General features: G+C 40.6%; 1 protein-coding gene across 2 annotated transcripts; it reads right to left on the reverse strand.

Moving 5' to 3' along the window:
- Window positions 1-13,753: 13,753 nt before the first annotated feature.
- LOC109419802 (prion-like-(Q/N-rich) domain-bearing protein 25) lies at window positions 13,754-118,506 on the reverse strand. Of its 2 annotated transcripts, none has more exons than XM_062846512.1 (8): window positions 117,926-118,506; window positions 42,628-42,923; window positions 32,764-32,881; window positions 32,302-32,691; window positions 31,989-32,237; window positions 31,381-31,929; window positions 14,500-14,646; window positions 13,754-14,429 (listed from the first exon to the last, which is right to left on the reverse strand). In XM_062846512.1, the coding sequence occupies exons 1-8, from the start codon at window positions 117,981-117,983 to the stop codon at window positions 14,326-14,328; spliced, it is 1,911 nt and encodes a 636-aa protein (XP_062702496.1). In that variant the 5' UTR covers window positions 117,984-118,506; the 3' UTR covers window positions 13,754-14,325. The 2 variants fall into 2 exon arrangements, with proteins under 2 accessions (XP_062702496.1, XP_062702497.1); XM_062846513.1 differs by lacking the exon at window positions 117,926-118,506 and adding an exon at window positions 50,686-50,841.
- Between the last annotated feature and the right edge of the window lie 17,620 nt (window positions 118,507-136,126).

Below are 136,126 nucleotides of genomic sequence, written 5' to 3' on the forward strand. Positions count from 1 at the left end.
GAAAATGAAGCTTTTGTTTAGACACTGATTATCTGATTCTCTGATTTTCTGATCTTCTGACTTTTTGATTTTTAACAATGATTTTAATTTTTTGATTTTTAGATTCTTCGATTCTCTGATACTCTGATTGTCTGATTCCCTGATTCTTTGATTCTTTGGTTCCCTAATGCTCTGATTCTCTGATTCTCTGATTATCTGATTCTCTGATTCTTTGTATCTCAGATTCTCTGATTCTTTGTACCTGATTTTCTGATTCTCAAACTTTTTGATTTCTACAATATTTTTTTCGTTTTTTTTATTTTTTGATTCTCTGATTTGTCAAATAAGATGATTCGTATGCATCCTCCCGAGGACTAAAACAATTTATTTATTTACATATTACCAACAAATTGGATTGGACAAAGTTTTTTTTTCGATTTTGCTGTATCCTCAATCCTAGAAATGTTTCTATGTAGTACCGATCTGGTATTTTACGACATCTGCTAAAATTTTACGACAAAAATCAATTTTCTGAATGATCGTACAATTACAATTGATTTTTTTTAAATTCAATTCAAAAGTTACGTTGTTGAAATATTTTTTCACTGGTAAAAGGAAAAAAAATTAAAAAAATATTCCTTGGGCCAAATTCCATTATTTTTCTTCATTCGTGTCGCGGGCCACACAAAATGTCGTACGTTGGGCCGTACGTTGGGCACCCCTGAACTAAAGAATGGAGCCAGACGAATCGGATAAGTTATTAATGTGTCGAAGACAAAGTACTTGATGGCAAAGAGCTCCAGGGAAGAATTACCGCGCCCGCCACCCCGAATTTCTAACAACGGTGATGAAATCGAGGCGGACACCAGCAGAGAAATTCAAAGACCCATTGCGGCAGGAAATCGAGCCTATTTTGAACTCCGCAGAACTCCACGATTGAATAAAGTTCGCTGTCACACGAAGTTAACTACACAGATCGAAAAAAGAGTGTAAATGCTGTGACGTATGATGCACAGCATATGTTTGGAGCGGGGGATATCACAGTAGTTTACATGACATATCATGTAAAAGTCATAAAATATAATGTAAACTTCCATTATATGTCTTGTTATTCCGCATGAACCTAAGTGTTTACATGACATATAACACAAATTTACATGATATATCATGTAAAGCATCAGACCACTAAGTTTACATGACTAAAATGGAGTTTACAAGACGTGTAAATTTTATTATTTTTTCTTTGTATCCACAAAACGCTGATTAGACCGGTAGTACTCTATGGACACAAAGTATGGACTCTATGTGAGAGGACCCTTGGAGTTTTCGAACGGAAGGTGCTGCGTACCATCCACGGCGGAGTGTAGATGGAAGCCGGTAATTGGAGAAGGCGAATGAACCACGAACTGCATCAGCTGCTAAGAGAACCAACCATCGTCCATACGGCGAAAATCGGGAGGCTACGGTGAGCGGGTCACGTCATCAAGCCAAGATGTCGGATAGCAACCCGACTTAAATGGTTCTCGAGAGTCATCCGACCGGTACAAGAAGACTTGGAGCGCAGCGAGCTAGGTGTCGCGATCTAGTGGAGGACGATCTGCGGACCCTACGCAGAGTGCGGAACTGGAGACAAACAGCCATGGACCGAGTGGAATGGAGGCGGCTACTATGTACAGCAGAGATCACTCAGGCTATAGTCTGACCAGTAAGGTAAGTAAAGTAGTTATCAGAGTCAAAGTTAGCGCCACGATAAGCCCTGACGTCGAAAATGTCGGAGAAGTGCCGTCCGTCAATCAGGACGTGGTCGATTTGGGATTCCGGCTGCTGTGGTGATCCCCAGGTGTAGCAATAAGGGCGGCTATGCTGGAAGTAGCACTGCTACATATGGCCATGTTCTTAGAGGTGGTAAAATCTATCAGTCGTAGGCCGCTTTCGTTCATCATAAAGTCCGAGGTTACAATGTCCCAGAACTTTATGGCGCATTTTCCCGTGGCATAAAGTCCGGACATGCAGGTACGCCACGAAGTCCTAGGAAAGAAGGCACATTGGATATTATGACGTATTCAAACTTTTGATCGTTATTTCGCAAAAAAACGCGACTTAACGACCGGAGCAGTATGGCCTCGGACGTTGTGGTCCGGCTTCGTAATGTACAAACCTCCTAAAAAATGAAGAAGAATCTTTGAAGCCGATTTTATACTTGATATGTATCTCATACTCTATCTCCGACTCTCCGAGAGTCTCTGCATACGTTTGGAATTCATCAAGTCAAATTAATAATAGACTACGTCCACCTCATGCATAGTTACCAAAGACATCAACGAAACGGATCCGTAGTGGGTTTGTTGGTTTACTATTCCATTCGTCTTTTTCTCCACACATTCTTGGAAAAGTCTTCCATTATGTATTTGTACATGTACAATGTTCTTACTGCGGCTAGAACTATAGTAGCACGAGAAAGGCAAAATTCGTTTCTCGTCATTCATGAATGACGTGCTTTCGAAATTCAATTATCCGATTTGCTAATAAACCACTATAGCACCATAGAAAAAAAAAGCTCCCTAATAACCACCCGCCTTCAACGCAGCGACGGAATGCCATCGTCATTTCCAACGAAAATTTTCCGACTTCCTTTTCGCCTTTGCCAAGATAAGTGCTTCCAGTTCAACCTGCTCGCACCAGCAAAGGCGGCCCCCACTAATATGTAGCGCGGAACGAAACGCGCGAATCGAATCATTTATCATTTTCGTTGTGATGTCGTGGCGGCGTGGTCTGCTGGCTGATTTCGAAATGAGTACTGCTGGCTGCTACCCATATGCCACCCACCTGCTGCTACCGCGAGGTGGAATCTACTGTCGTCGGTCGACCACGATGACCACCCCCGAACGACGACGCTACGACTACACGGCAGAATAAGCAAAGCCGCAAGATGGCGGCGACGACGTCCTACCTACCTACAAGATATTTGGACTGCGATAAGCGTTTCGCTTTATGAAAATGAGTTCGTCATAAAAGTGCGGTGTGTTGATCAGGAAAACCGTTATAACTATAGGAATACATATGGCCGGCGATTTCGCTAGTGGACCTACTGACGTCATTCATTGTTGGAAGGAACTAGCTTTGAAACGGAAAACGAACTGCGCTGAGGAGGAAGGATAAAAACGTTGGATAACGTAGAACTTCTTCTGAGCAGGAAAGTGTGGAAAATGCCCATGGAAAAGCTTTTATAGCATAGAAGTTTTTGAAGAGCTTTGTGTCATAACATAACAACTTTACCAACCGATAAAAGTCACCACATCAAAGACGATAATGCATAGATACCATTGAGTTTTGCTTCGGACTTGCCAGCTTTTGTTTTGTTCACCAGATTGGGAACGCAAACCACGTAAATCACGCAGAAAAAAATATTAATTATTTATTTAATTTAACCCATTTACGCCCAGTGATCTATTTATAGAACAGATGCCTCGAACGCCCAGTGATCAATTTATAGATCGGTAACTTTTGCGATAACTGCGGAGAAATGAAGCATTTTGGAAGACTGGTGTCTTCAGCAAAGTTTTTGAGAAGAGCAAGGACTCTTTGACAGTACTTACAGTCGAGACTCTTATAAGATCACTGGTCGGGGGGCGCAATAGGAATCCGCTTAATAGGAGACTAAGAGCTTATGGTATTTCGGCATTTTGGGGGTGTGGCCTATTATCTCGGGTGTGTTAAGAGTTAACGCAATACTTTCTTCGGCAAAGTTTTAGGGCTTGAAAAGATCTACCATATAGAACTTTGGTTCATATGATTAGTTGGCAATTTGGCCGCTAGAGGGACCATCAACAATTTGATGCTAAATTGCACTACAGGAACCATCTCGGGTTGTCATGCAAACGTTACGATATGCGACAGCTCAAGACTCTGATCATTTGGAAGGATAGTGTCTTCGGGAAAGTTGTTGGGTACGCCAATAACTTACTGACGATGAGTTGCGAAGTTCGAAATTCCTCCACTGGGCGGCGCTAGTGAGCAAGTAAATTTTTCAAACATCATATCTCAGAATCCCGATAACTTAGGAAGTTGGTGTCTTCGGCAAAGTTGATCAGTATGACATAAACTTACATAAAAATAAACACTTGTTTCGCAATTCTGCCACTAGGCGGCGCTAGTGAACATGCAAATTTTAGAAATCTCATAGCTCAGAATCCTGATAACTTAGAAAGTTGGTGTCTTCGGCAAAGTTGATCAATATGACATAAACTTACATAAAAATAAACACTCGTTTCAAAATTCTGCCACTAGGAGGCGCTAGTGAACTTGCAAATTTTAGAAATCTCATAGCTCAGAATTCTGATAACTTAGGAAGTTGGTGTTGCCGGCAAAGTTGATCAGTATGACATAAACTTACATAAAAATAAACATTTGTTTCACAATTCTGCCACTAGGCGGCGTTTACCGGGTTTTTTCGTCTTTTTCCGACTATTTTAGCGTTTTTTCGGCTTGGCGAAACTAGTGTCGCTCCCCCCGATAACTTAGAAAGTTGGTGTCTTTGGAAAAGTTGATCAGAGTGACATAAACTTACATAAAAATAAACACTTGTTTCGCAATTCTGCCACTAGGCGGCGCTAGTGAACATACAAATTATAGAAATCTCATAGCTCAGAATCCTGAAAACTTAGAGAGTTGGTGTTTTCGGCAAAGTTGATCAGTATGACATAAACTTACATAAAAATAAACGTTTGTTTCGCAATATTGCCACTAGGCGGCGTTTACCGGGTTTTTTCGTCTTTTTCCGACTATTTTGGCGGTTTTTCGGCTTGGCAAAACTAGTGTCGCCTCCCCCCGATAACTTAGAAAGTTAATGTCTTTGGAAAAGTTGATCAGAGTGACATAAACTTACATAAAAATAAACACTTGTTTCGCAATTCTGCCACTAGGCGGCGCCAGTGAACATACAAATTTTAGAAATCTCATAGCTCAGAATCCTGATAACTTAGAAAGTTGGTGTCTTCGGCAAAGTTGATCAGTATGACATAGACTTGCACAAAATGGGACACTTGTGTCAGAATTCTGCCTCTAGGTGGCACCGTTAATTACGCAAATTTTGCAAATCTCATAGCTCAGAATTCTGCAATCTTGGAGAGACTGTATTCTTCATTGATGAGATACTTGGTTTGAAATTCTGCCCCTGGGCAGCATGCATATTTTATTAGTTGTGTACCTTGATGTCAGTCGGTCTCGAAAGGAATCTTCCGTGGAATTTTTAAGAGTATACCAGCTGAAACTACTAGACGAATTAAAAGAATTAAAAAAATTAAGAATTGCGAAACAATTGTTTATTTTTATGTAAGTTTATGTCATTCTGATCAACTTTGCCGAAAACACCAACTTCCTAAGTTATCAGGATTCTGAGCTATAAGATTTCTAAAATTTGCAAGTTCACTAGCGCCTCCTAGTGGCAGAATTTTGAAACAAGTACTCATTGTTATGTAAGTTTATGTCATACTGATCAACTTTGCAGAAGACACCAACTTCCTAAATTATCAGGATTCTGAGCTATGAGATTTCTAAAATTTGCAAGTTCACTAGCGCCTCTTAGTGGCAGAATTTTGAACCAAGTGTTTATTTTTATGTAAGTTTATGTCATACTGATCAACTTTGCCGAAGACACCAACTCTCTAAGTTTTCAGGATTCTGAGCTATGAGATTTCTAAAATTTGTATGTTCACTAGCGCCGCCTAGTGGCAGAATTGCGAAACAAGTGTTTATTTTTATGTAAGTTTATGTCACTCTGATCAACTTTTCCAAAGACACCAACTTTCTAAGTTATCGGGGGGAGCGACACTAGTTTTGCCAAGCCGAAAAACCGCCAAAATAGTCGAAAAAAACGTAAAAACCTGGTAAACGCCACCTAGTGGCAGAATTGCGAAACAAATGTTTATTTTTATGTAAGTTTATGTCATACTGATCAACTTTGCCGAAAACACCAACTTCCCAAGTTATCAGAATTCTGAGCTATGAGATTTCTAAAATTTGCAAGTTCACTAGCGCCTCCTAGTGGCAGAATTTTGAAACGAGTGTTCATTTTTATGTAAGTTTATGTCATATTGATCAACTTTGCCGAAGACACCAACTTTCTAAGTTATCAGGATTCTGAGCTATGAGGTTTCTAAAATTTGCATGTTCACTAGCGCCGCCTAGTGGCAGAATTGCGAAACAAGTGTTTATTTTTATGTAAGTTTATGTAAATTTTGCAAATCTCATAGCTCAGAATTCTGCAATCTTGGAGAGACTGTATTCTTCATTGATGAGATACTTGGTTTGAAATTCTGCCCCTGGGCAGCATGCATATTTTATTAGTTGTGTACCTTGATGTCAGTCGGTCTCGAAAGGAATCTTCCGTGGAATTTTTAAGAGTATACCAGCTGAAACTACTAGACGAATTAAAAGAATTAAAAAAATTAAGAATTGCGAAACAATTGTTTATTTTTATGTAAGTTTATGTCATTCTGATCAACTTTGCCGAAAACACCAACTTCCTAAGTTATCAGGATTCTGAGCTATAAGATTTCTAAAATTTGCAAGTTCACTAGCGCCTCCTAGTGGCAGAATTTTGAAACAAGTACTCATTGTTATGTAAGTTTATGTCATACTGATCAACTTTGCAGAAGACACCAACTTCCTAAATTATCAGGATTCTGAGCTATGAGATTTCTAAAATTTGCAAGTTCACTAGCGCCTCTTAGTGGCAGAATTTTGAACCAAGTGTTTATTTTTATGTAAGTTTATGTCATACTGATCAACTTTGCCGAAGACACCAACTCTCTAAGTTTTCAGGATTCTGAGCTATGAGATTTCTAAAATTTGTATGTTCACTAGCGCCGCCTAGTGGCAGAATTGCGAAACAAGTGTTTATTTTTATGTAAGTTTATGTCACTCTGATCAACTTTTCCAAAGACACCAACTTTCTAAGTTATCGGGGGGAGCGACACTAGTTTTGCCAAGCCGAAAAACCGCCAAAATAGTCGAAAAAAACGTAAAAACCTGGTAAACGCCACCTAGTGGCAGAATTGCGAAACAAATGTTTATTTTTATGTAAGTTTATGTCATACTGATCAACTTTGCCGAAAACACCAACTTCCCAAGTTATCAGAATTCTGAGCTATGAGATTTCTAAAATTTGCAAGTTCACTAGCGCCTCCTAGTGGCAGAATTTTGAAACGAGTGTTCATTTTTATGTAAGTTTATGTCATATTGATCAACTTTGCCGAAGACACCAACTTTCTAAGTTATCAGGATTCTGAGCTATGAGGTTTCTAAAATTTGCATGTTCACTAGCGCCGCCTAGTGGCAGAATTGCGAAACAAGTGTTTATTTTTATGTAAGTTTATGTCATACTGATCAACTTTGCCGAAGACACCAACTTCCTAAGTTATCGGGATTCTGAGATATGATGTTTGAAAAATTTACTTGCTCACTAGCGCCGCCCAGTAATGGAATTTCGAACTTCGCAACTCATCGTCAGTAAGTTATTGGCGTACCCAACAACTTTCCCGAAGACACTATCCTTCCAAATGATCAGAGTCTTGAGCTGTCGCATATCGTAACGTTTGCTTGACAACCTGAGATGGTTCCTGTAGTGCAATTTAGCATCAAATTGTTGATGGTCCCTCTAGCGGCCAAATTGCCAACTAATCATATGAACCAAAGTTCTATATGGTAGATCTTTTCAAGTCCTAAAACTTTGCCGAAGAAAGTATTGCGTTAACTCTTAACACACCCGAGATAATAGGCCACACCCCCAAAATGCCGAAATCCCATAAGCTCTTAGTCTCCTATAACGCTCACCCCTGTCTAGTGGGAGTTCGTTTAATAGGAGTCCGTTTAATAGGAATTCGTTTAGTAAGAGACTCGACTGTAATTTACTACGTATTCGCTCCAGTAGGTGGCGCTGGTGATCATGAAACATTGTGCTTTGATAGGTGTTTCGTCAACAGCCATTGCCAATACCATCACGCTCGTATCTTGGGAATCCGACTACGACTACATAGAAAAAAATTGTCTTTATCAAAGTTGATCAGGACATCAAGAGCTATTCGATAGTGAACTAGTTGATTCTAGGTTTATCCGTTAGGTGCCACTAGTGAGTCCTAAAAAAAATAAACCTCTGTATCACGAGAATGCCAAGTGCGTAGCCAGCTTTTCGGTCAGGGAGAGGGGCAAGCATCCTCAGTAAATTTGTACATACTAGCTTGTAAAACTAAACGCAATGCGATGAAATTAAGGACCGACTTGTTAGAATCCCAAAATGGCCGCCACAATGGCCGACTTTGGCACCTACTCACGATTTCGAGGGCACAAATCTCTTCGTAAACAAAACCAGCACACCTCTCTGGGAATATCTCTGAAGGAATTCGCGGAGAAATCTCTGGAAGAATCCCTGAAGCAATTCCTGGACGAATCTCTAGAGGATTTCCTGGAGGAATTGCTGACATAGTTTCTGGAGGATGTCTAGGAGCAATTCCTGGAGAAATTCCTGAATAAAATCTTGGAGGAATGCGTGGAGGAATTTCTAGAGGTATTCCTGTGGGAATTGCTGCATGAATTTCTAGAGGAATCTCCAGAGGAATTCTGGGAGATTGCTGTTTCTATTCTGTTATTTTGTATTTTTGAAAAAAAAAATGTCTTGAGAAATTCTTGTAGGAATTTCTAGTGGATTTTCTGAGGAATTCCTGGAGAAATCCCTGGGGCAGTCCTTGAACAAATTTGTGGAGAAATTCCTGGATAATATCCCTTAGGAATGCCAGGAGGAATTTCTAGAAGTACTCCTGTGGGAATTGCTAGAGGAAGCCATGATGAAATTTTCTTTTAAAGAAACTTTTGAAATAATTATAGCTTACATAAATAGAGAAACCTTTAGAGGAATTTCAGGAGATTTCTATAATTTTTCTATTTCTGAAAAAAAAAATCCCTTAAGAAAATCCTGGAGGAATTTCTAGTGAAATTTCAGGAGGAATTCCTGGGAAATCCTCGAAGGAACTTCTGAAGCAATCTGAGGGAATCCTTGAAGAAATTTGTGAAGAAATCCCTAAAGGAATCTCTAGAGGAATTCCTGGAAGAATACCTGGAGGAATCCCTGAAAAAATACTGAATGTATTCCTGGAGAATTTCCTGGAAGTATTGCTGACAAAATCCCTAGAGGATTTGCTGGAAGAATCCTTAGAGGACCTTCTGGAGGAATCCATGGGAAAATCCCTGGAGAAATTCGAGGAGAAACCCCTGGAGGAATCCCTGAAGCAATTCAAGAAGATAACTCAGAAGAAATTTCTAGAGAAATGCCTGGATGAATCCCTGAAAAATTCCTGAAAGTATTCCAGGAGAATTTCCAGGAAGAATTTTTGAAAAATCCCCAGAACATTTTCTGGAAAAATTCCTGGAAAAATTTCTGACATAATTTCTGAAGGATGTCCAGGAGCAATTCCTGGATCAATTCCTAGAGAAATTGTTGGAGCAATTCCTGAAGAATCTCTTGGGGTAATTGCTGGAGAATTTCCTTTAGGAATTGCTGGAGGAATCCTTGAAGGAATTCCTGGAGGAATTTTTGGCTTACAACAATTACTGGATGAATTTCTGTGGAAACCTCTACAGAAACTCTGGGAGAAATTTCTGAAAAATCCCCTGATAAATTTCTGGAGGAATTTCTAGAGAAATCCTCGAAGGAATTTCAGAAGGAATCCCTGGGAGAAACCTTGGAGAAATTCGTGAAGAAATCCATGGAAAAATCCCTGAAGAAGTTCCTTGAAGATTGTTTAGCGGAATTCCTAGACGAATCCCTGATGGAATTCCTTGATTAATTCCTGGTCAAATTCCTGGAGAAATCCCTGAAGAAATTCCTGGAGGATTTTCTCGAGAAATTCCTGGATGATATCGTGGAGGAATGCCTGCATGGATTTCTGGAGGAGAAACTCCTGAAGGAGCCCCTGATGCAATTCCTGGAGGAATCTCTGGAAAAATTACTGAAAATTTTACGGGAAGAATGCCTAGGAGAATTCCTGGTAGAATTTTTAAAATATTCCCTGAAGTAATTCCTGAAGAAATCTTTGGGCGAATTTCTGTAGGAGTCTCTGGGAAAAGTCCTTGAAGATTTTCTGTATAAATTTCTGTAGGAATTCCTAGTGGAATTCTTGGAAGAATCCCGGAAGCAATTACTGGAGGAATCCCTGGAGGAATGCCTGGAGGATGTCTTGAAGGAATACATTGAGGAAACCATGGAGGATTTCTTGGAGGAATTTCTGAAAAATATCTTGTAGGAATTCTTGGAGGGATCCCTGCAAGATATACTTGAGGAATGTCAGTAGGAATTATAAATGGAATTTCCAGAGGAACTGCTGGAGAAATCTCTAGAGGAATTTCAGGAGGAATCTCTAGATAAATTCCTGGAGGAATTTTAAGAGAAATCCTTGCAGGAATTCCCAGAGAAATTCCTGGAAAAAATCCTAGAGGAATTTCAGAAGAAATTAGTGGATGAATCTCTTAAGGAGTTCTTAGAGGATTACCAGGAATAATTCCTGAAAAAAATCGCAGATGGAATTCTTTGAGAAAGTCTAGAGGAATCCTTAGAAGAGTTCCTGAAGAAACTCCAGAAGGAATCCCGGATGCAATTTCAAGATGATTTCCTAAGGAAATCCTTAAACAGTTCCTGAAGGAAGTACTGAATTATTTTCTGAAGAAGTTCCAAAAGGAATACATATAAGGAGGAATTCCTGAAGGAATCCTAAAAATAGTTTCTGGGAGGCTTTTTGGAGGATTTTTTAAAAGAAGTTGTTCCAGAAAGAAACACAGAAGAAATTCCCGAGTTGTGCCCTGCAGAAATTCTTGGAGGAATCCATGAAGGAATCCCTGGAGGATATCCAAGGAAATCGCTAGGAGGAATCGCTAGGAACATTCCAAAACAAGGATTATCTAGAGGCATTTCTTAAGGAATTGCTGGAATAATTCCTGGGGCAATCTCTGAAGAAATTCGTGGAGGAAACCCTTAAGAAATTCCTAAAAGAATTCCAGGAATAATTTCTGAAGAAATTGCAGATGGAATCATTAGAGAAATCCTGAGGGAATTGCAAGAAGAGTTCGTGGGTGAACTCTTTGAGGAATCTTTGTAGCAGTACCTGAAGAAATCCCTGCAGGAGTTCCTCAAGAAACCCCAGGAGAAATCCCAGAAGCAGTTCTTAGAGGCATTCTTAAGGACATTCCTAAACATTCCCTGGAGCAAATACTGGATTAATTTCAGGAGGAGTTCCTGAGAGAATTGCAAGAGGAACTCCTGAAGCAATTCTACAAAGTGTTCCTGGGTGAATCCTTGGAAGAATTTTTAAAATAATCCCTGTAGTTGTTTCTGAAAGAAACTCAGAAGAAATTCCCAGGTTAATCCCTGGAGGAATTCCTGAAGGAAAACCTGGAGTATTTCCTAAAAAAATGTCATGAGGAATCTCACAAGCTATCCCATTAGAAATTGCTTTAGAAATCCCAGGAAAGCTTTCTTAACAAATTCAAACTTACTGTAATAAAACCCTAATATAAATCAAACAAATCCAATCAGTAATGGAATTATTACCTGAGCAGCGATCATGTTTGTTGGGTATCCACTCCTAGATTTTTTTTTCGAAATTATAGCTCTTTGCATTAAGCCCAGGAAAGAAACTTCATGTTTTCTATAGAAAACTCGGACACAATTATTGCTTCTTCTCAATATACATCACGCTAAGGAGTGTATCGGAAATTAACTATAAACATTCAGGATGCTCTATCTCGAAGCATGTTTGGTCTTATCATTTCGGTTCTTCTATCAAATCTTCACAATATAGTCAAGTTTAGAACAGCCTGAAAAAATTTGAAAAATGTTTAGCATTATTGAAAATATTGTAGAATGAATACATCTCACAAATTAAAGTTTTGGACAAATTGTTGTTTTTTAAAGATTTTTCAGCGTTTCAATAACCTGTAGCGAATAAAACTTGTACGGCGAAAAATCCAAAAAATATTAATTATTGTTAGCAGTTATATACACATAACATATCACCGAACACCAACTTAAAAAAATATATTTTTGATCGAAAAACCCTCAACATTTAAAAAATGGCCTATCCTAAAAAAACACTAATTTTTTGTCGAACTTTGACAGTCTGTTTTAAATATCTTCAAAGGTTATACAATTCCGTTCTCTACTAAAGCTACCTCGTCGTCAAGTTTAAAAACATTTCCAATTAAAAAAAAATGAATTATCAATTTGATGTATTTTTTATTTGCGTAATCGTGCTTTGATTGAGCATCAAAAAATGGGGTCCCTGAAAAATGACCTTTTTTCATTTTTAAGAATTGCGCTAAAATGGAGTCGAATTTTTTCTTGAAAATTATTTTTTACCTATATTATGAGCAATCTGGGAAAGAATATATTTGCGCTAAAATATTAAAAAAAAAAAAACAAAAATATTTCCATTTTTTCCGCAATTTCAAATTTTTAAGAGGTGTCCAAAATTTTAAGATCATGCGTTCAAACTTTGAGATTGATGTCCATGTAAAATTATTATTTTTACCAAAGCAAAGGTGCCATTCCTTTTTCTGAGGATTTATATAGTACCTCCAAAAATAAAATTATTTATAACTCGGATAAATTATTTTTTAGGATGTTTTGAACATATATAGTTAATTTCCGATACACTCCTTATTTTATGTTTACAATAACTTTGTATTTACATGGTAGTAAGAACGTTTTGTCTCATTGAATAATATGATTCTAAACCATATTTTAGCCTTAAAACTGCATATACTTAACAAACATATTTGGGATCTGGAGCAAATTTGGTAGTAAACCTAATTAACTTTATCAACTTATATAGTGATAAAACTGCTAAACAGCTTGTGAACACCAGCAGACATAGGTTCAATATTTCCAACGAAGTTGACGATGCTAAAATTCAAAAAAGAAAATATTAGACTTGAATAAGAATAAATTAAAAAACCTTAAATTACCTGGATATTCAATTTCTTGACAAGATGTGGTATCCTCGTTGGCATAATACCCCACTTTGCAATGGCATACAGATTTAACGCAATCCACATTTTCCTGAGCGTTTCCGCGCACGTAGCAATCCTGAGGATCGAAACATGTACTAGATAGATCTGGAAAAGATTGTGACAGTCAACAATTGCATTAAGTAATGGAATAGCTTCCATCTACCTTTGTTCAATAGCCAGCAATGTCCTAGATTGGGCAACTCGTTGTCTTCACAACGGCATGACTTGGACTCCAATCCTATCTCAACGCAGGTCGTATTCTGCATCGAAACACAATCTTCATCCGTTTCGCAGGGTACCACTACAATGTAGATTCTAGTATATACTGGATTCATTATTACCTATGTCGCATTATTCTGAAAACCAACCTGTTTGAAACTGCAACTTCGAACTTGATTTTCCCTTACCGCCAATACTGACCAAGAGTGATGAACCCGTACCAAACATAGTCACTAACGCAATAGTAAACAGTGCACTTTTACCCCAGAGATGCTGCATTTCTTTCAAGATTGTTTCCGCAAAATGATCTACTTGATTCTTTACTCGAAATGGAACTGAGCTTGTGAATACACTATCCCACTTTCATGTACGACGAGTACCGCTACTCGTATTGCTTCCAATCAGCTGAGCGATAAGCCGGAATTGGCGATGTCCTAATGATTGGTTTTAATAAAGTAAAAGAATTTCTTCAAAACTAATGCTATCAATGCAACCTAAATTGTTAATTAATTATTGCTTTTATTTGTAAAATGTCTCTACAATATCTCGTATGCTCTAACTTATTAATAATATCATAACGATTCATTATACTCATCTGCCCCTCTAGGTAAGAATATACATATGTAACAATTTCGATGTTTGCTAAACTCTGCTCGTAGATATCCTGTTCCTTGTAACTACGCGGGCGAAATAGCATTAACTACAACAAGGTTTCCAACTTAGCTCATAAAATAGTTCACTGAAGCACTTCGATATGTCTTTCGAATGATATCTTCTGATACTGCTGCTTACTTACTCTTCTGAAGCATGATTCGTTTAAGATGTGAACTTTGATCAATTCCTCAACTATTGTTGTATCTTCCCTCGCCATTGCTTTCGATTGATTTCCACCGTCATTCGTCAAATGCGCGGAACCGTTTGTTGTCTGCGTTGTTCTATCTTAATCACTGAGGCCGATGCGATGCGCGCGCTATCAATGTTTTGATTTGCCACCGTTACGTTGCGTTGTTTGTATGTAGTATTGATGTAACTGCACTATAGTTTAGAAAAGCGGCTCGGTCTCGGTGGCCACTACGCGTAGTAGGCGTCCCGCAGAGCCGAACCCGTAATCAGGACCGCTGCACTGGTCAACAGTAGGGTGATTACCTTCAGTGCACTCGGTCGATCGGAAGAGCCTGTAGGGGGTGATTGAGAAGAGTTCGAGTTAGTTTATATTTTGATTAATTTTAAAGGGATTTCTCTTACTTTTGCCACTTGGTCGAACGCAACGCTGTCGTTCCACGTCCGGTGAGTAATCAAACTTGCACTGACACGACGAGTTGCGGCATTCCACGTTGTCTGCTTGATCTTCTACGAAGCATTCGCTGGCCAGGTTGCAACGTTCGTCCAAGCCTGAAAATGTGAATTGAACAACGGTTATTGAGCATAATTAAATGTTTCATTCTTTTAAAACAGGTGGAACCATTTTCACCCTCGGTGTGCTTCAAAATTCTGTTGAGGATGATCCATTCGAGCATCTTCCCCGCTGTGTCAATCAAAATATTGGTCTATATGCCGACGGAAATCCGGGTGGATTCCCCGCCTTTGGCAATATGACTAGGCTCTGCAGCTTCCAAACCTCTGGGAAATCTCCCTCGTCCAGGCATCCCTGCATAGCAGACCTGAACATTTCGGGAACCTCTGCAATAGCTACTTTTTAAGACCAGGTTCGGAACTCCGTCCAGATCTGGGGCCTTGCCTACGCTACGGGAGTTTGCTACCCCCGCAAGTTCCACATCGGTGACCCTGTCCTTATCGCCAGCCCCACTCCCCGACTGTCCCACTAAAGGACGCCAAGGACTAGGATATGACGTGGAAAAAGCCCCTCGATGATCCCTTCCAACATCTTTGTTGATCGCTATATAGGAGCCATTACATCTATCGTCTTGTCCATCACGAGTCTGTAGGCATTACCCCACGGATTCGCATTGGCACTCTGACAGAGACCCTGGAAGTAGGCTTTTTGCTTGCCCTTATCTCTGTCTTCAGCACGGCTTTTGCAGCGGTGAACACCATCCGTCGTTCGTTCCGCTATTTCTCAGATCGTGCTTGCTGCATCCGCCCGTTGGCAGGTGCAGCGCAGGTCCGAAATCGTCCACCCGGGATCTCCCATTTATAGTGTTGACTTACCTAGGCCTGCCCGAGCAGAAGCGAATACCAGCAGCATAATAGAATGTGTTATTTTGGAAAAATAACTGAGTAACGGAAAGAGTTATTTTCATGTTATGGGCATAACATACCTTGTTATGAACTTGTCTGTCATAAGCGGCAAAATAACAAAAAATATAACAAAAAAATGTTCCTGGAAGACCTGTTTAATAACATGTTTTGTTAGTTTCAATAACAACTTCATAACAGCGAATTTTTCAAATATTTCAATAACAAATTTTGATATGAATAAGTTATTGATAACAATCTGAAAACAAAATTTGTTTTTTTTTTCTGTTGCGGATAGGAACTCCTCCAAAGTCCCATATGAATTCAATGGGATACGCAACAATAGGATCTATTGTTAAATGTTTCATTCATAATTGGGACGCTAATAATTGTTGTCGCAAGCGATTTATTATCGAATACAGAGAGAAACACTACAACAATAGTTTTCGTTTATTTTCCAAACAACTTAAGATGAAAACTATCGACGTTTTGAAGCCCTTTATTAGGTGGTTCATTGTTTATAAGAGTAATTTACATTATTACCTCATTGATTGACACATTTATCCAAGTAAATCTAAGTGGGCTCGATGCAGTGAAATCAATGAAAATAAAATGTCTAAAAATAATCAACAGAGTTCTTCTTCTTGATGACTTATTTTTTTACATTTTTGTCGAAAATGTGTTGTTCGTCCTTGAATTCCACCAGTTGATCCAAAATGTTTCATAAAATGGCAAACACTCTATTACACTCTCTATATTCGTATTCATACCTAACTGAAACTGGGACAAAAAACGGGTATACTTTTCAAAGTGCTTATAAAACAAAAGGCTGATAAGTTGGCTCTGTCACAGTTAAAACGTAATGTCAGAAAGAAGAGGAACTGACGACAAAATAATATTTTCTCTTACAGTTCCTCACGGAATGATGTGAACAACAAAAATCTCGAATGGTGTAGTTTTGATTGCAAAGCTAGTTATGTTGTAATATGTTGATGCTAGTTATGTTGATCAAATATTTGTATAGTCTCAATGACACAATAATAACTGAACTTGTGCTGCAACAAAACATGTTATTGAAATGTAATTTAAAGAAAATATACCAAGAGCACGATAATAACAAAATAAGATAGCCCAACAGAACATGTTATGGAACGGTGATGACTTAATAAGTTAATAATAACAAACCGAGATATAAAAACAGGTTTTGTGATTCCGTTGTTATTATTTTGATATTTTCCTCTGCTCGGGTGGTCGCATCGCATGCACGCTAGAGCACCGCTACCAGCTCTTCACCGCCTAAATCGAGTAAGTTTCGTTCACAGCGGGGCGCCTCTCTAATACCTCGTCGTTGAAATATGATGTCGAGGGCCTAGCCGCCTCTTCCTCTACCCTCTGCCTGCTGTTGTTGTAGTCGATACTGTCTTTAGATCGCTCTGCGTGTAGCCATTGTTTACCCTCCAGTTGGAACTACTAGATAGGCCAGGACTACAAAAAGTAACGTCGATAATCGACTCGGCTCCGTTCCGACTATAGGTACCGACATTAGCCAGGTCGACATCTAGCACGTCCAGTGCCCCTAGCAGGACCTGATCCCGCTGATTCGTAAAACGGCTTCCCCATTCCACGGTCCAGACATAGAAGTCACCCGCTATTACAACCGACCTTCGCCCTGTTAGCACGGTCGTCATACAGTCCACCATCTGCGTGAACTGCTCGATTGGCCGCTGCGCATAACAGCTACTACAGAAAAAGACCCCGTTTACTTCGGCGACCACGAAGCCCTCATAGGTAGTAGGCACTAACTCCTGGATGGGATATTTACCCGTCGTCCATATCACCGCCATTTTTGTGGACCCATCCCCGATCTAATTGCCGTTGCCGACGAGTACTCGGTATGGGTCCGCTATGATGGCGATATCCGTCCGCTATCCCCTATTCAGAAACCGCCTGATAAAGCAGTTGCTGAGCCGCGTCACAGTGGTCCAGGATCAGCTGCGTTACCTGCACTGTGATTTGTTCACTGTGGCTTTCTTGAAGGCCGGGCACCTTGGACCACCCATTGCATGCCTGTTGTACAACCGTGTGCCTTATGGCCTTCGGCGCCACATCTCCTACACAGTTTCCTCCTGTCAGGACCTTTGCAGTCCCATGACTTGTGTCCTGGTTCCAGACACCTGAAGCAAACTTCCGGTGGCTCGTGGAATGCCAAATGACATACGCACCAGCCTACCTACTTTAACTGACTTTTTTTACGTCGCACTGTTGACGCAGTGTCGTGACAAACTCTTGCACTTCGGTGACGTCGTTTAGGTTTTTCACCTTCAGAGTCACCTTTGTAAGAGCCCAAGAAGAGTCCTCACCTCTACCTCTTTGCTAAAGACCTCTTCCGCCAAACTTCCGCCATTCCTCATCGCGCTTCAACTCTAGGATCATCTCGCTTATCGAGTACCTACGTCTGATAATGCGCACGTCGGCTCCCAGACCCACGAGCTTGGCGTCGCTTTGCATTGCCTTCAATACGTCTAATACGTGCTTAGACTGTTCGGTCTTGATGACGAGCGCGTCGCCTTTCTCACGCTTTGCACCTATTGTTTTACGCCTTGGTTTGACGTCCCTGACTTCCTCGACATGTGACTTATTCTTTTTCATTTTCTTGCGCTCGACCTTCGTCCAAGGGGGCCCTCCTCTTTGGTTCGCCCTACTCTGTGATTGCTGAGGGCCTAACAACGGTCACAACACAACCCACTGTTCTGTTCCATCCGGGACAGGTCCACCATTCCCAGCTTTCTAGGACGCCTGGCATTATTGCCGACCTTCAGGATTAGTATCTTCCTAGCCTTGTGGAACACCACACAACTCCTCACCTGACGGCTGCCTCGCCCGCTTCTGCGAGTGCTTATCACGAGCAGTCGCATTCGCCGCACCTTTTGGACTTCCTGCGATAACGAAGGCCTCCGTCTGGATAGGCTTCGTAACCTTCACTTTCACCGATTCTGCCGCTTCTGCAGTCTTCACAAGTCTCACGTGATCCTACTTGGCATCGTCCATCGACGAAGTTGCAACAGGGCCGTTCTTATTTATGTTGGACTTCGTGAACGCAAAGTTGATGATCTTGCCAAGCTGCTGCTCAGCCACTTGGATCGCGGGCAGTCCTTCTCTCTTTTGGTTGATGGCCCTCATCAACCACGTTTCGTCCAGTATCTCCAGCGGCAGGCTAGGTGGGATGCGTGCGTAGCTTCCCGCTAAACGGAGACCTCGCCAACCCACTTCTTGTGAAGGGATTAGCCTCGCTACTACTGTGGGGGTGCCCAGCCCAGGTACCCAACAGGCTCAGTTAACGATAGAGCATCTTTTTCACCCTCTCGATCACTCATTCCTCGGCACGGGTCGCTTGACATCTTGAATTGGGGTTAGTAATCCTATTCATAGCCGGCAACTACGCGGCTGCCCCAGCAACGGCGTCGGTCTACTGGGTTGAATCAGTGCCCGTGGTTGGAAAGGGGTCCCCGGCAAGATCGGGTCAGGTACCCCATGTCGGCATATCGTTATGTGTGCAAGCAGGCGTGATTTCGACCCTGCCTGCCTTCCGAGGACAAAGGAAGTGGTTAGGACCACTCGGGAAACTAGCTAAGCGCCAGCATGCTACCTTTGGGGACTCCCCAAAGCAAGTGGTCCGGAGAGCATGGGTTTGGCGACCATGAGAATATTGTACAGTGGGTTGAGGAAGGAGTAGTCCTGGCTAAATGACGGTCATCGATCCCACACTTCCTGGACCTCCCTGTTCAGGTGCCTATTGGGCAGCTTATCCCCCCATGGATTAAAAGAAAAAAAAGGAACTACGGACAAGTTATGAATTATGGATCAGGTGGCGACGATGGGCTGATATCCGTACTATTCTGGTTCCTGCGTAAAGAAGGGTGACATCAGCCGAAACGGCAAGTAGGCTAATATGCTGAAGAATGGAAGATCATATAACAAACAACGAAGTAGGTGCGACAAATCCGTTTGTCAGAACTGGGTCGGAGAGAACACCATGATCGCAAACCCAGCGGCTGCAAAAGATATATGAGAAGGAGCATCTACAGTAGCAGCAGCAGCAACAATACACCGCATGTTCGAAGGTACCAAAACAACCGAGGATAGAGGCATCCAAAAAACTGATAGATGAACTGCACGAATACCTACGTCGACAAAAGAAGCAACGTGCATAAGCACGTCAAAGCGATATTGGGGGCTCTTGTATTGTCAGTTGAATAATGAGAAAATATGAATAAGCTGATAAGAAGCTCTCAGCAACCATGACTACCAGTGAGACCAGTCGAACGAAGCGAGAAGTCAAGACACCAATACAACTGCAGAAGAAAACAGCTTGGTGGGAAATATCCCGCAGAGCAAGTCGCCACAGGTGGTAATGTGGACTAATTAAAAAAATTGAGCGCATCCGCAATGGGGAAATGATCCTCGAGCTAAAACGGGACAAAAAAGACAGTACCTAGTTCCTCCTATAAAGAGCTTACCGAGTAAGCTATGGGGCGACAGAGTCGAAGTCAGGGCCCGAAGTCAAGGAGAAAGTTGGGTTAGTCATGGAGGAGCAGTGCGAGCTAGGAGAAGCCCGGATGACCTTCCGCATTATAAACGGGCAATCTGGTACGAAGGTGACATCGATTATACCACCGATCGATGCAGCCAACAACCCGAGCAAAGGCGGATAAGAAAATGATAACAAGTTCTGTTACCTGGTTATCATTCGTTTGATAATTGAGTTTGTTATCATTTAGGTTGAATTAAGAGCCAACATAACAAAAATGATAACTCATATTTACTTCTCGAATACCAAAATGATAAGAAGTTAAGTTATCATTGAGTTCAAGTTGATAACTAATTGTGTTATACAATATTTTGTTCAACATTTCATTTAGTTATCAACATGAAAAAATACATGTGACTGATAACTGGTTTTGTTATCAATTAGTTATCATTTAGAGCTATTTTATCGACCAAAATAGTAAAAATCTACTTTACCGACATCGTCACCTATTGAAAAAAGTTTCTTGTAACTTACAACAACCAATGTTTTCGACTATTGCGCCCAGGCGGGTCTCGAACCCTGATCGAGTGATTGTCGGTCGCAGCCGATAGCCCCTATACCAACGGGACTCATTGAGAGTGAGAGTAATAAAAGGCTACGCTTTCGTACTGCAGTCTCATTGTAGGTGGGAAGCGGAATCTATTTTTAGATTCGAGGTTCATCAGACCCTCAGTTTTGGGAAAGCTTTGAAATGTGCGTTTGGAAACAGATAACATATTTTGTTATCATTTAGTATTTTTATGTTATCGCGATAGACCAAAATTATCGATAACTAAATTTGTTATCATCTGGTTATCATCAACTGAAAAAGATGATAACAAAAATAACAAAATGATAACACCGATAACACAGTTTATTATCAAAGTGATATCACTTTGTTATCCGCCTTTGCTCGGGAAGGCACTAAGAGTTGATACGATAAAGTAGGCTGATGGTCAGTAGGCTGTCCACTGAGCAACCGGAAGTGTGCTTCAAGTGTTCATAGTTCGACATAGCTGGCACGAACCAGCTCTGACAGAAGCAAACTATGTAGAAGATCTGGAGAGGAAGGTAACAAGGCTGAAGACTGTAGGAAGTTCCAAAATGCCTTATCTGCGCAAACACGGAGAACAGCAATCACTCGAAAGGTGGCCGAAGACGTCAGGCCTTCAAACAAGCGAGTGCATCTATGTCCTAGTGGAGGTTTTTCAAATCAACCTCAACCACTGTGATAAAGCATAACTTCTGCTGTAACATGCCGTTGCGGAAATAAAGTGTGATGTTTCTATCATGTTGGAGCCATATCGAATTCCTCCCGGAGATGGAAGCTGCACACTTAATTTGGAATACCGTGTTCGGTGAATTTTTGACGAAAATAGAACAGCTGTATACAGCTTTACTGCTTTGTTTACCTTTTGCACCAGGTTTTGACAGTTGGTGTACTGAGCCTCAGTAAAATCGATTACCGAAGCTACCGAAATAATGCTGCTGTTCTATTTTCGTCAAAAAAGTGCTGAACAGGCAATTCAAGATTGAGTGTGTGGATAGCAGTTAAGGCTAAGGAGTGTATCGGAAAGTAGTTGAAAATGTTCAGGATGCTCTATCTCGAAGCTGGGTTGGTCTTTCCATTTCGGTTCTTCTATGAAATCTTCACAATATAGTTTAATATAGCTTGGAAAAATTTGGAAAATGTTTAGTATTATTGAAAATATGGTTAAATGAACACACCTCACACATTAAAAATCTGCACAAAATGCAATTTTGTTCGGATTTTTCAACATTTCAAAAATCTGTAGTGAATAAAATTTGTACGATAAAAAATCTGGAAAATATTGATGCTTGTTAACAGTTATGTACCCATAACATATCATTCAACGCCGACTTTCAAAACTCATACACTGAAACCTCCATTTAAGTCGATGCATGGCTGATCGAAAATAATTTTTACCGTACAGGCAATGACAAAACTATAGACTTTTATATTTTTTAACACTTCGCATGACAAAGGAGATTTGTCAAAAAATATAAAACTGTATAATTTATTCATTACCTGTACGGTAAAAATTATTTTCGATCAGCCATGCATCGACTTAAATGGAGGTTTCAGTGTATTTTCGATAGAAAAATCTCCTATATCTACAAAATGGTCCATTATAAAAAACGCCTATTTTTTGGTCAAACTTTGAAGCTCTGTTTTTCTTATCTTGAAAAGTTATAAAATTCCATTTTTTGCTCTAACTTACTCGTTCATAAAATAAAAAAGATACCCAATTTGAAAAAATGCGAATTTTTATTTTATGTATTTTTTATTTACGTAAACATGATTTGGAAGAGCATAGAAAAAAGGGGTTCCTCAAAAATGGCACTTTTTCATTTTTAAGAAATGCGCTTAAATGCAGTGGAGATTTTTCTTGAAAAAAAATAATTTGCCCATATCATGACGATCCTGGAGCTTATTATATTTGCACAAAAAAATTAACCATTTTCGAACATTATCGAACTTTTTTCGCAATTTCAATTTTTAAGAAGGTGTGCAAAAATTTAAAAACATGTGTTCAGTAATCTAGGTTAAAAACCCAGTTAAAAGAACGTTTTTAGAAAATCATAAAAGCCATTTCTTTTTTGAAGGATTTATACAGTATCTCCAAAAATAAAATTACTTAAAAGTTGTATTAAACTATTTTTGAGGCTATTGTAAACATTTTCAACTACTTTACGATACACTCCTTAAGACAGTAACAGTAGTCGTGATTGTTAAAACTAACGGAACTTTTATTTGTAGCGGCTACGCATCCCCAAGAGCAGTTCAATGAGATGTTGGACAAGGTGACAGAGGAGTTCACAGCTAGTCGCGTTCGATAATTTTTACCGAAATCTCAACTGCTGAGCGTTCGGTAACGGGCTTTCAACGAAATTCTGTAAAAAAACACGAAACTTCGGTAAAATGTTATCGTTTATCTGTCAAACTCTAACGAAGTTTGGTAAAAGTCGCTACATTTATCGTTTTTTTCAGTGAAACAAACTCAACGGTTGATATTTCGGTAAACATGACCGAAGTTGATGTTTTTTTTCTAACTGGGTTAACTGATCGAGGACCAGTTGTCAAAGCCGGCAATTTCAACACTTGAGCGGTTTAATCTACTAATAAACCCAAGAGGAAGCAGTCTTCTTGAAGCGCTGGCATAAACGGCCTTCCCGGGAAGGGAATTTCGTGGAAGATGGTAAATTGCAAGCAATTGTAAGATCACTTGGAGCAAGGATAATTTTGTCCCAATTCACCAAAAGTGGAATCAACGAAGTGTGTGTTGAACTGCGGTTTACGAGAGTTTCCTCTAGTAAACCGAGTACCCATTAGGCGGTAAGTGCAAGAAAGTGCTTCTTGTTTGAAATAAATGTGTAGTGGGGCAACGCCAAAGAGAATTTCGAGCGCTGCCGTGGGTGTTGAAGAGAACGCTCCAGACATCGCCATTAATCACATCCTTTGGAGATGGCGTAATTTTGATTGGACCGTTCTCACTTCGCCCTTTTGCCACCACACAAGACATCCATAAGCCAATATTGAACGAACAACAGTTGTGTAAATCCATTTGATATACTTGGGTTTTAGTCCCCAAGTTGTACCAAAGGTTCACCGTCATTGCCCGAAGGCCATACAAGCTTTCTAGATTCTGAACTCAATATGAGGTGTCCAGGAAAGCTTGGAATCAAGAATGACTCCAACGTACTTTACCTGTTCAGTCACATTGATTTCAGAATCAAAGAGACGTAAAGGTTGAACACCATTACGGTTTCGCTTTTCCGTGAAAAGAACAATAGATGTTTTACTCAGATTTACCGAAAGGCCATATTGGCGACACCAACCCTCAACTACCTGAAGAGCATTTTGCATCAGGTCGAACCTAGCAATGTTAGGCAGTCGTCAGCAAAACTATAGGTAGGAAAACCGCTATTATTGAGTGGCCTCAATAGCGTATCTCCTACGAGATTCCACAAAAGCGGTGACAAGACTCCTCTTTGGGGGCATCCACAAACACTTAATTTCCTAATCACCGCTTGACGCAATGTCGAGAAGAGATGTCGGTTTTTGAGCATTTGGTGAATCCAATTGGAAATCATTGGAGATATACCATGACCCCGTGTGGCTTCCAATATGGCATCGAAAGGCACGTTGTCGAAGGCACCCTCGATATCTAAGAAAACCCCCAAGTAGAATTGCTTTTGAGCGAATGCCTTCTCGATATCGTAAACCACTGTGTGTAAAAGCGTCACAGTGGACTTTCCAGATTGGTAAGCATGTTGGTTCACATGAAGAGGCACACTGGCCAGATGAACATCACGGATGTGATGATCGACAATGCGTTCTAAGCATTTCAGCAGTGTGTGGATTTTTATCGCGAACCACTGAATAGTCCATGCTCAGTAAGTGATACATTCGCGAATGTAACATTTCATGAACCAACATGCTCGGGAACGCTCCCCGAAATGCTGTTCATTCTCTTGCCCGGTTCGATACGAGAGCGCAATCAAGAGAGAAGATGCTCGATGACGCTAATGAAAGCGATGCATTCGGTAAGAATATTTTATTGCCATATTATTGTGACTACACAACCTGCAACGTCATGAATACAGTTAAATTAAATAGTATTTCCCGTTTTTAAAGCGAAAACGCATTAAATACTGATGAAAATAACGATTATTCACAGTTGCCCCAAGCCAACGATGAGCGATCATCGGTAAGTGTTACACTTAGCGATGCCCGCTCATCGCCGCAGCTTGTTTATATCGGAGTATCCTCTTTGTGTTCCTTCGTGAACCATGCGACTCGACGAGAGAACATACACCGCTTGGTAATTGAAACAGAACCAACAGAAGGGAAGAAAAACTGCCGAGTGGTTCACTGATCACTTTTTCGTCCAAACACTGCATTTCAGAAATAAAGAAGTCAAACTGATTGGTCTGAAACTCTTTGCTTCTTCATACGACGCACGACCCACTTTCGGAATAAACTTTACAGTAATATTCCGACAAGATTTGGGAATATACCCTGCAGCATAACTGCAAACAAGTAGTTTTTTTTTTCAAAACACGTTTGAAATAATCAAATCCCTTCTGAAGCAAAATAGGATAAATCCCATCTGCCCCAGGATATTTGAAAGGAGCAAAGCTATTTAGTGCCCATTCAATCGATTCTAAAGTTAAGATACTCCGAGCCGAAGCTAAAGAATCATAACTACAAGAAAAGACATCAGGTTCATCCGATGATGTAGTATCCACACATCCGGGGAAGTGTGTACTGAATAAACATTCTAAAACTTCCTCATCAGAGGCAGAGAAATCACCATTTGGCAAACGAAGTTCGTTCACTTGAAAATCCTTAGATTTTGCAAGGATTTTGTTCAATCGACTGGCTTCACTCAAACTGGAAACATTTGTACAAAGGTTTTTCCAGCCGGATCGTTCAGCAGACCGAAGAGCTTTCTGGTAGGCCTTGCGAGCCGACCTGAAAGCCTCCGATCCAGCTGAACGTCGTCTGTTCCAACTCTTTCTACATTGTTTCCTGAGTTTCGCCGGATCAGAGTTCCACCAAGGGGTTCCTCTTGTGGTCTTCACAGACCGCAGAGGGCAAGCTTCTTCAAAAGCTTTCATGATGAAGGCCGTTGTAGTTCCAACAGCATCATCTAAATCACTTGGAGTGTGAATGGATGGTGAGTATCCATGAAATTTGGCCGCAACCAAATCAGTGAAAAGATCCCAGTTTGTTGACCGGGGGTTCCTGAAACGCAAAGTTTGCGAAGTAACTTTCACATGTTCAAAAAAGATGATGCGACAGTCAAATAAAGATTCTTCATCTGACACATGCCAATTTGTCAGCTCGTGACTAATTCTGTTAGAGCAGGGTTCTCATTTTTTTTCAGCTTGCGACCCACTGTTGATTTTTATTGGATTCGGCGACCCAACAGCACATATTTTCATAACAAACGTCATTTTAGAAAATTTGGGTTGACTTTTTGAATACATTCAACCGCGTTCATAGGTTTTGATAAACCTACGTTATGTTATGTTGAATCTTTAAAATATTTTTGCAAGTTTCAAATTTAATCAGTCAGATCCAATTCAATGTGGAGCCTCTTAGCCATACGGTTACGGTCCACCCACATTGACCATGCTACGGAATGAGGATTCGACTTCAGCTCCGAGCGATGACATTTTTCTTGAGAATAGTTTCTACTCCGTATCCGCTGGTGCATGGTCCGTGTGACCCTTGTCTAGTGTTAAGTTTTATTCAGTCTGTACACGGTGTCAGCGTCTTTTTTATTGCAGAACACCGCAGATTTTCGGAATTCTATCACACATTGAAAAAAGGAACACAGAAATAGCACAGTGTAGTTGAAAATACAATGGCAATGAAATGCTTCGAGGAGCTTTAAAAATATCCTTCAAATGGAAAGATAAAAAATTAAGCATTTTATGTTCATTTATAGGATAGTGATTTCTGGACTTGAAACTTAAACTTTACAGTGGAGATTACCAAACGTTCGTTGGTTTCTTGCAGAAATTTATTTAATTTTTGGTACTGCAAATTTTTTTTTCGAATTTTAACTGCTAAACTTGGCGTATAAATAAAAAAACTAGCTGCAAACAACAGTTTGAACCAATTTCTATAAACTTACACAAAAAAAATCTAAAATATTATCAGAATCTTCTGATTGAAACTCATATTTAAGAACGCAGAAAGTTGTATCAATATCCGATATATTACAGAATCATATCAAACAATACAAAAAGTTTGAATATAAATAAGGTGAAACCAAACTTCTAAAAATAACTCTGATGATTCTCCAAGAGAGTATTTGTAAATTTGAAAATGGCTAACAAGAATCGTTTGGTATAAGTTAATCAGTACATTTATTATGATATCGCCAAAGCTTTCGCGACCACCAAAAATCAGCCCGCGACAAACCAGTGGGTCGCGACCCATAGTTTAAGAAACGCTGTGTTAGAGCAAAGCGTTATGCCTAACACTCCCTCTCTAGCAGATACCATGAAGGTTGGGCGGTTGCCTATGTTAAGTTATGCTCAAACTGGAGCCTCTCAGGTTAACGTCTGAGCTGTCCCAGATGATATGGTGAGCATTAGCATCACTGCCAACAATTAGCGGAAGGCCTTTTGAAGTACAGTATGCGATGACTTGTTTGAAAGCATCCGTAGGGGATGGTTCATCATGCGGTAGTTCATCATGGGGTAGTCGGGGTAATTTGGCCAATCGGGCAATTTGAGCACCACATAAAAATCATCTAAAATCTAATATTTTCAACAAGCCGACCTTACAGCTCTGCTACTGGTTTGAAATGGAAGCCATTGAAACGGTAGAATAACTTAGTTTAAGCCCACAATAAATTAGAAAAATAAAATTGAAAAACGTTGGCCAAATTACCCCGAAGAGGGCTGAATAAAAACACCACGTAAGACTCCTTTTGTTCATGTACATTAGATAGCTTTCAAATTAGTTTATTTTCTGTATACATCAAGTTGACACACTACAATTCAATGTCTATCGGTGCATATTAAGTTTGTGTTACATTAGGCGAAAAAAATCTTCATTGAAAATTAGGTGCTCAAATTACCCCGACGGTTTAAAATTGACGAAAAATCAAACTCTTTTCAAAAATCTTTTTTTGGCATTTAAACACGAATTGACTTTAATATTTTCATGTATCTTGCGCAGTATTATCAGAATCATTATGATCATACGATGCACGAGAGATTTATCGTTGTTTTCTGCATGTTAAAACGACTTTTACTTAGGGTGGCCAAACTACCCCGATTTACCCTACCATGAACGTGAACATCGATTACGAAGGTAATGCCAGCAACTACCGTAGAGAAGGCCGACAGTCCATCATGGATGTAACTTTCTAAAGCCCTGGTTTTCTGGAGTACAATGAACTAGAAGTGAGGGATACAATTGCTGATCTCCTAGATTGCTAGAAGGAGATGGAGATGGAGCTCATGGAGATGGCCAGTAATAACGATGAAAGAGTAGGAACGAAGCTTGTCCTACAGAGCAGCAAGAGGTATTATGGCGCTGCGCGTGTCGATTGCGAGATAGTGAATGCTACAGAGACCGAGACGCAAGAGGCTTCAGAAGGTAGTGTGAGTCAGCGCACTATCCAAGTGGCAGCACAGGAGGACAACGCTGCCAATGGCATCGTCTAATTTCCAATTTGTCGAATAAGGTTACCAGAGCACACGGGGAGGCTAACTTCCACATGACGCAATTTCTGTCTGGTCATGGGTGCTTTAATTCCTGAACAGATTCGGTAGCCCAAGGTATGCACACCCGCGAAAAGGAATGGCAGCCACTGTGTCTTCTAAACGTTATGTGCAAGAAGCCAGAAGAGAAGAATATACAAGGGGTTGGTCACTCGGCACATTGTGCCCGGCACACATGCCGGCACATCTCGGCACACATGCCGGCACAATTCGGCACACATGGGCACAACAATAAAATCCAACGTTGCTCTATAGAATCAACCTGTCAAAATACTCACGATTGAAAAAAAAAACCGTTTATTTACATTTTTATCAAGTATGCTGGGTTGGATTTTGTTTGTAAACACAAATCAGATCAACAACATTCGACAAAAATTGACAGGGTGCTTCATTAGCGCAAAAACATTCAAAGAAAAAAAACCACTGGGCACGTGCGGCACACCTTCGGCACGTTCGGCACACTTGGGCACACACTGAAAATTATCCGGCACAGTTTTGGCACACATTGGCACACGCTCAAAAATAATGGCACAAACGAAGTGTGCTGAATGGCCAACCCCTTGAGAATATATCAACTTGTCTGTCATTGTAATATTTACTTGACACTGACGTCACTTCTGCAATTTTTTTTTAAGGTTCCTAGCGGCACGCCGACGGACGTAAAAACCTCTCCTATCACTGTGCGCACAATCGTCTCGCGTTTGCGCGGACAACGACAGTTCACTAGGCCTTTGGATAGGATAGAGAACGTAATCCTTCAGAAGCAGTTCACCAGCCGTGCACGGAACATGTCGTCCAGTAAGACACTGTTGCGTACTGACGGTAGAAGGTGTGAAAGTTTCGGTTTTGTCATATGGTCGATTTCGTATTTGTTGTTTTTTTTTTGTCATGTCAAGGCTTGTTATTGTTCAAATTTATGTGTGGCCTATAATTTATGTCCATTTTTGTTGATCCTCATTTTAGTACTGTTTTTATTATCTTTGAAAGTTGTTTTCATCCACATTCCTAGCACTATCAACATCTGTCCAAATGAGTCCAAATAAAAGAAAACCTTTAATATACTCAGTTGAAAAATGTAATTCTAATTTGTCATAAATAGTATACGTTAGAACGTTAGTCAAAGTCGAAGTAGTCAGTTTTTGTCGATTTCGTCTTGATCACACGTTAGCTTCGAATCTATAAGCATGCACTATTAAATGCTGCACTTCCCACTATTAAGGTCCCATTAGACATGACAAATAAAGCATTGTCCAGTTAGAATCCGGACGCAAAGGATAATTTATTGTGACGCTCTCAATGATCATAATCATATTTTTTTACAGCAGTCTGATCATAAACAAGTCCTCTATTGATGGTGAAAATTTCATCGATTTTCTTGCTACGAGTGAAAAGTTATTTCAGATTGAAGACAAGTGAAGGAAAAAAATCTTGCACAAACACGCTGAAAATTAAGCGTGGTCAGGTACGACAGTCGCGAAAAATGTTAATGTCTCCATAACCATTATGTGTGATGTGCACAGATGTTATTAACCATGCCATGAGGAAGTGCCCAAGGAAGATTGAAGTTTATGTTCATGGATAAATCTGCTTGGAATTCCAAGATTTGCCAGGAAGTTCGAGCTCTGTACATCGTTTTCTCACATCACGATTTCGACACCAAATGTGTACAAAGATGATAACCTCAAGAATCGCGTGCTGCTTTTCAAAAATGCACACAAGGGATCTGTAGAGGTTTGAGCTAATTTGGTGAGCTATCACGACAGCCTGAGATGTGTAGTGGTGTCATCACTGTTGGATAGTGTTTATTAACGAAAAAACACTCAAATTTTGCTTCTTTGGAATTCACTGAATAGCCCTTAATTTCTCAAGAAAAGAAATAATTGGCAAAGTTTCTTTGGAATCCTAATCAAATTGGTAGAGGGTCTCAGGACACTACAGAGATGACCTGATTGTTAAACAAATCCGTCGAAGGGGTTGATGTTAAAATTTACTACCATTGTGCAGATTTTTAAGGAAGTAATCACGGATAAAATGAGAAAATGTATTAAAAATTAAATTAAATAATTTTATTGATATTTTTCCATGAAACTACAGTAAATTATCTTTGTGTTGAGGGCTTCACCTTTTCTGTTTGTTATTCCACCTCTGAGATATAAGTGATTATCTGCGTCCGGATTCTAACTGGACAATGCTTTATTTGGCCAAACAAGCCCAACAAATGACCAACACAACGTAAATCATTGCAACCTCGGATGAATGTTGGGCTACCATGGCAAATATTTGTCATTATGACAAACAGTCTAATGTCCCCTTTAGTTTCTTAGTTTTTTTTTTAAATTGATATTGCAAGAAAATATTATTAAGCATTAGGCATTCGAAACATATTAGGGTTTACTCACAAAACTATCAGATATAAAAATAATGATAGAGAAAATTAAATCACGAAAGTACATCAAATGTTGAGAACTATGTATTAGCAAATGGATACTACTAATTATTTCATAATTCAATTGAATTTGTATTTGTTAAAATTAACCGAATAGTGGGAAGCCCAGGCAAAAGTTTAAAATCTGCCGACTCAAAAAAGATTCCGAGACTCGTCACAAAACACAAATATTTATAATTCACAACGACTCTCGAAAGCTTCCCAGACTCAATCGACCGGAACTGTTTCCTGGGTATAGAAACTACTGGGCCCTAGCAGGTTCCTCCTGTTTATCGAGCATTTCTGATAAATCAGCCATACTCCATCTGTAGCAGCCGGTTCGCAATTAACCGTTGGAGGCGCATTAAAGTATTAAAGGTGATATTTTCATTACAATAATTTAAATTGACATCCTTCACTTTAATACCGTCGAACCCTGTGATCTTGGCCAGGGACTGACGTCACTTCTGCAAAGTTGCACCAATACAATAACATTTGATAATTGTAACATGTTTACGTTTCGAAATTCCGTACGACTGCGGTTAACAACCCATCACTTGTAGTTCATTTGATGGTTCGCATGTTCTAAGTTGACGCTAGTGCATTAATTTTTGTGATTGAAATCTTAGAAAATATTAACTGTTCAACAAATTTCCAGACTTACCTTTTTTCGGATGACACTTGCCATCATTAAAGTGCGTGTCAGTCTCATCACACTTGCACTTTTCGTCAATACATTTGCCCAGATTGCCCAGCAATGGTTGACACTGCTCGTTTGCGGTGCACTCCTCCTCATACACTTCCGCCTCCTTCAGGCACGTATTTCCGTGATACAGATGACCCTTCATACATTCACACTTCTTCGGTTGCTGCGTGTCTTCCGATTCGCAGCTTGCCTTGTCGAATCCACAATCATCCACGACTTCGCACGTTTCTCCTGGCTTCGCCTTGCAGCGTTCGTTCACATAGAAGAAGTTCGGCCGGCAGACACAAGTATGCACCTCACTACACCGTGTATTACCCAACGTGCAGTCTTCATCTGTATCACAGTATTGCTCGTAACCTTTCTTGCCGACGCACATCTGTCGAGAGCTATCATACTCAGCATAGGGATAGCAGGTACATCGTTTTGGTGTTTCCGCTGGACAGAACGCAGCTCCGTAAGGCGAACACTGGCTGCTTTGTGTGCACGACGTGTTGATTCCAAGAACCCCTGAAAGCATTTCAATGCTCGATGAAATAGTTTCAGCGCCAAAGCTCTCTGATACTAACCTTTTATACATGATCTCATATTGTAATTGTAGAAGAAATGGTTAGAACAGACGCATCTACCGTTTACGAATTTTTCCTCATTACTCAAGCGCCCACAGTCTTCTTCCTTCTCTACGTATTCTCCCATTTCAGCTTTACACACTCGACCGACAGGATAGAACCCTTCTTGGCAGAGACACTGTCCCATCTGACATACGGAGTAGCGGACCCCCTCGCAAGGTTTAGTTTCCTCACTACACGTATCACCATCTGAAATGACAAGAGATCAGAAACAATACGGATTTCTGAAATATGCGCCCATAAAACTACTTACACCCGGGCGTAGTCTCATCCTTAGTCGGTGTGTCATCGGCACTCGACTGCAGGCGAACTCGCTTGGCCGTGGCACCACTGGAGTTACTCTCCTTGCGTTTCTCGTCCTGAAGATCCTTCGGAGCAGCCCCACTATTTGCATCACCTTCGGTGCCACAACCGCTGCTGCTGCTGCCGCCGCCACCCCCACCAACGTCGACGCTGGTTTGCTGCTGATGATCTCGGGTCACCCTCGTTTCCGCTTGCGCTTTCTTTTCCTCACAGGAGGGCTTCGCCTGCACTCCGATGTCCCGGTAGGTTTTCGTTTGTGCTTCCTTTTTGACACAGAAGTCATTGTTACACTCTAGGTCCTCTCCGACGCAGTCCTGGTCTACAAGGCACCGCTCGCCAACTGTAAAAAGTAGAGGTCAAAGTGAAAGAATGTTGAGTGTTGAGGATATTTCCACTGTCTGTGGATACTAACGAGTTACTTCACGCCGGCAGACATTTGTGCTTCGAAGGTAGAAATTCGGTGCACATTGGCACTTGCCCTCTTTACACACCACGGCCTCTCGATTATAGCTGAAGAAACAGTCGATATCCTGCCAGAAAGAAAGAATAAAAGCCGTAAATACATGGAGCAAAAATAGGTTAAAGAATCATTCTGAGAAGCCAGCTTTATAGTGTGATGCTCGTTACTCTTGGAAGGTTAATTAGAGGGGAAAGGTCAATGACAGAAGGCACTCAACGTCACATTTAAGATAAGACATAATCAACAATAGTACGCCACAATATTTACTCGGCTTGTGGCAACCACTCTCCATCCTCGGTCACGCCCAATGCTCGCCAAGTCACACTTTACCTGGTCCGTTCATCGTGCTCTCTGCGGTCCATGCTTTCTTGTGCCGCAGCTTCTTCTGGAGCCCGTAGTAGGCTCGACTTTCGCTGATGATGCGTCTTCGTATTTCACGGCTAGCATGGTTGTCAGCCGTCAGTAAGGATCCGAGGTAGACGAATTCTTCCACCATCTTGAAGCGATGTTGAAGATGGCATGAGAGTTAGACACCTTTTCGAGTCCCCGGTGAGATTCGAATTAACTCTTAGTTCATCCGAAACCCTGACGCAGTTTTGCACACCGTCCATCGTTTCTTTAATCAGTCTATGATTCTCCATAGCTCTGCTCGGTCGATACTGTCGTATGTTGCTTTGAAGTCGATGCATAGGTGGTGCGTTGGGACCTGGTATTCACGGCATATCTGGAGGATTTGCCGTATGGTGACGATCTGGTCCGTCGACCGACTTGAAAACTTCCCACGAACTCATTCGTTTTAGGTGACAGACGACGGTTGATGATCTAGGATAGCACTTTGTAGACAGCATTCAAACGGTAATCGCTCTGAAGTTCTCACATTTCAATTGGCCACCTTTTACGTGAATGGGGCAGATTAGCCCTTCCTTCCACTCCTCCAGTAGCTGTTCGGTTTCTCTGATCCTGACTATCAGCCGATGCAGACAGGTGGCCAACTTTTCTGGGCCCATCTTGATGAGTTCAGCTGCGATACCATCCCTACCAGCTGCTTTGTTGGTTTTGAGCTGGTGAATGGTATCCTTAACTTCCCTCAGCGTGGGAGTTGGTTCATTTTCGTCCTCCACTGCACTACTGGCGTAGTCGTTCCCCGTTGTCGAGGTTTCCCGTGCATACGTCCTCCACGTCATTCAGATGCTCGTCGAAGTGCTGCTTCCACCTGTCGTTCACCTCACGTCCTTCCGTCAAGAGACCACCGTCCTTATCCTTGCATACTTCGGTTTGCGGCACGAAGCCTTTGCGGGATGCGTTGTGCTTCTCGTAAAACTTACGTGTTTCATGCGAACGGCACAGCAGCACTTCCATTTCATTGCACTCCGCTTCTTCCAGACGGCGCTTTTTCCCCCGAAAGAGGCGGGTCTGCTGTTTCCGCTTCTGTTTATAACGTTCCACGTTCTGCTGGGTACCTTGCTGCAGCATTACCACCCGTGCTGCGTTCTTCTCCTCCAAAATCGCTCTGCACTCCTCGTCGAACCATTCGTTTCGTCGACTCCTTCCCACGTACCCGATGGTGCACTCGGCTGCGTCGTTGATGGCTGCTCTTACTGTTCTCCAGCAGTCCTCTAGAGGGGCCTCATTGAGCTCGCCCTCGTCTGACAACGCGGCCTCGAGATTCTGCGCGTATGCTGAGGCGACATCCGGACATTCAGTCGCTCAAGGTCGTACTGTGGCGGTCACCGGTACCGTACATTATTGATGAAGGAAAGTTTTGGGTGCAGTTTGACCATCACCAGATAGTGGTCGGAGTCGATGTTAGCGCAACGATAGGTCCTAACGCCGATAATGTCGGAGAAGTGCCGCCCGTCAATCAGAGTCGATTTGCGATTCCGTCTGCTGATCTCCAGGTGGTACGATACGGGAGGCTGTGTTGGAAGGAAGAGCTACGTATGGCCATGTGTTTGGAGGCAGCGATCAACGAGTCGAATGCCGTTTTCGTTCGTCAGTTGGTAGGCGCTGAACTTTCCAATCGTTCGTCGAGTTGAATTCCTCCTCCTGGCCTACCTTAGCGTTTTAGTCGCCTATGATGATCTTGACGTCGTGGCTTGGACACTTGGGCAGCGGTCGTACTCGCGTTCGAGCTGCGCGTAAAATGCGTCCTTGACATCATCAGTGCTTCCGAAATGTGTGGGCTGTGCACGTTTATTATGCTGAAGTTGAAAAATTGGCCCTTGATCCTCAACCTGCACATTCTTTCGTCGATCGACCATCAACCGATCACGCGCCTATGTATGTCGCCCATCACGATAAAAGCTGTGCCCAGCTCACGTGTGTTGCCGCAACTCAGATAGGTGGTATGATTACCTCTAAGCGTTCGCAGCATGGATTCTGTCCAACATACCTCCTGCAGCGGTACGATGCCGAACCCGCGGTCCTTCAGTAGATCGGCGAGTATGCAGGTGCTCCCAATGAAGTTAAGAGATCGGCAGTTTCATGAACCGGGTTTCCAATCGCAAGTCATATTTGTTCGCTGGGGTCGTTGCCATTGGTCTGGGTTTGTATTAATTCTGTTGCTGATTTTCCGTTACAATGGTTTTACAGCTGGCTTGTAGGGCCTGACACCAACCTCTTACGTTCCGGAGGACCATAGTGCACAGTTGAGCTTAGAGTCCTTCCCTGGCACATGGACGTTGATCAGCCGTCCCTAACATGGGAATCAGACGATGTTGTAAACCGCTCCTCCTGGAGAAAAGACGCTCAGGTTTGCAGAAGCAAACCAACCCCCCCCCTCCTTTCCTTCCTGTTAGCATACGACCAAAGTTTTCACCGGGGTTAGTTACCCGGTGTTCTCTAAGGTTGCTCCCAGTCCGGCCGGTGCCACGCGGAGGTAGCTAGCAAGTGTGCAGTAATTTGTCCCTAATCACGTAAATACAGGGTTCTGGCGTCGTGGGCTTTTTTGTCCCTTACTACTCGTTGGTACCTAATTTGAGCTTACAGTATGTCCCAAAAAAAAATGCGAAAGTTTTAGACGACATTGTTCACCTGCTTCCAATGACCGGTTGTTCGGGTTCGTTTGGAAGTTGACCATCAATGTTAACTTCTTTTTCCGATCAGCCTAGATAGCTGTGTAGTGTCGGTAGCGGTTGTCTCAATTGGCTAAGAATAACACTACGGACCGCCTGATCCAGTGGTAAGAGTCCACTATACAGGTGACCCCTAATTCATCGTGTTATGCGGCTTTATGCTTACCGTGCCAAAGAATGAATGGTTAGGGGGGGTCTAATAAAAACCTAACCACAAACGGAGCCTGTGGAGAATTAGGGCGTCCTCCACAGTATTACGCCCTTACTGCGCTAACCGGAGTAATGGTGCAGTGGACCTTGCGTTTCTCCGAGATAATCAGTTGCCCTTCTTAAGTCTCAAATTTGAGGCTAAATAAGGGCGGGGTTATTCAAATGTTGTTAATTAGCTTACATTACTGCCTATATGGGTTCGCTTATAGGGTGTCCCAGAAAGTATGGGCACAACTTTGCAGCTCTGCCATTTGAGAATGGATGTATAAACAAACTTTATTTTCACACATATCCTGCCTTAATATATTAACATCAAATGCCAATTATTAAAATTGGCTTTTAACACTTCGTTTGAATACGGTAGAACATTCCCTAAAAGACCTTTTAAAGCTTCTGCACAAATTGCTATATTTTTCAAACATATCGCTTAACAAATTATTTTCTACGCATGAAATTAAGCACGATAAAAATTGCAAAAAATATATCCTTGTATTTCTACATGCGTATCTATTATTCAACCCTTAGTTTGAATGGAAAACATATACTTTTGAACCTGAAAAATGCATTGAAACACCAAAATCGATATTTTTGAAAACCCGTTTTTCTAATAGTTGAAAACAAGCGTATGAATATATATCACAAAATGCAGAAAATAACATTCTAATTTCACTATAAGTAAAATAAATGCTCCAGCTTTATAAAGTGTAGATTGAATTATTTTTATTCTCGTTAAGACATGTTTTGAAACTCGAATGTCTGTGTGCATTAGTATGGGACAAACATCAAATTCTCGCTCCAGTCGACTTTTTTGATTCCATTTATGTCCCATATGAACTGTACAAAATTTCAGCACAATCAGTGAAACTATAATTTAGCGCAAGCGGTTCAAAGTTTTCATAGGATTTACTATGGGAAAAGTTACACTTTCAAACAAAAAATCCCAGAGGTCGCCCTTTGTCTCCTTAATTCAAATCGATCAACGCTTCTTGTAGAAAAATCATTTATGAAACTTTCCTTCGAAGACCGCAAAACGATTGGTTGCTTGTGGTAAAAGTTATTGATTTATTACCGATTAGTGATCCAACGAACGGCTTTTTGTTTTGTTTTATCAGCAGCACTGCTGCTGCCGTTGTTGCATGGGGTGGCGGGAGGCATCACCACCCCCAGAAACAGCAGCAGCCAAAGCAGCAGCTACAGTGCTGCTAATAAAACAAAACAAAAAGCCGTTCGTTGGATCACTAATCAGTAATAAATCAATAACTTTTTCCACAAGCAACCAATCGTTTTGAGGTCTTCGAAGGAAAGTTTCATAAATGGTTTTTCTACTAGAAACGTTGATCGATATGTATTAAGGAGACAAAGGGCGACCTCTAGGATTTTTTGTTTGAAAGTGCAACTATTCCCATAGTAAATTCTATGCAAACTTTGAACCGCTTGCGCTAAATTATAGTTTCACCGATTGCGCTGAAATTTTGTACAGTTCATATAGGACCTAAATGGGATCTAAAAAGTCGACTGGAGCGAGGATTTATTTTTTTCATACAAGCGTGTCCCATACTAGTGTGCATGTCTTATCTAGAAATAGAAAAGGCTAATTTTTCAGTTTTCTCAAAATTCTGAAATACCGGTACGCACAGGCAAAACATATTTTTATAAAAAATTTCAATCAACCATCTGAGGAAACATGTTTTCGAATATATCATGTGAAAAAAAATCGAAAAAAATGTTTCGTATTTGGATATTTAGCAAAACCGTAAAAAAGTAGGTTGTGCAGAAGTTTTGAAAGATGTTTTTTCAATTAAATCATTATGCATACAAGAACCCTTTTTAATGTATAAACTCTTTACAGGTATCAATTGAAATACTTTGAATAAAAATACAAAAATATAAAAACTGTTGATTGTTAAGAAAATGATTGTATTTTCGCTATACAAAGTTGTGCCCATACTTTCTGGGACACCCTATAATGCGTTTTCGCCATTGGCGTTTTTCAATTGACACCGATTTGGTTCGTCGTTGATGTTTCCTTTTTGTGCTGTGATTGTGAAGAGTGTAATCCTGTCTAGTTTGGGTAGTGGCTACGGCAAGGAAACCTCAGATCAATTTTCAGCGTAAAAAGCGTGTGTAGCCCAAGTGGATCTACTTCAAAAAGTTCATTTTCGTAGGGTAACTTCTGTATAGGTTACTTTGTGAACCCAGCTTTGCTTTTTTCATTATAGATGAACTGTCGTGCCTCGAGCATGCTATATTTTAGAATAACGTTAACAGTATGTTTCAACCTTTCCTTATGGATGCCTTCAAGCAAGCTCTTGTTTTCAGCATCTTTTCGCTGATATTTGGCATCTGAAGTAGCTCAAATATTGATTTGAGATGCTTCAGTTTGATGTAATACTTAGGTAGTACAGTTCATGGTTAACTTAACATAGAATTGCACCGAACCCAACTCTGCATGAGTAGAGTTTGTCATGAGTTGACTGATTGGCATATGTCAGATGAGGACTCTCCATTTGACCTTTTTGCACTTTGGAGTGTTCCTTCGCAAACTTTGCGTATTCAGGCGTCCCTGTTCAACAAGCTAGGGAACCTGTAATAATTGGTTGCGATCACATTTTATGGATAACTCGCTTCCATTGCTACTCCAAGAGAGTTTCATTATGGTTTTGTTATAACAACGCCCTTCATTGTGGTATACCATAGCTACTGCTTTGAAAGAAGCTTGTCTTCTGCGGTCTGTGCGTACCGCAAGAGGTATTCCTGAATGAATCTCGGACCTGTTCAGTGTTCAAGTTCTAAATATCTTCGGATAAACCAGTCTTTTGTATAGCTACGAATCTTAAGCTTCTACCCCGAGGATTGTAGCTACAGAATCGATTAAGTGGGCACTAAAAAGCTCTGCTTATTTCAAATCTCCTGGAGCAAATGGGGCTTTGTCCTATTTTTCTCCAGAGGGATTTGAGTTTTTCAAACATGTTTTGAACTCTTGTAGTTTTCTATTGGGTATTTTTATTGCGTGAAATTACTCTGTAGTTTTATCCCGAAAGGGTGCGGGCGTTGTAAAAAGAAGGAATAAGTTCCAGATTTATCTGGTTACGTCGTTCTTTCTGAAATGCTCGAAACGCATTGTCGATTATCACATCTGTGATGTTCGTCTGGCTAACATGCCTGTTCATGTGAACTCATATGTCTCCCAATTTGGGATGTCCACAGTGACTCTTTTACACAAAGTTGTATACGTTTTCAAGAAAGCACTCGCTCAAACGTAGTTTTTGCTTGGGTGATTTCTTGTATATTGAGGATGCTTTTGATGACGTGCCTTTCTATGTCATATTGAAAGTCGCATGACGTCGCAAGCTACCTCCAATGAGCTATAGGCTTTTTTCTTTCGCTTATGCGTTTTACAGTGTCCTTTTCAGGGCACTGATTAACCCCGTTGTGGTATGAGCTATGAGCTCTCGTTGCGCTTATGCGTTCATTCCCTCTTCTAGGGCACCCCTTCCTATTTCATCACCTTTCCCTTTCCCAATTCCCATCCCTTGTCCCATTCTCCCTCAGGTAAATGATGAAATAGGCTCATATGTATGGCTCATATGTTTTCAAACAGTTTTCTAAACATGGGCATTTTCAAGAGTACCTATTCCTGCGTGATTCCTATGCATTGAAAAGCTTCCATCCAAAGTCGTTAAGCTCAAATAATTTGAGGAAAAATTTATTTATTTTAGAAATTGTGGGCAATTATGAGGCATCGCATGTATACGTAACCAATCAATATTTTGAAACAAGCCTTATCTTATAAGGACGGATTCATTATCAATATTGCACCAAAAATTATTAGAAAACGAAAAAAATAAATTTTCGCATTTTACTGTAAATTCAAATGCGGTTAGTAACGGCAATGACGAGGTTAACCCCTTCGCAAGGAGTGAGTTAGCTATATCTCCTCTAAGGAGAGCAGAGGCAGTAGGAGATTTCGTATTGAACTCCAATGGCTGATGAGGGCCATCAACAAAAAAAAACAGAGAAGTGCTTTCTGCTATGGGGCACAGCAGTTTTGCTCCGTCATTAACTTTGCGTCCTCGAAGTCGAACGTCATTCAGTAAGGGCCTCAAGAATGGCTTGCTGAGACTCGATTATGGTGGCCAAGCAGGACAATGATGAATTCATGACAACTTGAGCCGCAGTATTGCACATGGATCTGAAAATACCGAAGAGCACGCCAGACGCGATCGCTTATGACTTATGCATTTGCAAAAGTGCGCAAGGCTGCCAGAAGAGAAGGAGTTACCAGGCAGCACTCACAAGACCAGGAGTTTAAGTCCGCAAAAATGAAGGACAATGATACCATTTTGTCGGACCACAGTCATTTCATCCCGGGAAGCTGTGAAGGGTGGATCTGAAAAGGCCGATACGCCCTGGGTTGAAGAGAGCAGGAGGTTGAAACCTTGCTTAGGTATTCTTTCACAAGTCATGGAACTGTAAAGGCACCGACTGGGGTAAGCTTTGTAGGCGATAGGGAGGTAGACCCGTTAGACATTCCCCCCTGATCCATCAAAGTACCGTACTCCCCGAGTACCTGTTCCGGATAGCCCGTCCGACTTATTAGAAGACAATCCCATTCAGCTACTCAAGCGTATCGAGAGGACCCGTCCCCGGCAGCCCGTCCGATTCTGGCAGCCCAAGTCCATCCGTCAGCCGTCAAGGTATCGTTACTCCTGCCGCCCCGAATCTGGCAGTATAAGTCCGTCCGTCCAAGGCCCCGTCAGTCCATCAAGAGATAACTCTTCCCGTCGTCTTGTTGATGAATACTCAATTCTTCCCTCAACGCGTCGCCGATTGGTTCGGCGTATTTCAACGATTCGGAAGTCCAGATCAAATGAGCGTGGTTTGTCCTGTGACTACGGCTCCACGGTTCACTACAAGAGTCTCAGCTGGAAAGTCACAGTACAGGTAACGAAGCGAAACCTGACGCAGCCCAGCAACCGTTGTGTCAGAAGCCGCTGAGTGAGGGACGGATATTTACGGGAACGGCAGCTGGGTTGTGGATGTTTCTGAAAAAATGCCAGCGATGTGTACAATGCCTTAACATCCCGTCCAGGAATTGGTGTCTACAACTTACGAGGGCTCGTGGTCGCCAACGTAAACAGGGTCTTCTTCTGTAGCTGCCAAGTGCTTCCGCGTTGGTTAATCGAGTAGCTCCTGCGGATGGTGGGCTGTATGACGACCGTACTGACAGGGCGAAGGTCGGTGGTAATAGGCTGTGGCATGGGGAAGTCGTTTTACGAACTAGCGTTATCAGATCCATGCTAGATGTCGATCTGGATAATGTCGGTACGGAGCGAAGTCGATTATCGACGTTACTTTTTATAGTCCTATAACAAGTAGTTTGAACTGGAAGATAGACGATGCCTACATTCACAGCAATCTCCTGGCGGTTAGCAACAATATCGACAACAGCAGGCAGAGGGGAGAGGAAGGAACGGCTATGCAAAGGCAAAGCGGCAAAGCTCTCGTTGGTGGAAAACATCATACTTCAACGACGAAGTATTTAGGCACCATGAGTGCCATGAGTGCGATGAGCGAAACCTACTCTGTCTAAAGAGAGACGAGCTGGTAGCGATGCTCTCGTGAGGCGACCACCGTAGGAGTGGAAGACCACTGGTGTACTGGTGAACTGAAGCGATTGCGAACCTGCGCCGTGCCTGCCTACGGACCAGAAGGCGGATGAAGCGAGCACGTACTGATGATGAGATAAATTAGCGACGGGTGTTCACCACCGCCAAAGTTCCGACCCGAGCAGAGGGGAATATCAAATTGATAACAACAGAGTCACATAGCCTGTTTTTATGTGATAATTTGTTATTGTTGACTTATTAAAATATATCTTTTTAATAACATGTTTTGTTAGGCTATCTTATTTTGATGTTCAAGTTTTTTGGGATACATCCACAAGATAAAATTTCAATAATATATTTGTTTGTAGAACAAGTTCAGTTATTATTCTACTATAGAGAATGTACGATGAACAATAACACTACAATAACAAGTTCACAAATTTCCTGTTATTAAATTGTAATTAATCTAACAAAACATGTTATTGAATTAGTCTTTCAGGAACATTTTTTTTTGTTATGATATTTGTTATTTTGCCGCTTATGACAGACAAGTTTATAACATAATAAGTTTTGCTAATAACATAAAAAATACTGATTCCTTCATTCAGTTATTAAGCCAAAATGACATATTTTATTATGCTGTTGATATTTTCTTCTGCTCGGGGATGAAGACCGAGATAATGGTAAGTAAAAGGCCTCTGTCAGAGTACCAATGCGAACTTATGGGGTGATGCATAGGATACAGGATCTTACGCTTTAGTTTTGCTCTACGACCAACTAGTAAGCGTTTAACCAAACAGAGCATGATTAGTGTAGGGCGGTTACATTTTGGTGACGATATTCTTTGCTGTAACTTGTTCTAAGTTAATCGATAATACTGCCAAAATGTAATAATTAATAATAAGATTTCAATAATTCATTACCGCGTTACAAGGTTCGCCGAGGTTTGCTAGCTGACGGCATCGTCCACGTACGTACGTGTACCCGGTATCACAGGTGCATAGTTTGTCCTCGCACTTGGCACCGGTAAGCATATGAGAACACTGGACCGCTTCCTCGCAGCTCAGCCCATACGATCGCTCGGGCAGGCAGCGGGTGACGTCGGTGGAGAACACATGCCCGGCCGGGCACTGGCAGAAGCCGTAGATCGAGCAGCTCGCGTCCGGCACCTTAGCGCAGTCGGCCGACGTAGTGCATGGCCACACGACCGAACGGGATTCTGTGGGGTTGGGAAAGAAACAGAGAAGCAGAGGGGAAAGTTTTCGATTAGTGTGAATTTCAATACTGTTTGGAATAGAGTTGGAGAAAAAGATACATAATGCACCAAGACAAACTTGTCTCAACGGTAAACTGGTGGCAACAAATTTATTGGTATCAATCATCTGATGCCAAAAACCCAAGAATCTTCTTCAAAAAATATAACTCTATAACAGTTTGTTGGATTGAAATGATGACTTCGAAGATGTTTGAGCATATTTATTGGACTTTGGAAAAAAAAAACACACTGAGAATAATAGTCATCGCGGATCTATGTTAGATGTCATATAATTACAATTTTCCAAAAACCTTAGGCCGTTAGAATACAGGGACAAACATTTGTCCACAAAAAAACCAATGCTCGAACATCTTGTTTGACTTGATTGATTTTTCATTAGTGTCAAACAGATGTTGTTTCTTGAGTTTTTTCCTTGTCAAATATTTGACCCTGTGTAAATCCTCAAACTCTTCGATTTTTTGAAATTATTTTTCTGTAGAAAATTTAGCAAGTAGCCCAGGATGGTCAAATGTTTCTTAATATTTTTTCTTCAATTTTCATTTATCATCCATACTCAAAACAGGCTAACAGGCAAAAAGAAATATTTTTGGGATTTTATTATCAAAAATAGAGTCCACATACAAGTTGTAATAAAATAACTTTGCATTTTTTCCCTACATTTAACCATACTTAAATAACAGTGACTTAAAAAAATCAAAAACACAAATTAAGAAAAATGTGTGAGATCTTAGAAAATGTTATTCGATATTATTTTTACTGTTTTATTTATTTAGAACTATACTTTTGCATGTAGTTTTTATTCAGAACTCCACATTTATCTTCAAGGTCACCACCAGAAATTCCTTAAGAAAGAAATTAATCAGGATTTTTTTTTTAAAGATTCCTCCAGGAATAAAATCAGACATTTCTTTAGAGATATCTGTTCACAAACCCCGTCAGAAATTCTTCTCAGAATTCCTCCAGAGGTATCTCGAAAAGCTCTTCCACTAGTTCCAACAGAAAATCCTCCAGAGATTCCTTCAGAAATTGACTCTGCAGGATTCATTGAAGTATTTTCTCAAGGAATTCCTTGAGGAGTATTTGGGAAAATTTTCCAAGGAAACCCAGGATTTAAAAAAAAAAATCCTAGAAAAATTTCTAAAACCACTAAATCCATGGATTTTTTTTTTAAAATTATCTGTTCCTGAAACTCCAGAATAAATCCTTCAAATGCTGGAAGAGTTTCTAAAGATATTTCTGATGGAGTACCAGAAAAATTTCTGTAGCAATCACTGGTGGTATTATGGAAAGCACACCTTGCAGAATTAAATAAAGACAAATCAATCAATCAACCTTGCAGGATTATCTGAAGGAAACCCGAGGAGAGATTTGTGAGGAAGTTTCTTGATGGGTACCTAGAGAAGCCTTTGCTGAAATTCGTAAAAAAATATTGGAAACAATATTATAAGAATTACTGGAGACATCCTTTAAAAATGCAGTAGAGTTTTCTGACAGTATTTCCGGAATAATCCGTGAACAAATTTCTGAAGGATTTGTCTGCAAAAATAAACCATCTAGATCTAGATCCTCTATAACAATTTTCGGAAAAAAATCCGAAAAGATTTATGTAGAAATACTTTGGATATATTTCTGGAGAAGTTTCTGAATGTGTTCTCAACTTTCTAATACACAACCCCGCCTTTAAACGTGGTATAGTTTAAGCATTTTGTATTTTTCTTGTCAAGGCAATCAAAACTTTTATTTTTTTAGCTAATGTTTAGGACTGTTCTGTATATCTCAAAATTGTTGTTGGTGTATTTTAAAGCGTATACAATTTAAAAAATAAATGGGAAATTTATGTTTCGGTTACTTTTTAGATGTCATTGTATCTTGAATAAAATTTTTCATGAGAAAAAATAAAAATAAAAATATTTTAACAATAATCATAAATTCACGAAATGTTTTCGTCTTAAAAATTCGGCATGCCAAATAAGCTTCTAGGAAAAAATTAAAAGTATAGAGATGTTCTGAAATAAAAATTAGGAAAATCAGAAACAAAAATTCACAAAATTGAGAATAAAAAAGAATCATCTTCCAAAACATATTTTAATCGATTTCAGATGACGAAAAATGATATTTAGATCAGAATCAAAAATTTCAGTATTAGAGGGTTAAATAATCCGAGGATAAATTCCTTGGGGAATCTCTGGAGACATCCTGGAAAATCAGAAATTCCAGGAGATTATTTGTCTAGAGTAATTTCCTTCATGATTTTCTGGATAGAAACCTGCAGAAATTCTTGAAATTATTCCTGTGACATTTTACAAAGTACTGCCTGGAGAAATTCGTGGAGAAATCCCTGAAGGAGTTTGTAAAAATACCTAAACGAGTTCCTGGCAGACTTGAATAGTATTTGAAAGAATTTGTAAAGGAATACCTGGAGCAATTACTGGAAAAAATCCATGCAGTATCATCTAAAGTATTGATTCTTTCAAATGCTCTTTAGGGAAGAAAGCTTTTTAAATGAACTCGTTTTGAAATTTCTGACGAAATTAATAAGAGAATATCTAAAGGAAGCCTTGGAGAAAGAAATAATCATTTGAATAATTTCTAAAGAAACCGTTGAAACCTTAAAAACAATCCTTGAAAAATTTTATAAAAACATCAGAAATTATTGAATCTTAGAAAAATTCCTGAAGGAATCACAGGATAAATTTCTGAAGATATCCCTGAAGGAATACTTTGAGGCTCCTTGGGAAGTCTTTGGTCGAGTTCCTCGAATTAAAAATAATTGAATATTCAATAAGAAAATTGGGAAATCTTTATGAAATTTCCATATTTTTTCTGGCTTGATCCATCGACAAATTTCTAAAGAATTTACCTTGAAAAACATCTAGATAGTCTTCTGTAAAGATTTCTACAAAAATATCTTGAAAATAAAAAAAGAAATTTCAAAGAAATACATAGAAAATAACTTTAGAGAACCATTTGAGAGAATTTTATGAATATTTGAGGATAAATTTCTATAGGTGTATTTGGAGGACATCCTGGAGAAGTTTTTGTTGAAATACGTGGAAGAATACTAAGAGCAACTCTACAAGGAATCTCTTCACGAATATATTCAGGAATTTCTGGAGGAACTTCTGCCACACTACAAGTAAAATGCGAAAAAAATAACCTGAGGGAATTCCTGCGGGGATTTCCAATATAATGCCTGGAGATATTCCTTTTAAAAAATCTGGAGGAGTTTGATAAGAAATATCTAAACGAATTTCCGGAGAAACCTGAAAAGGAAGAGATTTTCTGGAAGAATTTCTGGAAAAAAAAAACTGCTAGAGGAATTTTTGAAACCTTCAAAAAATGTTCTGATGGAAAACTTGGAGAAGTTTCTAAAGGAATCCTTAAATAAATTTCTGAAGAAATCCCTTCAGCGTATTTTGAAATAATCCATGCAAACCTTTCCAAAACTGCTCTTCAGGAAATTTCTTGTAATAGTAATAAGAGGACATCTGAAGGAATGTTATGGAGAAATGTCTAAATGAAACTAGAAACAAATCTAAAACAACTGCTGGGGTATTTAATAAAAACTTGAGTGAAGTCCTGGTGTAATTTCTGTAGAAATCCATGAAGCAATTCTGGAAGAAAACCACAGAAGATTTTCCTAGCATATCTTTGGATACATTCATTGTAATTTGTAAATCTTAAAATAATTTGTAAATAAATCACTAGAATAATTTCTAAAAGAATCTTTGGAAGAATTTCTGAAGGAGTCTTAGAGGAGATTTCTTTATACATCCCAAAGCTATTTTATTAGGAATCTCTTAAAAAAAACTAAACAAAAATCAGTACAGTTTCTGAAGGAATTTAAAATTTTGAAAAAATTTTCTACAGAATTTGTAAGATAACCCGTGGAAGAATTCCTAGAAAACATTGTGGAGAAATTTCTGAAGAAATTTATGAAGAAGCTTCTGAGGCAATCCATCGAAAATTTTCTAAAAAATCCCCAAAAAACTTTCTGAAACCCTAGAAGATTCCCCAAGTAAATCGATTTAGTAATTTAGAAAAGAATTCAAGCAAGGTTTAATCAAAGAGTTCTTGGATATATCTCTGGAGCAATCTCAACAGAACTCTAAGATATTGTATTTATTCAACCTGTGGCTTGTCAAAGGAATCCCTGGAAGCAGCGCCTAAAAAAATCAGCCCAATGATGTTCAATCAGTGCGAAAACGCACACAAATAAACGAATGCAGTCTCCCACCAACATGACACAAAGAATGAACATGACAAACACACTTAAATTAAATCGCCGACCTCAGCAAACGGATTGCCGAGAATCCAACAGCCGAGAATCCGGTAAATATTTTCACTAAATCTCGGTAAAAGCTTTACTGAGATGTCGTTAAAACTTTGCCGATATCTCGGTAATCCAACTTTTTACCGAGATCTCGGCAAAGTTCACCGAGACTCGGTAATGGTTTACCGAAATCTCGGTAAAAATTTTACCGAGAATCAGTAAATATTTTACCGAGATATCAGCTGTTGGATTCTCGGCAAACCGTTTACCGAGATCAATTTCTGAATTTAAGTGTGAAGAGAAAGCAAGACAATGAGAGCGACGCCTCGTAGTGTAATCAACTGTAGCTGAAGTTCTCTTTTGATCTTCAGTCCGAGCGCGGTGAATATGAATATGATTTTTTTAATTTGGAAGTGACTTTTTGTGATTTTAGGCTATTTAAGGCACGCAAATGTGGATATGTTGCCCTAATTCTAGTAATTATGCTTGCTTTTAGTGAATAGTATGCACCAGCAGAACTTTTTGCTTTTGAATCGTGCTTAAACCAGAAAATATCAATTGAAGATGAATATGCTGACTTTGAATATCAGTCCGTGGTAAAAATTCAGCAGACAGCGAGGTAATGAAGTTATTATCGCTTGAACTTCAGGTGACTCCCTGTATCACTCCAATTTCAGCACTTCTTTTTCGATTCTTATTTCTAACAATCATCAAGCGCAACAGTAGTGGTGTTGCCTTTTTACATTTGTTCTATAAACAAACAAACAAAAATAACACCTCTTTGTCTCGCTTTCACCAATGTAAACATTTCAAGATTATTAATCATTTAAAAGCAATTCAAGCAGTAGACTACTCTGTTTTGCTAAATAACAATGAAACATGTCTCTATATTACGAAAAACACCGAATTTTATGTGTAATAAGCCAAAAATGATCGAATAATCTTAGTATGCTCTTCCGCTGTTGATGTTTGCAAGCAGCAGCAGTGTTGGCGGACAGTGCGGAGGAGATTTCACAAATAAAAATTATTTGCTTTTATTACTATCATATGTGATTCAAAGTACAACAATAATAATTCGAAGAATAGTTTTCGATTTTACGACGTATAGTCGATAAATTTGAGTCGACCATTTCAATGATTTTGATTGATTTTATTGATGAATTGGCCCGCAAGATCGACATCACTGCGTTCAATGATCGATGATTGTGCGCCGGACGGCACCGTCGCGTCGCGCTGCTGCCGTCGTCGTTGTGCTGTGGTGGATGATAAACATTGCCATCGAACTCTTGGTGCGGTTGAGACAAATTTGAATAATTTTCAAGTTTGAGTGAAAATATTTCTTTGTGGTATAGATAGTTCGAAAGAGAATTTTATTTGGAATAGTGTGTTCTATATTGCTTTTCAAAATATCTTGCGTGAAGTGGAGAATTTTGAAGAAAAGGTAAGCGTCGATTTTCTTACGTAAATGTATTAGTGCAATACTGTGTAAAGTTGAATTTGTATGATGATTCTGAAGAAGCCATTTTGTGATGACACAAGAAAAAGCCTTCAGAGAGTGGTGCAGGGGTTATCGAGGCGATAATCAAAACAAAAACAAATCTAAGACGCAAGAGCCTCTGGGCGTCGGTTGGGATGACTGTAATTTGATAAATTAAGACACTGCCTGGAAGAATATCTGAAGATTTTTTTTGAAGAGATTTATTATTCAATCTCAAAAGGATTATCTTGAAGAATTTCTGAAAGAATTCATAAAAGAAAATTAAGCGAAATTTATAGAGCAATCTTTGGAAGATTTTCTAAAAAAAAATATTCGAGAAATTTTTTGAAATTTTTATTTTCTACAGAATTGCTGAAATAATCCGTGGATCAATTTTTGGAAATCCATGAAAGGTTTCTCGAGGAATTCTCGAAGAAATTTGTGGAAGAGTTTCTGAAATTCAAAAAGAAACACCTGAGGTAATCCATGAAAGATTTTAGAAAAATCCCAGAAGAAATCCTGGAAGATTTTCAAAATGAATCCTAGAAGCAAATGTAGAAGGTTTTATAAAAGAGGAATCTCAAAAGAACTTCCAAAAAATGTCCGAAGGAATCTATGGATTTTTCAAGGCAATCCCTGGAAGAACTACTTAAGGAGTTCCCTAAGAAATCTGTCTATGAATCTATGGCAGAATTTCCAGAAAGATTTTTGAAGCATTTACTTAAAAATTTCCGAAGTAAACTTCGAAAAAAATGGAAAATAATCTTAAGAGAATTATTTTAAGCAATCCTAGGAGGAATTCATAAAGGAAACTTTGTTAGAATATCTAAATCAATCTGGAAGATAGCCTGGAATATCTGAAGGAAGTCTAAGTTTTTAATTTTTGGAAGTATTACCTAGTCAAAGCTCCCTCTTTTCAAATTTTGACAGTGTTCGGGACCAAAATATTAGTTAGCATCTGCCCCAGGGGTACAATATACTTCGCTTTGCTCTATCAGCTTAAAGCACCATCGAGATCGGTTATCCACTATGCGATGGCTAAGGTCGAAAGAAATAGTAGCCCCTACTGCAACATGGCAAACCTGCTGGCTGTTCTTGGCTGATGATTGGGATGCTTTATGGTTCCTTGACACGACACCTTCAAAAAGCGAAGGAAATCTAAAAGCTTCAGAATCGGTGCATCAGGTTCGGAGGGTGGTTGGATAACACAAGCCTCAAGGTGAAAGAGTTATTAGGGCTTCCTGGTGGCATTTCAGATCGGCGTTGATTACGGTATACAAGAAGGGCCAAGAACTTTGACACTTCAAACAGTTTATGACTTAAAGAATCATCAGGGAAATCAAAATATGGAAAGGTCATTGCATTTGTTTCAACATATTTGAATAAAACAAAAGTTTGCTTATTGCATTCATTGTTGAGAAATTTAGGAGCATCGATTTAGAATGTGTAACGATGTTTAAAAGTATCATTAAAATCCTTGAACTTTTTTCCACAGAAAATCGGACTTGTTCTTTTTTTGTAAGAGAAGAAGCACTGAAAATAAAAAGTTTCCCTTGAACCACAAGTCCAGAATTGGATTTCGCATTGTCATCAAACGGGTTCCAAACTCTTCGAATCAAGCGTCACTTGAAAGCGACAACGAAGAGTCATTGACGGCATTTCCGATAAGCTAATCACTTCTGATTTGGGTTTAAAAGTCACCAACCACTTCAAACACCTGTTGCTCATCCGCTTTGTAATCGATTTCAAGTTGGAACTGGACTACCCATTTGGTTGATAACAAGTTACACATAAATCGCTATTCCAGAACTGATTCAAGAGATCGAAATTATCCATTACATTAAACCAACTATTAAATGTACATAGAACATCACATTTCACTACAAACCACCACAACGCCGTGCTTTCGGCATAGCGATTATCCAAACTCTTAACACTTTTATCTTGTTAGGTACCTCGCACGATCAGTATCACTAGGAACCACTTGGCAAGTAGCCACCGCATATTTAACCGACAGACAGAAGCGGCCAATCTCCGACAACGTCAACAGTAAAGCAAACAACCGATTCACCGTAACACCTGTTCGATACTGACTTTCGACCGGCAGACTATCGATGGCTTGTATATGAATGGAATTTCTCATGGAGTATACCCCTAATCTTATCACCATACTCCTGTTATCAGCCCAATCAACTGGGCAATGGTAGTCAGTCAATATTGCAGAACATTGATCCAGGTGTAGGTATCTGGGTGATTATTTCAAGCCGACGGGATTTACTGATATGCTCAATTGTGGCGATCGATATCCGATCTGTAAGCCGGTCAATCAGGGAGCTGATTTCATATATCTAATCGATAACAATACCTGTGGTCCAAATAGTACCTGCATTGACTAGGGTTGCCATATTGTTCACACATGAAAAGAGTACATTCAAAAATTCTGATAAAAGAGTACAAACGAGTACAGTAATCAAGTACCTAAATATTGATTTTTTTTTTCGATTAAATACTGTTTGACACTCTTGAAGTTTTCAATATTAAAGTTCTGTAAACCATACTTGACGCCTAAAGGTACGTAAATTTTCTAACGAAGTGAAAAACTAAAATTGTGTCTACTTAATACATCACTGGATAGTTATTACAGCAGTTTTTAATCTCACATTTTTTTCATTATTCATGCCAACTATTGACCAATCCAAATACTTGTGTGTTAGTGATTTGTTTTCAAATTCCTTTCGTTAAGAATTAGCGAGAACTGTCATTTTTTTTTCGATCTCCCGTAGATGGATTTCTTGCAATAGGTTTCGTAAGCTTTTTTTGCAAAACGAACCTAGTGTGATGGTTAAAACACGTGACACTTACGCCGATTACTTATGATCGAATCCCAAACCCGACAAACTCGCAAAATGTGAGTTCTTTCTTCGGAAAGGCTAAACTCTCGTTAATACAGATTACAAACTTCTTTTAAGGACAGACTTGTTAGAATCCCAAAATGGCTGCCACAATGGCCGACTTTGGCACCTACTCACGATTTCGAAAGCACAAATCTCTTCGTAAACAAAACCAGCGCACCTGTGCTTCTTATTTTAAGCTTATTACAAGTGAGCAAGATCAGAATAATAAAATGCACTGCTGTTTGAAGCTTGCTTCTTGGGGATTGTGCGTTTGAAGTTCTGATGCACTGTTGGTGCGGGATTTCAAGACGTTTGTCCTTAAGGCGAAACTGGATCCATTTCCTCACTTTTTGGTTTTTGATTTTTTATAAAATAACGAAGCAATATTTTTAAAATCGGTTTTCGTGCACATGTAGAGTATGGATCAAGGTATCTTCTGAATTTTTTTGAGATGGAAAATGTTTATAGTTTTTGCAGAAACCATTTTTAATTAAAATTTCACAAAAAAATGGTTTCTGCAAAAACTAAAAACATTTTCCATCTCAAAAAAATTCAGGAGATACCTTGATCCATACTCTACATGTGCACGAAAACCGATTTTGAAAATATTGCTTCGTTATTTTATAAAAAATCAAAAACCAAAAAAATGAGAAAATGCTTCCAGTTTCGCCTTAAGAACTCAATGGAAAATGTAACTCACTGCTTCGTCCAAGGCAGTTTAAAACTTGAGCCTGCGTCTAAAAGCTAACATATTACAGAAAACGAAATACTTTGGTTATTATTTACCTTTTCTTCCGATTATTGCACGTCAAAGTGAAGCCATTTTTGCAAAACAATTTAAAAATGACAGTTTAACAACGTGTTTAAGCTAGGAGCAAATAATAATCTGCAAGAATTAGTGTGATTTCGATGGAAAAAAGGGAAAATAAAGACGGCATTTTTTCTGCAGATAAGACCTATCGAAATGTTTGCTTAATTTTCGGGTGGGGGTGGTTAAGTTATTCTAATTTGTAGCATACTGACTTGTAAGGTTATTTTGATTGATATGTATATTTTATCAGAAAAATGCAATTTTGGAAAAAGGATACAATTGGACCAATTTCACCAAAACGAATAGTACGCTAAATTTTTTGCTGAAAAAGAGTAGAGTAATGCGGGGCAAAAGTTCGCAGTGGATCTTTTTCTGAGCACGAGTTAAGAACCCAAACAAATCTGAATGGGTTCAACACATAATCAAATCAGTTACTCGCCAATAAAATCTTTGAAGCATTAATAATTTCGTATAGAAACTACTATATATGCATAATAATTGTAGTATGCACCCTGAAATCGTTGCGGCAGAGGGTTTGAGCTTAGTTTTGTAAGAAGATTGATTGTAAGGCAAACATTATGTTCACCCATTTAAATCAATAAATGAAAAATGGCTAAAAAACATTTTAAAACATTTTCTTCGTCATCCTCGTCATTTCTTTTCATATGTTTCTGAAGGTCTTATGTTCATCTACTTTACCGAGGTCTTACATAGCTTACACACTAAGAAATTCTCAATTTTAAAGTAGACGCAAACGAATAATCAGACGTAATAAGTGGTGACGTAAAATAAAATGCTACTTATTTTTCAGCTACAAATGACTTAAACGTGAATTGATTGAAAAAATCTGAGATTTCAGGCACATTGACCAGATTTTCACGAGCAAAAATTGAAATTAAAACACTTGATTCATTATTCAGCTCCAAACGGCGTAATTTTACATGAATGGAGACAGAAACTTGTTCTACGCTTTGACGAAATGTCAAAGTTGTTTACAACTGCAGCTTTGCGCGTTGCGATTCAGTATACGGAGGAAAATTATTCATTTTGTGACAAACATGTGATTCCTGTGCATCGAGTACTAAATACAGCGGTGAATCCAGCTCCAGGACTTCAACACGCCATCCCGCCCAGCTGTTGTGAACCGAGAGCCGGCTCAGGGAACATTCACCGGAACAATCTACGGAGTAGAAGTGCAACACGCGTATCGCAACCCAGATCCCAGCTAGCATCGTTTCACCGCTTCTACAAAGTGCACTGCGTGGATTTATGTGATCGATAAAAATTTATATACTGATTGAATGCATTCTTAATAAATGAAATAAAACTTTGAACCAATCTTCATTTTAATAACGAACGAAAAATTGCGAGGGGATACAGGCAATGTTTTGAAGGAATGATGCAATTGAGGTTATGTATGCAAATATTTGGCTAGCTGTAATTTTACACGATTTGGCACTAGAAAGCTTCTTGTAAAAATAAAATCGTACACAAATTTGTGTCACTTTGCTCGCTGTCATATGTCGGCGTAGAATGACATAAAATTACGAGATTTTTTCGAAGTGTGTAGTTTGTAAATTCACAATTATAATTCATCACCATACTGACGGGAATAAGATTCGATTACGGTCCTTTTCAACAGTTTTGCTGCATATTTTTTTTTCATGTATTTTGTGCAACACGTATCTCTATGATTACCCCATAATGTATTTTGACAACTTCAGTAACGCTGTAAGGACAGCTCTTAGTTAATAGTTGTGGAAGTCTTCATAAAATACACTCTTTACAAAAGCTGAACACCAGGTCGTATTCCAATTGGGCCGTAATGCTAAAAACAGAAAGAAACAGATCTCATGGCTAGAGTGAAAAGACGAACATGAATTAACATGAAATAAATGAACTTCACATCAATAAACTACCCTGTACAAGGTGCGAACTTTTGCCCCGCATAATGCGAACTTTTGCCCCCCCCTATGGGGCAAAAGTTCGCATTGTTGTACTTGTTTTAAAAATGGTATCACCAATACAAAAGGAACGCGAAAAAATCTAGTACCATGTTTTGGAGGCAACATGATAAGGACGCGTTCAACGAAGAAAAAAGATATTGTTTTCTTTTCGTCAATAGTTATTTTGTGAAGTCTGTTAGGTGCGAACTTTTGCCCCGCATTACTCTACATGTACTCTAAAAAGAGTACGTCTGGTAACCCTAGCATTGACTACACTGACTACACACATTGACTGCATTGACGCAATGGTATTGAAAGGATCATGCAAAAGATTTCTGGCTCCGATTTCCGACTAATCCAGGAGTTTTAGTAAGTATAATTTTTTTTAAATATAGGGTATCGTCGTGACGGTCCTGCCAAACGATATCAGAACGAATGCAAAAATGATCAATTCGCTAAGAATCCTACAACACATCGGGATTCGTATGCTGACTCCCACAACATGGCCTGTTAAATTATTAGCACATTTATCACTTCGTTTATGCACCTAAGGAATTGTTCATAAACCACGTAGACCAAAATTTGGCAATCTCAGAACCCCCCTCCTCCCAAAAAGTGGATTTTTTTCCAACTAAGAGTTAAACAGTTTTATTATTTTTTGCAGGCTTTTCGACCCCTCTAAGCAGAATACTGTTGTATCGGAACAGAAACCTACCCGAAAACTTTAATCGAAACCGGACGCGTATTTAAAAGAACGGACTCAATTTTTACACACGTTTCTTTCCATAGATGATAGATTACGACTAGACCTTGCGTTCTAATACAGCAGATATACCACCGACGAACCGACGTGACAGTGGTGATTCAAAACTGTCCCCCCCCAAATTTAACGGTCGACCAGCGAAGCGAGCGAACGCTTCTGTCAAATCAGCGCAGACACGAACCTCTTCCTATATGAATACACGGGGGTTTGGAATCATGCTATCAAAACAACGCGAATCGTTGTAGAGGAGGCGGTAGTGTTCGGCTATTTTTCATCATGGCGTCGGGGACAACAAATTTGAATTTATTTGTTCTAGCTGTCACGTCGGTTCGTCGGTGGATATACTACAGTGTTATTTTTACACCAGATATTATGTATAATATACCAAAAAATATCTAAATTTTGAATGGCGCTTACGTCACTCTGCAGAATTACGGCAGTTCAGCTGCACCAGGCGGACATCGATCGCGGCTCGGCGGTAATCCTAGAAACTTCTCGTGGCATCAAATCATCCCCAACTCCGACGACGTGGTCAACATGTCGCTCCCACAGTCTTCCATCGTCCAGTCGTACTTGGAATCCGAGTTTGCCTTCCTTCGCCACTGTTCTTCCAAACTGCCATTTGTTGGGTGTTGAGAAGTCTCGCACACGCACCCGGTCTCCATCGTTGAACATTCACACGACAACTTTAGGTGATTCTTTCGTATCGGTCTTGGGAAGTAGTAGGTCCAGATGGGAACGAATTTGCCGACCGAACATCAACATGGAAGGCGACTGTCCGGTTGAAGGATGAATCGTCTTCCGGTAGACCAATAAGATGTTTGCCAGCTCGACTTTCAGTTTTGACTTGGGGTATTTCAGGGGTTTGAGCTTCTGTTTGAAGGTCTGCACGTACCTTTCCCCTTGTCCATTAGTAACGGGATGGTACGGAGCCCCCATCTTGTGGACTGTCCCGTTCTGCTTCAGGAACCGTTGAAATGAGTCGGCTGTAAACCGAGTGCCAAGATCACTCACGAAGACAGTAGGAATCCCGAACGTACTGAAAATTTCTCTGCACAATGTAATGGACTTGCAGATTCTTATTTTCAGCCACTTCGTGTAAGCGTTCACCAGGTTAAAAAATGATAGGTGTCCATAAACGGTCAGGCAAAATCAGCGTGCACTCTCTGGAATGGTTTCGTTACTGGTTCCCAGGAGTGTGGCGTTAGCACTTTGGACTGACAGTCGGCACAATTCGCAATCATTTCTTCAATCTGCTGATACATACCAACCCACCAGCAGTAGCCTCTTGCTAAGGATTTCATCCTGGTAACGCCGAAGTGAGTGGTATGAAGTTCATCCAGAATCCATCGTCGTAGTACCGGAGGGATGTAAGCTCGAATGCCTCGTAGTAAACATCCACGTTGAGCTACGATTTCGCTTTGATCTATCCCGAACCGAGCCTTGGCATCAACCGGCTGTCCATGTTTCAGTCCTTAGATCAAACAGTTCACAGAGTTATCATCTGCTGTAGCTTGTGAGAGCTTGTTTGCTGTCAACGGTAACGTTTCGATTTGGTTCATCTCGACGTTCTCCGAAACGATTTGCTTCAACGAAACCGTAGACATGGCGTCTGCGTTCACGTGATCTGCTGATCTTCAGAATCGGACCTCGTAATCGAATGATTGCCGAAACGTTGCGTAATGGTGCATCCAAGGATCGGTATATTCGCCTCACTCCATTCATATTCACTCCTCTTTTCTGAAGCGAATCGAGAAAGATGCAGCAAACGGATTGTCGTGATCAAACACGCAACCCCATCACCAGTGGGAAGCGAAGCGCAAGCTGCTTGACATGGATATTCGTTGCCGATCGTCGCAGGTTGGATCGCAAGCGAATGAATGAATGGCGAACGGTGACGAATGCTTGTGAGCGACCGAAGCGGCTATTATCATAACTAGAAGAGAATTTCTGCATGTAATGCATACATTTTTAGTGTATTGTTGTTGAATTGGTAGATTAGTAAAAAAAATAATAAATATTTTTTGAAAACTTCAAAAATTCGTATGCGCAATATCACTCACGAATCGCATCACTACTCGATCGCTTGCGATGCGCATGTGGACAAATGATTAAATTCCAAGTGTGGCTTCCCACCGTTCGCCGGAGTTTGCTGTCGTCGCTGACAAGCAAACACACAAACTAAAGCGAAAACCGTTCGTTGCTGATTGTATTCGAATGTGAAAAAAGATGAAAAGTGGAAATCAGGAACCCTGGTTGCATCCGTAGGGCAGACATTACCGGAAGGCCTCAATGCTCGCCGAAGATTTTCGTTATGGCTTGATTTATCGGTCAGTATCACAAATTTCCGCCCGTACAGGCATTGAATAAACTTTTTGGTGCCGACCACAATCGCATAAGCTTCTTTGTCCACTTGCATGTATTTTTGCTGAGTGCTGTTGGGAGTCTGGGAAGCAAACTGGATGGGCTTTTCTGAGTCATCAGGACACAGGTGGCTCAAGACTGCACCAACCTCGTAAGGCGACGCATCCGTAGCGAGTACCAATGGTAACTCGGGTGAGTATTGCACCAAGCAATTCGCAGACTGCATTCTCTTCTTCACCTCCAGGAACGACTCTTCGTAATCATTTGTCCACTTGAACTCTACATTGATCTTCAGCAGATTGTTTTTTATTTTATTTTATTGACGTCAATCAGAAGTAGACCGTTTCGTTACATTTTAAACCTTAGCTTATTATATATTGTTTTTACTTAAACTAATTTATATTACGATTTAACATAAATTGTTTTTTCAGTTCTGTTTTTGTCATTGTAAAGTCTATGGTTTGGCAATGTTTATTGTATATAGACATAATTCGGTTTAAAGGGCCAAATTTTGCGTAATCATTATGATGATGGTTGGTGGAAAAAATGCTACGTTTCCGTAGTGGTCTAGAAGAAGCATAAAAGTTTAATTTTGATAAAAGTTCCATCGAGTCGATACGCTGCGAAACCATATCATTAACAAACGATAACATTGCAAATTCTCGGCGTTGCTTAAGTGTTTGAATATTAATGAGCATACATCGTGCTTCATAGGACGGGAGAGGCAACCTTGTCCAGCCTAGTTTGCGGAGTGCAAAAAGTAAAAACTGTTTTTGAATTGATTCTATGCGTGTTTCATGTGTTACTGAAAACGGTGACCAAACTATACTACAGTATTCTAAAATTGAACGCACATAGGCGATATATAACGTTTTTATAGTATATGGATCATAAAAATTATAACTAAACCGTTTAATAAAACCCAACATGTTGTTTGCTCTATTGATAATTGTATTATAGTGGTCTATGAATGTTAGTTTGGAATCTAAAAACACTCCCAAATCTCTTATTCTTGTACATCTTTCCACATATTGATTTCCTAGAAAAATTGTCCTATTGGATGTACTACGTTTTCTGCTTAACTCTATAGAGTTGCATTTTTTTACATTTAGTTGTAGTAGACTCTTGATGCACCAATCATAAAATATATTAATTTCATTTTGGAAAATGTTCACATCTTCATCGTTTAATATTTCTAAGTAGAGTTTCATGTCATCGGCATATATGAGGACTTTTACATGTTTAAGGATAAAGCAAATGTCGTTAACGTACAGAATGAACAGTAAAGGGCCTAAATGAGATCCTTGAGGAACTCCTGATGTAATTTGAATTGGTTTTGATTTTGCCCCTTTGAATTTAACAATTTGTTGTCTGCTAGTTAGATATGACTCTACCCATTTTAGAAGACTTCGTTCGAATCCATTTTTTTCTAATTTGAACAGTAACATTGGTATATCAATGCGGTCAAATGCTTTACTGAAGTCTGTGTAGAGGGCTTCTACGCGATTACCGTTATCCATTGCAGTTAAAGAATAATTTACGAATTCGAGTAAGTTTGTACATGTTGAGCGTCCTTTGAAAAACCCATGTTGATTATTAGTTATTCTGTTCTTCACCATATGAAATAAAGTTTTATTAATTATTGCTTCGAAAACTTTGGGAATGCAAGAGATAATAGCTATTCCACGATAATTACGTATGTCAGATTTCTTACCGCTTTTAAAAATAGGTACTAAGAAAGAGCTTTTCCATGTTTTCGGAAATACACCAGATTGCAGCGACATATTGAAAAGCCAAAATAACGGGATGGTTAGTTCCGCTGATAGAGATTTTAAAAAGACAGGTGGAATCCCGTCAGGACCTGCACTTTTAGAAACATCTAGACTTTTAAGTGTATCCATAATGTCATGTACTTTAATTTGGGTCATTTGTATGTCTTTTGAAAATTCCGGAAGAAATGAAAAATATTCACGGTCCCGGTCCTCCTCCGAAAAAGTGGTGTAAACATCTTGAAAAAAAGTAGCAAATAGATTGCAAATTATTTCGGAGTTGTCGCCAGATTTTTCATCAAGATGCATTTCCGATGGAAAGTTTTCTGATTTCAATTTTGTTTTTACATAATTAAAAAAGTTTTTTGGGCATGACTTTATTTCTCGTTCAGTTTTTGCCAGAGCGTTCATGATTAACAAAAATTTTAATCATGATTAATCATTGATGATTAAAATTCCAATTTTGGTGATTATTGATTATGATTAATGATTAATTTGATTTTTAGGATGATTAAAGATTATGATTAATGAATAAAATTGGTTTTATCCGTGATTATTGATTATGATTAATGATTAAAAATGGCTCATTGATTAAAAATCATGATTAATCAGGATTAATCAATCACAAAAAACTGGAAATGATTAAAATATATTTATTGATTAACATGTTTTTGAAGTTTCAAAAGTAAAAGGTAACTGTGTCCGGAAGATTTTTGAAAAAAGAATCACAAATTATATTATTTAGAAAAGCATTTAAACCAATTTAATTAGGATCATATATTTTATATGATGAATCATTTTTGGTGATGAATGATTAATGATTGATTAATATTTTTTCTTATGATTATGATTACTGATTAATGATTAGATTACAAAAAAAGTGTGATTAAGATTAATGATTAATGATTAAATGAGATTTTTTTGTGATTATGATTGATGATTTTGATTAATCTTAATCACTAATCATTAATCATGATTAAATTTATGATTAATCATTAAGGCTCTGGTTTTTGCATTGTAATCCTCAGATGCGATATCGATGGCGAGGTTTAATTGATCACAAATATTCAAATAGTTAGTCAAATATTCATTACTTTTATGTTTTTTGTACGCTTTATGGGCTTTTTGCTTACGATTCTTTAGATTTTTAATTTCATTGGTAAACCAGATGGGATGTTTTGAGCTACGGTGCCGTCTTCTTTTTATTAAAGGTATTTCATCGTGTATTATTTCAAAAAGTATTTTGTAAAAAGTGTCAACGGCAGTTTCAACATTTTCTACCGGGGGTACCGCAGGGTGCTTGGGTTCTCAAAGAACCTTCCGTAGTAATTGATCATACCGACGAACAAACGGACCTCGTCCTTCGTTTTCGGCTGTCGTATTTCTTAAATTGCTTCCACCTTTTTCGCCACTTTGTGTACGCTATCTCGATCGATGTCGTACCCGCAGTACTCGATTTTATCCGCAAAGAAGGCGCACTTTTCTTTGTTGACTCTAATGCCGTAGTAACTCAGTTGACGCAGAACCTCTTCCAATCGACGCAAATGGACCATTGGGGCTGTAACCTTTATGTCGTCCAGGAATACGGACACCCCTGGAATGTCCTGAAGAATGATCTCTATTAGATTCTGCCACATAGCTGAAGCCGATGAAACCCCGTACATCAGGCGATTTGGGCGGTAGTGTCACCAGGTGTGCACCCTAGTTTAATTCCACGGAGAGGATGTGTTGGTTTTTCTTGGAAAACAATTATTGTATTGTTGTTCAACTCATTTTAATTCTAAATGTTGAAACTATTTGTCAATGGGTTGCCCCAATTTTGTTGCAATATTAGTGAAATTGCATTACGCTTATTGTTATTCGAGCAAATACAACTCATTCGCTGAGTAGGAAAATTGAAAGGTGCGCTTGTGAAATAATTCATGGTTTAGCGCCATCGAAAGTAGTTTTTAGGTGGGCAAGTCACCGTCGATGTCGCTACTGTGGTAGGATTTTTTTCTTTACACAACATTTTTAGAAAAAAAATGTTCGAGAATGTTCGTCTGTTCTCTGTGATCAATAGTAATCGCATTCTCAAGGCCAATCACAGATGAATAATACTCGAACATATTCACAAACACCTCCCGTGCAAAATAATCCGCCAGCACATGCACGACAGTTCCCTCTCACAAACACGCTGACTGCCTCCTAACACACTGCTACCACAGAGACATTTCTGACGATCGATTTGAATAGGTCGTAAGTTTGCTGTGGTTCCTATGTCGATACGACCTATTCAAATCGAATGCCAGATTTAGGCTCAAACAAAAATATGTTGAAATCTTGTGTAAAGGTCCTATCGACAAATTGATTGTTTTTGCAAGTTTTGAGCAAAAAATAAATCCACTGAATCATTGACGCATCTTCAGCCTCACCGCAGTAAGTGAGAAATAATGGTTTCCAGTCAGTATGCTTCACCAGAAAACCGACCGATGAGGAATTGTGGTCGCGGTTGGTTCGGTTTCTCTTTGCTCCCTGTGCGTGTTTGTTCGTAGTGATGGTGTTGGCGCTGATGACTGATCGTATCGTTCACATTCACTCAAATTCAAGCACTGATTGCAATTGAAATTTGTATGGGATTTTGTATGGGAAAAAATACTTTTTTGCCTTTTTGTCATAAGTTGAAAAAGTTTGCCTGAAACTTTTTAACCGATACTGTAAAATGAGAGCCTAGCATGTTCTGAAAAACTTTGTCGAAGACCGCAAAGCAATCGGATGCTTGTGGAATTAGTTAAAACCATCGAACCGCATGCATGTGTTTATGTTTTAACATGTAAAGTAGACCTGTTCACTTTTTTTGACCTACCCGTGTCCAGAGATGGAATCCTCCTCAGAGCAAAACAAGAGAACAAAAAATCTGCACCACGCTCCCGCATCCAATGCTAGAGCGGCTTCTCTCGGTTTCTTTCACCTTCCTGCTTGCAACTTGTGACACCGAAACATGTGCGGATTTGTTTGCATAAAAAAGTGCGTTTACTCAAAATTGAGGCACTTTGTGCACCGGGAGTTAACATAAATTTGCTTATGCTCAAAAATCAATAATTAACAAGCGTACAAGTATTTATGTAAACAATTGTGTCATGCCATGCAAACGGAACGATCATACCGCGTAAAACGCCGGTGAAATTGTCGATCAACTTTTGCAGGAGCCTCAAAAATGATGCACAAAAATGTTTCTCTTCGTTCTGATTTTTTGTGGTTCGATGTTTCTCTTTGTTTTCGCATGCTTCCTCCTTGCGCTACGCTCCCGCACAAACGATAGCGGTGGGAGCGGACAAAGATAAAGAGAACAAAAACATGCATTTGAGGCACATTGCGGGAGCAAATGACAAGCCTGCCCGTGTCACATCAAATTATCAATCCACATGCAAAAACAAGGCTTCAGTCCAAAATTGAGCCAAATTGATAAAGGTTTAGAGGTGTATCAAATCGATTTTGTATTTTTTCGAGCATTTTCACGAAAATGTACTTCAATATCCAGAAAATTGCACCAAAAAGGTACCGAAAATACCGTTAAAATATAGTTAGATCAATACTCTACAACTTTGCCGAAGACACTACGGTGTTTGAATTGCGTAATTCAAAGTTATTCAACAATTTTCGTTAAAAAATCACCAAAAAATACAATATTTTTACGATTTTACATGTCATGTAATTTTACATTGTTTTAGGTGACTAATCAAGCATGGGAAAACTCATTCGCTCACCCGAATGCTGGCGATGCAAACTAGCAAAAAGAACGCCAACAACCCAATACTGAGTGAGAGCACGGCGCACTAAGAACGAACGCAGCACGAACGGCTCGCCACCGACGCCAACGAAGCGAATCAGGAGGGAAAAAAAATAGAGAGCGAAATGAATCAGCTTGCATCGGTGTATACGAAAAGAACGTTCGCTCTCTCAACTACCGAGTGGCATTCGGCTGATTGAATCAAAACGCACTCACTGATTCAATTCCCAGTACTGAATGCTTCCACTGAACGCTAAATGAACGTTCCAAAACGAATGCTTTCGCACCCGACTCAGAACGCAAACATTCGTTCAATATTGGTTCGTTCGCCTTCGGCACTCAGATTCGGTAGCGATTCATTCGGCCGCCGTTGCTTGCGTCGCCCGCTGCTCGGCGATTAGGAAGCATGGGCAATGAAAGTGGAAAGATTTTGCTTGGCTGGGGGAGAACCACACTCGCATCAGATTGTGCGTGGATGTGAGTGAGGGATACGCAATAAATTAGTGATTTTTTCCCATCCTTGTGACTAATTTTATGAGCTATTGCTACTATGTGTTACGAACATTTCGTCCATATATCATTTTAGTGTAGAAATTCGTTTTCATTGACTAATTATCAAAAGTTTGTCACGTTGATACTAAAAATTGTACAGTAAAGGAATAACAATAGCAACAAAATCATGCTGTTTCGGCAAGCAATGCCAACGCTATAACTTTTTTCATAAGCATCAGATTAATTCGAAGTCTTCGACAAAGTTTTTCAGGACACCCTTGGCTATGTTTTCACTTCATCGGTTACATGGTTTTTAGAAAAAATCGGGCTTGTCATAAGAGAAATGCAAAAAGTGTGTTTTCCCATGTAAAATCCCATACAAACTTCAAACATGATGCGCAAAACGTAGACATAACAGATCGTGCCCAAATTTTGCACACTTATTTGGGTCCTGAAATGGGATCTAAAAAACTTTGATCTGATGGAATACCACTGAATTTTCCATATAAACGATGACCCACTCTAGTGTTCATTGTTAAAACACACTAGCTCAGAAAGCGACACGAACGCTCAAATGCCAAAAACGGCGAACACTGGAAACAAAAATGACAACATGACAATGTGATGGGTAACGAGCCTGAACAAAAAAAAAACAACAAAGAGGAGAAACGTCAAAATATGAACAGTCGATTTTCTGTCATCCTCATGGTTCCAATCAAGCAAGAGACCTGTCAAAACGACTAGGATTCGCCACTTTTGTATACTCGAGACACTTTAATGATGGGATGCTAGCGCCACGCAACGGGTGTATAACGACATACTCTGATATGACCGATACATTTTTTTACACAAGGCAGAAAGCGAAGATAGACGTCTGTTCTGTGTGCTGCTACCTACACAACACTCCAAGTGCTCAAAGTTAGCGAAATGCTACACTTCTGGCAACCGCGCTCGTGAATCTCGTTGATTGCTTCGGCAACACAGTCACTGCTCGTGCGTTTTGAGATCACCTGTCTCAGCGGTTGAACTTCAAGCGATTCCAAGGAAAGCTACCGGTGAATGGCAGTGCTATATACACACACAGATAAAAATAATGAGATTTACACGACATGTAAACTTCATTTTACTCATGTAAATTTAATGTTATGAAGGTTTACATGATATATCATGTAAATTTGTGTTATATGTCATGTAAACTCTCAGAGTCATGCTGAATTACATGACATATAATGGAAGTTTACATGATATTTCATGAACTTTACATGATATGTCATGTAAACTTCTATGATATCCCACGCTCCAATTATGTGCATCATATGTCACAGAATTTTACACTCTTTTTTCGATCTGTGCAGTACACAGTATACAGTCCACTTTGTTAAAGTAATTTTCATTTTTCCGTGAATTAATATACCGTCAGTAAAGTTCAAATTCGTGTTTATTTTTCTACTGCAGTCCGAAATGTGCTCTTCCACGAGTGAATCATTGGCACAAATTTCCCAAATGGAGGAGAACGTGCCTCTGGAGCCGACCTACGAATACCTGAACCATTGGGTTACTATCTGGCCAGTGTAGAGTTTTAGTCGTTACATTTTCTCCAAACTGACTGTTCGGATACCGTTGACCCGTTGAGCGCAAATCTGCAACCACAGTGGCTCGATTTCATAACAAACTTAGATCAAATCGATGCAGTTTACTTATCCCGTATCATGGGAACTACCTGCTCGTTTGATGTGACGCCTTGGAAAATACGTACGGAGCAGCTATATACCTACGTTGCATTGCGCAAGATGTTCAAGAAGGTTACAGTTCGGTAATGCCCAAGTCCAAAGTAGTTCCATTATTAGAAAACTTAAGCAAGAATAAGGAAAGACAGTCAATACCCAGATTGGAGTTGTCATAGGCACGACTATTGGCGCACTTGTTCGAGAGAGTAGCAGGGAGTATCCAGATCCTATCGAAGACGTTCTTCTGAATCGATTCAACGAACGTGAAGTGTTGGTTTTCGTCCTATCAATCCAAGCGCACATCTCCAACAGACTGACAGTAATCAAGCATACACACGTGCATGGCGTCGAGAACTCGGCAGACATAATATCTCGAGGTGTAACACCGCTGCAGCTTACTGAATGTTTAGTCGGTAAAATTAACCGACGTTCCTGCAAGAAGACCCGAGTGCTGTGTGTGGCAGTTAGGGTAAAAGGGTATAATGCGCCCCACCGGGGTAAAACGCCCCCTTCATTTTCTAGCGACTTAAGCGTTTTTCGCATGTGTTTCGATTGGATATCCTCAATATTAAAGAATAATTGCCATCAAGCTGATTCGTTCATTGATTGATACAGACAAGCAATAAAAATATCAAAAAGTCTGAAATCGAGGCTTTTGGCGTAATATTTTACCTCTTGTAAGCTGACTTTATTGTAAACAAAGCTAGTTCTGTTCGTTTGTGTTATTTTGCAACTTTTATGCAGTTAAGCACTTGTTAAAAGACCCTCCTAAGATAAGCATGTGGTGGAATTATCCCCTGGGACAGTTTTATCATGGGGCTGGACGTTTTTCTTTTGATGGGGCGTATTGCCCCGTTTGTTTTGGAAAGGCAAATTTTGGAACGTTTTCGAAAAACGTTTCAAAGCTTCCATAGCCGCCCAAGTAACCATGACGCTGCATATAGAGCATTAGTTTCGCTTTATTGTGTATTATATGACATGCGATGTAAAGTTGTTTTGTCATATAAGTACCATTAAAGTAGGTTTAAAGTCGAAAGTGGCGCTACTATTGTTGATTTAAAGCAAGCTTCACTGTGGTGATTGCTAAAGCATATAAAATGCTTGTACCATATAGCTAATGCAATGAAATAGTGTGGAATGTATACTTAAGGCATCATGTCAACAAAAGAAAAAAAGTATTTTTTCATTTTCCTGTCTATTTTTATCTTCTCATACCTGTTCCGATACTCTCACTGATGTTTTTTATTCTTCAATTCGGGAATTGAACCTAAACTGCTGAAACTGGACTGCGATGAAACTCGTACGTGCTAACGCTGTGCTACGACTACCATGCATTTTGCACCCGGAAAAATGTGCAACATAAAGTAACGTATACTTAGCTCGTGCTTTATTGATTTGTGTTTTCAGCAGCTCTAAAAAGTTGTGCTAGGGTCTGAATGCCATCAGTTATCTTATTCTCCCAAATTCATTCGAAAACAAGCGATTGCAGAACTAATTGATTCCACAAACGAAGATAACATATAAAGATATAAATTAGTCTGTGTTGATTCTGCTCTTATTGTTTTCATACGTGCTCACTTCTACCATTTATTTTATGAAATCGGGCCACTATAAGGAAACCAATACCTCAACCCCACATAATTTTTGTTCCCTCAGCATCTGATTGTCTTTATGTCCAACCAAAAAAATCCATGCACAATATAAATTTTGAGCAACATCTGAGCATGATAATCCAAGTTCTATGCAGCAATCCATGATAATTTGGGTTTGTTTTTCTTTTCTTTTAAATGGTTGTGTTTTTAAAAAGGTGGTAGTTTTTTTTTTTTCGAACTGATGTTTTTTTTTGTTTACAACTATGAAAGCATTAGTAAAGGCATATATAAAGTAATAAATCCTTGCATTATTGATTGCCATAAAGCTTTAAACATGGTTATGCAATGAAGCATTAAACAACGCCCCTATAGAACTATACCGAACTGTCAAAATCCCATAATGCTTCAATGCTTTCATAATGTAGATTAAACGCTTTATTACTTGACAGGTGTCGAATAAAAGTTATCTCGCATTAGCTAAACTATAATACGATTGAATTAATTCGAAGACATTTTCCGGCAATACAGTCAATTAAACCTTGCGTTGATTCTTTTAAATCTTCGCCAACGTTTCGGCCCTTGTTGGGACCTTCTTCAGGGCCTAAAATTTATTCATTATTACTTTGGGGACATTTCAAAAGATACTTTTACAAAATTTCTAAAATTACACTTACTCGATCTAAATCAACAAATCAAAAATGTTTTCTTTAAACATAAAACGTCGGGTGCGAAAGGGTCAATTTTGTTCCACTTTGGTATCGCTAAATAGGAGTGGAATTAGTCACAGTACGTAATGTACTTTTCATAGCTGTCGCACTTACGTTCATTAGGCATTAGTTTAGGCGTATTTTTCTAGCCAAGACTCCTTGCGTGGGATTGTATTTTTCGGGTAAAACGTTCACTTTTTTTCTCGCTACGCTGGAATTCCGGTATGGCGCTCGATGTTAACTACAGGTGTTGGTGAGCCTTCTCTACTATTTATCTGAGAGATATTTTCTTCCGTTGAACTTGGTTCATCCACCGTTTGTTGATGTTCATCATTGGGGTTCGGTAGCGATCGTGATGTTTTTTGCATTTGTAGACGTTGAATCGAAGAGAGTAGAAAACTGTAGGTAGTGTTGAGACCATCCGTATCAGTGCGACGGTTTACGGTATGGGGGGTCGCTCTTATATGGCACATCTCTAATATTGGTAGAGATGCTGCTTTGTGTGTGCTGTCCATGATTTGCGGATGGTTTACATCGAACCGATGTCTATGGACGATGCAATGGTCCATTAAAGCCGTTTTTTCTCTCAAGTCTTGTATGTGGACATCATCATACTCGACCCCGCTGTCGAGGAGTCTTTGGAGCTTGTTTATATGGGTTTGATGTCCATACATTCTGGTCTTCAGGGTGTTGGTCGTCATTCCCACATAACAGCAGTGACATTCATTGCAATTGATCTTGTAAACAAGATTGCATTTGTCCATCGGTGAGATAGGATCTTTCGCAGTTTTGTAGACGGATTTGACAACATTTTTGTTCGTGCATGATATGCCTACGGAAGGTATAGTGTTGTGCAGGATGCGTTTAATCTGCTGAGTTAGGCCTTGGACGTTAGTGATCGATCGGTGTGTTGTTGGACTTTCAATCTCTTCTCGCTGTCGTGCTTGTGGTCGCCGAAGGAGTCTGTTGACCAAGTGGAGAGGATAATCATTTCGCCGTAGAATTGTTGTTATTACTGCATTTTTCTCTTGTTCTGTTTTGACGGTGCTAAGGGTCCTGACTCGGTCAATGAAATTTATCGCTACTGCAAGTTTTTGGCCCAATGGGTGGAACGAGAGAAAGTTCAGCATTCTACCCGATGCCATAGGTTTTGAGTACCAGTCTGTCTGCACATTTCCATTCTCTCCCCTGATGACCAGCACGTCCAAATAGGGAAGCTTTCCATCGATCTCTGTTTCTTGCGTGAATGTTATGGTCTCGTTTTGCTCGTTGAACATTGCCAGGATTTCTTGGATCCGACCCCGATGAAGGACGAGAAACAGATCATCTACATACTTCTTGATGTGTTGCGGTGGTATACCAGCCTGTCTTACTGCTCTCAAGATGATGTTTTCCGTCACAATGTCCGCTAGTATCGGTGACAGTGGGCTGCCCATAGCTGTTCCTGATTCCTGGTGGTAATACTTTCCGCGGAAGCAGAAGAAACTTGCATCAATGCAGAACTCAATGATTTCGATGAATAGGCTAAGGTTGATATCGGTGTGTTTGCTAATCTGGTCCCACATCATAATGATGTCGTGCACTACCGCCTGTTTGGTAACATTAGTGAATAATGATACAGCATCAAATGACACTAGTACGTGGTCCTCCGGGACCCGCAAGGTGTTCGCATACTGGCAAAATTCGGTGGAATCCTTCACATTGAAGACGCTTTTGAAGGACTGCTTCAAGATGCTCGCCAAATACTTCGAAAGATTGTACGTTAGGGCCGTAATGTTCGGAACTACCGGCCGGAGCGGGATACCAGGCTTGTGCGCCTTGGGCTGCCCGTATATGCGTGGACACACGGCATTGTTGCAACTGAGACGGTATTTAGTCCTTCCATCTATCAGATGCAGGTCGTGCAGCTTTTGAACTATTCTGTTGTTTGCTCGTTGGTATTTCGCAGTAGGATCCGCTTTAAGCAGTTTGTAGGTATTTCCATCTGCTATCAGCTGCAACATTTTCGCATCGTAGTCTTCGATGTTCATCACTACGAGCCTGTTCCCTTTGTCTGCCGGTGCCACCAGGATGTCTGGATGAGATTTCAAGAACTTCCTCGTAACGGTCTCTGCCTCATGGCAAAACTTCTCTAGTGGTGTACTTTTCTGCGTCGTTGATCTGCGTAGGTAGTTCTGCATGGTGTTGGTTATTTGACATCTGGTTTCTTCTCGCTTGTTCCGGTCCGGTTCTACGGACAGTATGTTTTCCACATCTGCTATTAGGTGGAAAAATGGTATTTCCGCCGATGATTTGTATGGTAACGCGAATTTTGGACCCAAGCTAAGCAATACACTCATCTCCTCTGGAATAGTCTTGTTGGTAGTGTTCAGAACCGCCTGCTCATTGAGTGAAGGGGTCTGTTGCTTGTGGGTTGCAGCGGTTGTTGCCAGCATTCGGTTTTGTTTCTGGCGAGTCTGCCGTACCCGTCTGTTCAAATTGTTTTGAAATGCGAATTCCTGGGTGACGAAAAATCGCTGGTGTATCTCTGCTTCTGTACTCATCTGGATACATTCCCTGAGGACACCCAATTCGTCCTTCAGGGATTTCAACCAGTGGAACGTGTCCTCGATTTCGATATTAAGGATCGATTTCTGGAACTCTTGGATTTTCTTGAATAGTTTGCGGATGAATGGGCTGCCAGTTGCTAGGAGCTCATTGGCACACCTTAATGAATGAACTATATGCGGCGGAATCACCCCCTTTCGCCGACATTCAACCAGAAAACATTTACGACTTGTCATGTTTCCAAGCTTCTGCTGGTTGCTGGCGTATCTTTTGAAATCTTCCTGTACTCGGAGACCATACCTTACTCCAATTCTTGCGTAGAAAGATGCGTGTGGATCTGTAGCCGTTTCAGGTGTAATGTTGGTGGCACGACTGGTGTTGTTGTTCGAAGACATTTTCCGGCAATACAGTCAATTAAACCTTGCGTTGATTCTTTTAAATCTTCGCCAACGTTTCGGCCCTTGTTGGGACCTTCTTCAGGGCCTAAAATTTATTCATTATTACTTTGGGGACATTTCAAAAGATACTTTTACAAAATTTCTAAAATTACACTTACTCGATCTAAATCAACATATCAAAAATGTTTTCTTTAAACATAAAACGTCGGGTGCGAAAGGGTCAATTTTGTTCCACTTTGGTATCGCTAAATAGGAGTGGAATTAGTCACAGTACGTAATGTACTTTTCATAGCTGTCGCACTTACGTTCATTAGGCATTAGTTTAGGCGTATTTTTCTAGCCAAGACTCCTTGCGTGGGATTGTATTTTTCGGGTAAAACGTTCACTTTTTTCTCGCTACGCTGGAATTCCGGTATGGCGCTCGATGTTAACTACAGGTGTTGGTGAGCCTTCTCTACTATTTATCTGAGAGATATTTTCTCCCGTTGAAATGTCCCCAAAGTAATAATGAATAAATTTTAGGCCCTGAAGAAGGTCCCAACAAGGGCCGAAACGTTGGCGAAGATTTAAAAGAATCAACGCAAGGTTTAATTGACTGTATTGCCGGAAAATGTCTTCGAACAACAACACCAGTCGTGCCACCAACATTACGATTGAATTAATGTTATGATATAATGCTTGTGGTTACTTGGGCGCCCCTCCAAAGGCAAAGTTTGCATGCAACAATTCACTGCCTTTAGGAACAACGATTTGCAGTGGACAATAGTTGGAATAAGGCGCAAGTTTAATATATATTGTAATTTCTGCTTAAGGGAGGCATATTATACCTGTTTACCCTACAGTGGGGTGACACAGCTGTCAAACTCGGTATATCGCCGCTAACATCGTTTTTGGTACGGCGCGTTTTGGTACACACTTTCTGGTCGGTTTACCCTAACTTGCTCCTGGTTTTCGGGTGAGTGGATCGTGTCTTGCTAGTGCTTATTTCGGAAATTAAACATTTCAAACGAAATTGCAGCTTTTGATGATTGTTTCTCTTTCTTTTATCACTTTGCACGATATACGTAGCAGCGAAGCAGTGTCGATGTTTCATGCGCATTTTTGCCATGAATAAAGCAATCAAAACAAAAACATTGGACACCATGTTGAATCAAATACTGGGTTTCTGATTCTGGCCTTTCGTCATCCCCCTGGGCAATTCCCAACAACAGCTTGACTTCGTAACGTTGAAAGAAAATCGATCGCCCAGAAATATCAGTTGGGATTTTGTTTTGCCAACAACTGATGAACTTGAATTCGAGCCTGCAGTAGAGGTAGAGTCCTGATCGCGAAAGAGCATGAAGAAGTTCTGGTTGCATTAGTGAAGCTCTTTCTTGTTTTTATTTATGTGTATTTCAACTTAAGCTAATCTTAAGCTTAAGCTTAAGCTTAATCATACATTGACGAAGCTGATCATGATTGACTATCATAGCAAACTGCTCAACGGAGAAGCGCAGCTGATGCTATCTTGTATGGAGTAGTGTAGAGGTTCTAGCCGCTATCTGGAAGGAACCTAGCACGGAAAGTAGTGCACGAATAAATGACCTTCTTGAGAACTCGTCCACGAGTTCACAAACAGTTGACCCACATACCCCCTTCACTACGAGTCTACGTAATTCACATAGTAGGAATGCACTTAAAAGCAGAAATATGATATGTTTTACTTACTGACAATTACATCTCCGTAGCTCCTATTCCTGTAGCATATGACCAGCGCCTCGCAGAATAGAGAATTCTGATTTAAAAAACATAAGAATACTACCACGCTAAAACTAGACCAATTCATGCTGCCTTTAAACAACTAATCCAAGCAAACTCAATCAAATCGAACAACTCGTCAAAACTACAACCGAACGACCGATTCCTGGTCACTGTCAAAACATCACTAAATCGAACGAGGTGGAAAAACCGGACACAGTCATCACCGACGACGACGACTGAACCAGACGACGCGACGGGGAACCGGATTGCAAATCCTCTAAATCCTAAGCAAGCATGCAAATCCTTTAGCGCGAAAACAATCAAAGGTGCACCGCGCGCCTTGTACCCACCATGTCACGGCAAACGCGAGCAATCCGCCTGGCAGCCGGTCAATTGGGTTCTTTAGGGGTATCAGGATTATTTCATAATCGGATTCTCCGCCCAAAAATTAGTCGAAATCCAAAATTTCATAACTTTTGGAGTCCGGGAACTATTTTTAAAATCCATTTAAAGTTTGTATGGGGAAATTTTTTTGTTCGGGTCGAACTGTCACTTTATCGTTTGAACTGTCATTCTATCCACGAAAATTATAACTGTTTTGTTAATTTAACCATCAAAACAAAGGTATTGGAATCCAATAAAATCACGTTATACTCAGAAAAATGAGCTCTTTCGATTAGGCTATAGAAAAAAGCAATATTTTATTCACTAAACAACCCAATTGTAGACTTGTACATAACCACTTGTCCCCTGTGTTCCCACGCTTCGCATGTGCTCGCTCCCTAAGGCTTGGGCTTCGGGCCGTGAACACGTGTTTCACGGGGTGGACGCTTCCCTGTGTAATTATATTATACAATGTTTATCGCCCCATTCCTAGCATGCCAGAACCTACCACTAGCTGCACAAGTTCGTTGATGGACTTTTTGGAGGCCGCCCTCGCTGGACAGCGCAGAACACGTAAAAAGTGGAATCATACACCCTGCCGTCCGATACTTGCAAGCCCCACCAGAACGTAGCCTTGTCGCTCCACATATGAGTGTCTTAAATTGGGTGGACTCCCTAGCGCAGAAACGGTAAGGACTGGGATTGCATGTGGTGCAACTACCCAAGAAAGAACGCCTTCACATGTGAAGGAAATGCGATTGCTTTCCATTTCTTTAGGTAGGTACAACTCATGTCCGAATGGCCAATCGGCTTGTGTTATGGTCAGCACCAGTGGCACACTTCTGGAGCACATGGGGTGTGCTAACGTCTCGAACAGGGTCGGATTTGGTTGGTCGCGGTACTGTGAAAAATATCATTGATCAAAAATACACAGTTTGACGGAAGTGATCTATTTAAAGCGATCAGTACCAAGTCTTGTCGAGTCAGGCTACATTTTAAACATTTTCAAAGAGTTTTTACCTTTAAGTTTCAGTGCCTTTGATTTTTGGATGAATTTTGAGACATTTTTTAGCTTCATTGCTTTCCCGTATGTTTTTTTTAATTCTTGATAACTTAACCTAATTTTACAGCTCTTTTGTCCACTGGGGCACTACGAGAGCGATTACTACTGAAGCTACACCTACAGTAGTTTGTACAGCGTCTAATTTTATTCTGTTCTAATTCTACTATATCGAAATGGTTGTCTATGTGCTGCTTTCACTTTCTGCGCTGTCCATGGTAGAATTATGAGCCCGAAGATGAAAAAATCAAAGCGGTTGAAGAATTCGTGTACATGGGCTCACTGCTGACCACCGACAACGACACCAACAGGGAAATTCAGATACGCATTGAACAAAGTTCGATTGAACAAAGTTCGCCGTCACACGAAGTTAACTATCTACAAACCGCTGATTAGACTGGTAGTCCTCTATGGGCACGAAGCATGGACCCTACGTGCAGAGGACCAACACGCCCTTGGAGTTTTCGAACGGAATATGCTGAGTACCATCTACGGCAAAGTGCAGATGGATGACGAGACTTGGAGAAGGCGAATGAACCACGAACTGCATCAGCTGCTAAAGAACCAACCATCGTCCACACCGCGAAAATCGGGAGGCGAAAATACGGTGGGCGGGTCACGTCATCAGAATATCGGATAGCTGTCCGACTAGAATGGTTCTCGAGAGTCATCCAACTGGTACAAGAAGCCGTGATGCGCAGCGAGCTAGGTGAGTCAATCAAGTGGAGGACGATTTGCGTACCCTTCGCAGAGTGCGGTACTGGAGACACACAGCCATAAACCGAGTGAATTTGAGACGACTCCTACGTACAACAGAGGACACTCAGGCCTTAGTCTGACCGGTAAGTAAGTAAGTCATTGAAGAATTCCTGGAGGAATTCCCGAGAAACTCCTAGGAGAATTCCCGAAGAACACCTATACAAATTTGGCGAACGGGGTATAGAAAACACTGTGCGTTGTTCGAGTCAGATAAAAACTATACAGTAATGTTCCGATTTTATCACGCCCTCCGCGCATCAGTCTTTTATTTTTCATTAATTCGCTGGTATATTTGAGAACAAGTGTTTTCCCTTTTCTTCAAGATAAATGTTGAAGGCATGTTTTGAATCGTTAAAAATATTGGAAATGCGTATGAATTTTGAAAGATACTTCAAAGCATTTTTGAAAAGGGGCGTGATAAAATCGGAACAATACTGTATTTCACAAGAGGTACCTGGTGTGTTTATATACAGATTTGAGGGCATTGCTTCTTTTGGTCAAAAATAGATATCTTTGGTCTATACAATTCAGTTCAATTATTGAATTCAAAATGCGGTAGCCAGACGGGCTGCTATTATAATTTGCTTAGCGTTTAGAGCGATCGGGCGAGTTGATTCGTCATCGACTGGAGATGTCGCATCGATGATGACGATGATGATGCTACACATATTTCCAAGGAACTGCTAGAAGAACTTCCAAGAGGAATTTCTGGAGTAATTCCGGTGCAACTCTTCGAGGGATTCCCTGGGAAAGTCCTGAGGAACTACCAGTGGAATTTACGAAGAATTCCTGAAGGTTTTCCCGAGGAACTCCTGGAGGAAATTCTGTAAGAATTCCCGAAAAACACCTATACAATTTTTCGAGGAAGACCTGGAAGAATTTCCGGAGAACTGCTGGGGCAATTCCCAAGGAACTAATAGTGGAATTTACGAAGAACTTCTGAAGGATTTCTCGAGGAAGTTGTGTAGGAATTTTCGAGGAATTTCTGGAAGAGCTCCTGAGGAACTCCTAGAGGAATTCCCTAGGAACTCCTGGAGGAAATCACGTGAAACTCTCGGAGGAACTCTTGAAGGAACTTTCGAGGAATTTCTGGAAGAACTCATGAGGAGCTCCTCGAAGAATTCCCTACGAACTCCTGCAGGACTTCTCGAAAAACTCCTGAAGAGATTCTCGGGAAACTCCTGGAGAAATTCTCGGGAAACTCATGGAGGAAATCACGTGAAACTCCTGGAGGAATTCCTGAAGAACTTGTGGAGGAGCCTCCGAAGAACTCCTCGAGGATTTCATGAAGAACTCTTGGAGGCATTTCCGAGGAACTCCTGGAGCAATTCTAGAGGTACTCTTGGAGGAACTTCCAAGAAACTCCAGGAGCGATTCCTGAGGGACTTCTGAAAGGATTTCCGAGGAACTCCTGGAGAAATTTCTGAGAAACTCGTGAGGGAATTCCCGAGGAACTCCTGGAGTAATTTCCGAGGAACTCCTGGAGCAATTCCCGAGGAACTCCTGGAGGAATTCTCGAGGAACTCCTGTAAGAATTCCCGATAAACACCAATAGAAATTTCCGAGGAGCTCCTGGAAGAATTCCCGAGGAATTTGTGGAGTAATTCCCGTGGAACTCCTTGAAGAATTTTTAAGAAACTCCTGGGAACATCCTGAGGTACAATTAGTGGAATTAACGAAGTACTCCTGTCTAGAAACATCTTTAGGAATTTTCGAGGAATTTCTAGAAAACTTCATGAGGAACTTCTAAAGGAATTCCTTAGGAACTCCTGGAGGACTTCCCGAGGAACTTCTGGAGGAATTCATGGAACACTCGAGAAGGAAATCTTGGGATAATCCCGGACGAGTTCCCGAGAGAGTCCTGGAAAAATTCCTGAAGAACTCTTGCAGGTATTCCAGAGGAACTCCTGGAAGACTTCAATAGAAACACCAGGAAAAATTCCTGCGAAACTTTTGAAGAAATTCCTAAACGATTTCCCTATGAACTCCTGGAGGAATTCCCGAGGAACTTCTGGAAAAATCTTAACAGTCATTCTGATACAAATCTACGCACAAATCTGCGGGATATTCTGGATGAAGCTTTTGTTTGAAATTCAAACGAAGTTTCGGTATGATTTTCCAAAAAAAAAAACATTGTAACTTTTACAATGAACCTCTGGAAGGAAACTCAAATAAATTCCTAAAATGATGTTTTTAATAGTTTTTGATGGCATCGAGTCCTTGAATGAAACAACACCTATATGTAAATATACTGCTGTGTGTCGCATAATTGCCCTATGTTCTTAGGGAATCTCTACTAATATGAGACAACTATGCTGCACACGGTAGTATACACTTTGATTGTTTGAAAGTTATCTGTTAAAACTTCTAAAGTGTGTAGGTTCGTTTTGTTTTTTTTATCTAGAATTATCAAGAGTCAAGGTTTTCACAACCGCAAGTAGCATAGCATCTTCTTCTTCTTTATAGCTCTACTTCCTTACTGGGACTTGGCCTGCCTCGTTTCAACTTAGTGTTCTTTGAGCATTTCCATAGTTATTAATTGAAGGGCTTTCTTTGTCTGTCATTGCATGAATTTGCATATTGTGAGACAAGTACATCGATACACTATGCTCGGGGAGTCGAAAAAATTTTCCCGACCGGAACGGGAATTGAACCCGCCGTCTCTGGATTGGCGATTCATAGCCCTTACCACTAGACTAACTGGAGACGCCATAGCAATTGTATAATAATTCGGTCCCAAGTCAATTAAATACGTCAGTATATATCCTAAAATTTCCACGAAATAGTGGTCGTCATATTTGCATCCAGTTTTAACTAGAAACTACTCTACCATTTCCACTGGCATACCGAAGAATAAGGAATTCTTAAGAGCTTTTATTAGCAAAAATTTATACGAATTTCATCTGAAATTGTTCCCAGACTTGAATAATTTGTTTGGATAAGCAACATAACTATTTTTTTAGCTTTCAAATGTCTTCAAAGTCTTACCATAATTTAATATGTCTTGCAAGGGCGGTCAGGGGGTGTTTAACCTTCTTCGTGCATTAGCTTGCGCTCACCTCGCTAACCTAGTGCACGTGCAGGGGTCATAATGACCCCAATGCACGACGAGGGTTAAAGAAGAGAGCAAAGAAAGGTTACAGGGGTTTTTCAAGGGGGCCCAAAGAGTGTCAGCGAGATATCAGGAGATCTCAGGGGGGTTTTTGGGGGTCTGAAGGGGTTTTGAAAGCATTGCAGAGAATTTCGGAGGATTTTCGACGGATTTTGGAGTCGTAACAGGTACGTTTCCGGAGGTTTCCGAGGGTCTCACGTGCGTTACACGGGGTCCGAGTGGGTCTTAAGGGGGTTTCGGATGTGCTTAAGGGGGATTTCAGATGCATTTCAGGCAGTTTCAGTGCTTTTTCGGCGGGAGTTAGAAGCGGTTCGCAGGCGTTTTCGGGGGTTCAAAGGATTTTTAGAGACCCCATCACAGTATCTTTTGAATCGCCCCTGAAATAGCCTTTGATTTTATGTAGTTTCTGGAAACTCCTGATACGACCATGACCTGAAAACCCCTTACACCTGACAACCCCTTGAAACGTTCCTGAAATGCTATCAAACGCCCCTAAAACATGTTCTGCGTTCCGTTTCACCCCGTTCCATGACCGGAATGAAGTTTGAACCATTTTTAGTTTGAACGATGTGCAGATTAGCGAGGGTCAAATGAAAAAGTGTTCAGATTAGATGCGGTCAAACCAAAGGGGGTAGACGGTACCTTGAAATACCCTTCAAATCGGTTGCAATTGCAACACCCTTTAAAAGGTTCCTGAGAAAATAGCCCTCAAAGCCCCTTGACCCGTCCCTAAAACTTCCTTAATGCTATTGAAATGCCCCTGAATTCCCCCTAATCCCATTAAAATGCCAACAAATCCTGATAGAGCACCCTCAAAAGGTTTTTCAAATCCCCTGAAATAACCCCCGGAAACGCCCATGAAGCTCGCTTCTTGGAGCCCCCAATTTTGAGCTCTGGGAACTTTCTGGAAACCCCTTAGCCCCACCTCAAATGCCCAGGAGCAAAACCTTGTCTCGCGAACTAGATTCCCTCATTAAAGCCCAAACGTTATGCATAAATTTCCCTCTTTTTATGCCATTTTTAATATTTATATATATGCATTCCCAGCCATGTACATAAAAAGAGGTTCTGGTGTATTTTTCTTTCTAATAAACGGAGTGGTTAGTACGAGATGCCCCCGTTCTAAGGCCTCAATTTAGAATCAACTTATGCTTCAATATCTACAACATTTATTATAACGCTGCACAGTAGGCCTGGTCATTTCAATGCTTGTAATACATCTCTGATGTACTGCAAATATTAAGAATGTTTCAAAGAAGAATAATTTAAAATAATTTAAGTGGTATATTTCATCATTCTCCATAATTCTTTCAATGAATGGCTGTGTTTGTGAAGGCTAGACAAAATTGATTCAGAGGATCTATGAAACCTCAAATAAAACAAGAAAACATTAATTTGCTAAAATGTTTTTTTTTGAATGCGGCCCTGATAATCAAGTGTATAATAATTCATCGAGCAGCGCTACCTTCAACTACCCGCACATTATTTGCGCAATGGGTAGCAATGAATACTACATACTGGCTTCTTCACTTCATTCATGAGAGGAATATCAATGCGGAAGCCAACGTAGGTATACCGCAAGTGAAAGGACTCACACAATCGACATACAGTTCCTAGTTCAATGTAGGGGAACAGAGCCCAAAATGCCAAGATGGGGTAAAATGGCCCAGCTCATAAAATCATTCCTGAATGGGACGTGATCATTGCTGTAAGTGAATGGTGTCAAGATATGTTTGCATTAATCATTCTTCTAGAAGCTAGGCCGCCAAACCCACGGAAAATCTTTTGATTTCCCAATGAAAATTGACAACTTCCGGTTTTTCGTGCTTTCAATTAAGGTTTTTGGATGATTTTATTACCAGCCAAGTGTTTCCAAGGAGATTGAGGCACCCATGGAGGCGCATGGTTGTTGATGTCTACGCTATCTATGTTAGGGGTCATTCAAACATGACGACCATCGTTTGGCGGGGAAAGGGGTGACACTCCATGTATTGAGTATACGAAAAAAACGCGACAGAGAAATGAAAGTGAGTCGAGAATGCCAGAAAATTGATGGACGTAATTTTTGAATGTTTTCATGAAGTGGCATCTTACCCCATGGCAGGTGGCCTTTTTGCACCACTTCCGTTTTACGAACCAGTTTTTGAAATCGCTGAAAATCTATGAAAATGCAATAATTTAGTGAATATTTTTGCTGAAGCATCGAGCAAATATTGTCTAGTTGCTGTGACCACTTTGAAAGCCTAACATATGAGGCTATATATCATTGAAAACGATGAAAGTTTGAAAAATGGCATATTGCCCCACTTTCCCCTAATAAACTCCACCTAGACCTTTCGAACCTGGGACCATATCATTCGTCATAGCTGCCCTCGCACGGTCGAGAAGATGAATGACACTGCATTATGAAGGAGGAGGAGGTCAGCAACTACTGTACTTTGGTCGAAAGTTTCAAGCTCTATTTATAAGCCCCACATGAAGCGTGATAATTGAACATTAGTCTGCTTCGGTTCGAAGCGAATATGTGAATGGGAATCAAAACAGTCTGCCATTAGGACGTGTATGTAGGAAGCCATTTAGAAATCATTGACGAAACCGTTGGTGTCGAGTATCCAACAAAACTATACATACGTACTACCGTTACCAAAATATTTCTCAACTACGTCACTTTACCAGTCGATAACCATAGCACTTAAAGCTGCTTACAGGGGTAGCAACTATTTACAAGTAATCATGGTTGGGAAATGTCCATAAATTACGTCACGCAAAAATTGCCTATTTTCAAACCCCCCCCCCTCCCCTCCCCTCCCCCTATGTCACATTTTTTGTATGACACTTCTGAAATTTTTGTATGGGTCGTCACGCTTCGCCAAACCCCTCCCCCTTAAAAGCGTGACGTAATTTATGGACGTTCCCTGGTCATCAACATCATCTTTGGATTTCCAAATTTTCTAACAGTTGCGCAAATGCCTAAGACTTTTTGTGAATTTCAGTTGTATAATATGGTATGGAGAGTTTAAGGTGAATATATAACGAAGCCACACTTCGAATTTTCAAAAGCACAAATCTGAAGAACCGAGGGTTGGTTTGCGCTGAAAAGTTGATCGATTGGTCACCACCAGCGGGTCACCAATCGATCAACTTTTAAGCGCAATACGTCTTTTGGTTCCTCAGATTTGTGCTCTTGGAAATTTGAGGTGTGGCTTCGTTATATATTCACCTTAAACATTTATGAAACTTACAGAATTCCAAATACTACGCTGACAGAGAACACCACTGAGATTCAAACGAAGCTTGTATCGCCAAACTTAGTTTTGTTGGAATGAATAGAAACCATCCACCTCCTCCCATATCACTTATCTAGTCGTGAAAAGTTAAACCGTGGTAAACATGCAGACGTTTTCCTGCTATTTTGAGAGCCGCCCGCATGAACCAATTTAAGGGTGGACCGCCAGAACGACGACGATGGAAATTTGAGTCAGTGCTCTGTATAGCTACGATGTCAAATTCAGATTCTACCAAGAGGCGACAGCTCAATGGAGAACTGATGAAATCAAAATGTTAAGCTTCGAAATCGGGAAAGTAGCAATAGTATCCTAACCTTCTAATCATCTTAAGAAACATTCTTGGAGCGAATGGTATTTGCTGCAAGGTGTTCATTTAGAACAACATGTTTGTATAGATTTGAATTGAATTTGGAATGAATTTGGAATAGATTTGAAGTGGGATACTTTTGTCAAATTCAATATTGAAATTATGAATAGACATATATTTCTCCATATGCTCTTTAGCAAATGTGCTTCGACCATGTTTATTTAATGCCAACAGGGCACACGATACTTGGTTCACCAATCCAACGCTATACGAAATGTTTGGGTAGACATAAATCAAACATGACAGCCACCCTAGAGCGAAGGCCATAACCGTACGAGTGCATCGCGCAATAATGCATAGGTGGTAAATTTACACCTTTCTATGCTCATACTAAGTTCGGAGGTAGGTACCATTTTGGAGCAGTAGTTTTTTTTTTTTCTTTACATCCGGAAAAGATTTATCCACATTTCCTTTGCCACGGTTGGACTAAGAAATAACACACAAGCAAACAAAACTGGGTTTCCTCCAGTGACCTAAAACGCCATTAGACGAGCTACGAATATCTGCTTGTGGTCATTTAGTATGCATAGAGATAGATTGTATAAAATGCACCCATTTAAACATAAGATAACTTTTCCTTCCAGCAGCGTAATCAGATATTCACTCTGAAGGAGGTGTTTTCGACAATCAATTATATTTTTCCATGCTTTATTTCTTATCTTAATTTGGTTTTGATACTTTTTTTTATAAACACCATAATTGGGCACTGCAGAGTGTAAGCTTTCGAACTTCTGAAAAATTTTGACAGCTTTTCGTAGGTGCCTAGGTGCCTATTATTCAATATTGCCCTGAAAGGTGTGATTTTCACAAAATCCGGTCAATTTGTGTGCTTTGCGGACGACATGGACATTATCGCCAGAATATTTGGATCGGTGGCAGAGCTGTTCACTCGCTGGTGGCGAATGCCTCAAAAACAAAGTGGCTGGTAGGCAGAACCGAACACGACCGGATCCGTCTGGGTAGTAGTATTACGATAGACGGGGATACTTTCGAGGTGGTGCAAGTATTCGTATGCCTCGGATCCATAATGACGGCTGACAACAACGTGAGCCGTGAAATTAAGAGGCGCATCATCAGCGGAAGTCGGGCATACTACGGACTCCAGAAGAAACTTCGGTCGAAAAAGATTCACCCACGCACCAAATGCACCATGTACAAGACGCTAATAAGACCGGTTTTCCTCTACGGACACGAGACATGGACCATGCTCGAGGAGGACCTGCAAGCACTCAGAGTTTTCGAGCGACGCGTGCTAAGGACGATCTTCGGTGGTGTGCTGGAGAACGGTGTGGCGGAGAATGATGAACCACGAGCTCGCTGCACTTTACGGCGAACCCAGCATCCAGAAGGTGGCCAAAGCCGGAAGTATACGGTGGGCAGGGCATGTTGCCAGAATGCCGGACAACAGCCCTGTAAATCTGGTGTTTGCAACTGATCCGATTGGCACAAGAAGGCGTGGAGCGCAGAAAGCACGATGGGCGGACCAGGTAGAGCGTGACCTGGCGAGCATTGCATTGGGTGCGACCGAGGATGGAGAGCGGCAGCCACAAACCGAGTATTGTAACGTACGTACTATTGTTGATTATGTCTTGTCTTAAATGTTAATCACAAATAAATGTATGTATGTATGTCATCGACCAAAAATTTGATTCAATTCGCAATGTGGCGTTCACGTGCGTGGGACGACAGTGTGCTGATTTATGACTTGAAGACGGCACAGGAACCAGCCAAGGGCTGAAAGTCTCTCTAATAAAGACAAATCAATCAAATCAATCAAGACGGCACAGTGGAGTCCATCCAGGAGCTCTTCTGAGATTCCACAGGAATTTCAATAGCAATTCCTCCATGAAATTCCAAGTAGAAACAAATTGATTACAGACCTCCTCCAGGAATTTCTACTGGAATTCTTTATGAGATTCTTCCGGAGGTTTATTAAGAGATCCTTCGGAAGTTCATTCTGGGGTTCTTCAAAGGAGGTTTTGTCTGGGATTCCTTCAGGAAGTGCTCCCGGGTTTTTAAAGAAATTGCCGGTGAATTCCCCGGTAGAGAAAGCTACATTCCTCAGAAGAAATTCCTAGAAGATTCTTCAGACTGGAAGATTCCCAGACATAATGCAGGGGAATTTACCGGAATCAATCGGTGGCGATAGCAAATGACTGGGTACTCTCGAAAGAAATTGATGGAGGTTTCCACACAAGGAATTTCTAGAGAATTCCTTGCAAGGAAAACGTGAACTCCTGGGGAAACTCTTCCAGGATATGCTCTGGATAATTCTTTAGGAATTCTGACTGGAAAATCCTTTGAAGGATCTGATCCTGATCAGGAGCTCTTTCTGGAGTTGCCGCTAGGATTAACCTTTGGAAATTTGTTCAGGAGTTTCTTAAGTGGATTGCTCCAGGTATTCTCATTAGAGATTTTTTTCTAAAATTCTTTTCTATGCATACTGGAGAAACCTAATGAAATTTATTTTGAAAGTTTCTCTAGAAGTTCTCTTGAGGGATTTCTTCAGAAGTTCCCTTAGGAAATTCCTCCAGGGTTACCATCTCGGGATTCCTTTTGCGATTCCCTCTGAGGATTCCTCCCGAAGTTTCTTCTGGAGATTCCTCTAGGAGTTCCCTATAAGGAGTATACTAGGGGCTCCCTCCGGGGATTCTTCAAGGATTCCCTCTGGAAATTCCTCCAGAGATTTTCTCTGGGAATTCTACGCGAGGTTCCCTCTGGAGATTTCTCCCGAAGTTCCCTCTGGGGATTCCTTCTGGCATTGCTCACTGTTGGATCTCGCATCGTACTCGGCGTCGTCGTTGGCTGTTACACACGCTAGCAGCGCTATAAGCAGAGCAGCAGCAACAGCCCATTCAGCTTCAACTATTGTGAATTGTCTCCTTTTCATTGCTAAGCAGTAAATGCCCAGAGCAACGGTAGGCATGGTAAAGCGTGCTACCGTGCGCTCTGTTGCTTTATACTTATCCGTACTGCTTCCCCTATAAAAGGGGGTTGAATGTTAGTGTGCTATATAATATCACCGCCGTGTGGAGCACTGCCAATAAATCGTTTAATTGGAATCTGCGTATTTCTCTCTCGCCGCCCGGTGTCCCGTCGGTTAATAAAAGTAGGGTAATTCATGTATTTTGGACAGGCTGAGGACAACTTTGGAAAAATCGTCCCCTAGCTCCCTTAGAAAGCAATTGATTATTTTGTAAAGTTACTATTACGCTTATAATATGATTGTACTTTGCGTTGCTGGTGATAAACAGCTTAACGAACGCATTTAATGCTGAGAAACTCACAATTTCCAATCACCTGTTAGAATTGCATTTTGGACACCGAATATATGTTTTGGACACCCTCAGGTATATATAATTTGGACAGAGCAATTATCACCATGTTTAGCAATGAATACTGCTTTATCATGAAAGTAGCATACATTAATAAATATTTTCTTGTAAATTATCAAATTTCTCCGCTTAACAGGCATCTATTTTGATAACTATTACAGTTTTTGTTAAAATCGTGGAAATATCGCCAGACCCACAGAATACGCCTCCAAATATGCAATCGCACAGCATCCCCATGTAGTTCGTCAGGTGACCAAAATATACAGGGTGTTAGGTTCCTGAGTGCAAACTTTTTAGAGGGTGATAGAGGACCATAAATGGAGAAAAAAATTGTTCTGCGCATATGGTCAAATCTCAACCGTTACGTAGTTATTGAACTTCCCATGTTTATGACTCTTATTGCCTTAACTGGCAATAACTTGTTAGTGTTAGTTTTTTTTACCCTTATTCGAAAGATTATTGAATTTTCCAACAAATGGCATCTTTGAATCGATTGGTTTAGTTAAATAACTAAGTTTTCTAGAGAAAAACAGCTAAAAATAGTGTATTTTTATTTGTTTTTGTCAATTATCTTTGAAACATGTGTAATAAATTAAAATTCTTTCTTTGGCAAAGTTGTGGCCCCTGTTACACTCTACAATTCGTTCTTTGACACCAAACTTCTATCTCTGATCGTTTTGTTGCTATTTCGATTTTAACATCGCATTTCAGATCATAAATTTGCAACTGTCATGGAAAGTACTCTTTTGCGCAATGTGCCGCACATTTAAATCGAAATTGCAAGAAAACGATAAGGGCTAGAAGTTTGGTGTCAAAGAACGAATTGTAGAGTGTAACAGGGGCCACAACTTTGCCAAAGAAAGAATTTTAATTTATTACACATGTTTCAAAGATAATTGACAAAAACCAATGAAAATACACTATTTTTAGCTATTTTTCTCTAGAAAACCTAGTTATTTAACTAAACCAATCGATTCAAAGATGCCATTTGTTAGAAAATTCAATAATCTTTCGAATAAGGGTAAAAAAACTTCGATAAGTTTGACCATTTTCAAGTTATTGCCAGTTAAGGCAATAAGAGTCATAAACATGGGAAGTTCAATAACTACGTAACGGTTGAGATTTGACCATATGCGCAGAACAATTTTTTTCTCCATTTATGGTCCTCTATCACCCTTTAAAAAGTTTGCACTCAGGAACCTAACACCCTGTATTTACAGTAGAAAACTTGTAATGTATTTTGGACACCATCTATTTTAAGCGTTCTAGATGAATGTTAAAAGATTGGCTGCCTAATGCTTCTTTATTGAACATGTTTCATTGCAATAAGGCTTTCAAAATTCTTACAATTATTGATTCAACGATTTTGAGGTGAATATTTTATGTGACTGCGAAGTGTATGTCGTCTTGCATACCTGTACATTTGAAAGGTTTTAGTGAAATAATTTACATTTTCGATAATTTTGAAGTAAATTCCTAATTGTTAAGCGTATTTTCACCGTAAGTCATCAGAATAGGGTCTACTTTATCCAATAATCGATATTTAGAAGTATCTACTGTTATTAGCTCTCCGGAACAAGGCATACATCGCCGTGCATGTCCAAATTATATACATGTCCAAATTATATTTTTTACCCTACACAGCGTAGGGCCGTTAAGGCATCCTGGCCGAAACATTGGTGCCGTGACCAGGATGGCACTTGGAGTGGACCCCCGGACAACGAGAGGAAGCAACCGCTATTCGCCGTCGGACTGTTCGATCGAATCGAGTCATCGGACAGAAGCAAGCAAGCACACTCAACCACAACGCCACGATTGGATTATCAAGCGTCCCAGTCGAACCTGCGCTTCCCAGTCGGATTACTGAGTATCCCAGTCGGACAGCCTGCCGTTCCAGCCGGACCACGAAATCCTGTCGTCGTGTCAAGCCACAGCGCATCCATGGGACCCCAGCGTCCACTGCAGGGCGCGCGAATCAACGCCCTGTCGAATGTTCCACCCGTCGGACCCCGAGTGTCCCTCCTGCAGGCCGCGAGCGCATCATCGCCCTGCCGAATCATCCACCTGCAAGGCCGAAGCGTCGACTTGCCGGATCGTCAACCCACCGGACCCCTGCGTCCACCTGAAGGATCCAAGCATCCACCCGTCGGACCCCCTGCGTCCACCGTTGGGCCGTAGCGCCATTCATTTCGGACCGAAGCGTCATCACGGGCCGCAGCGCCATCCCATGCGGACCCGAGCGTCAATCAACTGCTGGTAAGAGGGAATCTGACCTGCCACTCTGCGCAGCCAGGTCACGCTTTCGTCGAAGCAAAGATCTCCCAGAACCCAGCCCAGGAAAGTGTCGAAAAGTGCCCGGATTTCTGACTCAGCACTCGGCGTAGTCTAGTCACGTTGTAGTCAACAAGAAACTCATGTCGGCCAGACACAAGAAGGAACGAAAATGCCACAAAATTCATCATCCAAATCCAAATAAATCAACCGGACCATATCATCAACCAACTACCTAGACCGAGCTCGTCGTCGAGGAGCGAACCATCCTCGACCAAAGCCTACCTGCAGCAAACAGCGAGCGCATCATCGCAACCCGATCACGATCACCCGAATAGCCTAGCAGCCCGATCGTAGGGTCAAATGGGGTAAAATGCCATTTTTCAAACTTTCACCGTTTTCAATGATAATTAGCCTCATTTGTTAGGCTTTCAAGGTGGCAACAGCAACTAGACAATATTTGCTCGATACTTCAGCAAAATTATTCACTAAACTATTGCATTTTCATCGATTTTTAGCGATTTTGAAAACTGATTCGTAAAACGGAAGTGATGCAAAACGACCATGGGGTAAGATGCCACTTCATGAAAACATTCAAAAATTACGTCCATCAGTTTTCGGGCATTTCCGACTCCTTTTGCGCCCTCTTTCCCGCTTTTTTCGTATACTCAATAAATGGAGTGTTACCCCCTCCCCGCAAAACGATGATTGTAATATTTGAATGACCCCTAACATGGAAAGCTTAGACATCAACAACCATGCGTCTCCATGTGTGCCTCAATCTCGTTGGAAACACTTGGTTGGTAACTAGGTTGGTAATAAAATCACCAGAAAACCTTATTTGCAAGCACGAAAAACCGGAAGTTGCCAATTTTCATTGGGAAATCAAAAGATTTTTCGTGGGTTTGGTGGCCTAGCTTCTAGAAGAATGTTCGATGCAAACATATCTTGACACCATTCACCTATAGTAATGATCAAGTCCCATTCAGGAATGATTTTATGAGTTGGGCCATTTTACCCCATCTTGGCATTTTGGGCTTTGTTCCCCTACCTACCTAACTGCAGAGCGAGATCAACCGCCGCAGTCGTCAACCTGCCCGGCGCAAAAGTGAATTGGAAAACGGTCGTTTTCGGGCGGATGTATGTTGGATCTCGCATGGTACTCGGCGTCGTCGTTGGCTGTTACACACGCTAGCAGCGCTATAAGCAGAGCAGCAGCAACAGCCCATTCAGCTTCAACTATTGTGAATTGTCTCCTTTTCATTGCTAAGCAGTAAATGCCCAGAGCAACGGTAGGCATGGTAAAGCGTGCTACCGTGCGCTCTGTTGCTTTATACTTATCCGTACTGCTTCCCCTATAGAAGGGAAGCTCTAAATGTATTGAATGTTAGCGCTCTGTTGCTTTATACTTATCCGTACTGCTTCCCCTATAGAAGGGAAGCTCTAAATGTATTGAATGTTAGTATGCTATATAATATCACCGCCGTGTGGAGCACTGCCACACGGTGGTGCGAATAAATCGTTTAATTGGAATCTGCGTACTTCTCTCTCGCCGCCCGGTGTCCCGTCGATTAATAAAAGTACACAGCGTAGGGCCGTTAAGGCATCCTGGCCGAAACACTCACTTCCAAAAAGAGGCAGTTTTTACAAATCGAGAGCATTTGTTTACAAATTTTCAAGATTGGTGCTCTTGAAAACGTGAGCAGGGGACCAAGTCGGCCATTGTGGCAGCCATGTTTGTATTCTCTGAAGTTTCTCCTTCATAGCCATTGCTAGAGCAGGAACGGGTTGAAAAATTCGTTTCCTTTCCTTCCAACTTGCACAGCACAATGTCAATGTCAAAACGCCTACGAGTTATGTAATCAAGCGAATTGTGCCGCATTAACTTCAGAGTAAAACATGCACTATCTATATTGCAAACGATTGCAATCATCACTTCCTTCTCCTTCCCCACATTGACCTGCAACCTGACGTGGCTGGCGCCATATTGTAGCCTGAAAATAGAAGATCACCAAAGCTCACACTCTGAAGATGCCTGCTTAGTCCACGGCAGATATCTCATTGATTCCTTGTGTGAGTGTAGCTGGTCTGCCGATACTGGAGTAGCATCCATGGGCGGTCAATCTAGCTCAAGCTGACGTAATCGCCAGGCGGAATTACTGGCAGAATTCTCAGAGTAGATCAATCGAGGAATCCCCAGAGGAAAGCCCAGAGCGGGAGAATTTCCTAAGAGGGAACTTCCATTGAATTCTACGATAGGAACTTGTGGGTGGAGGAATTTCCAAATGGAACTCCGGGAGAAGTTTCCAAAGGGAACTCCTGGAAGAGTTTTCAGAGGGAACATTTGGGGGAAGTCCCAAAGGAAACTTCTAGAGGAATCCTTAGATGGCACTCTTTGAGGAAATCCCATGTTTCTTACTCATGTTTTTAACTCGCGAGCTCCAGATGGTTCCCTATGGAGCAACTTTCGTAAGTGTTGTTCGTGCAAACTAAAAATACAGGGGGTGACAAAAATGTTTGAGATAGGCAACCTTTTTTCTTTCTCACAAAAAAGTTCAACATATTGTGACTTTTCATAGAGTGCATCAAAAAACCTCAAACTTTGACTGCTTGTCATCTTTTCATATGAGCATCATTGGTACAAATTTGAGCTCAATTGGTTAATCTTTCGAGAAGTTCTCGTAAAACACTATTTTTTAGACAACTTATTTTGAACTGTCATATTTCGGAAAGTATTACATCCAATTCAAGATAAAACTGAATCAACAATAATTCCCCATAATACACGGTTCGTGGCTGCCGCTCTTCATCCTCGGTCGCGCCCGATGCTCGCCAAGTCACGCTCCACCTGGTCCGCCCATCGTGCTCTCTGCGCTCCACGCCTTCTTGTGCCAATCGGATCAGTTGCAAACACCAGCTTTACAGGGTTGTTGTCCGGCATTCTGGCAACATGCCCTGCCCACCGTATACTTCCGGCTTTGGCCACCTTCTGGATGCTGGGTTCGCCGTAAAGTGCAGCGAGCTCGTGGTTCATCATTCTCCGCCACACCGTTTTCCTGCACACCACCGAAGATCGTCCTTAGCACGCGTCGCTCGAAAACTCTGAGTGCTTGCAGGTCCTCCTCGAGCATGGTCCATATCTCGTGCCCGTAGAGGATTACCGGTCTTATTAGCGTTTTGTACATGGTGCATTTGGTGCGTGGGTGAATCTTTTTCGACCGCAGATTCTTCTGGAGCCCGTAGTAGGCACGACTTCCGCTGCTGATGCGCCTCCGAATTTCACGGCTCACGTTGTTGTCAGCCGTCAGTAAGGATCCGAGGTAGACGAATTCCTCCACCACCTCGAAAGTATCCCCGTCTATCGTAACGTTACTACCCAGACGGATCCGGTCGTGTTCGGTTCCGCCTACCAGCATGTACTTTGTTTTTGAGGCATTCACCACCAGTCTGACCTTTGCTGCTTCGCGTTTCAGGCGGGTTTACAGCTCTGCCACCGTTCCAAATGTTCTGGCAATAATGTCCATGTCGTCCGCAAAGCATACACTCTTAAAAAATTAGGAATTTACACGTGACGTAAACCATCAACGTACGTAAACATTGCATGACTGAATGGCAAATTTGACTAAATTTTACATCCATCATGTTGGTTGCACAAGATGTCAACAAACTCATCTGACCGGGTAGGTATCAGGTATCAGGTATCAGAAGGCCGGCTCCAGAGGCACGTTATCCTCCATTTGGGACATTTGTGCCATCGCCATACATATAAGCCTATTTCATCATTTACCTGAGGGAGAATGGGACAAGGGATGGAATGGGATTAGGAAAGGGAAAGGTGATGAAATAGGAAGGGGTACCCTAGAAGAGGGAATGAACGCATAAGCGCAATGAGAGCTCATAGCCCATACCACAATGGGTTTATTCAGTGCCCTGAAAAGGACACTGTAAAACGCATAAGCGTAAAAAGAGCCTATAGCTGACCGGGTAGGTAGAAAGAGTTTCACATTTATCGTTTATTTAACTTGCTGATATGGTCGAGAGGTGAAGACTGTGCCTCTCAATCGGCGGACCAGTGTTCGAATCCAGTTCAATATTTTACATTCATATGTTTTATCTGTCGATTCGGCTCTAGTGATTGCTAGCTCGACTTTATTTGCGATAAAAGATGTAAATTTGTGTCAAACGGGCCGCTCCTTTTATGTGCATCCAAGTGAACTTAAATTTACATGATTTTTTCTAAGAGTGTACAAATTGCCCGGATTTTGTGAAAATCGTTCCCCGGCTGTTGAGCCCGGCTCGTCGCATCACACCTTCCAGAGCGATGTTGAAGAGTAGGCATGAGAGGCCATCACCTTGTCGCAGTCCCCGGCGAGATTCGAATGAACTAGATAGGGTGACAATGGGTATTATCGGCAGGTTTGTTCTCTTCGTCATGGGGGTTTTTTGTCAGCCAAATTGCCTGAAACTTGGCTGTATAATTCAGCTTAGTTGGGAAGGATTTGAGACCAACTCTGAGTTCAATAGGTTTCAAAAAACCCACAAAGCCGAAGAGAACAAAACGGCCGAGAATAGGTAATTTCCCCTAGTTCACCCGAAACCCTTACGCAGTTTTGCACATTGTCCATCGTTGCTTCCCAGGAAAGCCGTTTTCGTCCATGATTCTCCATAGCTCTGCGCGGTCGATACTGTCGTATGCCGCTTTGAAGCCGATGAACAGTAGACCGGCCCACATTTGTATGAGACGAAAAAAAAAATCAAAATTCACGGGGCACCTTCTAGAATCGTGCTTTTGGATGAGAAGAACATTATGTGAAAGATTCAGCTGAATCGGTTAAACAATGAGCTGGCGCAAATGACTTGAAAGTTTGTATGGGATGTTCAGTCGAAATATATGGGAAATTTGATGATCTCCAGTCTCTGATACGGCACGGCGGTTTGGCGAGTTAGATTTGGCTCAGAATTAAAAGAATGGTAGTTGAGGCCCTAAGGAACAACTTTGTAGAAGATCATACCATGATAAAACTTAATTTAGTGACGGTTTCAGCTAACGAAAGCAGGATGAGGACATCTTCCCCCGTTTACTCTCGGTTGTAACATGCAGCACGTGTTTTCCGTTCGAAACCTGCACACTACATCATAGGCGGCCAAGTTATCCTTCATTATTTCCATTGCTCACGCACGTCGATGGGTATCGAGACAATGAAAAATTACATAGCTGCCTATGATGTAACGCGTAAGCTTCGGCCGACAAACACGTGCTGTATATAACAACTGAGAGTAAATGAAGGGAAGATGTCCTCATTCTGCTTTCGTTAGCTGAAACCGCAACTAAATTAAGTTTTATCATGGTATGATCTTCTACAAAGTTGTTCCTTAGGGTCTCAACTACCTTTTTTTAATTCTGAGCCAAATCTAACTCGTTCTCAACTCTAATAGTTGAGACCCTAAGCTATCATTCATTTAATTCTGAGCCAAATCAAACTCGCCAAACCGACGTGCCGTATCAGAGACTGGAGGTCATCAAATTTCCCATATATTTCGACTGAACATCCCATACAAACCATCAACTCATTTGCGCCAGCTCATTTTTTAACCCATTGAGCTGAATCTTTTACAGGTTGTTCTTCTCATCCAAAGGCACGATTCTAGAGGGTGCCCCGTGGAATTTTTCGACATTTTTGTATTTGGGCCAGTCTAATGAACAGGTGATGCGTTGGGACGTTCACGGCATTTCTGGAGGATTTGCCGTACGGTAAAGATCTGGTCCGTTGTCGACCGGCCGTCGATGAAGCCGGCTTGATAACTTCCCACGAACTCATTTGTTTTAGGTGACAGACGACGGAAGATGATCTGGGATAGCACTTTATAGGCAGCATTCAAAATAGTGATCGCCCTGAAGTTCTCACATTCCAAATGGTCGCCTTTCTTGTGAATGGGGCAGATTACCTCTTCCTTCCACTCCTCCGGTTGCTGTTCGGTTTCCCAGATCCTGACTATCAACTGATGCAGACAGGTGGCCAACTTTTTTGGGCCCATCTTGATGAGTTCAGCTGCGATACCATCCTTACCAGCTGATTTGTTGGTTTTGAGCTGGTGAATGGTATCCTTAACTTCCCTCAGCGTGGGAGTTGGTTGATTTCCGTCCTCCACTGCACTGGCGTCGTCGTTTCCTCCGTTGCCGTGGGCTCCCGTGCCTACGTTCTCCACGCCGTTCAGGTGCTGATCGAAGTGCTGCTTCCACCTTTCGATCGCCTCACGTCCGTCCGTCAAGAGGCCTCCGTCTTTATCCCTGCATATTTCGGCTCGCGGCACGAAGCCGTTGCGGGATGCGTTGTGCTTCTGATAGAACTTTCGTGTTTCTTGGGAACGGCACAGCAGTTCCATTTCTTCACACTCCACTTCTTCCAGGCGGCGCTTTTTCTCCCGAAAGAGGCGGGTCTGCTGTTTCCGCTTCTGTTTGTAACGTTTCACGTTCTGTCGGGTCCCTTGCTGCAGTATTACCGCCCTCGCTGCGTTCTTCTCCTCCAAAACCGTTCTGCACTCTTCGTCGAGCCATTCGTTCCGTTGATTCCGTTCTACGTACCCGATGGTGCTCTCGGCTGCGTCGTTGATGGCTGATTTTACTGTACTCCAGCAGTCCTCTAGAGGGGCCTCATCGAGCTCGCCCTCGTCTGGCAACGCGGCCTCGAGGTTCTGCGCGTATGCTGAGGCGACATCCGATTGCTTCAGTCGCTCAAGGTTGTACCGTGGCGGTCGCCGGTATCGTACATTGTTGATGACGGAGAGTTTTGGGCGCAGTTTGACTATCACCAGATAGTGGTCGGAGTAGATGTTGGCGCCACAATAGGTCCTGACGCCCATAATGTCGGAGAAGTGCCGTCCGTCAATCAGAACGTCTTTCGGAAACCAGTGAACCGGATTGAATGAATTTTGATATCAACTATATCTTCATGTTTTACAAGTCTTAAACATGGGTACGTTTTTAAAGTTGTCATTAAATTTCAGTTTTAATATCCAAATATTTTCTACTTCTGTTCTCAAGATATCTATAATAAGATATATTAGACCCTATTCGGATTGAAAGGAAAAAACACATTTAGTAATTTTTGTGTGATATTGTAAAATTGACTTATTTTCCTCACTATGGGTGAAAATGCAAATCGGTATAACTTTATTCGTCGTGAGAAAATATCACATTTTATTACGTCGTATCAAGTATCAATATATTGTTGATGAACGTTTAAAATTTCATTCAATTCGGTTCACTAGTGTCCGAGGTATGACGGTTCAAAAATAAATTGTCTAAAAAATAGTGTTTTAACGGTTCTTTTCTAGCTTCGCGAAAGATTTACCAATCGAGCTCAAATTTGTCCCAATGATATAATAGGTAGACAAACAGTCAAAATTTGAGATTTTTAGATGCACTTTATGAAAAGTTACAGCTTGTTGGACTTGTTTGTGAAAGAAAAAAATGTCTATCCCAAATATTGTTGCCACCCCTGTATGTATCAATCGGATCAAATTTCGTAACTGGCATAGTTCCTGCGGCTACGTTACGGTAATTAATTAATAAAAGTACGTTAAGATGCTAGTACACAGGGTTAAACATTTGACCTAATACAAATGAATGCCCTACAATCTGGTTTGACTCTATCGAATTTACGTTAGTGTCAAACAGATGTTTAATGTTTAGTTCATTCCTTGTCAAAAATAAGACTCCGTGTACTCGAGGCCTTTGGCTTCTATAATGGGATTTACAAAGAATGAACGTGATGGGAATTTCTATCTAACCGGACGACCACTCAGCTCCATGAATTTATTGCTTTCAGCAAGCCTTATTTACAAAATTGATCATTTTCGATCCAAACAATCACTATAAACCATCTTCCCCTGCGAACTGGGTACAACACTGGTCTCGTCTTCGATCAATACCCACAAACAATGACGTCATTAATGTAGCCCACGTAGAAAGGTCAACGTTACCTCGTGTCCGTCCATCCCATTCATGCACCCGCTTTCACCTGTTCCATTGATGGATACCGTGTAAACTGGACACTCATTTACTACCAGCTGTAGCCACCTTCCGCCGATTCCGCATGCTCCAATTTTGTTTGTCTTCCTGACGTTGGCTGAACCGAAAGGCGAGGTGGACTTCGCGGGAAATACATACATATGCATGAGCCAAAGGATTTCCATAGTATTCAAACCGTGTAAACCGTTCGACTAGGTATTATTTTTTTCTTTGCTTCACACCGTCGTCAGCCAACAAAATAGCAGCAGATATAGTGCACTGATCAATTATTTAAATTTTTCTTCCTGTGTGCCGAGCGCGTTCTACTCGGCTTACTCCGCCCGACCCTGATCTGATAGACGACCTGCTGCAGGTTTCCGCGCGCCACCAACCAGCAACGACGGGACTGCTTCTAGCAGAGGTTTCGTGGAATGGGTTCCGGGGATGCACTATGGGGCGGCTGCATACCAGAAGGTGGTCAAACTTGTTCATCATTAGGTCAAGTTTTACAGTTTTTGGCGCTGCAAAACGATGAGTCGAAAAGGAGAGCGTCCAACATTGCTCTGTTCCTCACAAGTTCCTACCTCATGCTTCCACGGGTCAAGCGATGATAAAGACCACCAGCTAAGAGTTGTGTGCTTAGGTGGTAGTGCAGCTTGGGCACTGTTGTCCTTCTGACTTCAGCTAGATTGATGAGGTCTGTTCACCAAGGAGGTGCGGCTCAAAACAGCGTCTGTTCTGGCATCCAGCGGCTGAGTATGAAATGCTCCTCCAGTGGAAGCTAGACCTAAGGTGGCAGCACCACCACGGTGGATAGCCCAGACAACCAATTCATACGTAAAAACCGTGTTATACGCGAAACTATCCATAAAAGTTTAATCGCATAAAATGCTACAAATATGCCTTATGCGTGCAAAAGTGAAGGCGATATGCGTGCATGGACGGAACAAAGATAACGCTATATGAGTTGAAACGATATCATCTGCGATTAACCTTCCGTAACTCGCGCGGTTGACTACCTGCTTCAGCACCACGCTAATGATGAGTACAAAAAGCGAGATTTTTTCAACGTGTTGTACAAAATACAACAGCGCGATCGCTCGAGGGTTAAGGATGTGTACTGTATTGCGACGTAATCAATCATAGTGTGCGAATTGTTTTTATTAGAACAAAAAAATTCAATTCACTGCGCCCCCAGTATCGAACTTATGACATTTGGACTAACAATCGGTAATTTATACTTAACACCACACAAATTCTTGCGGAACAAGCTAATAATCCGCAATGACAACTCATCTCAGGGTTTTCCTACATAACATCGACTTACCTGTGATGTCCAAGTACGAGGAAGTTTGGCCAAAAAACTCCAAACTTAACGTGAAGTTCTGCATTTTTTGTCTACCAGAACCCTGCAGGGCGAGGTAAAACCCTTTTGAATTGTTTCACAAAACAGCACTAACCATTTTATAATCAAAAACTACTTGAAGCTTTTCCACTTTTGCGGCAGATCCACACCGAAACCAAATTCAGACAGCAATGTTTCTCTTGCTATCACAATTGAAATCACATAATGTGTGCATAACTAATTCTCGATCATGTGAGTTTGTATGTATACGTAATCAAATTCACTTATGCCTTTGTACGAGTTAATTGACTCACCAATGCGAGTGGAGCTGTCATAACAAGGTAAAATACGCATAATCATCACAGTGTACCGTTTTGTGCGAATACGAATGTTATTTTGTGAGTCTGCTTGGATGATTATGCGATTCAGTTTTGTGCGCCGAACAACCAACATTAGATCGTCGTTTATTGCGATGAATTTCGCACTTTGGTTGTACTTATGGTTTACATTTATGTGATTGTGAGGTATGTTGGTGATAATATGATGAAATCTATGCATTTTTATGCGAGTTCTGGTTGTCTAGGAGGGGACCTTAGGCCAACAACCGAGCCAACAACCTACTGTTTCCGAAACCCCAAAAACCGTCACTGAAACCGAGAATGGAAGATCACGAACTGATTCAACGGCAACGACTTTTAGAGCGAAACAACGGACAAGAATTGGAACTTGCCCAGCAAGGTAAAATGGCAAACCCAATGAGCCATGCCGTATGAAGCTTGAGATCCTAGGACTGAGCAAAGGCTGTTGGCCGAACTTTGGAGAACACAGATTGGCTTCGGGTCAAATTCTGCTATACTCTGGCCTACGAGGTGAACACGCTCCTCGCCTGTGGGCAATCAGTGGAGAATGTTGAAAGCTTCCAATATCTTGGAAGCCAAATGGCGGCCGATGGCGGCACCAAGATCGGCATAGGTGCACGGATCAAGAAGGCGAGGGCTGCTTTTGCGAGTTTAAGAAATGTATGGAAAAACAACCAGATCAGTCGACGCACCAAAATCCGAATTTTTAACTCGAACGTGAAATCTGTGCTGCTATACGCCAGTGAAACCTGGTGTGTATCAATGGAGAACACGCAACGACAGGTCTTCATCAACAGATGCCTGCGGTATATAATTAGTGCATAGTGGCTTCAGAATTGGATCTCCAACGTGTAGCTCCATCGTCGATGTCATCAAAAGCCGATAGCGACAGAAATTCGGGAGTGAAAGTGGAGATGGTCGGCCACACTCTACGCAGGGGCGGAAACGAAATCTGCAAGCAAGCATTAGACTGGAACCCAGCGGGACATCGCAGCAGAGGCAGACCCAGAGGCACATGGCGGCGTAGCCAAATCGACAGAAATTTGACCTGGCCACAGGTCAAGGCGATGGCTGGCAATCGCCCAGGATGGAAATCTTTCAATTCGGCCCTCTGCACCACCGTGAGTGCCCAACTGAAAGTAAGTAAGTAAGTTACAGTTTTTGCACTTGTTTGTAAGAAGTATTTCAAAATAAATTAAATATATACCTAATGCGGGTTGAATATGATTACAACAACCGCCATTCAGAAAAAAAAAATGTAATTAAAATTCAGCGAGAAATCATGCACATAAAGAGAATGCTAGAGTTAGTGCACTTTTACATGAGATATAATGTAAAATTACAGTACCATCGTGTCCGCCAACCATCATGGACTCCAACCGGTTAAGCGACTATAAGCGGAAAAATACACGAACGTAACGTATTTTTACATGATATCTCATGTAAATATGCACTAACTCTAGCATTCCCTTCATGTGCATGATTTTTCTCTGAAATTTACATGAATATTTTTTTCTGTTGTCCTTCTGACTACAGCTAGATGTAGGAGGTGCGTCCCAAGAGTCTGATCTTCAAGGAGGTGCGGTTCAAACAGCGTGTGTTCTGGCATCCAGCGGCTGAGTATGAAATGCTGTGTTGCGCCAGAAGGAGTCTCTTCAGCGTCTTGTAGGCAACAGGGTTTTTTTTTATTACCGTACGGGTTTGGCCGAAGGGTCTCAGATTTTCGTAGAACTTTTTCCACAGGCATTGGATATATGAATAAAAATAAAACGAGAAAAATTTAGGGTCGCCTATTTTTCCGTAACTCAGGTTTTCCCCCGACATCGTAGAAACAAAGTTTTTTTTAAGAAAATTGAAGCAAATTTTCTCAGGATTCAAAGAAAAATATGAACTGGAAAAGTTTTCCACAAAATTTTCCGCAGTTGAGAAAATATGTCAAGAAAAGCCGGAAAAACTATGCCCGAACTCGTGGAAAATTTAAAAAAAAATATATTTTTGAGAAGGTTATTTTATACGTTTTAATCGCTAAAATTTTAGGAATGCACTTTTTTTTCGTTTTTTGAATTATGGTCAATTTTGTGAAAAAAGTTCTAACCTGCAATCGATAAAAATTAACCCGACTTTGACACGATATTCGATTTTTTTTTCAGTCTGGCGGAATTTTGCAGGATTTTTCATGTTTTGTGCCCAGCTACTCATTCGAGTGACAATTTATTCAATTGACAAGGATTCACTTCTCATTTGATAGGTGCTTTGATTGAATGAAATTGTTTGGAACATGACTAGAAGGAAAAATGGCTGAAAAGATGTGCTAATTAGTGTTCGAATCAGTCCAAATTAATGAGATTTTTGCAACACTGAGAAGAAGAGCTAACGGATTTATTCAACCTGACTAGGCAACGCTTTAAGGATTATGAATTAAAAGCCAGATCCTTGGCCAGAACTTATAACGTGAGAGAGAAAATACCCTGGAGCGTGAACTACAAAATGTCGGCGTGATTGCGGCAATTATCCAGGAGATACGCTGGCCCACAATCATGGTAGTTTATATGTAATACACAAGTTAAGCCTAACTTTACCAAACACCTTCAGTAGGTCGGCTCCAGAGGCACGTTCTCCTCCATTTTAAAACACCTTGTGTAACATATGAAAATAGTTATTTATGTAACGAGTTGCAGAAAGTTGATTTTTTCCTCATCCATAATGAAGAATGCTGAAACTGATTCCCGGTTGAAATTGGGTGAGAGCTTTCCAATTTTTTATTGTAGTTAATACGCCATTTTCCTCATCTAACTTGACCATGCGAATAGGAGGGTTTAGCAGCCATATTTTTTTTTCTTCTTTCGTTTCAGAGAGCGAGTATAGGCGCTCAAGCCTTAGGCATTAGGGCCAGGGCATACGATGTAAATGTCATTGTCACATCCCTGAATATCATTGTACCAAGAAGTGTGCATTAACCTTCCTAGCTACATCACTTCCAACGATTATAATTATACTTACATACCCAATCACCCTGAAAATGAAACGGTTGGTACGGTTGTCCCCTTTTCTTCTTTTATCATATTCAAAAAATTGCGTTGATTATATTATTCATAAGTCTAATCTAATTGCCGAAAGTTTTTGAACTATCTTCAAACCCATTAGTCTGCACAGTGGGCCTGGCCGTTTTAATATTTTTATTACATCATCACTGATATGGAGTTTGTGCAAAAGTGGAAGCAAGGAGACATCAAATTGACGAAGTTCGTAGAAAAGAACGCTAGAATCCAGTGGCCAAGAGTGCGTTGGAGTTGCTCGAAAAGTGCGGTCGGTTTTTCGTAGTGGTCGTCAGCGTCGGCGTGCTGAGTATGTAGCGACGGCTCGGTAGCTGAAGGCCGGAATTGCGCTCGCGTTGCCTTTGGTGTTTCGAATTTTTTCCATTCGCTTTTTGGTTCAGTTGATGGCAGGCGATTATTTATCCGGTGAGTTTGTTCCTTGTTATTCTCTATCTATGGATTCTATATCAATATTATATTAATTCAATTTTATACCATTGGTGATAGTTTGTATTCATATGTTTATAATGTCCTCTCATCAAATATTTTTTCATTGACTTTGTATAGTTCGTCACCATGAGTGTCAACTTGGATTTTTGTTCCGTTTTGTCACTAATTATTTCTTTTTCTTAAATTTCATTTTTTTGTGCAATCTCCTAACGACATATTGTTTTTCTATGTATCTGTCTATGTATATTTGTTGTCTGTATTTTTATGAATAAATATTGAGCAATCACCTGACGTGGGTGGTCGATTGTTTGCTTTCCGCGTGATGCGAACAATAGCACTTCCGTCCGCATATTTTGTTGCTTCTTTTGTACACACTTAAAACAGAATGCCGGAATCGGCTGTGCAAATCTCGGTTAAAGTTCATTTGCTGAATCTCGGCTAAATGCTTGACGTTTGAAGTTTGATGCCAGCGGCACCCATAGGTGCTGCTACGAATAAAATTGATTTTTTGCCGATATTTCAGTTGAATTTAGGTTGCCGAGCAATCGGCTGTGCGGATCTCGGAAAAAAGAATGGAAATTAGCCGAGCCTCAGTTGAGCTAGTGTAGCACCTGACGAGGGTGGTTGGTTGTTTGCTTTCCGCGTGAAGCGAACAACATCACTGCAGTCTACACGGCATGCTTCAACTTCAAAAGGTCTTATTACATATCAAAGTGAATCCTGACCCAACGATACCTTCCCTACTAACAATCACTCCTTCCTGCAGCTTTTGGTGGAGACGTACGGTAAACGCCAACTTTCACATAACAAAAGTTGCTATTAAAATTCCTTCCCTCTTCCAACCTGACTGCAAGGACGTGTCCGGCACCGTTATTGTACCGTTAAAGAGAGCCTCTGAAGCGTGCACAGTGAGAATGTTGACCACTCCCAGTCAATTATTCAGTTGATTCATTGTGCAATTGTCATTGGTTCGGCTCAATCACGGAGTAGCAACCATAGATATGTGCAGTAGCCTGGTACACGGTTTATATGGGAAAAAACAAAAATTGGAAAAACTCTAACTCGTGTATACTTTTTGAGTTCCACTTCGGTCCCATACCAACTGTGCAAAATTTCAGATCGATCGGAGAAACTATAGTTTAGCGCCCGCCATTCTTAGTTTTTCGTACGATTTACTATGGAGAAATTTTACTTCGGCAAAGAAAAATCGCTAGGAGTCAGATCCCTAAAAATAAGTCGTTGAATGATTTCTGTAGAAAACTTCACGAAGAATCAGACCTCCGAAGACCGCAAACCGACGTTCGTGAAAAAAGTTATTAAGCCTCCCCCGATCGATAAAATGACGAGATTTTACTATTTATTGTTATTCCTTACATGTTAAACAGCTTTGGCATGCCATTCGGGTTTCAGTCAATAACTTTTTCCACATGCCTTAGGTCGCTTTGCAGTCTTCGGAAGGTTGGTTCCTCGTAAAATTTCCAACATAAATCATTCATCGATTCATTTTTGGGGGTTAAGGGGAAACCTGTGGCGATTTTTCTTTCAAATAGTGATTTTCCCCATAGTAAATCGTATGAAAACTTAAAATGGCTGGCGCTAAAATATAGTTTCTCCGATCGAGCTGAAATTTTGCACAGTCGATATGGGACCAAAAGGGAACTCAAAAAGTGTACAGGAGTAAAATGTCTTTTGGTGTCTCACGCTAATGTGCAGTCAGTCTAAGCTAAGCTAAGCTTTTATCACATCATCACTGGTATGCTACAAATATTAAAATTGACAGTATACCAGAAGAAATTCTAAGAAATATATCCTGGGTGCTTTTCAATACTGGTTGTGCAAGCACTAGAATAGAATAGATTAGTAATAGGCTGTTTTACCTCACGCAAACCTGCCAGGAAAAGGCCTACTTTCCCACACCAAATTAGCAGAGCTGTGATGCTTCATTACAGCACTAATTTGCGTTGCGTAATGAACCATTACAGCACTGTTTTTAGTATTGATCAACTTCTTCATGCTTTCTGGACGCAGTTTTGAAAAAAAGGTGACAACTGCACAGTATAACCTGCTATGATCAGATTTTCTTAATCATGGCTTGGCTATGAACATCAGTGCGCAGTTTGGTGCAAAAGCTTAGATAAAAACTAGCCTCAAGCGGTAATTTATGCAACTGCAAAAAAACCGTTGTACGCAATTCGGTGCAGAACTCGATTTTTACAGCACTCGTCGTAATTATCCAACTCGGCAAGCCTCGTAGGATAAATGTACGACTCGTACTGTATAAATCTCCATTCTGCACTTTTTGTTGCGTAAACTACTATTATGCAATTCAGTATCATAATTTATATTTTATATAACTCATTTTGATATCATATTGGCCAATTTTTCCGAACTGGCTCATTATGCAACTGAAATGAGTAGCATAATGAAAAATAGTTGTATAATGTTCATAATGCAACTCATTTGAGTTGCATTATGAACATTATGCAACTCAAATGGGTTGCATTATGAAAAAAAATCATTGCATAAAATTTTGTATGGAATTCGTTGCAAAACTCGATTTTTTCAGCACTCTTCGTATTTATCCAACTCGGCAAGCCTCGTTGGATAAATGTACGACTCGTGCTGAAAAAATCAACTGCAACTCGTTACATAAATAACTATTATGCAACTCATTTGAGTTGCATAATGTTCATAATGCAACTCATTTGAGTTGCATAATGTTCATAATGCAACTCAAATGAGTTGCATAATGAACATTATGCAACTATATTTCATTATGCAACTCATTTCAGTTGCATACTAAAACAGTGCGGTAAAGTTGGCCATATGATACTCAGATGAGTTGTAGGAAATGGAAATTATGATACTGAATTGCATAATTGAGATTTCCACATGAGACGCTAAATTTCGTTAAGGACTACTTGTGTCACTCACCTTTGGGGATGATTTGTGAAAAAATACCTGGATTTTTCACGTTTCTAAAATGCTCAATGAATGAGTTGCTATGGGAACAGCGAACTTCCCCTTCGATTTTCTCCGTTCGTTGATTTTGTTAGATACGGTGTTTGGTAAAGTTAGGCTTGAAATATGATACTTTGTATAGATCATAGGCATAAGCCGATGTTCGACTGACATAATTCCTGGAGGAACTCCTAGAAAAATTCGTGGAGGATCTCCTGGAGGATTTCCTGACGGATTTCTTGAAGGAACTCCTGGAGGAATTCCCGGAGGAACTCCTGAAGGAATTAGCGAAGAAATTTGTGGAGGAATTAGTATAAAAACGCTAAATTTTCAAAGGAACTCCTAGAAGAAGCTTTGAATGGCATTAGCATAAAAATTATTACAAGTTTTATTTTTATGTTAAATGTGCTATTTTCACTTGTGAATATTCCCCTAGTAATAATGCACATTTATAGGGCTCTGGCAGAATAGAGGCCCACAATCCTATTTCGATTGCCGACATTCAGGCCATTTCGGGTCGTGATTAAGTGCTAGAGCTGTCAACCTTTCCCTGGCACAGACTTCAAGTTATAGAACTCAGTGATGAAACCCGAATCGAGATGCCCCCTTAGGATTAGAAATTCCTAGACAAAACTCAAGCTATGAAAGCAACTAATGCTGCGAACGAAAGGTAATACCAGAGAAAATACGATTACAGGATTGACTGATGGACCAACAACATTACTGAAACCTCGTCATCCTGTCTTCGGAAATCCTTATCCACAAGGGTAACAGGGCTAAATATATGTTTTGTGTTGTGTCTGTCCATTTGTGATATCCTAATTTATTACGCATTTGTAAGGTTCCACTACAATATGCTATATTTTAATGTGCATTTGTAGTGCTCCATATTTTTTTCGTAATAAAATGCTAAATGAATTTTCAAAGGAACTCCTAGAAGAAGTTTTGAATGAATTCCAGGAGGAATGCCCAAAGATTTTCTCCTACGGGAATTTTTGGTGGAATTTCAGAAGGAACTCCTGGACGAATTCCCTTAAGAACTCTTGGAGGAATTCCTTAAGGAATCACCGGAGGAATTCTCAGAGAAACCCCTGGAGGAAAGGAATCCTAGAAAGATTTTCTAAATTATTGCCAGATGAATTTCCTAGAGGAAGGAATTCCTGTAGAAATTCCGAATCCTGAATTAATTCCTGAATTAATTTCATAGCACTCCTGGCGGAATCCCAGAAACAATTTCCATCGGGATTTTTTAATGTGGGAGTGATATCCTGAACATCCTCTAATGAACGTGCATACTATTTGTATTCGACACTGCCGCCCGAGCGTACTGACATTGTAAGGAACATTAGTGTTTATCAGTAAAAGCAATAGTTCGGTCGTAATCAATTTGATGTTAGATAATATATATATTAGACTGGGTCAACAAAGTCGATTTTTTGGAACAATGCTTTTTCGATTCCTTCTAGCGTCCAAAACAACTGTGCAAAATTTGGGAGCGATTGGTTGCGTCCCCTTATTCCGCTTTGCGATTGAAATTTATATGGAATTTAGTATGGGAAAACGTGCTTTTTTGCATTTTTCCAATAAATTGAAATTTTTCGTCTAAAACTATCTAACTAATGACGTTCAAGCATAGCCTAGGATATGCCGAAAAACTTTGCCGAAGACCGCAAAGTGATCCGACACTTGTGAACAAAGTTATAACGCACAGACTGCCTGGTGGTGCTTATCATTTAACATGTAAAGGAATAACATCAATAATAAAATCTCAGTTTTTGGCCTAAGTTACCAAGCGAATAACTTTTTTCACAAGCGTCGGATCACTTTGCGGTCTTCGGCAAAGTTTTTCGGCATATCCTAGGCTATACTTTAACGTCATTAGTTAAACGGTATTAGACAAAAGAATTCAACTTATGAGTAAAATGCAAAAAAGTACGTTTTCCCATACTAACTTCCATACAAATTTCAATCACAATGCGGAATACGGGGACGCAACCAATCGCTCCCAAATTTCGCACAGTTGTTTTGGACGCAAAAAGGAGTTAAAAAAGCTTTGTTCCGGGTTGATGCGGTCGAATTTAAAGTTTCTCCATACAACGTTGACCCACTCTAATATATATAATACATACGTCTTAAGTTTAATTATCGTCTTATAGCATCTGCAATATTCGAAGTTATCATACAGAACGCGTTCCCCCTTCTCGGGTTGTGGATTGTAAAATTATTGAATTCAATCACCTAGATGTATTCTTAGAATAAGCCTGGCCATGGTATTCCATGATCAATTCCAGAAAATGTTCTAACGGGAATACGAAGACGATCCAAGAGGAGGCTCCTGGAAGGAAGCCTGTTAAAAAACCATAATGGATTATTGTATAGGTATTACGAAAGGAATACCTATGCACGGGCATTTGTGGCTGACGGGTATTCCAGGATAAATCTAGACAGGAATATCCTCAGAAATTTCTGTGAGAATTCCGGTGGGTAATACTGGGGTAACTCCTGTGAAAATATCTGGTCAATTTCCTTGAATGAATTTCAGATTCTTCAAGCTATTCTTACGGAATCAACTGCAACACCTCCTCTTCCCAAGGACCTCATTTCTACCCATAGTCCATATAGTTTTCATCCAACATCAACTGACCACAGTTCTCTTAAAATCTCCTTAGGCGTCGTCCATAAATAACGTAACGCTCTAGGGGGAGGGGGGAGTACGACCGAGCGTTACGGCCCATACAAAATTTTTAGGGTTTTCATACAAAAAAGCGTTACGGAGGTGGGAGGGGGGGTCTAAAAATGTCGATTTTAGCGTTACGTAATAAATGGATGCTGCCTTATTACCCCGCTATCTTCAACACCATAACAAAAAAATGTGGCACAACTCTACGGTGATTTTTCTTTTTAATTTTAGAATCATCTAACTTCGAAACTGGGGTCTCAAGTCAGCCCAGTTGCTAAGGCTATGGATCGCCAATCCGGAGACGGCGGGTTCAATTCCCGTTCAGGTATCTAGACTCCCTGGGCAAATTGTATCATTGTACTTGCCACGCAATATACAAAGTCATGCAATGACAGGCAAAGAAACCCGTTTAATTAATAACAGTGGGAGTGCTCAAAGAACATTAAGTTGAAGCGAGGCAGGCCAAGTCCCAGTGGGGACGTAGAGCCATAAAGAAGAAGAAGCAGAACTTCGAAATGCCGAATTTATTATCGAATTGAGGGCATATCATTTCACGACTTTTTAGCACCTGGACTCCCATAGTGCAACCACGAAAGACCTGACCCGCATCAGTAAAAGTTTCTTGCTAAAGGGAACAGGTTCTGGGAATCGTTTGGTGACACTCTTTTCCAAGTTTTGCTCGTTGGTTTGGTATACGTATTGTGGAAACTTCACATTGATGCAAATGCAAAGGCAACGCAAAGTTTCTTGGTGGTACACCTACCATACTAGGTTGAACCAGCATGGGAAAACTAGGGAAGATATAAACAGTCGATTATTTGATTGCCAACTTACATTTGCATATCGGAGTGGTTTGGTTTTGTGGTTGAAGCGCCAGAATTAAGTTTTTGGTTTATTTTTAGAATAAGGAATGCATATTACGTAAAGCGAATATTGATTTTTTTTTTCAAAAAAGGGGACAAAAGCATGAGCAAAGATGACCATATAATTCATAGTTTTCACACCGCTTTTAGCAGACCAATTGAAATTTCCTAGAGAACTTATGAATGCTTGGGACTAGTTAACCATTCTGAATGAACATAATTCGAGGGCTCCCAGTTTCAGAAAGGTCTATAATGGCATCGACTACGTCCAAACGGTAATTGGGAAAGGAAAGGAATGTTAGTCGGAAAACTAGAGATTCTAGACTTTTTCATCGTATATTCTTTCGTTCGTACTTCGATTACCAGTTTAAAATTTCCATTCGTTAATGTGAAACGTAAACATGTTTCTTTAACGTCTACTGTACTAAAAAGCATCACTCTACACTACAATGTAAAAAGAACTAGACTATCTGCTCAATTGTGTTTGAATGTTTTGGATGAGTTTCACGGTCATCATGAGGTTATTGGGTACACACAAACTGTCGGTCGCTCCAACGCATGCAGGAGCATGGAAACACGACACGACATACAATTATAGTGACCACAGAATATCACTGTTAACTGAATAGGGTATAAAACTCACACGCAAACATGGTTGTGGTGGATTAAAGCACATTTACCGTACTGATTGTTGAGCTCATTTGCTTTGAGGGGTTTGCGGCTGAAATCGACCGGTGCGTAGATCATATCAACGGAGCGTTAGAAAGGGTTCGATTGATGAATGGTGTACCAAAGAGTGGTTTGTCAGTTTGTTTAGTCTCCCCGTCTCCCCTTGAAGTTGAATGATTTTTATAGCTGAAAACAAACTAACATTTACTACTTCCGAAACCAGTCCACCAATGGTAGGAATTCACATAAAAAGTATAATCGAACAATCAAATTTAGCTCAGCGATTGCTCATTAAAAGCAAACGATGTTCAACAAGCCTACACGGGCTACACGCTTAGAGAAATGTGCACAGTGGCTGCGAAATTGTGATACAGCGTTCATTAATTTCATGCTTTCATCTCATGAAATGAAATAGTTGCTTAACCCTCGACTGATCGCGCTGTTGTATTTTGCACAACACGTTTAAAAAATCACGCTTTTGATACTCAGCATAAGGTGGTGCTGGCGGTGGTAACTAAAACGCAATCACTCGAGGGTTTACTAGTTCCTTTATGTTCAACTGTCACCCCGTTCAAAGGTCGAATGGCATCACGGTTGCGCCTTTCCGTGAAAAAAAAAATAGATGTTTTACTCAGATTTACCGAATGGCCATATTGGCGACACCAGCCCTCAACTACCTGAAGAGCGCTTTTCATCAGGTCAATAAGAGTGCTGACTAACAATATTAGGTAGTCTTCGGCAAGACCATAAGTAGGAAAACCACTGTTATTTAGTACCCTCAATAGCGTAGATGCTACGAGATTTTACAAAAGTGGTGACCAGACTCCCCCTTGGGGGCATCCACAAACACTCAATTTCCTAATCGCTGCTTGACGGAATATCGAGAAGAGATGTTGATTTTTGAGCATTTGGTGAATCCAATTGGAAATCATTGGAGATATACCATGACTCCGTGCGGCTTCCAATATGGCATCGAAAGGCACGTTGTAACAGGCACCCTCGATATCTAAGAAAACACTCAAGTAGGATTGCTTTTGAGCGAATGCCTTCTCGTAAAAAAACATTGTGTAAAAGAGTCACAGTGGACTTTCCAGATTGGTAAGCATGTTGGTTCACATGAAGAGGGACGTTGGTCAGATGAACATCACGGATGTGATGATCCACAGTGCGTTCTAAGCATTTCAGAAGAAAAAAGGTCAAACTGATAGATCTGAAACTCTTTGCTTCTTCATACGACGCACGGCCCACTTTCGGAATAAACTTCACAGTAATATCCCACCAATATTTGGAAATAAACCCTGTAGCAAAACTGCAAACAAGTACCTAAGTAGTTCTTTTTTTTTCAAAACAAGTAAAATAGGATAAATCCTATCTGCCCCGGGAGATTTGAAGGAGCAAAGCTATTTAATCGACTTAATCGATTCTAAAGTTATGATACTTCGATCCGAAGCCAGAGATTCATAACTTCAAGAAAAGACATCAGGGTCATCCGAAAATGTAATATCCACACATCCGGAGAAGTGTGTGCTGAACAAACATTTCAAAACTTCCTCATCAAGGAAGCGAAATCACCATTTAGCAAACGAAGTTCGTTCACTTGAAAATCCTTAGATTTTGCAAGAATTTTGTTCAACCGACTGACTTCACTCAAACTGGAAGCATTTATATAAAGGTTTTTCAAGCCGGATCGTTCAGCAAGTCGAAGAGCTTTCTGGTAGGCCTTACGAGCCGACCTGAAAGCCTCCAAGCCAGCCGAACGTCGTCTGTTCCAACTCATTCTACATTGTTTCTTGAGCTTCACCGGATCAGAGTTCCACCAGGGGGTTCCCCTTGTGGTCTTCACATACCGCAGAGGGCAAGCTTCTCCAAAAGCTTCCATGATGAAGGCCATTGTATTATCAACGACATAATCTAAATCACTTGGAGTGTCAATGGATGGTGAGTATCCATGAAATTTGACTGCAAGCAAATCGGTGAAGAGATCCCAGTTGGTTGGAGGGGGGGTGGTTCACATGTTCAAAAAAGATGTAACGATGGTCAGATAAAGATTCGTCACCTGACACATGTCAATTGGTCAGCTCGTGACTAATTCTGCTACAGCAAAGCGTTATGTCTAACAATTCCTCTCTATCAGATACAATGAAGGTTGGATGGTTGCCTATGTTAAGTAATCCGAGATCTGTACTACTGAAGTTTTCAAACTGGAGCCTCTCAAGTTAAAACATAAAAAAACACTTGTTCATTAGAGCCGCCTAGTGGCAGAATTGCGAAACAAGAGTTTATGTTTATGTAAGTTTATGTCATACTGATCAACTTTGCCAAAGACACCAACTCTCTAAGTTATCGGGATTCTGAGATATGAGGTTTTGAAAATTTACTTGCTCACTAGCGCCGCCCAGTGGAGGAATTCCGAACTTCGCAACTCATCGTCAGTAAGTTATTGGCGTACCCAACAACTTTTCCGAAGAAACTATCCTTCCAAATTATCAGGGTCTTGAGCTGTCGAATATCGTAACGTTTGCTTGACAACCTGATATAATTCCTGTAGTGCAATTTAGCATCAAACTGTTGATGGTGCCTCTAGCGGCCAAGTTGCCAACTAATCATATTAACCAAAGTTCTAAATGGTAGATCTTATCATGCCCTAAAACTTTGCCGAAGAAAGTATTGCGCTAACTCTTAACACACCCGAGATAATAGGCCACACCCCCAAAAAGCCGAAATCCCATAAGCTCTTAGTCTCCTATAACGCTCACCCCTGTCTAGTAGGAGTTCGTTTAATAGGAGTCCGTTTAATAGGAATTCGTTTAGTAAGAGACTCGACTGTACATCGGTTGTGATAACACATAAATCTCTGGTTGTTAGTTCAGATATGAGTGTAGCAACAAATGTGTTGTTGACAAGCACACATGCTCGAGGCATAACACGCGAGTTTACCATTTCATTTTTGGTGGAAATAGCGTGTTCACAAGGTTTTCTAGATAGAAATTTTCTATATGAAAATAAGGTTCTTGGGCTAAAGCCACTTGGGCTGTACAATTTTGCATACGTCTGCAAAGATTGATCGTTGCTGTTCTTTTATACTGAAGACTCTTTACAATCACTCCACAAAAAAGAACAACAGCAATAAACTCTAATCACCACCAGACATGAAAACGCCAAAGGCGGCGAAACACAGAAGTAAGGCATTCTTACCGGTCAGACTAAGGCCTGAGTGCCCTTTGTACGTGGATGTGCGTCTCCAGATCTGCACTCTGCGTAGGGTCCGCAGATCGTCCTCCACTAGGTCGACCCACCTAGCTCGCTGCGCACCACGTCTTCTTGTACCGGTCGGATGACTCTCGAGAACCATTTTAATCGGGTTGCTATCCGACATCCTGATGACGTGACCCGCCCACCGTAGCCTCCCGATTTTCGCGGTATGGACGATGGTTGGTTCTCCCAGCAGCTGATGCAGCTCGTGGTTCATTCGCCTTCTCCAAGTCCCGTCTTCCATCTGCACTCCGCCGTAGATGGTACGCAACACCTTCCGTTCGAAAACTCCAAGGGCGCGTTGGTCCTCTGCACGTAGGGTCCATGTTTCGTGCCCATAGAGGACGACCGGTCTAATCAGCGTTTTGTAGATAGTTAACTTCGTGTTACGGCGAACTTTATTCGATCGTAGAGTTCTGCGGAGTCCAAAGTAAGCACGATTTCCTGCCACAATGCGCCTCTGAATTTTTCTGCTGGTGTCGTTGTCGTCGGTCACCAGTGAGCCCAAGTACACGAATTCTTCAACCGCCTCGATTTCATCACCGTCGATATGAATTCGGGGTGTCGGGCGCGGTGATTCCTCCCTGGAGCCCTTTACCATCATGTACTTTGTCTTCGACTCATTAATGACTAATCCGATTCGCCTGGCTTCACTCTTTAGTCGGATGTACGTTTCCGCCATCGTCTCAAATTTACGAGCAATAATATCAATATCATCGGCGAAACCAAGCAGCTGAACGGACTTCGTGAAAATCGTCCCACTCGTGTTTATCCCCGCTCTTCTTATTACACCCTCCAAAGCAATGTTGAACAGCAAGCACGAAAGACCATCACCTTGCCGTAACCCTCTGCGAGATTCGAAGGGACTCGAGAGTGTCCCTGATACTCGAACTACGCACATCACTCGATCCATCGTCGCCTTGATCAACCGTATCAGTTTATCCGGGAATCCGTATTCGTGCATAATCTGCCATAGCTGTTCTCGATCGATTGTATCATACGCCGATTTGAAATCGATGAACAAGTGATGTGTGGGCACGTTGTATTCGCGGCATTTCTGCAACACCTGGCGGATGGCGAACATCTGGTTCGTTGTAGCGCGTTCACCCATAATTCCAGCCTGATATTGTCCCACGAACTCTCTTGCAATAGATAGACGGCGGCATAAAATTTGAGAGAGTATCTTGTAGGCAGCGCTCAGTAGTGTGATCGCGCGGTAGTTCCCGCAATCCAACTTGTCGCCCTTTTTGTAGATGGGACACACGATACCTTCCATCCATTCCTCCGGTAATACTTCCTCTTCCCAAATCTTGGTAATGACCCAGTGTAGTGCTCTCACCAGTGCTTCTCCACCGTATTTTAGAAGCTCGCTTGGTAGTTGATCTGCTCCAGCGGCTTTGTTGTTTTTCAACCGGCCAACCTCCTTCTCAATCTCTTGGACGTCAGGAGCCGGAAGTCTTTCGTCCTGTGCACATACTCCTAGATCTGTTACCACGCCACCTTCGGTACTTGCAACGTCGCCATTGAGGTGCTCATCGTAATGCTGCCGCCACCTCTCGACCACCTCACGCTCGCTCGTGAGAAGATTCCCGTGATTATCTCGGCACATGTCGGCTTGTGGCACAAAGCCTCTGCGCGAGCGGTTCAGCTTCTCGTAGAACTTTCGTGTGTCCCTAGCGCGGTACAGCTCTTCCATCGCTTGTAACGTGCCTCAGTCGCTCTCGTAGGGTGTTGCAGCATTCTCGCCCATGCTGCATTCTTCTCATTTTTCAACTGTTCACATTCGCCGTCGTACCAGTCGTTTCTGTGATTCGGAGTCGCGAAGCCTAGTGCTGTAGCCGAGGTACTATCTATGACGAATCGGATGTCCCTCCAGCCATGTTCAAGTGTAACTGCGCCAAGCTGCTCTTTCGTTGGTAGGGCCACTGCTAACTGCTGCGCGTAGTCTTGAGCCACTTCTACGTTACGCAGCTGCTCGATGTTGAGCCGCGGCGTTCGACTTCGATGCGTGGTAATAACTGTCGAAAGTTTTGAGCGCATGCATACAGCGACTAAGTAGTGATTCGAATCTATATTCGCACTGCGGTATGTGCGGACGTTGGTTATATCCGAGAAGAATTTACCGTCGATTAGAACGTGGTCGATTTGCTTTTCTGCTTGCTGATCGGGTGATCTCCAGGTGGCTTTGTGGATATCTTTGCGGGGGAAGAAGGTGCTTCGGACTACCATACCACGGGAGGCTGCAAAGTTTACGCATTGCTGGCCGTTATCATTCGATACGGCGTGAAGGCTGTTTCGCCCGATTACCGGTCTGTACATTTCCTACCTGCGCGTTCATGTCGCCGATAACGATTTTCACGTCACGCGGTGAGCAACCATCGTATGTTTGCTCTAACTGCGCGTAGAACGCATCTTTCTCGTCATCGGGTCTCCCTTCGTGTGGGCACTGGACGTTGATGATGCTGTAGTTGAAGGAACGGCCCTTAACTCTCAACATGCACATCCTTACGTTGATCGGCTGCCACCCGATCACACGTTGTCGCAATCAGATGTTGCCTCAGCATACGCGCAAAATCTCGAGGCAACGTTGCCAGACGAGCGAGAGCCCAATGCACAGTGGTCCACGAACCAGATTTACGAGGAAAGATACATTCAATGCCTTCAAATGAGTTTTTAGGCAAATATGGTCTTCTACAAAGTTGTCCCTAATAAAAAGGCCCTCTTTAAAATGTGCATTAAAATTAGGGTGGTCCATATTTTCAAAGAAATTGCTAACCAAACTTTTTTATTTGCAAGAATAACTGAATACATTCTTCGGAGAAGTTGTAAAGCTATCAATTTGGAGCAAGTTTGCTGAAGACACTTTTTATGTAGCTTTAAAACTGACCGATCTAGAGGTATTTTTCTGAATAAGCTTAGGGTGGTTCAAGAAAAACTGGTTTTCTGGCGTCAACTTTTTCAGTTTCGATTTTTCATCAAAGTCGCCCAAAAAACACTTGTAGAGCATTTGAAGACGCGTCGTTTCGTGCGCTGAGATGCTTATCTCTTTTGGTTCAAAAGTTACAGGCGTTTTTCTTAAAAAATCATAGTTTTTAAAAAGGGTTTGTGATGGGTTGGGGCAAACATAAAAAATATCTTTTGTCCGCATTCCAAAGATGAAATGTTGTTATAAAACATATCAAAAAATTAGAGGGGTGTTATTTTTGTAACTCAAGTGAAAAATACTTGAAAAGTGCCTATTTTTTCTAGAAAATCATCAATATCTTTTGAACGGAATGATGTAGCAACATTCTCAGCGCACGAAAATGCGCGTTTTTGGAAGCTCTTGAAGTGGTTCTTAGGCGACTTTGACGAGAAATTTGAAACAAAAAAGATAAAGCAATAAAACGATTTGTTCTAGCGTCACCCTATGAAAACTATGGGAAAATGCTCCAAATTTGGTCAAAACAGTTTAATCGCTTTGTCTATTATGTTTCAAAACTCTAATCAAAGTTGTCTAAGAACCATTTTTAGAGCTTTGAAAAACGCACATTTTCGTGCGCTGAGAATGTTGCTACGTCATTCCGTTCAAAAGATGTTGATGATTTTTTTAGAAAAAATAGGCACTTTTCAAGTATTTTTCACTTGAGTTACAAAAATAACACCCCTCTAATTTTTTGATATGTTTTATAACAACATTTCTTCTTTTGAATGCGGGCAAAAGATATTTTTTATGTTTGCCCCAACCCGTCAAAACACCTTTTAAAAAAAACTATGATTTTTTAAAGAAAAATGCCTGTAACTTTTGAACCAAAAGAGATAATTCCCAAGCAGCACCTGCAACATCATGCAGATTGTGGCTTTCTATGCTTTGCGGCTTTGTTTCATAGAAATCACAAATTACCACGTGTTTGACATCGATCTGTGGAGGCGGAGCTTACATATTGCTCGCAAGTGATAATACAGTCAGCTTACATTAAATGTGTTATGTAACATGTCTGAAACATCTAACTCTGGTTTGTTTGTTCAGATTAGGTTCCATATGCGTTACAGAAAACTTGAGCGTCTTTTCATTTTGACAGTTCTCTAGCTTGTGACAAAGAAGGTGCAATAAAGTAACAAGTAACTTCAGTAGCTTTTATGGTGTGTTGAGCATCGATTCTCTCACAGAGCTTTTGGTGTAGTATGTAAGGTGAGTAGATAATACTCCTGGTGTTCTTCTTCTTCTTCTTTGTGGCTCTACGTCCCAACTGGGACTTGGCCTGCCTAGCTTCAACTTAGTGTTCTTTGAGCACTTTCACAGTTATTAATTGAAGGACTTTCTTTGCCTGCCATTGCATGAATTTGTATATTGTGAGGCAAGTACAATGATACTCTATGCCCAGGGAGTCGAGAAAATTTTCCCGACCGGAACGGGAATCGAACCCGCCGTCTCCGGATTGGCGATCCATAGCCTTAACCACTAGGCTAACTAGAGACCCCACTCCTGGTGTCCAGTCTTCAAAGATGATCATTGATAAGCTGAGTTTTGAAAAAGCATGCGTTGAAAAACTCAATGCTTCGCAACAAATTTGAACATTTGCATTTTATTACTCCTGTGCTCACTTGATCAGAAATACTGCATCATTGATTCAAATCATTTCAGTGAAGTAAGTTCTTTTTATGTTTGATGGATGCATCATAACGTTATGAAGTAAACATATCTGAAACTGTATTATGGGTACAGTGTTAAATTCAGGCCACATAAAGGGTATCATGGGTACGTTTTGGATGACCTGAAACATTTAAATTAAACCCTTTACAGCAGGATGGTCAAGATGGCCTCGGCTATGAAACCGAACATAAGAAACGTGTTTGAGGCCAGCGAGGATGGGGCATCAAAGACAAAATAATCCGGCTCTGAAGGGTTAAAATGAAGTCGCATGGAGGTTATCGGTATGACACAATGGTTTGATTGAATTTCAAAATTCTGCACCGTTGATCACATAAGGGACATTCAGGAAATAATCAAAGCCAATTCTGGGAGTCTAAAGGTACTTAAACACCAGTCAAACGGTAAATCAAACATTATGTGGCTAACGACCAACTCGATCCGATTGACGCAATGTTTGTTACAAACCACAAGTCTGAGCGAGTTAATCGGTCGTGTGGCCAAGTTTCACCAGCCGTTTGCCTGGTGTCCAGGAACCCTTGGGAAAAAGGCATTTTTTTTTCGTTGTTAATACGGAAGAATTACTCCTCAGGAAATGTAATTTCGGACAAAGTGATGCAACCATATAAATCAAATAACTTAGAAACGAGAAATGTATTTATTAACAGTAATAATATGTAGGTGGCATTGTAAGTAATGTCGTTACGCTTCTTGCTTGAGAGACCAGTGAAATAACGAAATAAAACCTCTGGAAAAGAGGCAATAATGGCTAAATAGATGTTTTCACTACGCTGCAGCGCGCTGGTTGGTTCCAAATCGAGACGTGCCAAGATAGCCTTCTGTCATTTTTACCCATCCTCGATCCATGCTTGATATTCTAAAATGGAAGGGACACTTTAGAACAGCTTCAAAGTTCAATTTAAATAACTGCACCACACACCTCTATGTCTCATACTAGGTCTCACATTAAAATACGATGACCAAAACACTAGGTAGCAGGACGTGAGAGGGCTTTTTCAGCATTCGACGACACGCAAATCAAGTTTGCTATTAGCGTTGCTAGGCCTATCACGCATAGCAGTTTTTCCTGGAATGCTGCTCACCCAGAGCGAATGATTTAGATCAATGATGCAGTATTTTGGCAAAATGAGAGGAGCGGACAAGGGAGCGAATCAAAGCAATGTTGCTTTGCAAACAGGGAGCGCGCACTTTTCTGCTCCTTGGTTTTGACATCAAAGCAGTGCAATGAAAAGGAAATTTTGAAGACTGCTGGTGTCCATGGTTCGAGTCTGGACAAAATCTTTTCCCAACTTTTTTATCATTCCTCCTCGTTTATGTTGCATAAGAATTCAGAATCTGCGCGTTTTGGGTTTCAAAGAAGAAGCAATTGTGTTATGTCGTCCGTAATACGGACAGTGAATAAATTGCACTAAGGTTGCTGTTACTGGGTTAGCAACAAGTCGTGTTGCTTGGGTAACGATCATCTCAGCGCACGAAACGACGCGTCTTCAAATGCTCTACAAGTTTCTTGGGTGACTTTGATGAAAAACCGAAACTGAAAAAGTTATCGCCAGAAAACCAGTTTTTCTTGAACCACCCTAAGCTTATTCAGAAAAATACCTCTAGATCGGTCAATTTTAAAGCTACATAAAAAGTGTCTTCAGCAAACTTGCTCAAAATCGATAGATCTACAACTATCTTGAAGAATGTATATAGTTATTCTTGCAAATAAAATAGTTTGGTTCCCAATTTCTTTGAAAATATGGACCACCCTAATTTTCATGTATATTGAAAATAGGGCCTTGTTTTTAGGAACAACTTTGTAGAAGACCATATTAATCTAGAAAATCATTTGAAGGCGCTAAATGCATCTTTCCTCGTAAATCTGTTTCGTGGACCATTATGCAATGTCTACAGGACTGCTGGAGTACAGTAAAACCAGCCATCAACGGTGCAGCAGAGAGCACCATCGGGTACGTATAAAGAAAGATATTGACGAAACGAATGATTTGACAGCCGAACCATGCAGGGATAAGGACGGAGGCCTCTTGACGGACGGACGTGAGGTGATCGAAAGGTGGAAGCAGCACTTCGATCAGCACCTGAACGGCGTGGAGAACGTAGGCACGGGAGCCCACGGCAACGGAGGAAACGACTATGCCTGTGCAGTAGAGGACGGAAACCAACCAACTTTCACGCTGAGGGAAGTTCAGAATACCATTAGCCGGATCTAAATCAACAAAACAGCTGGTAAGGATGGTATCGCAGCTGAACAAGTCAAAATGGGTCGCGAAAAGTTGTCTGCGTCGGTTGATAGTCAAGATCTAGGAAACCGAACAGTTACCGGAGAAGTTAAAGGAAGGGGTAATCTGCCCCATTCACAAGAAAGGCGACCATTTGATACCATCACCTAAAAAGTGGCGTACTATTGTTGATTATGTCTTACATTATGTTGTGTATAGTGGGTTGAATTTTACTATAAGCCTTCAAATTTCTGACTGTTTTTCCCCGTATAGGCTTGGGTCACTCTAGTCACTCAATCGTGATCAAATAAAGCTTATTGAAATTTACATAAGTAACTGTGCAAGCTCATTGAATCTGGGATCGATTTGTGCTATGGATTTTTCTAACACTTATTTGCTGCTAACTGTTTCCATCCATGGGATAAACACATGCTTTTCCTGGAAATCTGCGATAAGTTCACCTGTTTGCCAGAAGTAATCCTAATTGTGAATCCAATTGTGTTAATTAATTAAAAAAAACGTGTATTTTTATTCCATTTGGCACCCTGCAACCACCACGAATACAACAAGCACCTGGAAATGTAACCGCATAATGAATCTAACCTTTGGAGTTAACGACACGCAAACCGAAGGATCCTTGTGGTTCTAATTTAATCAGCATTAACACTCGACGCCTTCCCCACGCACCACTGGCGACCACTGCACAGGGCGTAATGACACAGAGACGCAATTCACAGCGGATATTTCCCCCTCGGCAATCGATGAAGCACTTCAGCTCTTCGAACCACTCACTAACGGGCACCACATTTTACAGGACAAATCGTAATGGCCCTAAAATGTAAACTAATCAACCAGTAGTTGTAGTCCCGTTCACTAGAAGGACGACATTATCCAAGCGGCAGTAGTCGGTCGGTCTGGTGCGGTGGCGAAGACAGTGATTACTCACTGGCAAACACACGAACGCGCCGCACACATCACATGCAAACACACTACCCGAGAAACCGTCCGTCACCGTCGGTCGTCAATAAAGCGACACGCGATATCACATCGGCCAGCTAATGGGGGCGAAAAACACAGTCTGAGCCTTTTTTCGTAGCGACCGACGGCGGACCAAACGCCGGACAAACCGCGACCAGCTGCAAAAGACACACGCGTGCCAACCAGCGAGCGACAGACTACCGACTACGACTCCTGGCCGAACGAGGGAAAACAGACCATAAATATGATTACCGACCTACCGAACCCAAGCAAGGCAGCGCCGGTCAACGAGGTACCTAACCTACCTAGCAAATAACGGAACGGCTGCGAGCGCTCTCAACGGATGGAAAAAGCACCATGCGACTCCATCGTTTTCCGCGGAAAGAGCGTATCATACCTAGGTACCTACCTACAAGTAAATCTCCCTCACACCGCATGGCGATGGATAATGACGGATGGTGGGTGGCAAACGAGACCGCACACCGTTTTGTAAGTATGTGGTACAAGTACACTTCAAAACAAAGCAATATTTACTGTATGCATGTAAATATCGAACTGATCGGGTAGCGTATCGTGTTGAAGGAAATCGATTGAATTTGAATATTTCTCATGCAGAAACATGTTGGAGACGAACGTGTATTGAAGTTAAACGTATCGTATCGAACTGTTGCGAGACCACAGCATGGAGACTCAAGGAATATGTCATAAGGAAGTATTAGACCAAACTTTAATCATTTTGTTTTTAATACAATTACTGCAAGTTTTACCACCCCTACTGGCGACCTGGCGAAGACTAGTGTTTGAACCTTGCCATTAAGCACGGAATTTGGTTTGCTTTGTTCCCTAGGAATCATGGGCTTACTTACCTTACCGGTCAGATTAAGGCCTGAGTGTCCTCTGCTGTACGTAGGAGTAGTCTACAGTCTACTTGGTCCGTGGCTGTGTGTCTCCAGTTCCGCACTCTGCGTAGGGTCGAGAACCATTTTAGTCGGGTGGCCATCCGACATCCTGATGACATGACCCGCCCACCGTAGCCTCCCGATTTTCGCGGTGTGGACGATGGTTGATTCTCTTAGCAGCTGATGCAATTGTGGTGCATTCGCCTTCTCCAAGTCCCGTCTTCCATTTGCACTCCGCCGTAGATGGTAGGTAACACCTTCCTTGAGCATCAGCACGAAAAGTCCATGTTTCAACCGATTGTATCATACGCCGATTTAAATCGATGAACAAGTGATGTGTGAGCACGTTATATTCGCGGCATTTCTGCAACCCCTGGCGGATGGCGAACATCGGGTCCGTTGTAGCGTGTTCACCCATTAATGCAGCTTGATATTGAGGGATTTGCACAAAAGTACACGCGGCCTATCGGTTCCGAAACGTACAGTCGCGAATTTGATTCCCTTATCCTTATCCATTCATCCTTATGGGAAATAATATTGCGGCGTTTCCTACGGTGCATCTGTTCCTTTCGAAAACGAAGGACCGCGTGAACTTTTAGGCAAAGTCCCTTTTTGAAACATTTCAACGACCGCGCGGTGTTTACGTTTCAAGAAATCTGACAATATAACCCCACACGGAGACACTAAAAAACTCAAAATTAGGTTACTTTTAACCTCAATTTTAAATTCTTTTTCATCTCCCTTTTCATGCGCTTTTTCTATTGTTGTCAACCCAACTCTGAGTTTCAATCACAGTACTCAAATTTGAGTGAATACAATCTAGTCGAAATTTCGGTTGGGTGAAAAAACATATCTGGCACTCGAGATTGCGTTGCTCTTTTAGCTTCACAAATTAATTTAGCATTTAATAAAAACAAGATGTTGTATCAACTTTTCTTGATGTTTCTGGTGCCTATGATTCGGTGTTAATTGATTTACTTTTTAATAAATTAAACAATTTAAAAATTCCAATAATAATTACAAATTTTCTATACCATCTCTTTTCATTTGCTTCGTGGCCGAGTGGTTAGCGGCGTCAGTCGTTTAGGTGTCTCGTAAGCCTCGGAGTGTGGGTTCGATTCCCGCACCAGTCGGGGAAAACTTTTCGTCAAACGGAAAATTCTCCACTGGGCCACTGGGTGGTTATACATATGTATTGTCCGTTGTCTAATGTTGTAATGTTCAGTCTGCAGTGGCCGAAAGGTCGAAGACGGTGTAATTGTTTTTTTCATTCAAAATTTTACATTTTTTCCATGAAGGATCCTCAAAATTGATTCGATATAGTTATTTTGGTCTTCCTCAAGGATCTTGCCTAAGTCCCTTTTTATATAATTTGTTTACTAGTGATATAATATCTATCATTCCAAATGGTTGTTATTTTTATCAGTTTGCGGATGATAAAGTTCTTTCTATTTGTGGAAATGCAAATATGCAATGCACATTAGATAACATTGGATCTTGGGCTCATAATAATGGTTTCACTTTTTCAGTAGCAAAAACGAAATTTATTTTATTTTCTCGTAAACGCTCTCTCATTAGTATTAATTTGTACCTCAATGGTCATGAAATTGAACAAGTTGATGACTATAAGTATTTAAGAATTTGGTTCGATTCAAAATTATTCCAGATTTTTCGGGCTTCGTGGCTGTGCGGTTAGCGGCGTCAGTCGTCTAGGCGTTTCGTAAGCCTCGGAGTGCGGGTTCGATTCCCGCTCCAGTCGGGGAAAACTTTTCGTCAAACGGAAAATTCTCCATTGGGCCACTGGGTGTTATGTGTGTTGTCCATTGTCTCGTGTTGGTGTAATGTTCAGTCTGTGCAGCCTCTGGCTGAAGACGGTGTAGTGTCTTTTTTTTTTTTTTTTGAAAAATTTCCACTCTGCGGTAGCCGACGAGTTCTACCGCAGCTGTCAAAGTCCTATACCGCAGCCATGAAAATCATCATATCATTGAAACAGATGGCCTAATCAAAGTATGCTTGCAATGTTAATTGCTCTGGAAAGCAACAACAAACAATGATCTTCGGTGTCGTATCCAAGGCATCCTTGACCCGATTGATGATAACTCGGTGAATATCAGTAGTTTGACAGCTGCGGTAGCTTTTTCAATCTTCCGTAAAACGGAAGTTTTTCTCAAAATTAGCAATATTGTGGAATAAACATATTCAACATGTTCAAAAAGAATAAACTTTCTCAAAACCATTACAGGCACTTGGTGGGGTGCACTAGCGTGGTTCAAAAAATCGTTTTTGCTCCACACCGCTTATTCGATTCATAACCAGATTCTAAGCCTTCTCCCAAAAAATGAGCTGATTTGGTTGAAAATTGAGAGTGCACAAGCCCTTCAAAGTTTGTATGGGAATTACTATGGGAAAAAGACGTTTTTCATTCAATTGACAGTAGTATTTCCCCAAGTGCCCTAGAGTGTTAGTTGACCCGTGGTACTCCAAGGCTAATTTATCAGCTACAACTTTGCCGAAGACCACATTCAAATCGGACGCCTCATTAATTTGTTATCGATTTTTATCCAGAATGAAAATCTTTGATCATGATGATTACACTACTCGATGGGCATCACTGCAATTTGCCTTGAAGCATAGTAGCTATGATTTTTGTGTGCTATCTTTGGCGCCATGTGCAGTAATGCTGCCTGCTGGGGAGCTGAACGATCACTGTTAAAGTTTCTGCAGTTGGATAAAAATCGATAACTAATTAATGAGGCGTCTGATTTGAATGTGGTCTTGGGCAAAGTTGCAGCTGATAGAGTAGCCTAGGAAAACCAAGGGTCAACTAACACTCTAGGGCACTTGGGGAAATGCTACGGTCAATTGAATGAAAAACGTACTTTTCCCATAGTAATTCCCATACAAACTTTGAAGGGCTTGTGCACTCTCAATTTTCAATCAAATCAGCTCATTTTTTGGGAGAAGGCTTAAAATCTGGTTATGAATCGAATAAGCGGTGTGGAGCAAAAACGATTTTTTGAACCACAGTAGTGCACATCCATCTGATTTGATAGTACTCTATAAAACAACTATTCGTTCTGTTTTGAAATATGGTTGTTTCACTTTTATAAGCTCAACTCATACACACTTTTCTAAATTAGAGAAAATTCAATTCCGTAGTTTGAGAATCTGTCTAAAATTAATGAACTCTACTCATACTAAATCTGTAGAAGTTACAATGTATCAATAAAAATCATCCATTAATTGACATTTTGAAATGCTTATCTATAATAAATCCTACTTGTAGAATATTACATTCATATCAATATTGGTGCTCATTAAATATTGCGCCAAATTTGATTCCCTCAGTTAATTTCCATAATTTTGATATTAATATCCATTACTCCTATTATTGATTTATCATTCCATGAAGAATTAAAACAAATTCCTAGTTTCGAAATTCCTCGTTTTGCATCTTCGTTATTTCAACGAAAATTGATTGGTTTTGATGTTCTTCAGATTTATTTTTCTGATGGGTCATTGATTCAAAATGTTGCTGGATTTGGTATATATAATTACACTTCTACTTATTTTTATAAATTACAATCTCCTTGTTCAATATTCATTGCTGAATTAACTGCTTTATATTTAACTTGTACGATAATTAAAAAGTTAACTCCAAATATATTTATTATATGTACGGATAGTGTAAGCTGTTTAAATGCTATCAAATCCATAAATTTTAACTTTAAAACACATCATATCATATTAAAATTGAAAGAAGAATTATATAATTTATACCGTCAGGGGTTTATTATTAAATTTGTATGGATTCCAGCCCATTCTTATATATATGGCAATGAGCAAGCTGATACATTGGCTAAATTAGGTGTTCGTTGTGGTGTTAAATATAATCGTCAAATTGCTTCTCCTGAATATCATACTATATTGAAAACTAAATCTTTACATGATTGGCAACTTTCTTGGAATTCCAGCGATAAAGGCCGTTGTCGACGAGATGATCGTAACGTGGAAGCAAAAGGAGTTGCATGGGACGCACCCCCATCAACTGGAACTCGAGCACATCGATAAGGCGGCGTCAAACGCGTGGCTGGTGCGGGGTGACCTGTTCTCAGAAACAGAAGGTTTCATGGTAGCCATCCAGGACCGGGTAATTGCGACGAAGAACTATCGGCGGTACATATTGCACGAGGACGTGGAGGACCGTTGTAGGAAGTGTAATTCAGTAGGGGAAACGATCGAGCATGTCGTTGCAGGCTGTTCAGTGTTAGCTGGATCAGCTTACCTTGATCGTCACAACGAAGTTGCCAAGATTGTGCACCAACAGCTTGCTTTAAAGCACAACTTGGTCGACAGATTTGTACCCTACTACAAGTACCAGCCGGACCCGGTTCTGGAAAATAGTTGCATAAAGCTGTACTGGGATCGCGAGATCATTACGGACGTCCTCATTCGTGCCAACCGGCCTGACATTGTGGTTTTCGACAAAAGGATGAAGCGAGTAACTCTCATCGACATAGCTGTACCGTTAGACCATAATGTCCAATCAACGTTCTCCGGCAAGATAACCAAGTACCACGACCTAGCGGAGGAGTTGAAGCAGATGTGGCACCTGGAGGACGTCCGTATAGTTCCGGTTGTCCTCTCGGCAACCGGAATTGTCCCTAAATCTCTTCTGAGGTCCCTAGACGAGCTGGAATTGAAGAAGGACCTGAACAGCATCCTGAAAGCGGTGATTCTTGGAACCTGTAGTATAGTTAGGCGGTTCCTGAATCATCACAACTGAAAGTACATCCAAAAGCAGACTCATTAGGATAAGCTAAAAAACCGGCTAATGAGATCCACAGAGCCTAATCCCCTTTGGCATTCCGATTGCCCGGGGTAGGTCAAAGTTTCCAGCAATTTTTGCTGAGAAGTGCCAAAACTCTATAATAATAATAATAATAATAATAATAATAATAATAATAATAATAATAATAATAATAATAATAATAATAATAATAATAATAATAATAATAAAAATAATGTTTCTGTCTCTGTAGGGCCCATCTGCATCCACCCACGCACATCAACACCCTTAACAGAGAACACTCTTTCTGATAAGGGTGGATGCAGATGGGCCCTACAGAGACAGAAACATGTTTGTTTACGCAAAGCAGATATGCCCTTTTCAAATGTTCGTCTAGATTAGACAGATCCACATCCTCTCTTCGTAAACAGGCATGGACTTTACTCGAATCCTCCCTCTCAGTAGTCGGACGGGCCCTCCCTGTATTTCAGTTAGCATTTGAAATAGGGCCAGGGTTCCTATTTTGGGCACTTTTCTGCTATAACTCAGCCAATTTTGAACCAATTGACACAAGTTTTGGAACGCGGCGAGATACGTATAGTATCTAGCTGCGTACGAAATTTCAAGTCAATTGATTTGGAATTGACTGAGTTATAGCGAAGAGTGCCCAAAGTACCGGCAATCACTTAAGTGGTTCGCTACCTTACAATCAATACATTTTCACTGCAATCGTTTTGAATGAATTCATAGTTTATTGGGTTTCCCATTAATGTTTAGACTACTGTGATAATTTGAGATTCCACTGAATCATCATTTGCCAGCGACATTTCATACCTACTAATCAAACTTATTTTGATTTCCTGTTGTGAATCCGACGCCCCTGTCACGAACTCAACCGAACTTATATACGCTAGTCGCTGCGAAGTCGTGTGCGAAATTCGACTGTGATAATAATGAATTCGGGCCGAGTCTAAATGAGTGCAAATGTCGCAAAACGTCTTGTTTTTATTTTCAACCAAATTGTACCCATTGTTTTTTATAGCTTAACTTTGACTGGTTGCACCACATATCTACGGTTGCTACTCCGTGATTGACCCGAACCAATGAAAGTTACACAGTAAATCAACTGAATTGTTGACTTAGGGTAGCTATAACCATTCTCACTGTGCAAGCTTAAATAGTCGTTTTTGTATCATGAAAAACACCCACAATTTTACTCAACTGGAGAAAATGATACCAGAAATAACAGAATTATCCGGAAAAGTTGTTAGGACAAATGGGTACTTAGCCTACTTGAGTTCCTGGTACTAAGTCGCGATGATTATAGATTATCACTGACATCAAAATAATATGTTATTACCTAAATAATGCTTTCCAAGAGATGAATCCAGCAGGGTTACTAATCCTATGGTATCTGAGCACTTTTTTGGACTTATCGATGATGTAACGTAATACTATGATTTGCTACAATATATTTCATTATAAGGCACGAACACGATATCCAAACGAACTTAGATTAGATTTCAATTTAACGATTTTCACTCAGAGGAAATCCACATAACACAAACAAGCAAATCCTTTCACTGCTTATTCTGGATAAGTATACACCATTATCTTTACTGTGTCGTTCGCTAGCTACCATCCACCACTACAATCCATTCGACTCCAATAAACCCGCGGTTACTAAACTATCAGCACGCATCCACATCCAATGGTGGTGACATTGATTTCTTCAACCGAATCTACTATGCCTCACACCACGCGCACACACCAACCGGAATCAGCTATCTCACATCACTAACTGAAGCATAATTCTCACAGACCTGCCGAGACACATCGCATCGTTTCACCACCGTTGATTCTCGACGCGGAATAAAAGTAACCTGATGCTCTAGTCTCACCGTTTCCCCACAGACCAACAGACGAAACACCTAGAACAATTTTCGTGAAAATCCATCGCCCAGTTTACACTACCATCCCCTGGTGGAAATGTTGAAAATGTGGAAACACTGCGTTGTGCAATATAAATCGTCAACAGAAGGCGCTAGTGTAAAACGTCACACGCAAAGAAAAATGGTACACGCGCCTCTAGTTGTGAATGCCACAATTATGAAAATTTCAAATTATCGTTAAAAGCGTGGTCGATGGAAATTTCGCAAGTGTCACTTCCGTTTGTCTGTGGTTTTCCGATTGTAATAGTTACAACGATTACCTACTAGTTAGCTACCGGGCTATGCGCCGGCTATCCGGCCCGAAGACGAACACATGCCCGATGATGACGACGACGCTGCGACCGACGATGGCGATGATGATGATGTTTCGAAGCACCGAATTCGTCCTTTCGTCAACCATCTCCGAAAAATAAGGCTCTCAATTTGGGCTGAGACGCGTGCACTTTTCACATGGATGCTTGAAAATCTCGCACTTTCAAAAATTGTGAACGAATATCAAACAATAAATTGGTAAGTTCGATTTCAGCTATTTTTTTTTTGTTTATCTCTCCAAAGAAACTTGAGTTCTTGTACCACAATCTGTCGTAATAGGCGTTCTATTATATTGTAGAACTCGGTTTGGACACCTCTGTCGATTGATTGACACATGACGACATGGGCGTAGCTAGTGTTTTAACCTTAGTTTTGAGTTCAGTTTCTTCTGGAGTCCATAGGATCCGAGGTAGACAAATTCCTCTACTGCCTCAAAAGCATATCTCCAACTTCATCTATCGTGACATTATTTCCTAGACGATTCCTGGCGTGTTAGGTGCCACCTACCAGCATATATGTACTGTGTTTTTGACACAATCAACATCAGCCCAACCTTTACTGCTCCGCATTTCAGGGGGATGTTCAGGTCTTCTGCAGTTCCAAATGTTCTGGCGATAATACGCATGTTGTCAGAGAGGCACACAAATTGACCACTTCTTCATTTTCGGTTTCAGAAACGGTTTTTTGGGTTTTGGAAACAATATGTTGTTGGCCTATCCACCGTGGTGGGGCTGCCACCTTAGATATAACTTCCGGTGGAGGAGCATTTCATACTCAGCCGCTGGATGCCAGAACAGACGCTGTTTGAGCCGCACCTCCTTGGTGAACAGACGCCCGAAACGTACCTCCTCAAACTAGCTGAAGTCAGAAGGCAACAGAGCCCAGGCTGCACTACCAGCTAAGTACACAACTCTTAGCTGGCGGTCTTTGCCAACGCTTGACCCGTGGAAGCATGAGGTAGGAACTTGTGAGGACCAGAGCTATGTTGGACGCTCTCCTTTTCGACTCACCGTTTTGCAGCCCACACAAATTGACCGGATTTCTTGAGAATCGTACTCTGGCTGTTGATTTCGGCTCGTTGTCTTACACCTTCTGGAAGTTTGATGAAGAGTAGGCATGAGAGTCCGTCACCTTGTCGCAGTCCATGGTTAGATCCCACACAGATAAAAATTCTGAAAACTACACTGCCGATCTACGCCAAATTGTCCCATGTTATATGGGAATCTCATATAACATGGGACAAATATGCGTAGAACGGCAGTACACGTGACGTAAATATTGGAACGCTCAAATTTACATTTCATTTCATTCGATTTTACATAGAAGAATGCCTTGCACGCAGTTGTAAGCAAGCTCCATACTACAGACATCCTATAATTTTATAATCCTATGGAGAATTGTGTTGAAGGGGATGGAGGTCAGTTTGTTACAGCGAACTCAATGTAACAATTGTGAACTGTGCAACGGACTAGATAGTTCACCCGAAGGCCGAAACCCTTACGCAGTTTTACACATCGTTCATTGTTACTTTGATCAGTCAGGTAAACTTTCCAAAGAAAGCATTCTCGTCCATGATTTGCCATACTCTGTGCAGTAGATACTGTCGTTTGCCGCCTTGACGTCGATGGTATCCACGGCATTTCTGAAGTTCTTCCCGTACGATGAAGATCTGATCCGCTGTCAATCGGTCATCAATGAAGCCAACATGATAACTTTTCACGAACTCATTCTGTTTAGGTGACAAACCCAAGAATATATGTCAGCTCTAAGGTATGCTGGATCGCCATTTTTTCACCCATACATGAAAACTATTTACCACTACTGATGCAACGGAGGATACATACTTGGGTGACAAACGACGGAAGATGATCTGGGATAACACTTTGCAGATGGCGTTCAAAATGCTGTTCGCGCGGAAGTTCTCAGATTCTCACATTCCAAATAGTCGTCTTCCTTGTAATTGGGGCAGATAAACTCCTTCCTTTCACTCCTCCGGTAGCTGTTAGATTTCCCAGATCATGACTCTCAGCCGGTGCAGGCAGTTGACCAACTTTCCTGGGACCTGCTTGATGAGTTCTGCTGCGATACCATCCTAACCAGCTGCTTTTTGCTTCAGTCGCTCCGGTTGTGTCAATTAGCTAAAACTAACACTACGGACCGCCTGTTCCGGTGGTAAGAGTCCACTAAACAGCTCATCGACGGAACGATGTCCGACTTATTATTTAGAGTCGCTCACACATATTCATATTCTTCACAGTATACGTCGAGAGTGGATAAAATGTTTACTGTATTTTCAGCTTCGTCAAATGGAAGAGTGGTGACAATATTGGCGCATCATCCTCATTAATCAATGAAGCATCAGTGTATCCCAGTGTATCCTCGCCTTTGGCGTTTTCCAGTCGATACAAATATGGTTTTATTGCTGCTATTCTTTGGCGCGCTGTGATTGTAAAGAATTTAATCTTGCCTAGTTTGAGTAGTTGCTACGGTTAGGATAGCTCAGATCAATCTTCAGCATAAAAGAACAGCAACGACCAATTTTTGCAGACTTGTGCAAAATGGTACAGCCCAAGTGGCGTTAGTCCAAGAACCTTACTTTCGTAAGGGGAATTTCTATCTATAGGGTGTCCCAGAAAGTATGGGCACAACTTTGTACAGTAGACGTTCGATAACTGCAACATGTTTACGTTTCACTTAGCGAACAAAAATTCGATAACTGCAACGCCTGACAGTGTCAACAAGCCGTCAATTGACGTAAAATGAACGAAAAATTCATTCGACTGTTCATTAGGGCTAACATGGCGCACCATTTTGACGTTTGGCGGTGCGATAACTGCAAATTTGTTGCACTTACCGGACTTGCAGTTAAAAAGCATTGCAGTTAAACCGTTTGCACCGACCGAACGTCTACTGTATAACGAAAATACAATCATTTTCTTAACAAACAACTTTTTTTTTTATTTTTGTATTTTTATTCAAAGTATTTTCATTGATTCCTGTAACGAGATTATACATTAAAAAGAGTTTTTGTATGCATAATGTTTGAAATGAAAAAAACACCTTCGAAATTTTTTGCACAAACTACTTTTTTACGATTTTGCCTAAAACCCAAATTCGAAACAATTTTTTCGATTTTTTTTTGTCATGATATATTCGAAAACATGATTCCTTAGATGGTTGATTGAAATTTTTTATAAAAAAATGTTTTGCCTGTGCGTACTTCAAAATTTTGAGAAAACTGAAAAAATCGCATTTTCTATTTCTGGATAAGACATGCCCACAGACATTCGAGTTTTAAAGGATGTTTGAACGAGAGTAAAAATAATTCAGTCCACACTTTAGAAAGCTGGAGCATTTATTTAACTTATAGTGAAATTTAATTGTAGGTTTTTGCATGCTGTGATATTTATTCAGAAGCTTGTTTTCAACTATTCGAAAATTGGGTTTTCACAAATATCGATTTGGGTGTTTGAATTCATTTTTCAGGTACAAAAGTATATGTTTTAAATTCGAACTAAGGGTTGTATAATAGATACGCTTGTAGAAATACACGGATATATTTTTTTAAATTTTTATTTAGTTTAATTTCATGGGTAGAAAACAATTTGTTAAACGATGTCATTGAAAAATATAGCAATTTGTGCAGAAGCTCTGAAAGGTCTTTCAGGGAATGTTCTACCGCATTCAAACGAAGTGTAAAATGCAAATTCTAATGATTGGCATTTGATGTTAATACATTGAGGTAGGATATGTGTGAAAATAAAGTTTGTTTGTGCATCCATTCCCAAATGGCAGAGCTGCAAAGTTGTGCCCATACTTTCTGGGACACCCTATAGGAAACCTTGTGAACCCGGTTTTTGCTACTTTCAGTTGAAATGACATAGCAAACTCGCGTGTCATGCCTCGAGGCTGTGTGCTTGTCAACAACGCAATCGTTGCTACACTCGTCTCTGAATTAACCACCAGAGATGTATGCGCTGTCACAATTGATGTATCCGTTGGAAATCTTGTATATTGTTGGAAATACTAGACAAGACTGCTACACGTATTTCTGAATGATTTGTGTGATTCTGGAAATCCAAATAAAAATATATTTGGAAACTCCTATAATGAACATTAATGAATCGTGATTAGTTTTTGTCAAAATTACGAAAAGAACAAATTTTCAAATTGATGAGAAAAATTGCGTTTCAACTCGTAGGCGGACTTATTAATGGAATTTCCAAGCAAAAACATGAATATCAGACGAATTTCAGAACAGTTTTCTGATGAAATTCGTATCACAGTGTTTACAAACAACTGTGTTTGAAAATATTTCAGAGAAGCTTCTCGGAGGAATTCCAAACTTTACTGAAGTTAATTTGAAAACATTCCAAAAATTCTGCATAGAATTCCATTTAAATATTCCATTTAAATTTAGTAATGCTGCATTTTTACTTATTTAATATTTTATTTAAAACTCAGAAAGCATTCAAATTTATACGAAGGTCGTTGATTTGAATCTGGATGTGGAATTCACCGATATTTATTATTATTATTTTTGTTTATTATCGAGATTTTCAGCCCTCGGCAACACACCGATATTTTTCTGAGTTGCACTTTTTCACATAACATATGTTTGTAATTGTTTTCAAATTCTCCACCAGTCTTATTTGACTACTTGAGGCCAAACATTGACTCTCAGTTGTTGAAAAAGTCCTTTTAAGAACAGTGATAAACATCTGACTGGGAATATCGAGTGTTCATATGTGTTCACAGTTCGTTCTATTTCAATTGATAAATGTTCAATTAACAACGGTTTGAGAAGTAGGCATAAACACGATTTCAATATTTTTGTAAGTACGATTAAAATTCACTATATTTTTATTCCAATGCGGAAAATCAACGCATTTACAAAACAATTTAATGAAAATGAGAGTGACACAGATTTAGGTACACTGCATGTCACTACTATTTAGATTTGCCACAGTAGCGCATTTAAAGGCTTTAGTTAAGCACAGTTTCAGCCTTTTACTATAGAAAAAAAAAATCTCACCTAGGGGGGTGAAATTTTTTTTTTTTTTTTTTGAAGCTCTAAGGGGGCGATACTTCCTGAAAGTTTGGGAAACATTGCTTTAAAACAAGTCATCGCATACTGTACTTCAAAAGACATTCCGCTAATCGTTGGCTGTGACGCTAATGCTGACTAGGGTAAGTGTACCAATTATGGCCATAGTACCAATTATTCGCCATAGTTGACTTTCACCCGTTAACGATGTAAATCAACAAGAAAAAAATTGTAAACAACACATGACGTTCAAAAAAGATGGTTGCACTCATTTAAACTCAAATTATGGTAGAAATAAATCATTTTCCTTAAAATTTCGGCTTTCTTGCACCTAATATCGCCACAGTGTACCAGATATGACTAATCCCATAAGGAATGCATGCAAATAGTGCGAAAAGTAACCGAAGTTAAAAAAATGTAGCCATAACTGGTACAGGGTTCCTATCATTGGCACACGCTGTAATAAGTACTAAAAGAAGTTTTGGCTCCGTTTCTATATTTTTCCCGTAAAATATGGAAACTAATCTATATTTTAACATTTTGTTGACATTCGTTGGTCTTCTCGTTATTTTTGTACAAATAGTTTTCCTTATGTAGTGCCACAATTGGTACAGGCACCCTATATCATATGGAACAGCTCAGAAATTAACCTGAGAGGCTGCAGTTTGATAGAGTACTTAAATAGTACAGATCTTGGATTACTTAATATAGGAAGTGTTAGACATAACGCTTTGCTCTAACAGATTTATAGTCACAAATTCACCAACTGGCATGTGCCAGATGGAGAATATTTATCTGACCATCGCTACATCTTGTTTGAACATGTGAATGTTACTTCCCAAACTTGGTGGAACTCTGATCTGGCGAAGCTCAGGAAACAATGTAGAAAGAGTTGAAACAGACGACGTTTGGCTGGCTTAGAGGCTTTCTGGTCGGCTCGCAAAGTCTACAAGAAAGTTCTCCGATCTGCTGAACGATCCGGCTGAAAAACCTTTATACAAATGTTTCTTGTTTGAGTGACGTCAGTCGGTTAATCAAAATCCTTGTGAAATCTAAGGATTTCCGAGTCAACGAACTTCGTTGGCCAAATGGCGATTTCTCTGCCTCGGATGAGAAAGTTCTGGAATATGTATTCAGCACTTCCCCGGATGTGTGGATATTACATCTCGACAGGCATGACAGGATATGATTATTTCAAACATGTTTTGAAAAAATACTTGTTTGCAGTTTTGCCAGGGTATACTCCCAAATGTTGGCGGAATATAACTGTAAAGCTAGTTCCGAAATAAGTGGGTCGTGCGTCGTATGAAAAAGCAAACAGCCGCGTATACAGCCAATGATAAAATGTAGTTCTGATTTAAAATAATTTGCATGTATTCTTCGTCTCCGATTTTCAAAGATAGCCAGCTCGTGCGGAAAAGTTCAAAATAATGTTTGTCGTGGTTTACTGGTAAAGGTGCCATTAGACTGTTCGTCATTATGCCAAATATTTGCCATTGAAGTCCGACATTTATTCAAGGTTGCTATGATTCACGTTGTGTTGGTCATTTGTTGGACTTTACTTGTTGGGTTTAATCACCGTTAACTAGTATATATCTATTTTATTGATATTTATCGGTGAACGAGTAAAACAATATCGTTTTTTGCGTGACGTTTCGGCCTAATCACTTTTCAGCCATCTTCAGACGCCTACAAGTTTATTACAAAAAAAATAACATTAAACAAGATTTATACATTTTCATTTTTTCACCCCACAACTCACAATTTGATCGCCGCAGCTGATGCTACCTCCTATCCAGCTGGGAGATCACGTACCACTGTCTAGTAGGGTACTATGCGGTTGTGGTGCGCGTCCTCTCTCGTTTCCTCTACGTCGTCTATCGTTGTTCGTCACTTGTCGTAGCTTAAACACTAACGCATTGTAGTTCGTGTTGAACAATCCACATTCACGCTGGAGGTTCACTGTATTAGTTTCCCCTGCCAGCTTGATGTGGAATGTCTCCGCGACGACTCTGCTCTCCTGGTCGGCGATGCGTTCAATTATTTTCGTCTCGTCAAAATTGAACACATGGCCGTCACATAGTGTGTGGTGCGTCAATCCAGTCCTGTTGTCTTTCCGTTTCACGTCATTTTTGTGTTCGTTGATTCTCGTGTCCAGTTTTCTTCCCGTCTGTCCGATGTACACCTTTCCATCCCCTGTTCCACACGGTACCGAGTACTATGGAACAGGGGATGGAAAGGTGTACATCGGACAGACGGGAAGAAAACTGGACACGAGAATCAACGAACACAAAAATGACGTGAAACGGAAAGACAACAGGACTGGATTGACGCACCACACACTATGTGACGGCCATGTGTTCAATTTTGACGAGACGAAAATAATTGAACGCATCGCCGACCAGGAGAGCAGAGTCGTCGCGGAGACATTCCACATCAAGCTGGCAGGGGAAACTAATACAGTGAACCTCCAGCGTGAATGTGGATTGTTCAACACGAACTACAATGCGTTAGTGTTTAAGCTACGACAAGTGACGAACAACGATAGACGACGTAGAGGAAACGAGAGAGGACGCGCACCACAACCGCATAGTACCCTACTAGACAGTGGTACGTGATCTCCCAGCTGGATAGGAGGTAGCATCAGCTGCGGCGATCAAATTGTGAGTTGTGGGGTGAAAAAATGAAAATGTATAAATCTTGTTTAATGTTATTTTTTTTGTAATAAACTTGTAGGCGTCTGAAGATGGCTGAAAAGTGATTAGGCCGAAACGTCACGCAAAAAACGATATTGTTTTACTCGTTCACCGATAAATATCAATAAAATAGATATCTATTTGTTGGACTTGTTTGGCCAAATATTTGTCACATCTAATAGCACCATAAGAGTCTGAAATTAATGTTATTTTTATTAATAGTTATTTATGTAATGAGTTGCAAAAAGTTGTTTTTTTTTTCAGTACGAATCGAACATTTATCTAACGAGTTGGATAAATACGAAGAGTACTGAAAAAATCGAGTTTTGCAACGAGATCCATACAAAATTTTATGCAATGTTTTTTTTTCATAATGCAACCCATTTGAGCATAATTATACAACTTTTTTTCATTATGCAACTCATTTCAGTTGCATAATGAACCAGTTCGGAAAAAAATACCATTATGATACCAAAATTAGTTATATAAAATATAAATTATGATACTGAATTGCACAATAGTTATTTATATAACTCATTTTGGTATTAAAATGGCCAATTTTTCCGCACTGGTTCATTATTCAACTGAAATGAGTTGCATAATGAAAAATAGTTGCATAATGTTCATAATGCAACTCATTTGAGTTGCATTATGAACATTATGAAACTCAAATGGGTTGCATTATGAAAAAATCATTGCATAAAATTTTGTATGGAACTCGTTGCAAAACTCGATTTTTTCAGCACTCTTTGTATTTATCCAACTCGGCAAGCCTCGTTGGATAAACGTACGACTCGTGCTGAAAAAAATCAACTTTTTGCAACTCGTTACATAAATAACTTGCCGAGTTGGATAAATACGAAGAGTGCTGAAAAAATCGAGTTTTGCAACGAGTTCCATACAAAATTTTATGCAATGATTTTTTCATAATGCAACTCAAATGAGTTGCATTATGAAAATTATGCAACTATTTTCCATTATGCAACTCATTTCAGTTGCATTACGAACCGATATGGAAAAGTTGGTCATTATGATACTGAAATGAGTAGTATAAAATATAAATTATGACACTGAATTGCATAAAGTAAATTTTATGCTGGGACGGCTTTGCAAAATCTCGGCTATGTATAGTAATTGGGTTTATTTTAATAGTATTTGCGAAACCCCTCTTTTGGAAAGCTGACTACACCTTTGAATGGCGATGGTGGTGTAAATTTCCTTCATCGCTTCAGCTACGCTCTCGGCGAACACTGCCAGATTCGGCAGCTGTTTCGGTAGATTCCATTCTCACTCACCTATGCTGTGACGCTACAACAAACCGTTTCAACACCAGTTAAATGATAAATATACGTAGGTATACCCAAATTTTAAATATCCGATAGACGTACTAGTTGGTCAAGAAAGTGTGCTCCACTGCATTTTTCCTCGAAAGGTTGCAACAATTCCAGTAATTGAAAAATGCCTGACTAATAAGAGAACCAAGAGATTATCATACCCAATTGAAACAGTGAAGATTTAAATCTTAGTACTCTAATTGTTCTTTTTAGTGAGATGCCTCAATTGGGACAGAGCCAGCTTCTCTGCTTAATATTGTATTTTGAGCCCTTTCACATGTGTTAACTGATAGCTTGTTTTGCCTTCTATGACCAATTCGTTTTTTTGTGTAGCATACACGAAGATTTATGCACGTCCAAGGCAGTCCAAGAAATTTCTATTGCAAAACCCTCGAACCGTGAGGGTTCATTCAAATATTACGTAACGCAAAATATGACAATTTTGGACCCCCTCCCTCCCCCACGTAACAACTTTTGTATGGAAGATTTTAAAATTTTGTATGAAGCGTAACACAGCGCTAGACCCTCTCCCTCCCCCCATTGCGTTACGTAATATTTTAATGAACCCTGACATTCTTACCATGATCTTGCGGAAAACCCGCGCGTTCACAACTTCGGCTTTAGAGCTCAATGGTCTTCTCACACCTATTGATGATCTAATTGTAGCATACGCAAGTCATTTTCTCTTTACTTTTGTTCCACACAAAACTAATATATATGAACGTTTTTGCATACTGATGGGCATCGAACGGACGACAACTGACGGACCAAGTTCTTGAATAAATTATCCAATTTTT

The sequence above is a fragment of the Aedes albopictus genome, chromosome 1, assembly GCF_035046485.1.
Source record: "Aedes albopictus strain Foshan chromosome 1, AalbF5, whole genome shotgun sequence".
Classification (NCBI taxonomy): domain Eukaryota; kingdom Metazoa; phylum Arthropoda; class Insecta; order Diptera; family Culicidae; genus Aedes; species Aedes albopictus.

Coding starts and splice junctions, on each gene's coding strand:
- LOC109419802 (XM_062846512.1), bottom strand. CDS start 117,983: ATGCTGATTAAATTAGAACCACAAGGATCCTTCGGTTTGCGTGTCGTT. Junction 32,692..32,763: donor CTGCCGGCGTGAAGTAACTC/GTTAGTATCCAC, acceptor TACTTTTTACAG/TTGGCGAGCGGTGCCTTGTA. Junction 14,430..14,499: donor CGTTCGACCAAGTGGCAAAA/GTAAGAGAAATC, acceptor CACCCCCTACAG/GCTCTTCCGATCGACCGAGT.